Source organism: Balaenoptera ricei, chromosome 3 (genome assembly GCF_028023285.1).
Source record: "Balaenoptera ricei isolate mBalRic1 chromosome 3, mBalRic1.hap2, whole genome shotgun sequence".
In the NCBI taxonomy this organism is placed as follows: Eukaryota; Metazoa; Chordata; class Mammalia; order Artiodactyla; family Balaenopteridae; genus Balaenoptera; species Balaenoptera ricei.
In genome coordinates this window covers 95,172,918-95,317,096 of record NC_082641.1, presented here as the reverse complement: position 1 = coordinate 95,317,096, position 144,179 = coordinate 95,172,918, and the positions used below count along the sequence as shown (strand labels likewise).

At 39.5% G+C, this 144,179-nt stretch overlaps 3 protein-coding genes, 1 long non-coding RNA gene and 1 pseudogene across 7 annotated transcripts; 4 read left to right on the top strand and 1 right to left on the bottom strand.

Moving 5' to 3' along the window:
* The first annotated feature begins 21,123 nt into the window (after positions 1–21,123).
* Positions 21,124–42,629, top strand: TMED7 (transmembrane p24 trafficking protein 7). The gene is made up of 3 exons (XM_059916909.1): positions 21,124–21,697; positions 26,544–26,789; positions 36,475–42,629. Exons 1-3 carry the CDS (start codon positions 21,503–21,505, stop codon positions 36,709–36,711), a joined length of 678 nt encoding a protein of 225 aa, XP_059772892.1. The 5' UTR covers positions 21,124–21,502; the 3' UTR covers positions 36,712–42,629.
* An 11,068-nt stretch (positions 42,630–53,697) lies between these two features.
* TICAM2 (TIR domain containing adaptor molecule 2) lies at positions 53,698–70,976 on the top strand. Of its 2 annotated transcripts, none has more exons than XM_059916908.1 (2): positions 53,698–53,911; positions 66,935–70,976. In XM_059916908.1, exon 2 carries the CDS (start codon positions 66,951–66,953, stop codon positions 67,578–67,580), a length of 630 nt encoding a protein of 209 aa, XP_059772891.1. In that variant the 5' UTR covers positions 53,698–53,911; positions 66,935–66,950; the 3' UTR covers positions 67,581–70,976. The 2 variants fall into 2 exon arrangements, with proteins under 2 accessions (XP_059772891.1, XP_059772890.1); XM_059916907.1 differs by having other exon boundaries at positions 66,824–70,976.
* Positions 70,977–74,246: 3,270 nt separating this feature from the next.
* Positions 74,247–111,101, bottom strand: LOC132362441 (uncharacterized). 3 transcript variants are annotated; one of them, XR_009502376.1, is made up of 5 exons: positions 110,674–111,101; positions 95,505–95,618; positions 84,002–84,070; positions 83,091–83,232; positions 74,247–75,049 (listed from the first exon to the last, which is right to left on the bottom strand). It is a non-coding gene; the product is annotated as an uncharacterized LOC132362441 (long non-coding RNA). The 3 variants fall into 3 exon arrangements; XR_009502378.1 differs by lacking the exon at positions 84,002–84,070; XR_009502377.1 differs by lacking the exons at positions 74,247–75,049; positions 83,091–83,232; positions 84,002–84,070 and adding an exon at positions 92,042–93,107.
* On the top strand, positions 105,282–105,624 carry LOC132363726 (large ribosomal subunit protein eL39-like; annotated as a pseudogene).
* A 242-nt stretch (positions 111,102–111,343) lies between the features above and the next one.
* Positions 111,344–133,165, top strand: FEM1C (fem-1 homolog C). The gene is made up of 3 exons (XM_059916905.1): positions 111,344–111,488; positions 112,343–113,060; positions 130,093–133,165. Exons 2-3 carry the CDS (start codon positions 112,517–112,519, stop codon positions 131,400–131,402), a joined length of 1,854 nt encoding a protein of 617 aa, XP_059772888.1. The 5' UTR covers positions 111,344–111,488; positions 112,343–112,516; the 3' UTR covers positions 131,403–133,165.
* The last annotated feature ends 11,014 nt before the right edge of the window (positions 133,166–144,179 follow it).

The window sequence follows — 144,179 nt, the reverse complement described above, 5'->3', positions numbered from 1 at the left end:
AGTGTCCATCAACAGATGAATGGATAAAGAAGATGTGGTACATATATACAATGGAATATTACTCAGCCATGAAAAAGAATGAAATAATGCCATTTGCAGCAACATGGATGGACCTAGAGATTATCATACTAAGTGAAGTAAGTCAGAAAGAGAAAGACAAATATTATATGATATCACTAATATGTGGAATCTAAAAAATAATACAAATGAACTTATTTACAAAACAAAAACTCACAGATGTAGAAAAAAAACTTTTGGTTACCAAAGGGGAAGGGGGGAGGGGTAAATTAGGAGTATGACATTAACAGATACACACTACTATATATAAAATATATAACCAACAAGGACCTACTGTATAGCACAGGGAACTATATTCAATATCTTGTAATAACCTATAATAGAAAAGAATCTGAAAAACTATATATATATATATATATATATAGTTATATATATATATAAAACTGAATCGCTGTGTTGTATCTGACATTAACACAATATTGTAAATCAACTGTACTTCAATTGTTTAAAAAGGTTTGTAATACCCAGTGTCAGTGAGAATGTGGAGAAATGGGCCCTCTTGTGCAGTCTTGGTGGGAATGTAATCTGGTACAAGTTCTCTGAAGGGCAATTTGGCAGTGGGTGTCAGGTTGTAAAATGTGCATATGCTTGGATAAAGCAATTCTGCACCTTGTACAAGTGCATGGTGTTGGGAGAGACATTCCTTCCTGGGCCTCTTGTACTCCTCTTGCTGTGTCTTCCAGGACTGCACGGCCCTGTCTGCTCTTTTACTGGAGCTATTTCTCAGGATTGTTTTTATACAGATGGTAAACTTGAGAAATAATGTCTTCTAGCTCAAGAGCAGTCTCGTTTAGTGCTTGCTATGAAAGCAGTGTATTCTCCAAGTTCAGTGTTCCTCAGCTGCAACACAAATCCGCTGTGTGCATAGCATCCATCTGGCTCATATTGTGTCAGACCTGGTGGGACTTGGTGGCCAAAGCCACCAGCACGAACATGTTGATGCTCATGTCACTTGCTGTGCAATGAGTAATAAAGTCCTTTGTCCCTGGAAAAAGATTATTTTACCAATTTTCTATAGATGAGTAAATTGGGGATTGTTGAAGTTAAGTGACCATCCCAGATCACACATTTACTTGCAAAGACAGGACCAGAGCCCAGGGTGACTGAGCCTCTGCCGCTAAACACAGAACACCTGGATAAGCAATTTGAGGGACTGATAGAGAAGTACAGGGAGAGTTCTCATAGTCACACTTCATCTAATCAGCCTACTGGATTGTCTGGCACTAACAATCACTCTTTTTTTTTTTTTTTTTTTTTTAGAGACTCTTTTTTTCTTTTAATTTATTTATTTATTTATGGCTGTGTTGGGTCTTCGTTTCTGTGCGAGGGCTTTCTCTAGTTGTGGCAAGCGGGGGCCACTCTTCATCGCAGTGCGCAGGCCTCTCACTATCGCGGCCTCTCCCGTTGCGGAGCACAGGCTCCAGACGCACAGGCTCAGTAATTGTGGCTCACGGGCCCAGCTGCTCCGCGGCATGTGGGATCCTCCCAGACCAGGGCTCGAACCGGTGTCCCCTGCATTGGCAGGCAGATTCTCAACCACTGCGCCACCAGGGAAGCCCAACAATCACTCTTAAAACGTCCAAAATGTTGCCTACATCAGTTAACAGTTGTTCTCAAAGTCTGCCACCCTCCCTTCTGACAAGAAGCATCAACATCCTCTGATAACTTGTTAAAAATGCAAGATCAGACCAGATAAAGTTCTACAATATGTATGTGTGTGTTTTTTTAATGTAAAGAAATCTATTGACTTTATTTTGGGAAATTATCCTTTAGAATATTAGCTAAGGCAAGTTTTGAAAAAAAAAAATAGAATGTTCAATGAATTAAGCCCATTAAGAGGAGTCCAGGCCTACCAGACAGCAATAGACATTTAATGTTTAACCAATTGAAACATAAATTTTTATATCATCATTTTAAAGTTAAACATCTTTTTAGACTTTCATTATTTTCTATTATTTTTTTCTTTTCCATTATGGTTTATTACAGGATATTGACTATAGATCCCTGTGTTACACAGTAGGACCTTGTTGTTTATCCATCCTATATATAACAGTTTGCATCTGCTAACCCCAAATTCCCAGTCCATCCTTTCCCCACCCTCCATCCCCCTTGGTAACCACAAGTCTCTTCTCTATGTCTGTGAGTCTGTTTCTGTTTCCTGGATAAGTGCATTTGTGCCATATTTTAGATGCAATCTGTGCTTTAACAAGCCCTCCAGGTGATTCTGATGCACACTCAAGTTTGCACAGCACTGCTTCCGTGCACAGTGCAACTTCACTCTCACCAGCTGAGGTGTCGCTTCACCAAGAAACTGCTGGGTTGGTACCCACATATGTTTATGCCAGTTGTATTTGTCACTCTAGTTACATATTTTAATTTATTATTATATTTACCATGAATTATGAGGGCAAAAAGAAAGAGAATTGTTATTTTGATGAACACTAAATTGAATCTTTCAGAAAGACTCAATGAACACAAGTCACTAAAAACGTTCTTGAAAGAGGGAGAAAAAGCAGTAAACATCTAGTGTTTTGGACTTAGTCTGCTTCATAAAGGTCTTCGTTCCATTTTATTTTATTTTTAAATTTTATTTATTTATCTGTTTATTTTTGGCTGCGTTGGGTCTTCGTTGCTGCAAGCAGGCTTTCTCTAGTTGCAGCGAGCGGGGGCTACTCTTCGTTGCAGTGTGTGGGCTTCTCGTTGTGGTGGCTTCTCTTGTCACAGAGCACGGGCTCTAGGCGCACGGGCTTCAGTAGTTGTGGCATGCGGGCTCAGTAGTTGTGGCTCACAGGCTTAATAGTTGTGGCACATGGGCTTACTTGCTCCGTGGCATGTGGGATCTTCCCGGACCAGGGCTCAAACCCGTGTCCCCTGCATTGGCAGGTGGCTTCTTAACCGCTACGCCACCAGGGAAGTCCATCATTCCATGTTAAGTAAACCAAATCTTGAGATCATAGAATGTGGATGTGGATTAGGCAAAAAGTACAAAGCAAAACACCAAGCAATGATTCTATATTGAAAGAAAAGGCCTTGGGCCTACATCAAAATATTTGCAAATGAGATATGCATGTTTTAAGTTAAAACAAAATGTTTAAGCTGTGCATGTATTATTTTTTATAATTTCCCATTTAACTGATTTTTCTCTATTAACTGACCAGTTTCTAGACTTCACTCTGTGGAGGAGAGAGCTTCCCTTGGATATGATTTAAATCCTGATTGGCGATTACAACCTAGAATGGGGAAGGAGACACACTGTCTTCTTCTAACTGCTCTTTCCTTCATTCTTGGCTCACGAAGAAAGAGGTTTGGTTCTACTCCTCCCTCTTTGCTTCTACTCTTGTCTCTGAAGCAAGAGGAGACATGGTTGATGAGCTACCCCCTTGAGCTGCTGTTGCCAGGGACATATTTAATAGTAATACCTGGGACTTGTCCTGGAGTTCATTATTAAGCTCAGTGGCTGATCAGTTTGCAGCTTTGACTTCGGTCAGAAAATTCTTTGTCCGGCCAAAGGATACGGAAGCAAAAAGAAAAGAGCAGTCAGAAAGAAGTGGTAGCAGGAACCCCATCAGCACCATACCATGAGAGAAGCCATTTATCCCAGAGAAAGAAGCCATTGTTCTCCCCATCCCAAGGCCCCTCCTTAAAGAACCTTCCCTCACTTCCTTCTCAGAAACCTGACTCCCATCATGGCCTACACTTTAGGTTCTATTGGCCCCAGGGTGGAAATCTGATTCCCACTGGTCAATCTTTTCACTTTCCTGCAAATATGGATTTGGTTTGTAGAGACTCCAAATCTTCACAGAATGTGTGAATTGGAAGGGAAGTACAATCTGGGCCGATGGGGTGGCCGCATTCTCCCATGCACTGGGAGAAGCAGAAAGCTGATCTGGAAGAGAGAGAGTGAAGCATTTGCACACACAGAAGCAGAAACAAGAAATCACGTGAATGTGGACAGAGTAACTGGTTTATAACTTTCTAGTTCCAAGTTCCAGTCCCTACTGAAGAAGCCTAGTTGCATTTCCTATCCTCAGAGACCATAAGGTACCCCTGTATCCTTCTGCTAACTTGCCTTTTCCCCGCTAAGCTCATCTCGGTAGGCTTGTTAGTTGCTTTACACTATTCCTGGAGCAAAAAGTGCTCAGTTCAGGCATCTTCACGAACATATTGAAAACAAATGTTGGCAATTCTATGATAATGACTCTGTTGTTTGAAATCTGAACTTTAAGCAATTGCATATAGTGATAGTTTACTGATTAGTAACAAGGGCCCTGAAGCAGAGAGATATGACATCCCAGTATGGGACAGGAACAGTCTGAGTATCATAAAAAAAATAATAATAATAATTTAAAGAAAGAAGAAGATAATTTGGACAACATATTGGAGAAGAGACATTTAGACTAGAGTAGAACAGAGACTATTCTTTTAGCCATTCTTAACCAGTGGCATTTTTAAAGCAATTCTTCATTGATAAAGGAATTAGAAATTAATATTAGGAACAATGTGTAGCATTTGTTTATCATACATAATTATGGTTAAATTAGTTCTTATTCCATAGTGTGGATTCAGTCATTTCTCACAAATCCTGCTGGTACTATAATGAAATCTGGAGTCGAAGAATTCCCCCTCCACCTCACCCCCCTTTCCCCAGAGCACTTTGGAAGATAGACACAGTCATGGATCTCCTGCCTATTATGGTCAAGACTTGGTGCCCAGAGTGGGCAATATCAGGTCAGCAGCCCCACTTACTGAATACTTTGTTTCTTCCAGTTTTATTGAGATCTAATTGACGTATAGCACTGCATACTGAATAGTCTTTTAACAGGCTTATTTCTATCCAGGAGTGTAACGCACTTTAGAAGCCATCTAAGTGTAGCAAAGGTTTCCTCCTGCACCCCTTTCCATGTGTTCCCTCCTAACCTCATTAAGAAAAGAAAACAGATGGTGAAGATATGCCTCCTAGGACCTAAAGGAAGATGGTACACTTCAGAGGAAAATGACACTGAGATAACTCGGGGCATCTCTGCCTATGGGTTAGAGAAGGGCTTTGGGATTGAGGCACACAGTCTGCTGGGAAATGAGACTTCTCAGACACAGCTAAATGGATCCATGGCCTGGGGCTGGGTGTGGGGGACCTCATTCTGTTACCCGCCCCCAAGGTCTCTGCCTTTGGGGAAAAAGAGAAGTAAGGGTGGGATTTAGGTGAAATGAGTAGTAATGGGAAGGTTGAGGCAGAGTCTGATGGAAGGGCGACAGTGAGGAAGGGAAGTGAGAGAAGACAAATGATAAAAGGCAAGAGAGAAGGAATTCATTCATCTGGATGAGGGGTGTGTGTGTGTGTGTGTGTGTGTGTGTGTGTGTGCACGTGAAAGTCAGTAAGTGTTGTGTGCATGCGCACACATGTGTGCACTTGCTCCAAGGGCAGACTTTTAGAGTAATGGTTTCAATGTAATCAGAGCACATCCATTTTATAATACCTCTTGTTTACTTTTTACAAAAACATTAAGGAAGATTTAAAGGATTAAGAGTGGAGAATCTGGTGTTGGACAGACATGGTTTCAAAAACTGGCTTTGCCACTAATTAGCTGTGTGAGTTTAGTTAACCTCTCTAAACCTCTATTTAAAGTCAATCATAGTAATCCCCATGTAATAGGACTGTTCTGAGAAAGAAACAAGATAATGTATGTAAAGTAATTGATAGTGTTTTGTACACAGTAAGTGCTCTAAGTGGCAGCTCCACCCACTGACTGATCTCATGTATGGTGTATTGAGAGCTGATTTGTGTCAGCTCCTTTTTACAAGGTTACTGTCTTGACGCAGTTAAAACTACCGTTAGTTATGGTTTTTACACGAAGTTTCATGCTTTCTCCCTGTATTTTGTTTCTCTATAATTTTTATCCATCCCCAGAGTTGACAGGGGCGCTGTGAACATATTCTATGTGAATCAATCACATAAAACCTATAGTCCAAATTGAAATCAATTACATTTCCTGTTTTCAGAACAACTTGGTAATGTTATATCAATATAAATATAAATGTTTGGGTAGATGTGCGGTACACATAGGAGCATGCATATATACGTTGTAAATGTAATTATTTTAAAATTAATTTATCAGATATGCAAGAAAATAATCTTTATTATTTTATTATCTCCTTTCTCTTTGCCCTTCTTCTTCTAAAAAATAGCACTATCCAGTTAAATTGTCCACATCCCAATGATATTTGGTTATTTCTTAAAAATCATCTTCCTCTTTAAAATTTTTCCATGCCAATAAATTCAAAAGAATATGCTATGGGTAGTCACAAAGGAGGAGCCCTAGAGAATCTTTTGCACTGTGAAGCATTCCTTAGGCTACAATTTTGAGGGTGGAGGGGACCACACTTAGGTGTGGCACATGAGTTTAATCTGACACGTCACTTCACGGTTGCCCCCCATACATATGCTTTGGTTTGCATCTCATACCCAAACTTAATTCTCCATACCACCTTCCCCAAAGATTTACAATTCTCTGCTCTTTGCAGCTCCTTGTCACATTTTGTGGCAGGACCTCACATTGTAATCACAATTCCTCAGGAAATTTTGATTTCTGCCCCCTGAGCTAGTCTACCTACTATAGTATTTATTCTTGCATTTAGTCCTTAGAAACATGGCTTCTTTTTATAAATAAGTATAAACTGGGCTTTATACTTATTTATAAAAGTATAAATTATACTTTTATTTATTTATAAAAGTATAAGTTATACTTTATTTATAAAAGTATAAATATAAAAAGCATCAGTATGTGTGGGCTTAGGGAAAACACAGTATTATATAGTAGCACATATAGACAACATAGATCACAGTGATATAAAAATAATATATTATCTCTTATTCCTGTGTAGTAAGAAAGCTCATGTGAGATTACTATCTAGACCCTAGCCTTTTCTCTGTCATCTTCACCTTTGACACACTATCTTGTCATTTTTTTTTCCTTGTCCTGTCTCTGAAGTGAATTTTCAGGCCAAATATATACATACATATGGTGGAGCCTAACTCAGAAACTGCATCCCTGCCCTGTTTTAAAAGCCGTTTAAAAACTTATTATGAGGGCTTCCCTGGTGGCACAGTGGTTGAGAGTCTGCCTGCCGGTGCAGGGGACACGGGTTTGAGCCCTGGTCTGGGAAGATCCCACATGCCGCGGAGCAACTGGGCCCGTGAGCCACAATTACTGAGCCTGCGCGTCTGGAGCCTGTGCTCCGCAACAAGAGAGGCCGCGATGGTGAGAGGCCCGCACACCGCGATGAAGAGTGGTCCCCACTTGCCGCAACTAGAGAAAGCCCTCGCACAGAAACGAAGACTCAACACAGTCATAAATAAATAAATAAATAAATAAAAGAACGTGAATTTCTTTAAAAAAAAAAAAAACAAACTTATTATGACACACCATTGTAAAGCAATTATACTCCAATAAAGATGTTTAAAAAATTAAAAAATAAAATAAAATTGAAAGCAAAATAAAATAAAAATTTATTATGGTTTAGCATTAGGAAAGCTCAGTAATTTCACCCACCCTCAAGATTAACTACTTCATCACATGTAACCAGTGAGTGAGGAACCAGGAATGGGTTCATTTTTATCACAAATAAAATCACAAGTCTCAAAATTAAAGATTACCCTGTTTGCCATCTGAATTAAGTGAATACCTAAAATATGAACTATGAACACTCAGTATTATATATAATGTTTGTCAAATTACTGGTGGATATTTTTTTTCTTCTTGCCTAGTCAGCTGTATGGTAAGAAATTTATATATTGGGCAGATAGCCAGTGATGCCATCTGGGCATGGCCAACAAACGTTTTCTTTTATCTCTTCAGAAAGGTCAGTGTGGGGTTGTCTAATCATATTTATATTCTGGAGGTGACTATCTGGCATGCATTACATAACCCCTCTGTGCCTTTTCTTGATGGGGATCAGATTCCATATGTCACAAGTCACAGAAATTTAATAAGCTATCATCAGTGTAAAGCTAGATGTAACAAAAATATGAGTCATTAATTATCAGAGTTCTTTTTAACTTATGTGTGTCATATTCTGAAGTGGATTGAAGATGGGCAATAATTAGATGAAATTCTGAGCACGTGTTATCACACAATCTGATGAGCTATATTCTCTGAAGAGATGGCCTGTCATCATTTTGTCAGGACCTTTGGAGACAAGTCCAAGAGCTCACATAGAGTCAGCATAAATATCAAAATGCCCAATAACTTAGCACTTTGTTCAACTTTTTAAAATCACAAGCCCCCCACCAACCCAAATGATTATTATAGTATACTTCATGCATATTCAAACTGAAAAAATCGAACTGAAGCAGTGACAGAAGTTCAGATTCCAGGCTGGGAGGCCAACAGCCCAAGGTACCCAGTGGTGGGACAGGTAATCTCCGGTTTGTGTTCACCTGGGGCAAATCTCTGGGGTACTAGGCAAGAGAATTGTTCTCAAAGGCACTCTCAAATCTTAAAAAGTTTTCCTCAAAGCACAGTATGAAACTCCAAATCTTTCCAGTGATTGATGGAGCCTGAAGTCACTGAAAATCAAACCTAAAGATAAATTCTAGGGCTGCCTTATTACAATATTAGTTGAATTCACAACCTCACTATGTCTTTCAAGTAAAATGATCAGGATTAAGTAAAACGATTAGGACAAGGATCAGGAAAAACTAGGATCCTGACAATGAGAAGAGCAATTATTAGGACACACTTAGGACTTGGAGAGTCTAAACCACCCCCCAAATCTTCTGAGATACTCGTCTCTCTTTGCCTGTGCTAGGGAAGCTCACCTCCCTTGCAGAAGAAAGCTAACAATCAAGCCCCCTGAGTCTCACTGTGGCTTGGCTGATAACCGGAATTCAGACTCAGAGTGAAACATAGTACCAGAGCGGGGAGAATGAAGATTCCAGTATAAGGGATTGCAGGCATTGACTAATTCACGTCATAAAATTTTTTAGAATATTAATGAAAATGGATTTTGAAGACGCTTGGTTGAGGAGGGAATATTTTCAGATAGCTTATATTTCGATGCAAGTGTTGCCATTCTTTGAGCTGGCTCAGGAATTCAACTGTGATCCTAAAAGTGTGTTGACTGGATTAACGAATACAAGCCTGCAACGAATGACTGATTGCGTTAAATTATATCGAAGAGGACAAATTCCTTTGCATGAGGTGGAGGCATGAATTCAAAGACTTCAGAGGACATCCATGTTGGATTCAATATTATAAGCATCCCTTCCACCCACCTCTCACCATCACTTCAGCCCTGAAGACTCTCCATCTTGCCATGATCATTAGATCGGTGAGGAAAATACCACTGCCATTAAAATGTGCTTTACTGGCTGTCTTTAGTAAGCTGGGAAGACTGGTAGGAAAAGCTACAAAAAATGGGCTCCCTGAGCTCAGTGAGGTCGGAAGGGTCTCTAAAGACAGCATGTCATTATAAATATGGTTCTGCTCATTGAAACACGCAGCAGAGTGGGTTTTTTCCTAAGCCTTATTGGGGTTTTATATATATTTATTTACTTACCTATTTACTTATTTATTTATTTATTTGGCTGCACCGGGTCTTAGTTTTGGCATGCAGGATCTTTTAGTTGCAGCATGTGGTGGTGGGGGGGTGTCTAGTTCCCTGACCAGGAATCGAACCCCGGGCCCCCTAGATTGGGAGCGTGGAGTCTTAGCCACTGGACCACCAGGGAAGTCCCCAGAGTGGGTTTGTGAATTAGACCTAGAATAGGGTATACTATGCAGAGATTTCTGGTTCTGGTTAATTCATGGGGTCCACATGAATAAAATTGGTAAGCAACCTACCAAGGTCCTACTTGATTTACACAGTCACAGACTCCAAGTAGGGTGAAGTCTGGGAGAAATCTGACCTGAACTTCCACTCCAGAGAATCACAGTCTTCATCTACTTTCAGACCTGAGTCTACCCAGCCCTAGAATGTTTTGAATAAGAAGTTGAATGTCCTTGAGAAAAGCCCTTTCCATGATCATACAGCTTGCCTTCCTTTTAGGGATTTTGGCCATTTACCTTGGAAATCACGCACTTGGAGAAATAATTCTAATTTTAAGGATGATTGGATACTAACTAGCTAACACTAATTCTAAACATCACAGTGACTCATCAATTAGAGCAGGGGTTTATAAGGGGCAAGTAATAAATGGGATTCTGATCCAAGTCTGCTTCACCCTAAGCCCAACTGGGTCCAAGGTACATTCTGTAGTTATTTTCTCAGCTCCTGACTATAAGGTTGGTATAGCAACAATTGATAACATTTCCAGGTTGGCTTTTGATCCATAAAGGAAAATTAGGGCAAGAAGCTCCAGATGGGAGTTATTATAGTTCCTTCTCACTATCAAAATATTAAGTCAAAGCAATACTGCGGAAAACAGAAATCAAGGATGATTCGCAGATTTCTAGGTGAATGGATGTGACAACAATAGAACAAGGCTATTGCTCAGAAACAGACTAGTATTCTTTTTTCTGTTTAATGTGTCTTATATAGCAGTATAATCCTGAGTAATCTGTAGTTTATAGGGTCTAGAGGATGACCTTTTCAAAGGAAATTCTAACTAGGCTCTTCTTAATTACACGCATCGTCTGTCTCATTCAGCAAGACCACGGCTGAATTTTCCAGGTGCCAATGTTAAACTAAAAGACATTGTTTTATTATTAGTTCTTGCTACCCAATTATATAATATGATATGTAAGACACTGTGTTGTAAGCCTTGACACTTAAGCTCAATGCAAATGAACTAAGGTTCTCTCCAATTGCTTCCTGCCCTGACCACCTATCTGGAACTGTTCCTCTGCATTTGTCAATGCAATTTTGTTTCCAACTGCGATATCCCTACAAATGAAAACGATGATTATTATCTGATTAAGGGTAATCTAGTCAATATAGTTGTTGGAAAATGACACATATATAATCCTAATATTTTCAAATGGCTAAAATAAGATTGCCACAATAGAAAAGGAAAGAGCTGGTTTTGAATAGTGCTGTGTATCCAAACAATTATCATTTGTATTCTCTATACACCCATCCCTTCAGCCAGTATTTATTTACCACCTATTATGTGCCAAATAATGGAGCAAAGGGAAGACAATTCTCTGTCTTGTAATGTGATTTTTTTAAGGAGGAAATTATAATAAAAATAAGGATGCTTGACTTCTGTGTATTTAAAACACCTAGCACAGTGCCTAGAAAACAGAGGTGCTCATTTATAGAATGCCACATTTTTGTCTTCCCAGAAATGATTGCTCTCTGCTTTCTACTGCCAGGCTGCTCCAGTTTCTTTTGCATCACCAGGATGTCTCTGAATAGCTGAGTAGCTTGGCTTCAGTTAGGGAACGCTTTCCTCAATCTCAGAGAAAATCCATCAGGTCAGTCAGTCAAATTGCTCTTTCATTTTTTCCCACAGCATCTTCTGAATTCTACTCAGTTGTTCCTGTCCAGTATCTCTTCATCTCCTACTGTACTGACTCATATCCTCTTCCATCCTACACCCATCCCAACAGGTGCCAGTCAGCCATCACCAGACACACTATTTTATTTCTGGTCACCACCATCTTTTATCTTGGGTACTATAATAGTCTTTCAATTGGTCTCCTTGTTTCAATATTTTCACCTCTCTAATCCAGTCTTTATATGGCAGCCAGAATGCTCTTTTGACAATACAACTTTAATTAGCTTCTTTCATGCTTAAAATTTTTCAATGGTTCTGCATTGCCCTGGGAAAAAGTCCAAACCTGTTAACATGACTTTCCAGAAGTTTTGTAATACATTCACTGACCACTTTTCATCCTCATCTTTCTTTTGTTATCCTGGTCCCTTGAGCAAAGTTTTTGCTTAAATATTTCAGCTGTAAATTCCAGATGAAAAAGAAACAATTGAATGGTTGTACCCGAGCAGAAGTATTAGAAAGGGAGCAGCACCCCCTAGCGGTCAGTATGGTGTTGGTGGGGCGTTGAGGGTGAGAGGTGAATCTGAAAACCTCACACTGTGTTAGAGGGCCGCTTGCCCATTTACAAGTGGAGCCTCTTCCTCCATTGCTTCCTGCATTTTGGAGAATGCAGAACTGATGTTCCCAAGGAAGGTGGTGTATTTGTTACTGTCTTCAACTTCAATTTTTTAAAGTACAAAAACATTTTTCAAATGCATATTTAAAATATTGCCCCATAACATGCTCATAACCTGAAATCCTAACTCTACAATGTTGGGAAATTACTTTGGAGAGGGAAAAACATGGTCTGACTACAGCTTTCTGGTGAGCTGACAATATAGTGGAGTGGATTCCTGGCTTCCAAAGATTCCGTGTTTTCCATTCAGCCATTGGTGAGAGACTCAGTGGCTTCTGAATCTGTTCTTTCCTTGAGACACAAATATGATTTACACGATTGGCCAACAGAATTGATTTCCTTGTGGTTTTGTTCTTTATTCGCTATCAAGTAGGCAGTTAATCTCAGCAAGATTCTGAAGAGGTGACATCAATTTTTAAATTTCAAATTTATTGCCTCCTGTGGAAAAATTATATTTCTTAATAGTACTCACAGATTTGGGTATTCACAAGAGTCTGAATAAGTATCCCTCCTGCTTATCTCTGTGTCTATCTCTTCAAATAGATTAAGGAACTGTGAAGAATAATGAATTAATGTGCCCATTTGACTTTCTCTTAAATATCAGAGATACCAGCTAAGTCTTTACTAGGGAGCAATCTATGGGGCTTGGGCAAAAATACAGGCATCCCTCACTTGCTGAATTCTCACCATCTGAAGATTGCAAACAATTTTACTCCAAATTCACTCTAAATCAAAACCCACTGTAATAAATCTACATGCATCTGCCAGCCAAAATATGTATGTTAGGTACGCATCTGGAGCAGAGGATGCAGAGTGCACTGTAGCCCTAGCTCAGACCTTTTCCAGATAGGATGGATCCTTGCTGTCCCTGTTTACATGGGTTGTACATTGTAGATATCATCTTCACATTATTAAGGGCTATGATTTGAATGTTTGTGTACCCCCCAAAATTCATATGTTGAAATCCTAACCTCCAGAAGTGATGGTACTAGGAGGTGGGGGAGTGATTAGGTCATGAGGCTGGAGCCCTCATGAATGGGATTAGTGCTCTTACAAAAGAGACTCCACAGATCTCCCTAGGTCCTTCCATCTTGTGAGGACACAGTGAGAAGATGCTGGCTATGAGCCAGGGAGAGCTTCACTAGAGGGCAACCATGCTGGCACCTTGATCTTGGACTTCCCAGCCTCCAGAACTATGACAAACAAAGTTCTGTTGTTTATAAGCTACCCAGTCTGTAGCAGTGTACCCAAATGCACTGAGACATTAAGTAAAAATGTCTTCCAGGAAATCAACCCTGCCAATTAGTTGCTAACTATCAACATTTTGGGAAAGTGATCAACTGAAAGCAAAAAAATCACAGATGCTGCTAATCAAATGTATTTATTGCTAAGTATATGCATTTATATAATTCTAACCTTATATTTATATGGCTATAGTTACATAGGGACAATGTTGAAGAACTTAAAGGAAACTTGTTCAACTTAAGGCTCACTGTTAGTCAGAAAAAGAGAAAGGGGAAGAAGAGCAACTCTGAATACTCTGTGCCAGATGTTTAAAAGATATTTTAGCTCACGCACAGGAAATGATTGGTGTTATAATTAACTGTGATTATAGCATGAACAGAAGTATTACATTCAGAAATGCATTCCCATGCACCATCTTATTATTGGGAGCTGCATAACCGCAAGATAAGGGAATGTTATCCATTTTGAGTAGCTGTTTTATTGCCAATTTAGGTTTTGTCCTTTTGATTCAGGTGAGGATTTTCAATTGAGAATCCTTGGCATTGAGCCTCAGTTGCCAAGTTGAGAAGACTGTCTAACTATATCTTGAATTTAGACCTGGACACACCTGTGGCATGTACTGCATTACTTCACTCCTTCACTAGCTCACTCTCTCTCAACTTTCACCCATCACCAAACCTCTACCAAGATCACAGTCCCCCTTCCCTCCCATCACTGAAGCTCACTTGGGCAATTGCAAAGGAACTATTTTTTAAATTGCCTCATTTTATAAAAATTTTAGTTTCCAAGATTTAGTATGTATTTTTAACATAGTTCGTCCTTGTTCGTTCACATTACAGTGCATGTTCGTTGCAATGTAGAAGGAAGACACAACTTAAATCTGATACTGTATACTATCTTTGAGAGCTGCATACAAACATACCATTGATAAGCCCATCAAGTGTTGAATAATGGGATGATTAGTATTTTATTTTTAAAATTTTTTTCTATTGAAGTACAGTTGATTTACAATGTTGTGTTAATTTCTGCTGTACAACAAAGTAATTCAGTTATACACAAGTATACTTTCTTTAAAAAATTCTTTTCCATTATGGTTTATCACAGAATATTGAATATAATTCCCTGTGCTATATAGTAGGACCTTGTTGTTTATACATTCTATGTATAACAGTTTGCATCTGCTAATCCCAAACTCCCAATCCATCCCTTCCCCACCCCTTCCCCCTTGGCAACCACAGGTCTGTTCTCTATGTCTGTGAGTCTGTTTCTGTTTTGTAGATAAGTGCATTTGTGTCATATTTCAGATTCCACATATAAGTGATAGGATGATCAGTATTTTAAATGCTTATCTCATGTAGATATAATGAATGGAATGTTATGTAAGTTAAAGAGTGTAGTTAGTGATATTTAGGAAAATTAGTTGGATTTTTTGTATGAATATGGAATGCATGATTATTTTTCCCATTTAAAATACTAGAATAGGGGCTTCCCTGGTGGTGCAGTGGTTAAGAATCCACTTGCCAATGCAGGGGACACGGGTTTGAGCCCTGGTCTGGGAAGATCCCACATGCCGCAGAGCAACTAAGCCCATGTGCCGCAATTACTGAGCCTGCGCGTCACAACTACTGAGCCTGTGTGCCACAACTACTGAAGCCTGTGCGCCTAGAGCCCGTGCTCCACAACAAGAGAAGCCACCGCAATGAGAAGCCCGCACACCGAAACAAAGAGTAGCCCCCGCTCACCGCAACTAGAGAAAGCCCGCGCATAGCAACAAAGACCCCACACAGCCAAAAATAAATAAAATAAATTTTTAAAAATAATAATAAAATAAAATACTAGAATATAGACTACCTCTAAAAATACTAGAATTAGAGGCTGACTCTAGTGCTTAAGTTTCTATCCAACATGTTTTCAGGAATATTTCAGAGTCAGATAAAGAGGAATGCAGTCTGTAGGGAGAATCGTGAAGATCCTGACATTTTTGGTCCCTGCTCTCTTATGTCAGGGGCTGCCTAAACCGGCATCTTCATCTCTGCGAGGCCAAATGCTTAATCCTAGAGCTTCCCCGATCTGTATCTGACGCTGATGCCAAGGAGGTCACAGCAATGTCCCTTACCTCTGCCTAAACCTTGTCATTTGAAACTTTGATTTTAGAATTATGTTATTTATAATCTAATTACTTAATCTGATCTAATACTTTAACATACAGAAATAAGAGGAGCCCCCCCCCATCTATAGGAGTAATAAGAAAAATAAAGGTTTTTTTTAATAGTAACGTTTTGAAGGAGAATTATATAGAGAATCTCTACTGCATTTCATGCACTGTTATGGATATTATCTCATCTCATTCAGACCTCTCAGCCACCTACAAAATAGATATAATTACCTCCTTTTTATGGATGAAGAAATTAGGTATCAGAAATGGTAGGTCATTTCCCCAAGCTTACACTACATTATACTTCCTACGTTATGTGGGCTCAAAGACTATGATTGAGTCAAAATTTGCATTGCTGTGTTACCGCCGTAAGCTAAACAAGTCATGGTTAATTTTTTTTTTTATAATATTTTGTAGTCCCTAGTAAGGAGGTATACCTGACATAAAGATGATATTAACTTGTGTATTTTATGAAGCTTTTCCACATATATACTCTTTCTGATTCTTAGATTAATCCTGAGAAGTGAAAAGATAAACTAAAAATCTGGAACATAATTAAATTTCTACTTTCTAGGTTATGAACCTTCCAAGGACAAGAATATAGATTTCTTCATTTTCTGTCTTTATCCAGTGGAGTAGATTGATTGCAAAAATCAACAAAATTCTTCTCTCACACCTACCTCCCCCAACACTTTTGCAAAGTGTCTATGGTGGATTTGTAGTGTATTAAATTAGCTAAAGTACAACTAGTCTTTCCTAGAATTCCATTCCCTACATAGTTAGAGGTTAGTGAACCACAAGAGACATTCTGAAAGACAGAAGGGATGAAGCAGCCACGATATCCCATTTTACACCTGAATCTTCTCTGATTCTGAGCCAGGTGCGTAAAGAACACCAGCTTTTCCTGCAGATCCCGCATCACTGAAATCTGACGCTTGGAGGGAATGAGAAAGTGATGTGGGTTGTGGCCCGTCCTCACAGGCCCAGTTTCTTTTTCCACTTCATATCCATCTTTCCTTTTTGACTTCTTTACCTACAGACTTCAGGCTCCAGAACCAGACGAAGAAGCCACAGCCTCCCATAGACTGTTTAACCCGCTCCCACAATTAATAAAGTCAAATTCTTATAGTCAACTTATCTTACGTCTATGCACATATATTTACATTTATAGAAATATTAAATATATTTATATTCAATATCAAATATATATACGTATATATATATATATATATACATATATATACACACACATACACACACACACTCATTTATATATTTGTTATTGTTGTTTGTTCTTCTAGTGGTCCTGCTTCTTTTAATGGAGCCCTGACACAATGTCTTTACAGCTCCTCCCTGTCCCTTGAATCTGGGTTGGCCTTGTGATTGGCTTTGGTTAATAGAATGAAGCAAAAGTGACAGGGCCCATTTCTGAGCCTAGGCCTCTAGAAGCCTTGCACATTCTCTCGGAACTCTTGTTAACTGCCACGTGCACCGCCCAGGGCTAGCCTGCTGGAGTATGAGAGACTACTACACAGAGGGGAGCCTGGTTGTCTTAGCCAAGGCCATTCGAGACCAGCCTATAACCAGCTGTCCCACCCAAATATGAGCAAACCCAACCAAGATAAGCACAGCTGCCTACCCAACCCCCAGCTGACCAGAGACGATGCTTGAGCCCACCTGAGAGCAGACCCATCAGCTGACCTATAGTCTCTCGAGCAGTAATAAATACATATTGTTTAAGCCACACTTTCTGAGGTGTTTTTTCCCACAATAATGGCTAACTGATGCATCCAGCATATTAAGTCTTCCTTCTTTTATTGTGAAATATAACACACATGCAGAAAAGCATATAAAAATAAATAAGTTTAACAAGTAATTATAAAGTGAAAATATATGTAACCACCCCCTAGGCTATGAAAATGATCATTGCCAACACCAAAGAAGCTGCCCCATTCTCCACCCCGTTTGCTTCTCACCTATCACCCTATCCTTCCCCACTATCCTGACTTCTGAGATAATCATTCCCTTGCTTCTTTGGATAGTTTCACTGTGTATTAGGGGAAACAGTATCATTTAGTTTTGCCTGATGTCAGCCTTTATGTTCTATATAATTTCTTTTTTTGCCTAGTTTCTTTTTCATTGTGTTTATAAGATTCCCCATGTTGTCTTGTGTAGCTATAATCTATTCATTTTCATTGTTATGTAATGTTGCATTTCAGACCACACTCAAATTTATGGATATTTGTGCTGTTTCCAGTTTGGGACTATTAGACTTTGGCTTTAAGTATTCTTGCATATGTATCATGGTATACCTGTGCATAGGTGGTTCTCAAATTTTTGATTCCAGAATCTTAAAAATCAGATAAAATAAAATAAATTAATAAAAATTATTTAATGAAAAATTTAAATTATAGAGATTTGAGACACAAAATATTTATTGAATAATTTATTTAAAATAACAATAATATATACACAATGGAATATTAGCCATAAAAAAGAATGAAATTGTGCCATTTGCAACAATATGGATGGACCCAGAGGGTAGTCATCCAAATGAAATAAGTCAGAGAAACACAAGTACTATATGATCTCACTTATAAGTGGAATCTAAAAACAAAACAAAGGAACAAACAAAACAGAAACAGACATAGATACAAAGTACAAACTGGTGGTTGCCAGAGGGGAGGTAGGTGGGTGTTGGATGAAATAGGTGAAGGGGATTAAGAGACACAAACTTCCAGTTATAAAATAAATGAGTCATTGGGATGTAATATACAGCATAGGGAGTATAGTCAATAATACTGTAACAATTTTGTAGGGTGACAAATGGTTACTGGATGTGTGGTGATCATTTTGCAATGTACTTGATTGTCAGAGCATTATGTTGCACACCTGAAACTGACATAATTTGTATGTCAAGTATACTTCAATTAAAAATAAACAAAATAACAATAATAAACCCATTACATGTTATGTTCATTTCCTGAGACTGCCATAACAAACTGCCACTAATGTGGTGTTTTAAAACAACAGAAAAGTATTCTCTCACAGTTGAGGAGGCCGGAAGTCTGAAATTAAAGTATTGCCAGGGCAGTTCCTCCTGGAGGGCTCTGAGGGAGAATCTGTTCCATGCCTTTCTCCTATCTGCTGGTGGCTGTGGGCAATCCTTGGCATTCCTTGGCTTGTAGATGCATTACTCCAATCTTTTTGTCTTCACCTGGCATTCTCCCTGTGTGCCTGTGTTTGTGTGTCTCCGTTCTCCCTCTCCTTTCTCTTATAAGGACACCAGTCACTGGATTTAGGGTCCACTCTAAATCCAAGATGATTGCATCTTGAGATGCTTAACTTAATTATATTTCAAAAACCCTATTTCCAAGTAAGGTCGAATTCACAGGGTCTGGAAGTTAGGATTTGGACATATGTTTTTGGGGGGTACATAATTTCACCTTTTACATATGTTAACATAGATAACACATTTTAACATGAAAAAGAGAAATATTGTCCAAATGAAAATTTAGTAGTGATAAGGGTCACATTGCTTTACATTTGTGTGAATCTCTTTAATATCTAGATTCATACAAGAAGCTGGGTGTTCATCTGCTTTTACATTCGATATGTTGTATGTTGTTTTGGTTGAGATGCCTGATGGAAATCCAACCTCCCGTAGATAATCTCAGATCCTCTGAAGGGGTTTCAAAGTCTCCCAAAGGTCTTTGGAGCACACTTTGAGAACCACTGCTGTAAAGTACATACTTTAAAGTATATGCAAAGTGGAATTTCTAGGCCATATATGTTATCTTCCACTTTATTAGATAATGCCACATGGTTTTCCAAAGCCGTTGGGCCAATTTACATTTCCACCAGCGATGTATGAGGGATCTTGTCCTATTTGCTCGCCAACAGCTGGTATTGTTGTATTTTTAAAAATTTGTCTATCTGCCTCTCTGGTGGTGTGTACTGTATCGCATTATGGTCTTAATCTTATTCATTCATTCATTCTTTGTTTGTATTGCCACTTGATGCATGAAGAAATGGAGATTTAAAAGTGCAACGTTTCTTGCCAAGAGTTAGAAAATAGAACCCAAGCTTTCTACTTGGAAATTCAGTCTTCTTTCCACTCACAGACACACCAAAAAACTACTTCTTTTTCTGGCCTAGCGTTACCGAAAGTGGGGTTCAGCTGCTCGCCGCTCGAAAGCCAATAATCGAGAGGCAAGATTGGTTGGAAAGGAAAGTTTGCTTTATTTCAGAGGCCGGCAACCTCAGAAGGCCAACTCTCCACTGACAATCAATCAGTGGGCAAGACCTTTTAAAGGGGAGTTTCAGGTGTGTATAGGTGGAGGGAGGGGGTTACATGCAGAAACAGCACAGTCATCTCTGACAGTTGTCCTGCAATTAGTCATGCAGTGGTCTGACCAGCGTCACCTCGATTGTTTTAAGTACAGTTAGTCATCAGTTCCAGGGTCAGTTTGTTCCCATTTCTTTGAGGCCAGTTCTCGGAATTGTGGTAGCTTATGTCATGGCTACAGTCTGGTCATCATGTAGTTAATTTCTTCCACCTGGTGGGGATTTCATTCTCTACAAGACAGCTGCTCAAAGGATATGGCTCAGAATATTATCTATAGCCCTTGAGAAGGAACTAAATGTCCTTGACATTGTTTAATGACTATTGCTGTTTTGTCTTGTTTGACGGTTTTCTTTTGCTTCTGCAGTTTTTCACTTCTTGATTAAATTTATTCTTTGACTCAAGTTTTTCTACAGACAAAAGGCAGGCTGAGGACATGGCACCATTGGGGCGGTTAGGGCATGGGGTTGTCTGTCCTGGGAAGGCCCCATAGGGTCCTGCTCTGTTTCACTTGGTCTCAGGAAGGTGCAATCTCCCCCAAATCTAATCTCCTGGGGTCTCCTTTCCCCCTGAAGAGGCTTTGGGCACCTGAAGCCATTAAAGGTCCTTCATCACCCCCCCCTCATCAAACACCTCCACCTCCCCACCCGGCCTTCCCACCACCCTCTGACTTCCCTGCCTGGGTCCTATGTACATGCTTACTGTATGATGCTTCCTGTATGACAACCACTCTTCTAGGGCTTTTTTCAAATAGTGAAGCCTTCTAGTAACCCTCTGGGCTAGGTACTATTATTTTTCTCATTTTTCAGATTCAAAGATTGAAGCAGAGAGGTTAAGCAGCTGGTCTAAGGTCACACAGCCAGTAACCAGAAGAGCAGGGATTAGAACTCCTATAGTCTGGTAGTCACAGAATTCGCGCTCCTAGCAAAGCTGCTTCCCCCCAAACTTATTATTTACAAGAAAACTCTCTGCAAATTGCAAAGCGCTCTACCACCGGTGATTAGCCCTCTAGGGCAATATGGGCTCTTCCTCACTCCCTCTGAGTACCCCTGTGTTCAGCTCTCGCAGAAACACTCACGGACTGGCAGCTCCTACCACAGGCCACACCCCTTCTCCTGGCCCCGCCCCGCCACGTTCACCATACTGGCCACGCCTCTCGGCCCAGGCGCTGTCGGAGGCCTAGCTGACGCCTTGCGAGCTTCCACGTACACACTCCAACGTCTCTCCCCGCGGCCGGGGGAGAGCACATCCGGGTCGCTGGAGCAGGTGCCTCAGGCCCCGCCTCTTTCCCCCGTCTCTTGTCCCCGCTTCCGGCTAGCTCAAGTCTTTTCCGCTTGTTTTCTGCCGTCTTTATCTCCGCTCCCCAGCTCGTTCTGGCGTCTAGGCCCTGGTCCCTACCCCGTGAGTAGCGACTCGCTGCGCATCTCGAATCTCTCAGGGCTCGGAGCAACTCTGCGGTGCGTCTTCGCGGTGCCGTTTGGGGTGAGGCCTGCCGCGCGCCGTGAGTCCGTGCAGACCTGACCCCGCGTCCCCCCGCAGCTCGGTTGAGGCCGCCGCCGCCGCTTCGGGATGCCCCGGCTGGGGTCCGCGCAGCGCTGGGCTGCCGCCGCGGGCCGTTGGGGCTGTAGGCTGCTCGCGTTGCTGCTGTTGCTGGTGCCGGGGCCCTGCGGCGCCTCTGAGATCACGTTCGAGCTGCCCGACAATGCCAAGCAGTGTTTCTACGAGGACATCACGCAGGGCACCAAGTGCACTCTCGAGTTCCAGGTACTACGGGCTCAGGCGGTCGCGGGCCCCAGCTCGCGGTTCCAGGGTCGAGGCTGTTTTCTCACTCTTTGGCTGATTCAGGAATCACATCTAGGTAGCTGATGCAGGCCATTTGGCTTTCCTGTCCGAAACCTTGCGCATTAGACATTTAAGACCAGATGTTAAGATATATAAATTCCAGAAATGCTTCCTGTGGCTGTGATTTTTTCCGTCTTTTCTCTAATGTCCTTCATTTTGAACTTTTTTCTTTAAGAGTTTCCTTTAAAAAAAAAAAAAAGTATTCCTGTTCCATAGTGCCCAACGTCAGTCCGCCACTCTCTAATCCGCACCTCCACTTTAATCAGATTTCAAGTGCTGCCGGTATCTAACTCCATTGCTTTTCAGTTTTTCCATCGATATTAGGATTATTGGTTAATGTGGTCCCTGTCGTTGCAAGAGCTCTATTCCAGACCAGATGACCATCTGCCAAAGGATTTGTAGAAGGAATTGCTGTGATAAATGAGAGGCCCCTTTTCATTTGGGGGATTATATAAAAGTGCCTATTTAACAGAACGTAGTTTCTTAAATTGGTTAGAACAGTCTTTACTGTTTCTTTTTTTGTTGGTAGACTTAACATGTTTGAACAGCTATTGAGTACTAGGTGCTGGTGATAGAGAAGTGAACAAAATAGATAGGGTCGCTGCCATCATTCTTGATTCCCTACCTATCCTACGTTTCTTTTCTTAATTAGTACCTGTTCATTCATCACAATTGTGCTTTAAGAGCAGAGAATAGGTGATATACGGTCTGGTCATTGGAATCTGTGAAGGCTTCCTTTAGGAAGTGATTTGATGCTGAACTGGAAAAGATGAGTTGTAAATGCTTTGGTGAGGGGGAAGAGGGAATGGCCTTGGCAAGGTCACTGTGGTAACAGTGACTGGGAATTTGAAGAACACAGAGAGGTCCACTGTAGCTGGGAATAAGGAGCCAGAAGAAGGGAGGTCAGCAGGGGCCAGACCATGTAGTGCCCAGCTGGCCGGGTAAAGGATTTTAGTTTTTCTTAAGAGTATGAGAAGCCATCATAGGGTTGTAAGCAGTGCAGTGACAAGTTCTAAGTATTCTTGGTAGCTGTACAGATATTAACTTGTGCAGGTAGAGAAGGTATTAAGGAGTATTGCCAAGTAGATATGGAAGACTGATTAGGAGGCTATTGTAGTGGTCCAGGCTGAGACTAGGGTGGTAGCACTGGGGAAGGAGAAAAGTGAAAGGATGAGAAATACTTTTTAGGTAAAAGCAACAGAACTTGGTGATGATTTGGCTACAGCAAGTGAGGGAGGGAGGCCAAGGATGGCTCTTAGGCTTGCTTAACTTCATGGGTTAGGACCAGGGGACAGAAAAGATGATAGCAAGAATTGTAATATAAAGTGTCAGTGAAAATTTTATTTGTTTGAATTTAACAAACATTTCTTGACTTCTACGTGCAGATGCTGTGCTTGTTGGTGAGAGTACTACTCTACTACTATTGCGGGCTAAAAAATTACTGTTTATTATGTGGCAGACAGTATAGCAAGCGTTTCAGGTGTATTACTTAATTCTCAGGGCAACTCGATATGAGATGGGTTTATTAGAGAGTTTTTATTATTTTTTTTACTGATGAAGAAACTGAGGCTTCGGTAAGTTGAGACCCAAGGTTACAAAATGTAACAGGTAGCAGAATCAGTATGCAGTTTTTTTTTTTTTAACATCTTTATTGGAGTATAATTGCTTTACAATGGTGTGTTAGTTTCTGCTTTATAACAAAGTGAATCAGCTATACGTATACATATATCCCCATATCTCTTCCCTCTTGTGTCTCCCTCCCTCCCAGGTTAAGCTCTTAACCACTTTATTTTACTACCTCCCAAAGGCAAATAAGGCTGAACTTGACCTCAGAGACCTTACATAGACACATAGTCATGTAATGTTAAATGCAATAATGAAAGTACACACTAGGTACAGTGCTGGCTGAAGACGGAGGATCATCAGGGGAAATTTAGCTGAGGGTCTGATGTATGAGCTGAGTCTAGAGGGATAAATAGAAGTTACTCTACAGGGTGGCAGACGGGGGAGGGACTTCCTCAGCAGATATGTTATGTTTGTGAGACTTAATTCCAGCAAGCCTGAAAATTAACCTGAGTCGGCACTGAAAATACTGAATCATAGTGTTGCTTTGTAACTGTGGGTCTGAGGGCTTTAGGGGGGAGGTTTGTGCCAGTTTGTCAGCATTGTTCATTGATGATAGTGAGATTGATGATTTGTACCTGGTCTCAGTGAGACCCCTGGAGAGTCTGCTACTGAGAATAGTTACATGGCAGAAATACGCTTATGTGAAAAGCGAAATATAAAAAAACCCAGCCAAGACTCTACTTTGGGCTCACTGATTCCAAGGTGTTCCTTGCACACTTGGGTGGTTCCAGATCTGAGAGGGTATATTTCTGGCCACATCCCTCACAGAGGGAGAACAAAGGAGCCCATACCTGATCTCTTCTGTCCTCTTGCTGTGAGACAGCTTTTGGCTGTGATGGTTTATATTGTATTCTCTCTCTCTCTCATAAACTGTAGATTTATAAGTATAGTCATTTTGGGTCCTGTGATTCTTCTTCAGCAAACAAACCCCGTGTAATTTGTCACTATTAGTGCAGATGTAGAGCAGAGACTTGTTCAGAGAATTTCTGGCATTCTGGTATTTTTGGAACATAGAGTGAGAAAGGGTGTAAAAGGTGCTGAGACTTCCTTGAGGAGGTACAGAGGTGTGGTATGCTGTTGTTAACAGGTTTGGATTTTTCTGTCGGCCACAGGAATTATCAGAAGGTTTTGAGACATGTGGGGAGGGAGGTGTTGCTGTCATCTAGCGGTTAGAGACTGCAGATGCTGGTAAATATGCGACAGTGCGCAGGGCAACACAGCCCCCCGAGAGGAAGACTTACCCAGCCCCAGACCATCTAATACCTGAGGTTAAGAGACCCTGCATTAGAGGCAGGAGAGATTGGATTATGGGAAGACCTTTTAGGAAGTTGAGCCACTAGTTCCGTCTGGATTGTGGATTGGGAATGGAAGAGATGGGGTGAATCTGAGAGAGGCAATAGTATCGAGAGGTTTCTGTGACTAACTGGACAGGTAGACACATAATTTGAGATGATCCCCAGTTTCTTTCTTACGTGACCAGATAGGTTGTAAGGGCTATTTTTATCTGAAGTAAGATTATTTGTTTTAAAGTTTGATAGAAGAAAAGTGGCATGATGATCAGTTCTGGTTCTGTATTTTTGTTTGTATGTATGTTTTGATTATTCAAAGTACTATGGTTAAGTATGAATAATTGGGTATATAAAGTGAAGTCATTATTTCACCTAGAAGAAAGGTTGTCGACTTTTGGTGGGGAGGGGTAAATGCCCAATTGATAAGACACTGTTTTTATGTCAAACGTTATATCTGTATGTTAATATTTGCGTATTTTATGGTTTCCTAAGTGCCTAGTTATATTTCATTTAATTATCAAAATGATCTTTTAACATAGTTCAGTTATTTATCGTATCTCTTTAGTGACAAAAGGTCATATAAATAATCAATCTTCTCTGAAGTCCAAAGTTTGATCTTTGTGTTCCACAAATGTAGAATGTCAAAATTATGCTAACCCAGAGGGTTCAAGCTTGAAAATATATCTCATGGTGGTTGGAAACCCCCAAACCCAATGTCTCTTCCTCATTACCTCAGGTGGATACAGGCACCCTATGTTTCTTCTCCTGTCTCCTCTCCCTCTTTTTCCCAGTCAGTGTTTTCTCATATAAGGAGTTTTTTCTCCTCTTTAATCCTTTTCCTTCTTCCTCTCTTATGCTTGCCAAGTAACCTCAGGAAAAATGTCTCCCTCTTCTCTTCATTTGTATAACTCAAATGGCTCAAATTGTAACTGATTAAGCATAAGCCTTTGAAAATAGCTCCAAAATCCTCTTCAGAAGCTTTTCACCTACCCCTGGCTTTCCTTTCATATGCTTTCCCTTAAACACAGACTGTGCAGATGAACAAAACATTTATTTGCTTTCGTGTTGTTCTGTTTCGGTTTTGCTTTAATCACAGGGGTTAAAACAATGTAGTTTAATCATTTATGTTTCTCTTGGAAACAAGTTTGTAAATAATGATATAATCTTGGAACAGGCCACAAGTCTGTTCTGTTCAAAATGTAATTCAAAACAAAGTATGTATCAAATTCCATATAACTGACCTATAAAAGAACTTAAACATAGTCTGTAATTTGGCAGTAAAATGAGTTTAAGTTCTATAAAAGAAGTATGCATGGGGTGTTAGGCTAAGGACTGACCTACTTAAGTGCTTCACTGTACTATCTGAGAGTGCTTGGATGATGCTAATAGGAAACTAGATGAAAAAATTTTGGGAAGGAAAATATTACATGGCAGTAAGCTTAAGGGTCAAGAATATGAATCTGGCATTCAACCTCTTACTAGGTGAAAAATCTTGGGTAGGTTACTTATTTTAACTCAGTTTCTCAGTTTGTCAAATTGAGGGAACAATACTGTCTTGTAGGGTTGTTGGGAGAATTAAGTGATGTAAGAGGCCTATAGTAACTAGAACAGTTGTCTGGCTTGTTGGTTAGTTCCCTCTCTCCTGTCATGAGGAAATTTGTTCAGTTTCTGTAAAACTTTAGTTGAACTGAAATCTGCCTCCCAAGTTCCATCCACTGGTAGAAATCAAGAAATGTAAAATTGCCTGTGATGGTAAAAAAACCTTATAGCCATTTTAACAGGAAACCTGGTTGATTTCTCAAACTTGTTAGTTGCAGTGATCTCTTCATTTTTTGTTTTTTTCTCTTTTGTAGGTGATTACTGGTGGTCACTATGATGTAGATTGTCGATTAGAAGATCCTGATGGTAATGTGTTATACAAAGAGATGAAGAAACAGTATGATAGTTTTACCTTCACAGCCTCCAAAAATGGGACATACAAATTTTGCTTCAGCAATGAATTTTCTACTTTCACACATAAAACCGTGTATTTTGATTTTCAAGTTGGAGAAGACCCACCTTTGTTTCCTAGTGAGAACCGAGTCAGTGCTCTTACCCAGGTAATAAAAAGTCAGTAACACAACATTGATATGTTTAAAGGGAAAAAAAGCATAATTTAATATCCATTAACTCATTGATGGAACACAGATTTTGTGACTTTAACGCAACTTTTAAGAACTATCTTAACTCTTACAGTAGATTAGGCATTTCACAGAGAACTTCAGACTTTTTTAGTGAAGACCAGTGTTAAAGGATTTTATGAAAAGAAAATAGACATTAAAATAGGGGGATCACTTAGGTAGAAACATCAATGGCAAAGGAAGCTTAAAAGTCTAAACAGTACTCCAGCATTATGAAGCATTTTCTGTAAATCATAGAGGAATGTTGCTACCATAACTTAGCAGGTTGGTATAACTGGAAGCAAAAATGATGCCTTAATATATATATACTTTTATACCAGTATTTAATGTTACTCAAACTGCTGTTACAGTAACTTTTGCTGTAACTGAAGGTAAAGTAGTAAAGATTAATAGTAAGTCATCTAACAAAAATAGTTAAGGTAGCTAAATTGGGTTTTATTTTGAAGAATAGCTTAATGAGGGAAAGATAGCAAAAGAAATTTAGAGTCAGTGAACAAATACTGCTCAAGTGATGAGAAGGGCTGTTTTATTTCTAGTTCAGATACATTTTGAGCTTAGAGTATGTCTAAAAGATAGTTCGGTATTCAAAGGAATTATTTATCACCTTCTTGTTAAAACCTTAAATTGGATTTCATTGTTTCCAGGTTCCAGGTAGTCTCTTGGCCAAAATCATGTAGTGATAGAGGCAGTTTTTAAGAATGTGTAAGAGCCTTAATTCATAAACCTATTGTAAGCATTAATAAGATGTGTTCAAATGTTTTTATTTTTAGAAATGTTCTCTTTATTTTAGCATCATGTGTGAACAGCACTTTGTAAAAAGATTTTTCTTTGGGGCCATTGTTTATAACTTAACCTTAATAAATTTTAATTTGTAAAGTAAGACAGTTTGCTTTAAAAACCTAAGCAGGGACTTCCCTGGTGGTCCAGTGGGTAAGACTTCATGCTCCCAATGCAGAGGGCCCGGGTTCAATCCCTGGTCAGGGAACTAGATCCTGCATGCATGCCACAACTAAGAGTTTGCATGCTGCAACTGAGGAGCCCTCATGCCGCAACTTAGAAGCCCGCACGCCATATCACAGCTAAGAAGTCCGCATGCCACAACTAAAAAAGATCCCACATGTCGCAACGAGGATCACACGTGCCACAACTGAGACCTGGTGCAGCCAAGATAGATAGATAGATAGATAAAAACCTACGTAGATAAATGCTTTTAGGACCACTTAATCTCCTTTATTTGTATCACATTTTATTCTATTCTTTTTTTTAATTGTTGTGTTAATTTGTGCTGTACAACGAAGTGAATCAGCTGTATGTGTGTGTAAATATATATATATATATATATATATATATATATATATATATATATATATATATATCCCCTCCTCTTGGACCTCCCTCCCATACCCCTCATCCCTTCTAGGTCATCACAGAGCACCAAGCTGAGCTCCCTGTGCTATACCACAGGTTTCCACTAGCTATCTGTTTTACACATGGTAGTGTATTTATGTCGAACCTAATCTCCCAGTTCATCCCCCCCTAACCCCCCCCCCCAGCTGTGTCCACATGTCTCTTCTCTACGTCTGCATCTCTATTCCTGCCCTAGAAATAGGTTCATCTGTACCATTTTTCTACATTCCACATACATGCGTGGAATATATCGATTAATATACGATATTTATTTTTCTCTTTCTGAATGACTCACTCTGTATGACAGACTCCAGGGCCATCCATAGCTACAGATGGTCCAATTTCGTTCCTTTTTATGGCCGAGTAATATTCCATTATATATATGTACCACATCTTCTTTATCCATTTATCAGTCAGTGGACACTTAGGTTGTTTCCATGACCTGGCTATTGTAAATAGTGCTGCAGTGAACATTGGAGTACATGTGTGTCTTTTTGAGTTATGGTTTTCCCAGGGTATATGCCCAGTAGTGGGGTTGCTGGGTCATATGGTAGTTCTATTTTTAGCTTTTTAAGGAACCTCCATACTGTTCTCCATAGTGGCTGTATCAGTTTACATTCCCACCAGCAGTGTAAGAGGATTCCCTTTTCTCCACACCCTCTCCAGCATTTATTGTCTGTAGATTTTTTGATGATGGCCATTCTGACCGGTGTGAGGTGATACCTCATTGTAGTTTTGAGTTGCGTTTCTCTAATGATTAGTGATGTTGAGCATCCTTTCATGTGTTTGTTGACCATCTGTATATCTTCTTTGGAGAAACGTCTGTTTAGGTCTTCTGCCCATTTTTGGATTGGGTTGTTTGTTTTTTGATATTGAGCTTCATGAGCTGCTTGTAAATTTTGGAGATTAATCCTTTGTCAGTTGCTTCGTTGGCAAATATTTTCTCCCATTCTGAGGGTTGTTTTTTCATCTTGTTTACGGTTTCCTTTACTGTGCAAAAGCTTTTAAGTTTCATTAGGTCCCGTTTGTTTATCGTTGGTTTAATTTCCATTTCTCTAGATGGTGGGTCAAAAAGGATGTTGCTGTGATTTATGTCATAGAGTGTTCTGCTATGTTTTCCTCTAAGAGTTTTATAGTGTCTGGCCTTACGTTTAGGTTTTTAATCCATTTTGAGTTTATTTTTGTGTTTGGTGTTAGGAAGTGTTCTAATTTCATTCTTTTACATGTAGCTGTCCAGTTTTCCCAGCATCGCTTATTGAACAGGCTGTCTTTTCTCCATTGTATATCCTTGCCTCCTTTATCAAAGATAAGGTAACCATATGTGCATGGGTTTATATCTGGGCTTTCCATCCTGTTCCGTTGATCTATATTTCTGTTTTTGTGCCACTAGCATACTGTCTTGATTACTGTAGCTTTATAGTGTAGTCTGAAGTCAGGGAACCTGATTCCTCCAGCTCCATTTTTCTTTATCAAGATTGCTTTGGCTATCCGGGGTCTTTTGTGTTTCCATACAAATGGTGAAATTTTTTGTTCTAGTTCTATGAAAAATGCCATTGGTAGTTTGATAGGGATTGCATTGAATCTGTAGATTGCTTTAGGTAATATAGTCATTTTCACAGTATCGATTCTTCCAATCCAAGAACATGGTATATCTCTCCACCTGTTTTTATCGCCTTTAATTTCTTTCATCAGTGTCTTATAGTTTTCTGCATACAGGTCTTTTGTCTCCCTAGGTAGGTTTATTCCTAGGTATTTTATTCTTTTTGTTGCAGTGGTAAATGGGAGTGTTTCCTTAATTTCTCTTTCAGATTTTTCGTCATTAGTGTATAGGAATGCAAGAGATTTCTGTGCGTTAATTTTGTATCTTGCTACTTTACCAAATTCATTGATTAGCTCTAGTAGTTTTCTGGTAGCATCTTTAGGATTCTCTATGTATAGTGTCATGTCATCTGCAAACAGTGACAGTTTCACTTCTTCTTTTCTGATTTGGATTCCTTTAATTTCTTTTTCTTCTTTGATTGCTGTGGCTAAAACTTCTGAAACTATGTTGAATAATAGTGGTGAGATTGGGCAACCTTTTCTTGTTCCTGATCTTAGAGGAAATGGTTTCAGTTTTTTACCATTGAGAACGATGTTGGCTGTGGGTTTCTCATATATGGCCTTTATTATGTTGAGGTAGGTTCCCTCTATGCCCACTTTCTGGAGAGTTTGTATCATAAATGGGTGTTGAATTTTGTCAAAAACTTTTTGTGCATCTATTGAGATGATCATATGGTTTTTATTCTTCAGTTTGTTAATATGGTGTATCACATTGATTGATTTGTGTATACTGAAGAATCCTTGTGCTTCTGGGATAAATCCCACTTGATCATTTTGTATGATCCTTTTAATGTGCTGTTGGATTCTGTTTGCTAGTATTTTGTTGAGGATTTTTGCATCTATGTTCGTCAGTGATATTGGTCTGTAGTTTTCTTTTTCTGTGACATCTTTGTCTGGTTTTGGTATCAGGGTGATGGTGGCCTCATAGAATGAGTTTGGGAGTGTTCCTCCCTCTGCTATATTTTGGAAGAGTTTTAGAAGGATAGGTGTTAGCTCTTCTCTAAATGTTTGATAGAATTCACCTGTGAAGCCATCTGGTCCTGGGCTTTTGTTTGTTGGAAGATTTTTAATCACAGTTTCAATTTCAGTGCTTGTGATTGGTCTGTTCATATTTTCTGTTTCTTCCTGGTTCAGTCTTGGAAGGTTGTATTTTTCTAAGAATTTGTCCATTTCTTCCAGGTTGTCCATTTTATTGGCATATACTTGCTTGTAGTAGTCTCTCATGATCCTTTGTGTTTCTGCAGAGTCAGTTGTTACTTCTTTTTTCATTTCTCATTCTGTTGATTTGAGCCTTCTCCCTTTTTTTCTTGATGAGTCTGGCTAATGGTTTATCAATTTTGTTTATCTTCTCAAAGAACCAGCTTTTACTTTTATTGATCTTTGCTATTTCCTTCATTTCTTTTTCATTTATTTCTTATCTGATCTTTATGATTTCTTTCCTTCTGCTAACTCTGGGCGTTTTCTGTTCTTCTTTCTCTAACTGCTTTAGGTGTAAGGTTAGGTTGTTTATTGGAGATGTTTCTTGTTTCTTGAGGTAGGCTTGTATAGCTATAAACTTCCCTCTTAGAACTGCTTTTGCTGCATCCCATAGGTTTTGGGTCATCGTGTTTTCATTGTCATTTGTTTCTAGGTATTTTTTGATTTCCCCTTTGATTTCTTCAGTGATTTCTTGGTTATTTAGTAGTGTATTGTTTAGCCTCCATGTGTTTGTACTTTTTACAGTTTTTGTCCTGTAATTGATATGTAGTCTCATAGCGTGTGGTCGGAAAAGATACTTGATACGATTTCAGTTTTCTTAAATTTACCAAGCCCTGATTTGTCACCCAAGATATGATCTATCCTGGAGAATGTTCCATGAGCACTTAGAAGAAAGTATATTCTGTCGTTTTTGGATGGAATGTCCTATAAATGTCAGTTATGTCCATCTGGTCTAATGTTTCATTTAAAGCTGTGTTTCCTTATTTTCATTTTGGATGATCTGTCCATTGGTGAAAATGGGGTGTAAAGTCCCCTACTATTATTGTAGTAGTTACAGTAATTTGTAGTTACTGTCGATTTGTAGTTACTGTCAATTTCCCCTTTTATGGTTGTTAGCATTTGCCTTATGTATTGAGGTGCTCCTGTGTTGGGTGCATAAATATTTACAGTTGTTATATCTTCTTGGATTGATCCCTTGATTGTTACGTAGTGTCCATTTTTGTCTCTTGTAATAGTCTTTATTTTAAAGTCTATTTTTGTCTGATATGAGAATTGCTAGTCCAACTTTCTTTTGATTTCCATTTGCATGGAATATCTTTTTCCATCCCCTCACTTTCAGTCTGTATGTGTTCCTAGGTCTGAAGTGAGTCTCTTGTAGACAGCATATATATGGGTTTTGTTTTTGTGTCCATTCAGCCAGTCTGTGTCTTTTGGTTGGGGCATTTAATCCATTTACATTTAAGGTAATTATCGATACGTATGTTCCTATCGTCATTTTCTTGATTGTTTTGGGTTTCTTTTTGTAGGTCTTTTCCTTCTGTTGTGTTTCCTGCCTAGAGAAGTTCCTTTAGCATTTGTTGTAAAGCTGGTTTGGTGGTGCTGAATTCTCTTAGCTTTTGCTTGTCTGTAAAGGTTTTAATTTCTCTGTCAAATCTGAATGAGATCCTTGCTGGGTAGAGTAATCTTGGTTGTAGGTTTTTCCTTTTCATCACTTTAAAATATGTCCTGCCACTCCTTTCTGACTTGCAGAGCTTGTGCTGAAAGATCAGCTGTTAACCTTATGGGGATTCCCTTGTATGTTATTTGTTGCTTTTCCCTTGCTGCTTTTAATAATTTTTCTTTGTATTTAATTTTCGTTAGTTGGATTAATATATGTTTTGGCGTGTTTCTCCTTGTATTTACCCTGTATGGGACTCTCTGTGCTTCCTGGACTTGTTTGACTATTTCCTTTCCAATGTTAGGAAAGTTTTCGACTATAATCCCTTCAAATATTTTCTCAGACCCTTTCTTTTTCTCTTCTTCTTCTGGGACCCCTATAATTCCAATGTTGGTGTGTTTAATGTTATCCCAGAGGTCTCTGAGACTGTCCTCAATTCTTTTCATTCTTTTTTCTTTATTCTGCTCTGCGGCAGTTACTTCCACTACTTTATCTTCCAGGTCACTTATCCGTCCTTCTGCCTCAGTTATTCTGGTATTGATTCCTTCTAGAATATTTTTAATTTCATTTATTGTGTTCCTCATCATTGTTTGCTTGCTCTTTAGTTCTTCTAGGTCCTCATTAAATGTTTCTTATATTTTCTCCATTCTGTTGCCAAGATTTTGGATCATCTTTACTATCATTACTCTGAATTCTTTTTCAGGTAGGCTGCCTATTTCCTCTTCATTTGTTTGGTCTGGTGGGGTTTTACCTTGCTCCTTCATCTGCTGCATATTTCTCTGTCTTCTCATTTTGTTTAACTTACTGTGTTTGGGGTCTCCTTTTCGCAGGCTGCAGGTCCGTAGTTCCCGTTATTTTTGGTGTCTGCCCACAGCGGGTGAGGTTGGTTCAGTGGCTTTTGTAGACTTCCTGGTGGAGGGGAGTGGTGCGTGTGCTCTGGTGGGTGGGGCTGGATCTTTTGGTGGGCAGGGCTGTGTCCAGTGGTATGTTTTGGCGTGTCTGTGAACTTAGTATGACTTTAGGCAGCTTCTCTGCTAATGGGTGGTGTTGTGTTCCTGTCTTGCTAGTTGTTTGGCATGGGGTGTCCAGCACTGGAGCTTGCTGGCCGTTGGGTGGACCTGGGTCTTAGTGTTGAGACGGACATCTCTGGGAGAGCTCTCGCCGATTGGTATTACGTGGGGCTAGGAGGTCTCTGGTGGTCCAGCGTCCTGGACTCGGCTCTCCCACCTCGGAGGCTCAGGCCTGACACCCGGCCAGAGCACCAAGACCCTGGCAGCCACACAGCTCGGAAGAAAAGGAAGAGAGAAAAACCTAACAGATAGAACCTCAAACCAAATGGTAAAAGCAAACCTAAATAGACGAAGTCACACAAAGAAGCATACACATACACCCTCAGAAAAAGAGAAAAAAAGGTATAAAAATAAAATTAAATTTAAAAAATTAATAAAAATAAATAAAAGGAAGAGAGCAACCAAACCTATAAACAGATCCAGCAGTGATAACAAGCACTAAAGCTAATATAAAGATAAAACCAAAAACAAATCAGACACAGAAAGCAAACCCCAAGTCTACAGTTGCTCCCAAGGTCCACCGCCTCAATTTTGAGAACATTCATTGTCTATTCAGATATTCCACAGATGCAGGGTACATCAAGTTGATTGTGGCGATTTAATATGCTGCTCCTGAGGCTGCACAGAGAAATTTCCCTTTCTCTTCTTTGTTCGAACAGCTCCTGGGGTTTAGCTTTGGTTTTGGCCCCGCCTCTGTGTGTAGGTTGCCCTCCGGTGTCTGTTCCCGCCCAGACCGGACGGGGTTAAAGCAACAGCTGATTAGGGCTGTCTTGCTCATTCAAGCTGGGGAGAGGGAGGGGTATGGTAGTCATAATTGGTTTGCAGGACAAGCCTGCAGCGGCAGAGGCCAGTGTAACATTGCAGCTGCCTGAGGCAGGCCATGTGTTCTCCCGGGGAAGTTGTTCCTGGATCATGGGACCCTGGCAGTGGCGGGCTGCACAGCCTCCCAAGAGGGGCAGTGTGGATAGTGACCTTTGCTTGCACACAGACTTCTTGGTGGCTGCAGCAGCACCCTTAGCGTCTCATGCCCATCTCTGGGGTCCAAGCTGATAGCCGCGGCTCACACCCGTCTCTGAAGCTCGTTTAGGCGGCGCTCTGAATCCCATCTCCTTGTACATCCCGCAACAATGGTCTCTTGCCTCTCTGGCAGCTCCAGACTTTTTCCTGGACTCCCTCCCAGCTAGCTGTGGCGCACTAGCCCCCTTCAGGCTGTGTTCACACAGCCAACCCCAGTCCTCTCCCTGGGGTCTGACCTCCGAAGCCTGAGTCTCAGCTCCCAGCCCCCACCCGCCCTGGCGGGTGAGCAGACAAGCCTCTCAGGCTGGTGAGTGCTGGCCGGCACTGATCCTCTGTGTGGGAATCTCTCCGCTTTGCCCTCTGCACCCCTGTTGCTGCGCTCTCCTCCGTGGCTCCGAAGCTTCCCCCCATGCTGTCCCCACCAGTGAAGGGGCTTCCTAGTGTGTGGAAACTTTTCCTCCTTCACAGCTCCCTCCCAGAGGTATAGGTCCCATCCCTATTCTTTTGTCTCTGTTTTTTCTTTTTTCTTTTGCCCTACCCAGGTACGTGGGGAGTTTCTTGTCTTTTGGGAAGTCTGAGGTCTTCTGCAGGCATTCAGTAGGTGTTCTGTAGGAGTTGTTCCACATGTAGATGTATTTTTGATGTATTTGTGGGGAGGAAGGTGATCTCCACGTCTTACTCCTCTGCCATCTTGTAGGTCTCCTCATTCCAAGATCTTTTTGTTCCTTACCTCACCAGGATAGTGGGCACCGATGTCAACATACTTAACATCTAATTCCACTGTTAAAGCAGCAAAGAAAACACTGTTTCTTGTGTGGAGTCCACAGCACAGGACAGAAGAGCTGCTGCAGGCCCAGTGCGGGTGGCAGTGAGGGGCGCCAGTCTTCATCTCTCGTACTTTTTAAAGGAACTTTTAATGAAATATTTTTATAACTATTCCTTTCATACTTACTTTGGTAGAACTTTATTAAGTGTTTAAATTATTTTCTAATGTCTATTATTAAAATTACAACAAACAAATATTGAAAAAAATACCTAATACATGGTTTGTGATGTAAAATAAGTATAATATAATAAAGCATATATTTCATCACCAGGATTAAGTTTTTAGCAGTAGAAAAACATTAAACTCGTATACAACAAAAAAAATTACACTCTTAACCTACCGCAAAGCAGTTAGTGTAATTTAGAAAAAGGTGTGGTGTCATCAGATGAAGGCCTACAAACTCATTACACAGTGAAAATGAAACTTATGTCCTATTGAGCACATATATATTGGTTTTGTTGACTGGAATGAGGAAGAAGACTTATTTAGCAAAATGGTAAACGTGGAAAAAAAAATTACTACTCTGACCTATCACTTTTCAGTTTCAACTGCTTTTAAGATAGTTGAAATAACTTTGACTAACAATCTACTTTTATGCCATATTTCATTTGTTTTTGTATATATTTGGACTTGATTCATATTCTTACAATTGGTCAAATTTACTGACCTGCCATTCCCTTCCTAATTCTTCCTCTTTAAGAAACCTGGCCTTGAAATTCGGTAGCTACCAACCTTAACTGCTTAGTATTTCTCCTACTGTTAGCTTCATGTTCCGTCTCCCACCTTAACAGATGCCACAGTTGGGATGTTCCAGTTTGGGGCAAGCAGCTGCTTCATGGGATCTCTAGCCTTACCAGTCATCCTAGTGAGAATGTGTGGAAGTGTTGCTTTGCCAGGACCATTCACACGAATGAGTGAATGAATGAGTGCCAGTTTAGTAGAATGTTAGTCAGGTGAGGAATTGAGATCAAATTAAAAGAAAAGATGAATATGCTAGATGGATTGTACAGAAAGTATTAAAACATACTAACTGAAAATCTTTCTCTTTAGATGGAATCTGCCTGTGTTTCAATTCACGAAGCTCTGAAATCTGTCATTGACTATCAGACTCATTTCCGTTTGAGAGAGGCTCAAGGCCGAAGCCGAGCTGAGGATCTAAATACAAGAGTGGCCTATTGGTCAGTAGGAGAAGCCCTCATTCTTCTGGTGGTGAGCATAGGGCAGGTATTTCTTCTGAAAAGCTTTTTCTCGGATAAAAGAACCACGACAACTCGTGTTGGATCGTAACTACGTTTTGAGAATTGATCCACCATTGCCGCTGTAATATTGCTGTCCTCTAATTAATTTTAGGTACCGAAGAACTTAATATTGGCAACATTTTTAGAATCTTACTCATACGCTTGTTGTGGAGGGATGTACGATGCATATCCCCAAGCTGTGGAAAGGACACCTTTTTTTATTTGTAAAGGTAGAAAAACTTTGGGACTATTTTGGGCTATTCATAAATATTCAACACAATGATCTACTCTTTTCTTGGTTGTTTCTATCTGCTCTTCGCACACTAAAGTATTTCGATTTGGTATTTTGGTTCCTTTTAGCCATTTAAAAATACTTTTCTTGTAAGTAGTGGAGATTTTTAAAACCTTCAATTTAATGTCTACATGGGTTGTGGAGGAAGAAAATTACCTTTCAGTTGTTTATAGGAAATAAAGTTTTGTTTTTAAGAAAACCAAATGTGATTAGCTGTAGCCCAAGCCCTATTCTGCACTGTTTAATTTTATGAGGAAAAAAATCTACCATAGAAATGTTAGTTAGTTAATATTGATATAATTTTAAATTGATACATCATGGTTTAATTTATTTCTCAGTAGCTTGGAAAATGTCATTTTTATTGTTTGGGTTCATTCTATGATCTATAACCAGATATGTTATTTTTTTCATAAAGACATTTTTACCACACAGGAAATAGTATGTTTCAATAACATAATAGAGTTTACACAGGCCTTAAATGTCAGACTGTTGTAACAGGTAGAATAATTACAGAATAATTTAAGACACTACAATGGGGGGCAAATGAAATGAGAAGACTTTTAGTGAGTTATCTGCACATATTACATTTTCAGTGCTTTTACAAAGAAAAAAGGTGATCTGTTTCATTTTAAACATTTGAATTGGCTAGTTCTTACTCATATGTGGCTTTAATGTCTGAGTCACTCCCAGCTTAAATTGAGAGTTGTAATATAGTATCATAAAAGTGCCATACATTTTATCCTAGTGGGTGTGATGCACTGAGAAGTTAGTTAACTTTGGTTTTTTTCTTTCTTTTTTTTTTGTTTTTTTGTCTTGCACATGTAATTTGTACAATCTCTGGTTAGCAGCCCTAAGATGATTTAAAAATTTAGAATGCCGTGTGTGTGTTTCTTATTTGATAATCTTCATTGATTGCACTGCATTTAACGAGTATTAGTGCATTTTCTGTAGACTATAGGGTTTAGACTGTGTTTGGGTTTTATAACTTGCATAGATTGAGCTGATTGAAATAAGAGTCCAAGTATTCTAGAATAGAATACAAGATGATGCAAAATTGTATGTGTTTAAAGCTTTTATGCTGTTAAGAAAAAAAAAAATTGCAACTGCTTTTTGCCACGCTTCTATCCCCCACCTAAAAGTGATGAGTGCTGAACGTGACTGTCGTGTTGTTAGGACTTTGATACGTGGTACCACAGAATACTGATTGGATAGCAATTCTAGTCACTTACCACTACTGACTAGAAGTTAACTCTTAATTCTAAGCTGTCTTAAGATGCATACACACTGCTGCATGTAAGAGCAAAATGAATTCAGGTTGTCCTGCTTGCTGATTTCAAGTGCTACAGTGTAGCAAGGGATGAACGTATTTTCAGACTTTTAATTCTAAAATTTTTGAAGACCAAATAGCTACTCCTTCAACAATATTTACCAGTGGATTAAGAACTGAAGTTTAAGGTTCTGCAGATTTATCTATTGGGGTTCTTGTATTGGAGTTGTCCTGTAGCTTTTTAAGTGTCCCTCTAGATTTGCAAATTTTAAACACTAATGTTAAAGTGATAAACATGGGAGTATGTTAAATGTCCTTTTCTGGTTGCCTGTCTGCTCTGTTGTATTCAGATAGTTACACCATAATTCAGCAGAGCTGGGTATCATTAGTGTGCCGAGTTTGGCATAGATAATGCAGTTATTTAATCTGTGCCTATCAAAACTTCATGATATTTAAAGACTATTACCACAGATAAACTTGCGGTGAAACTATTGAGATATATTAAAATTTTTTAAATCACCACTGTTACCTGTTGTAGAAAATAGTACTGACTTAGTCTGTTTGTAACTGGTCAAAGTTTGATGGCTTGCCTATACTCAACTAGATATGTATATAAAAATTAGAAAATACATATCTACCTAGACATGAATATTAAGTAAGAACTTTTTTCTTCCTTCCCCTATATAATTTGTAGCTCATCTTTTTTCTTTAATCCTTTCATAACTTGTTGCAACAGTTTGAATTTCCCAAATATTTACGTTTGGACTTAACGGCTCAGAATACATATTTAAACATCATTAGCTGTATATATTTTTAAAGTAGAATAAATAATGGAAAGGGACTTGATATACAAGTTTATACTAAAATTCCAACTGTGTGAAGATACATTTTAAGATATTACTTTGCTAATAATCTAAATATTCATTTTTTGTTAAAGAAACAAATGGTTTGGGGTTCACAGCTTTCATCCTGGCTTGATGATAATCATCTTTGAAAACACAGTGGACTGAAAAGCAATTTTATTCTTTGAAAGATTTCATTTAAATCTCTGTACTATCCATTTTTGCTTCAGTTTGTAAATGTATAACATTTATGGTTAAATAGGACAAAGCAGACCCTATGACTATTGTTTTCAAGAATTAAACAAATTGATATATAAATTATTCAAAGGGAGTTTTCATTTACTTTTGAAAAGAAAAATTTCTCTAAATTAAAAATGTTCCTTCTGCAGGATTGTACCAATCAATTCTTGTAGAATAAAAAAATCTTTCAACAAACTGACTTCACTTATTTCTGTCAAGATTTAAACCTTTTTGAAGCTCCTTATCAACTTGCAGCTTGGAGTATAGTTTTGTAGCAAGAAAGTGATAATTTATTTGATATTTCATTGGAACATCTCAGGGACTGACCAAGAAAGAAAGTTAAAGAAGAGAAATACAACCTGTAAACACCTCACTTTTAACCTTACTTTTCCTTTTCTTACTGAAAGTTTCGGTGAAAGGAAGTTAAGCCTTCAATTCCCTTAAAAGCTCTTAGTTTTTAGGTAAATTAACCTTTGGTTGTATAATGCCAAGTTTACTCAACTTTGCTCCCCCTTTATAATGTTATGGGGGACGTTCTGGTTCCTAGGCACAAGTACAAAAGTAGCAGAGAAATAACAATAATATATTGGGCTGGCCAAAAAGTTCGTTTGGTTTTAAGTAAAAAGACACTTTTCATTTTCACCAGGAACTAAATTGAACAACGTATTCATTAACCAAACGAAATTTTTGGCCAACCCAATGGGTTAACGTTTATTGAATGCTTTGCTTGTGCCAGCTGCTGTGATAAGTCTTTTGCTTGTATTGACACGTTTCATCTTTGCAATAATCCTATGAAGTAAGGATATTATTCCCATTTTACAGATGAGGAAAGGGAGGCCTAGAGAGGTTAAGAAACCTGCCTATATCACAGTTAGTAATTAGCAAAATCTGGAATATGAACCATGGCAGTCTGGCTCCAGACCCCTCTTTCTCAACCACTATGCAGTAATTACCTACAAACACCACTTAAGGATAGATCTTCAAAGACTTAGCAATCTTGATTTCAGTATACCTCAGTAGCAGTTCAGGGGCTTCCCTGGTGACACAGTGGTTAAGAATCCGCCTCCCACATGCCACAGAGCAGCTAAGCCCGTGAGCCACAACTACTGAGCTCAGGCGCCTAGAGCGCGTGCTCCGCAACAAGACACCGCAGTGAGAAGCCCGCACACTGCAATGAAGACCTATCACAGCCAAAAATAAATAAATAAATTTTTTAAATTAAAAAAATAGCAGTTCAGTGCTTTGGCTTTGGAGTCATAGTCAAGTTCAGATCATGGTCGTGTGGCCTCATGCAAATGATTTTGTTAACTTGGCATTTCTGTTTCTTCATTTATTACTAAGGTAATATCTACTATAATGAGATGTTCATAAAACACTTAGGGTCAGTGCCTATCATATACAAGCCCTTAATAAATAATAGCTATATTTTTGTCATTGGTCCAATTTAATCACTTGTTCTTTCTTTAGTTCTTAAAGTTCTTACTGTAGCCTCAACTCATATGGGCTCTTAAATAGTATGTAACAAATATGAAAGTCTATCATGTACATAATAGTCTGCTAGAAGTTTCAAAAATGAGTAAGATAATCTGACCTCCAGGAACATAATTGTCGGGGGAGACAGGATAGCTATGTAAGAAACTAATGTTAAGCAAGTCATGAAGCAGAACGGACTTGAAGGTTCTAAGACCTTTATAGGATGCTAGAGGAAGAAGAAAACATATAGATCGAAAGACTTGTTCCCCATGGAATTTCACTTTGTCCTCTCCAGGTGTGGGGAGTGGTGCATAGTTGTCTAGCTAGGCCAGCAATTGAGTGAATTAATCCCTAATTCAGGGGTGTGGACTCCTCGGTACAGATCAAAAAACATTTTCTTTAACTTTGTTACTAGTATAGGTGATGTTTGATCTCCTGAATAACTTCTCCATCTCAGTTGTTTCCAAATTCGGGAGGAAAATATAGGGATGTTATCCCTAAACCACCAAATGTGCTATTTTTGTCTGCATTTCTCTATTTTATCCATAAGATAGCATCATTAGAATGATTACATTCCTTGCTGAAATCAACATATATTAGGCCTGGCATAATCTGTTTTTAGTGCTGGTAATTACTAGTGACTGCTACTACCTTACAAAGAGAAGACAACGCAAGAATTTGAGAAATAATGGTTCGAAGAGTAAAATCTGCCAATAATCCACCATCTGCTTTGATGTATTTCAGTTTTTCCATAGATAAATGTATATATTTTTAAAGAATTGGTATTGTTTATAACAAATTTTTAAACTTTTAAAAATTGTGAAATTTGTGGTAATACAGAAGAGGGTATTAAACATGTACAATTTAAAGAGAAATAAAATTATAAAGCACATACTCATAATAACCAATGCTCAGGTTAAGAAATGCAATATTGTCAGCACCATAAAAGGCTCTATGTATCCTTTCCTGATCACATCCCTGAATTTCTTCCCTAGAGATAACCAATGTTCTGCTTGTAATGAAAATAATTTTTCTTTTTCTTTTTACCAGTTATGTATACTAGTTCTTCTCAAACTACTTTAAAAAAAATTTCCAAGTAATCACAAACTCATAATTTTGTAAATACAAAATCATGTGCTTGAATGTTTTGGTAATAGCAAATTGCTATCAGCCTTTCCAAATGCTTACTTTCTATGCATGCTTACTCTCACTTTATGTGCTTCTCTCTTCATCAGCCACTGACAGTTCAGTATGGTCACTGGACCATACTTTGAATAGTACTGATGTTTACGTTCCTGAAAGATGTCTAAAAAAATCAAGCAAAAGTAAACCTTCATAAATAAAGTTTAATGGAATATTCTATTTAATGAATTAGGTAGTACACGTATTCTTTTGTGACTTTGTTTTGCTGTCATCCATGTTGATGCATATGGCTGTAGTTTTCACTACTGCATAGTAGTCCATCATATAAATATTCCGAAGTTATGTGTCTTGTCTACTATGATGGCATTTGGATTGTTCCAGGTTTTTTGCTGTTATAAACAAAGCCACTATGAACATTTTTGTATATTATGTCCTGTTGCACATATGTATCATCCCTTGAGAGTACATCTAGGACTGGAATTGTTTGCTGATAGAGTACGTATATCTTCATCTTTACTAGGTGACATCTAACTTTTCTAAAGCAATTGTATCAATCAGTGCTTTCACCAGTAACAATGGAAAGTTCCAAATTCGTGTTGTCAGACTTTAAAACTTCAGAAAATCTCCTGGGTTTGTAATGTTGTAAAAGCAACACTTAAGAATTTGAGAAATAATGGTTCACAGAATAAAATCCACCCGTAATTCCATTATGCATTTTGATGTGTTTCAGTTATTTTTGTAGATATATGTGTATATTTTTAAAGAAAATGCTATTATACCTCATTGCTGCTTACTTTGCTTTTTTTTGAGGTTATTTTTTTCCTCACAGGTTTATCTACCACTTGGATTTCCTCTTTTGTGAAGTCCTTGTTCACATTTTTTGCCCATTTAAAAAATAATTGGATGCTTTGGTTAAAAGGATTCCTTTATATATTTAGGGGATTAATCCTTTGGTTATAACTATTTCAAATATCTTCTCACAGTTTGTGTTTATCTTTCTGCTCCTAGTGAAATATCAGTCTTTTCCCTTATTATTGGTGTTTTATGTATTGTTAAAGAAATACTTCTCTATCCTGAGGTCATGAATATCTTCTCCTATACTATGTTCTAAAATATGTATGATTTTGTCTTCTACTTGAATTGCGTTTTGTATATGGGATAAGGTAGGTGTCCAGGTTCCCCCCCCCCCCCTTAAAAACTCATCTTTCTCTGTTGATTTGCCATGCCAAGTCTTTCACCTATTAAATGCCCATATTTACCTGTCTGTTTTTGGGCTATCTGTTTTATTCCATTGATCAGTTTGTTCATACACCCGTAACATATTATCTTAATTACTAAAGCTTTTAAAATTCTTAATATTGGTAAAACAAGTGTTTATACCTTGTTCTTCAAGATTTTGGCTGTCATCTGTCCTTTGTATTTTTATACAAAGTTTAGAGTTAGCACAAGTTTCAACAAAACAAAATAAATCTGTTAGGATTTTGATTGGAATTGTATTTGGTGTGTGAACAATTTCTTCTTTGTAATAGTGCATTTTCCATTGAATGAACCTATCTTTCCATTGCTGTGGTCTTCCTTAAATCTTTTGATAAAGTTTTGTAATTTTCTTCATAGAAGTATTCTGTGTATTTTTGTTAAATTAATCTTTTTAAAAATTTATTTATTTATTTATTTATGGCTGTGTTGGGTCTTCATTGCTGCGCGCGGGCTTTCTCTAGTTGTGGCGAGTGGGGGCTACTCTTCGTTGTGGTGCGCGGGCCTCTCATTGCAGTGGCTTCTCCTGTTGCAGAGCACAGGCTCTAGGTGCGTGGGCTTCAGTAGCTGTGGCTCGTGAGCTCAGTAGTTGTGGCTCGGAGGCTCTAGAGCGCAGGCTCAGTAGTTGTGGCACACGGGCTTAGTTTCTCCACGGCATGTGGGATCTTCCCGGACCAGGGCTTGAACCTGTGTCCCCTGCATTGGCAGGCAGATTCTTAACCACTGTGCCACCAAGGAAGTCCCATGTTAAATTAATATTGTTTTCTTTATATTTTTGATGCTATTATAATCTTTAAATTTTTTATTTTTTGCTAGTACGTGGAAATACAACTTTTAAATTGATTCTTCTATTCAGCAATTTTGCTAAACTCTCTTGTCAATTCCAGTAATTTGTATATTCATTTGGATTTTCTGTGTATATAATTGTATCATCTGCAAGTCAGGACAGATTCTTCTTTCTATTCCTCACACCTTTTCTTTTCTTTCTTTTTCTTGTCTAATTACATATGCGGGGACCTCCAGTACAGTGCTGAATAGAAGTGGCCATAATAGGCATTCTTGTTTTGTTCCTGTTCTCTAGGAATGCTTTCAAGGTATCCTGTAGACAGTTTACAGTAATTTTACTAAATTTAGAAATTTCCCTTCTAAGTTTGCTAAGGGTTTTTTTTTATCATCATAAATGATGTTGAATTTTATAAAACAATTTTTTTCTGTATTTATTGAGAAAAATGATTGTTTTGCCAGCTTTATTCTCTTTATTCTTTTTATGTGGTCAAAGAATTGCTTTCCTATTATTAAACCAACATTTTTCTGAAGTAAAACCAGTGTAGTCATGATGTGATTTGTTTGTTTTTAATAACTGGATTTGGTTTGTTTTAATATTTTTGCTTAATATCAAGATTATATATCCTTATACAGTGAGCTGGAGAGTGGCTTTCTTTTCTTAGTTTCTGGAAGAGCTTCTATAAAATTTACATTACTCTTCTTTAAATGTTTTATTACAAATCTGAGGTGAAGTGTGTTTGGTTGGAGTCTGGTTTGGTCTTTGTAGGATACTGATTCAATTTTTTTATTAATAAGAGTATTTCTTATGTAATATTGGTAAATGGAATATTCCCAAGAATCTGTCCATTTCATCTACATTTTCAAATTTATTAGCACAGTGTTATCCCTGCCCACTTTTTATCATATGCCAAATCTGTACTGATGTCCTTTTCATTCCTATTACTGCTATTTGTAGTATACAAATTTATACCACTGTGTATTATATAAGATATTTGTATCTTCTTTCTTTTTTACTTGACCAGTGTTACCAGAGGCTTATCACTTTTATTTTTTTTTCAAAGAGCCAATATTTTTTTCCTTCCAGTTTTACTGAAATATAATTGACATACAGCACTGTATAAGTTTAAGGTGTACAGCAGAATGACTTGACTTACATACATCATGCAGTGATTACCACAATAATTTTGGTGAAAGAAAAAAAAATTTTTCCTTGTGATGAGAACTCTTAGGAGTTCTTACAACTGTCTTAACAACTTTCATATATAATATACAGCAATGTTAATTATATTAATCATGTAATTTACATCCTTAGTGCTTATTTATCTTATAACTGGAAGTTTGTACCCTTTGACTACCTTCATCCAGTTCCCCCTCACCCCTCATCCCCACATCCCCACCTCTGGTAACCACAAATCTGATCTCTTTTTCTATGAGATTGTTTGGTGGTTTTTGAAATATAATTGACCTACAGCACTACGCCAGTTCCTGGAACATAGTGATTCGATATTTCTATACATTACAAAATGGTCACTATGATAAGTCTAGCTACCCTTTGTCACCATACAAAGATGTTATGTTATTATTGACTATATTCCCCATGCTATCCATTTCATCCCTGTGACTCATTTATCTTGTATGGGAGTTTGTACCTCTTAATTTCCCTCACCTATTTTACTCACCCCTCTCCCCTCTGGCAACAACCTATTTGTTCTCTGTATCTATGACTGTTTCTGTTTTGTTGTGGTTCATTTTTTTGTTTTTTAGATTCCACATATAAGTGAAATCATATAGTATTTGTCTTTCTCTGTCTGACTTCACTTAGCATAATGCCCTCTAGGTCCACCCAGTTGTTGCAAATGGCAAGATTTCATTCTTTTTTATGGCAGAGTAATATTCCGTTGTATATATACAAGAGCCACTATTCCAGTTGTTTTTCTTGTTGTATATTTGTTGTCTGTTTCATTGATTTCAGCTTTTTATGATTTTCTTTTTCTCTAGGTTGAGTTGGTCATTATTTTTCTATATTTTTGTAGTGGATATTTAGTTCAGATTTTTAACTTTCCAGTCTAATGCATATTTAAAACTATAGATTTACCTCTTATTGTACTTTAGCTCCATGTTAATTTTCTGTGCTACATAACAAATTACCATAATCGTACCAGTTTAAAACAGCATACTTTTATTATCTCACAGTATCTATAGGTCAAGAGTCTTGGCACAGCTTAGCTAAGTCCTATGCTCAGGGTCTCACAAGCTGCAGTCAAGTAGTCACCTGAACTGCCTTCTTATCTGGAGCTTGGGGAGTCCTCTTCCAAACTCATCAGGTTGTTGACAAAATTCAGCTCCTTGCAGCTGTAGAACTGAGGCCCTCAGCCACTGGAGGCGTCTGCTTTCCGTAAGCATTTCACATCATGACTGCTTCTTCAAGGCCAGCAGTAGGAAATGTGTTGCTTTGAGTCTCTTCTTTCAGGGAAGGCCTGACAGGATTCACCTGATCAGATCAGAGGCCCTCCCCTTAAATAATCTCCCTTTTGATGAATTTAGAGTCAACTGAATAAGGACCTTAACTGCATCTTCAAAATCTTTTCACCTTTGCCATATTCTTTTGGTAAGAAGCAAGTTATAGGCTCTGCCCACACAAAGATATGGATATGGAGATAGGGAGGGATTTCAGGGACCATCTTAGAATTCCGCCTACCACGAACTCCATTCTACAAGTCTTGATATCTGTTTTAGTTACTCATCAATTTCAAAGAATTTTCTGATTTCATTATTCTAATTTGAGCCATAGATATTATTTGGAACTATAATTCTTACTTTCTAAAAATAAGTGTTTAAGTTCTCTTTTATTATTGACTTCTAACAATTGCATTGTGATCAGATAATATATTCTGTATATGATTTAAATTCTTTGGAATTTTTTGACAATTGCTTTATGAGTTCATTTACCGCCCTCTCAATTTATATATTGTCATATATTCTGTATCTATAAGTCATTACTGTTGTCTTATATAGCCAATATTCATTTAGATTTACCCATATATTTGCCACCTTCTTTGCTCTGTTCTTTTTTTTTTTAAATAAATTTATTTATTCATTTATTTATTTTTGGCTGTGTTGGGTCTTTGTTGCTGCATGTGGGCTTTTCTCTAGTTGCGGCGAGAGGGGACTACTCTTCGTTGCGGTGCGCGGGCTTCTCATTGCGGTGGCTTCTCGTTGCAGAGCACAGACTCTAGGTGCGCAGGCTTCAGTAGTTGTGGCACATGGGTTCAGTAGTTGTGGTTCATTGGCTCTAGAGCACGGGCTCAGTAGTTGTGGCACATGGGCTTAGTTGCTTTGCGGCATGTGGGGTCTTCCTGGACCAGGGCTCGAACCCGTGTCCCCTGCACTGGCAGGCGGATTCTTAACCACTGCGCCACCAATGAAGTCCTGCTCTTTGTTCTTTGCTGTGTCTTTGAGCTTCCATCTGGAATAATTTTCCTTCCACCTGAAGAATACATTTAGAATTTCCTTTAGTACCAGTCAGCTGGTTGTAAATTCATGTTTTTTTGGGTTTTTTATAATGCCTTCATTTTGGCTTCATTCTTGAAGGAGATTTTTGCTGGACATAGAATTCACTTGGTGATATCTTCTCATTGTGTTCTGGCTTCCATTTTGTTACTATGAAGAAATCAGCTATCAGTCTTTTGCTCCATTGAAACTAATCTTTTTTCCTCTGGCTGCTTTCAAGATTTTGTCTTTGTATTTGATTTCCTGCTGTTTAATTATGCTGTGTTAAGTGAGAATTTCATTGTATTTTCCCCCTTGGGTTTTATTAGGTATCTTGGATGAGCTGACAAGTCAGTACTGGGACATTCTCAACTATTATCTCTTTAAATATTGCCTCTGCCCAATATTCTCTCTCCTGTCTTCTGGGGCCCTGAGTAAACATATGTTAGACCTTCTTGGTGTATTTCTTATATCTCTTCATTTTTCTTCTATATGTTCTACATTTATTTTCTCTGATCATCCTAGATAGTTTCTTCTTATGTAGCTTATAAATCACAAATTCACTTTTCAGGTGTTTTTAATTTGCCATGAAAATCATTCATTGAGTTCATAATTTCTATTTTTATATTTTTTCATTCTGTTTTTCTGTTAGATTCTTTTTCTTATCTGCTCTGTTACTTTTTATGGTATCCAGTCCCTTGCTGCATTTTTCAGTGAGGATTTTATTTCCATGGATTACACTTTGTGTCTGAGAATCCCAATATCTATAGCCTGCTTTGGTTCTGTTTCTGCTGTCTGTAGTTCATGTTGCTTCTAGATAATGTTGTCTTGGTTATTCTTCTACCTCATTATCTTTGATTGTTTGCATTAGAAATATGAAAAGAGAAACAGAAATAATGTAAGATCTAGGATGATTTTCTCTTCCCTAAGAGGTTTTTGTTTCTTTCTGCTGTGTACCTGAGGTCATTAGCAGTCTGGAACTTAGGCTTTAGATTTTATGGCCTTCCAGAGGGCCCACTGCACTGCAGTTTGTACCCTCACTCCAGGGTAGCACCCTTGGGCTTCAGTCTAGAGCAAGGGGTGTTTCACCACTTTTGGTGAATACCAAACCCAACCGTTGTCTTTCCAACTCTTGTTGATGACAGTACAACTCTGCTTCTCAACTTATTTCTCTAGAATGGCAGCCACCCCAAGGGCAAAAGTAGCTTCCAGAACTCAACCTCTTCCTGAATTTGACGAGGTAAATTCTGTCTTACATCTCCAAGGTGCTTATTGTGTTTCTTCATATTTCATCTTAAGTGGAAACATTGGTCCAATGACCTGTTTTTTCATTACCCACCTCTAGAAATTCAAGGTTACATCTTGGTCATGAATAAGATATACAACGTCTGTGCTTTCATTCTCTACATCACCCTTGGGTGACTCAAGGAGTTCCAGATAACCTCCAGATAGCATCCTTTTATCAGTGACTCATGTATTCATTCAGCAAATATTTATTTAGTGCCAAGTATGCTCTATCCTTTTTTCTAGAAATAGAGATTCAGTGATAAACAAGAACTTAGTGTTTTGTTCTAGGAGACAGACAACAAGCCAGTTTTCATATGAGAGGTTTTTAACCTGAGGTGAACCCCTTAAAATTATTTGCAAGGTTTAATATATATCTTCAGTCTTCTGAAGGGAGTTTGTAGTTTTCATCACATTCTCAAAGGAGTCCATGACTCAAAAAGTTTTATTAAAGAATCACTGCTCTGTATGATATTAGAGTAATTTTAGCTCTTTTATATTAATATAATGGTTTGAATTATAAGCCTAATTTGTTATTTATTCCACATTGTGGAAATTGCAGAGCTGGACATTGATTAGTTTTAAATAAAGCTTTCTGTTATTTAGTAGATGTTTGACTAAATGTCTGCTGTGTGCTAGGCACTGAGGATACTGAAGTAAATATGATAATTTATACCTTCAAGGCATGTGCACATAGACCCCAAACAGAAAACTATGAATCTTACCTAAAAATAATAGTTCTCAAACATTGGTGGTATAAGAATCACCTAGTCAACTTGTAAAAAACTGATCTTTCTCAGGTTCCTTCCCCTGAACCTGAGACTTTGATTCAGTACACCTGGATTGAATCTTGGACATCCCTCCAGAATTCTGAGGCAAGTGTTTTTAAACCACATTTTGAGAAGTAATAATAGTAAATACTTTTGTAATACTGTTGCCTGCTGTACTGTGTTCTGCATTCAATATAATTTATTTACTTCTCTCAAGTAAATAAATTATATTTATTATAATTATTTATTATAATTATATAAAAAAACGGCTTTTTCCCATTTTACAGATTAAGAAACTGACGCACAGAACAGTTAAATTGACTTGACAAAGGTCACACAATTAGTGCTAGAACCAGGGTTCAAATGCAGATATCTGCAGGGGCAGGCTTGTAGGGGCAAGCTTGTGTCTCCCTTTGTACATGTAGCCTCCCAGTCACTCAGAGATAAGTGAAGCGCTGATCTTGACCCTCAGTGGCTCTCTCATTTCCAGGATCTCCCTGTTAAATTTTTGGCCAGTCCACTGGTCTGCTGCACACCTCACGTGAGATCACGACTTCAGGCTAACAGCTATGGGCTTTCTCCATTTATTTCCTCCCAAGTTTGCAATTTTTCTTGACAGCACCACTGGGTATGGACTTTTTGCCCTCTACTCTACCAAGTCAAGTTGGCTCCCTCCAGCTGTGGGGCTCCTGGCTTTCATTGCTGGCCTCATGCTGGTAGCACTGTTGCCCCAGCAAAGCTGAGGAGTATTTTGGGGATTGGGAGATAAGAGCAGCTTCTGGTTAGAATGCCGCAGATTCCCACTACTCCTACCCAAAATTCAGCAGAGTTTTTTAAAGTGAATAAATGATTCTCAATTTGTTGCTTTCCTTTGGTCAATTTCCAGAGCCCTCAAATGATTGTTTTTGACAATTTTGTCCAGTTTATATTTGTTTTGGGGGGAGAGAATTTGATGGTATCTTCACTGTCACTAGCAGTCCCTCCTATCCATTTTGTCAGGTCTGGGATTTGATTTTACCCCACTTACAATCTAATAAGTTAGCCTATTACTGTTTCATGGATTCTGACAGAAGACACAAAACTCCCGGATCAGAGACAGAGGATTTTGTTACTCATGACACAGCAAGCGGCACTACTATCAGCATATTTGCAGTGGTTCCTCTTGCTCACAAGCCCCCTGTGGGTGACACGAGGCCCAGGTCCGTGCTACACATGCAGTGGGTCTGTGTCACATCTGAGGAACACTGAGCTTAAGGAATCCACCACTTTCGTAGCAAGCAGTAAGCAAGCTTGTTCTCTGCCCTGGAAGGAGACAGTACCTCAGATCTCAAGGTTGCTCACTGTAAGTGCTACCCTAAGAAATGGCTCAGGTAAAGAGTAGTCAGGGTCTTGCACGTACTCAGTAAGACATAGAGGAACATAACAGACACATGGATAACTCTCTCTCTCAGTTCATTTCATCTAAATAGCTTATTGGAATGAAGTTGTTAGTATCTTTCATATTTTAAATGTCATGATCTGTGGTGATGTTTCCTTTTTATTTCTAGTATTATTTGTGTCTTCTCTCTCTTTTTTTGCTGACTAGTTTTACCAGCTGTTTATTAATTTTATTAGTATTTTTCAAAGAACCATCTTTTGCTCTTGTGGATCCTCTGTTATTTTTCTAATCTTGAATTTCTGGTCTTATTTTTATCATTTTTATCTTTTTATTTGGATTTCATTTCCTGGGTATTTTTTCTTCCCTAATTTCTTGATGTGGTTGTTTAGACAGTTGACTTCCTGGCTTTGTTTTCTGATATGCCCATTTAAGACTAGAAATTTCCCTCTCATTGTATTTTAGCTATATCCCACAAGTTTTGATATTTAGTATTTTTAGGAATATTCAAATTGAAATATTTTATGATTTCTGACGTGATTTATTTTTTGATTCATGGCTTATTTTGAAATGTGTCTTTTAATTTCCAGACATATAGGGGCTTTTCTCGTTTTTGTTTTTGTTTTTCAGATTAGTGGTTAGTGAACACATTCATATTATTTCAGTCTTTTGATTTGTTTTTATTTGCTTTGTGGAGACTTGCTCAATGGCCAAAAACATGGCCTGATTTTGTTAATGTTCCATATGTATGTGAAAAGAATATGTGTTCTGAAATTGTATTGGGTGCCATAATCTGTATCTGTCAATGAGGTCAAGTTCATTAATCATGTTCAAATCATTTATATCCTTACTGATTGAGCTGTGAGTCTGATGGACATATGTAAGATATCCAGGGAAATGGTAGAGTAAGCGAAAGAGGACAGTGGATCAAGACCCTGAAAACACGAGCATTGAATGCCAAGGGTTTCAAGGGTATGAAGCCACAGGAAAAACGTTTTACATGTCAGAGAAGCCATCTCTTTCCTGACTTAATTAGCACTCCTCCCCACTTTACTCTGCTTTCTTCCATTCATTCATTCTTTTCAATGAATGGATCTGAAATTGTACACAATGTCTGTCCTCTGTCTCCTGCTCTAGACTGCACAATCTCCATGAGGACTGGGGCCATCTTTGTCTTGTTCACACTGTATCCCTAGTGCCTTTAGAAGACTCTAAATATTTGTGGCATAAGTGATTGGTGCATTTTCTTGACATGTATACTTGATAATTTGGGGAGAAAAATTTAACTTGTAACCAATTTGAAATTTTTTTTTAGTACAACATGTGAATATTTATGAAGAACAATGCAAAATTTGGAGCAATTTAAAACATAAAATGAGACAATTCAAGTAAATTTGCCCTTGACATTAGTGACTTTAGGTTCACTTATGCATGTGATGTGGGTGATGAACGGGGAAGTAAATGTTTATCGCATTTGTCATTAGTGATATTTCAATGAAAAAGTTTAGAAAGCAGTGGTATGAAGGGTTGCCAGAGGAAGAGGAATAGGCAGAAGAGACTGAAAGAGAAGAATTTTAACAAGTAGGATGAGTATGAAGCCCCCACGGGTTGTTAATACCAAGGAACTAGAGTATATGGAGGAGACAATGATCAACCTTGTCAATTGCCAAAGGGAGATTAGGAAATGAAGGGGAAATGAAGGCAACAAAAAGTACCAGATTTAGTAACAGGGAGGCCACTGTTTATCTGAAAAAATAGAGGGAGGAGGAGAAACCAGCTGTCAGTGCATAATGAATTGTGTTGACATGATGCTTAATAGGGCATTTCACCAAGTAATTACTGTCTGCCAGTGCCACCTTCAATGGCCCATCCTCATGCTAAGTAGGGGGGGAGAGGAAGAGAAAATAACTTAGCTCTACCAGTAGTAAGCCTCTGAGATCCAGGTATGGGCCTTCAATTCCAATGTACTATTCATTGTCTTCTCTGACGTTTAGTAATGGGGTTCTCCTCCTTTGGCAGTGAGTAGGGAGTGCCTGAAAAGAAGGCGGGGGGGGGGGTGGGGTTGGGTGGGGGGTAAGTGGTTTCTGAACTGGGTTCTTTGGGAATGACTGGGATTGGGAGCCTGAGATAGATATGGTAGGATAACATATTTGGCTTTATCAGGCATTTTATCCTTCTTAGAATTACTTGGTTGCTTTCCTGTTCTCCCTAACTATTCTGCGGAGTTCCAGTCTGTTTCGGCTGTTCAAAAGAATCTGAGAAAGGAATCTTTCTCAAGGTGGCTTTTGGCTGGTGTTGAGAGTGAGGAGGTACTGATACGCCACCACCCCCAACCAGGGATGTGGTTGACTGCAGCAGTAGTCAGTGAGAGAACCCCAAAGAGAAAGGAAGAGCCAAGGGACCAACTTGGAGGACCCGGAGAGTCGCTGTACCTCGGGAAGGGTCTTAGAGGGTTTGTTTGGGTGAGACTGGCTGTTTCCTTCCTTTAGAGTCTAGGGGCTTCTGTTGTGAGCCCCGGGCTCCGCTGCAGGCTCCTGGGCGCGCTAGGTAGGCGCGGAGGCAGCGACTGCAGCTCCCACGCCCGCACTCACGTCTGTAAGGAACAGACAGCTGAGTCCCTTTCCTTCCGGGCCTCCAAGTCGGGCCTCAAGGGACATTAAAAAAAACAAAACAAAAAAAAAGCAGCGCAGGGACAATTACCCTGCGCGAGTTCCCCTCCTCCGCCCTCCCGCCCTCTCGCCCTCTCCTTCCCGCCGCCCAGAGACTTCCAGCCTCGTGAAGCCCAGACTCCCTCCGGCGGGGTCGACCTGCAAGGGTTAAGTGGCGGCGCGTCGCCGAGGGGAGGGGGCTCGGCGGCCCCCTGACTTCCGCACGCCCCGCCTCGCGCGGCGCCGGGCCGCGGGCGTGGGGCGGGGTCTGCGGCGCGCAGTGGACCGGCCGCCTCTCCTTCCCGACCCCCACGGGAAGTCGCGCAGCGCTCGGCGGGCGAGGAGGACGGACCCGTGGCGGAGGTGCTGCGCCGCTCGCCTCCCCGGCAAGTAGCGGGCGCCCGGGCGGGTGGGCTGGGGGCCGGGCGGGCGCGGGGGTGGGCGAGCCGGCCGTCCTTCCAGCAGAGTTGCCTCGCTCTGAAGGGAGGACCCCGCAACTCTCTGCCTGTCTTGTAAGTGTCATTTTGACTAGGAAACCTATCTTTTAGAGAAACCTCAGAACCCTAAGCAAAGAGCCCAGCGTCTCAGAGGGCTTAAAGGTTCTGTGGGAGCCTCCGCCAGGCACACTTGAGCCAGTGCTGAAAGTTTTGGTTTTGGTTTGCTGATTTGGGATCTTGTCCCAAAGCTAATTTGGATAGAAATAATTTGGGCTGGCAGCTGTGAGCTTGTTTTCAGAATTTTGTTAGTTAGGACCTCTCCAGTTTTTCATGGCAGTAAACTTTGGTTTTAAAAGTCTTTAAAAATAATCTTAAATAGTGCGTTGGTTATAGAGATAAGCAACTTCATTTTATGTCTCACTGAAATCAGAAAGTAGATGGGCATATATAGAATAATGCCTTACATTCTCCTGAAACAAAGTAAATGTTAGTCAGATGTCCAGCTGTATGTTGGATGTTTTGCACCTCATCTGTTGAATCATTGGCTCCCTGTGGTATTTTTAAATTTATTCGTTTAACAAATACCTGCTGATAAATCACTTGCCTTTAAATAATCCCCGCTAGACCAAATGTCTCCTCCTAGGTCCCACCCATTTCTTTGCTCCCTTTTACTTAAAAAGACAAAAGAAAGAAAGAAAAGAAAGAGAACCAGAAAAAGGTCTTTGAAAGACTTGCCTCCAAGCCTTTATTTCTGCTCCTCCTGTTTCCTCCTCCACACTCTCATCTCAGGCTTTTTGTCTCCATCACCCCCATGTCACTTGTGAAATCCAGTGTCTGTGTACATTTCCACCTCCTATGACACAGTTGTTCGCTCCCTCCTCCTTGATATTTTTTCTGCATTTGGCTTCCAGGTCACCACCACCTTCTTCTGCATTTCCTTTCACCTCACTGGTCACTCTTTCTGTGTCTCCAGGCTTTTCCTTCTTTTCTCAACCACTGTTAGACTGCCACAGTGCTTGGTTCTTGGCCATATTCTCTTTTGAGCCATAACTTTCTCCCAAGGCAATTTCTATCCCAAGCCATATTTCATGACTATAAATAACATCTATAAGCTGATGACTTCCAAATTTTTCTTTCTAGTTTTACTTCTGTCCTGAGCTCTAGGCGCATGTGTCTAGCTATTTGCTCAACATCTCCACTGGGAAGTCTGATCAGCATTTAAATGTAGTGTGTCCAAACAGAATTACTGATACACACCCACACAGTCCTCTTCTGTTTGCCCCTCACTTACCTTCCTTATCACAGGAAATGTTACTGCCATTCAATGAGGCTGAAACTCTAGGGATCGTCATCGACTCCTCTTTTCAGCTCTGACCCCACATCCAAGCATCCACCAAACTGTTGACTCTACCTTGAAAAGATAGCTCAAGTTCGACCACATATTATGTGCCCTCTCTAACACAAACCACAATTCTCTTTTACTGGACAACTGTGAAGACTCTGATTTGGTCTTCCAGCTTCTACCCTTGCTTCTCTATAGTGTTTCTCCAAACAGCAGTGGTTTTTTTTTTAAAATATCTAATCAGAACTTTCACTTCCCTTCAAAACCTTCTGGTGGCTTCTCATCAGAATCATAAAAACCAAATTCTTACGATGGCTCAAAGCCCTGTGTCATCTCACCCCTGACTGCTTCCCTGGTCTTATCCTCTGCTTCCCACCCGTCCCCCCCCCCACCCCCGCCCCGTCCCCGCCCTGCCCCCACCCCGCCCCGCCCTCAGCTGGAGTGGCTCTGATCTTGCTGCTGTTCTCCTTGCCTGCAGCAGGCCTCTGCTAGGCCATGGCAGGCTGTACACCTTCACTTTCCTCACTCCCCCGTTCAGATACTGTCTCAGGGGTTACTGCCTTAGTCCTGGTAACATCTTGTCACTGATCCTCTGGGTTGGTGGCTGTTAGATACTGAACGCTGTTCTCTAATATTCCACGAAGCTTATGGCACCGTTAAATCCTTATTGGTTGCTAGGACTCTCTAATATTGAAAGTGCACAAGCAGCTTTCTCTTGAGTCTCACTTTGATAAGATGTACAAGTTTGCCCTTTTATAAAATGTTGTTCCTGGTTTGGAGAAGGTTTGCCCTTTAAGGCTAGTTCTCATTCTTAAATATAGAAAATGAAAGGGAAATACTCTGTTTACTGGAAAGAATATGCAATATTTTTTTTTCAATTCCTTTGCTTCAGTGGGAAGCAGTAGTCTCTGATTCAGAACCTTGTTGAGTGGTACCAGTAACAGGTAGTTTTAATGGGAAGAAGAAAAATGAAGGCACTTGTTCAGAGAATATTATACACGTCTTTAAGTTGTGTAGTGACTGAGCCAGTGTCAGAATAACAAGAATCATAGCAAGATTCAGTTCTCTTTTTAAAATATGTGGGAATGGAAATGAAAAGCAATATTTTCATCTTCACGAAAAGCTGTTGGGAAATAAAAGACCGTTTAATTTACATCATGTTTATTTCTTATTTTAATCCCAAGGAACTAGTTCTGTGATGTTACCAGTAGAATAGGTACTATTAGGCTGGCCAAAAAGTTTACAGAAAAACCTGAATGAACTTTTTGGCCAACCCAATACCTTCCTCTCTTTTAAAAGAACAGAAAAAATTTTTTTTTCTCATTTCAGAGTTGGGATTTCAGATGCTTGAATAAACATATACAATAGAAGATTAAATAAAATTTTAAAATAAAGGGATTTGGAATATGGAACAAAGAGTAGGAGGGTTAAAGGAAAGCCATGAGTGAAATCATGGTCAAATCTCCCGCCCCAAGCTTCTGTATGTTGATTAGACAGCACTCATCGACCTGGACCTTCCTAGCAGCTGAGAAAAGAGACAGGCTCCACAGATGAAAAAGACAGTGCTCAGGGGAAGACCAGTTTGTGTATTTTTGTTTTTCTACCTGATAGAAGCAATTTTTTAAAAATTAATTAAACATTTACTTGCTCAAGGACCTGTTTTAGGTACTGTGGAGATGAATAGTCTGCCTTCTAGTATGTGTAATTAAGTAAGATATTGGAGGACCCCTGTTGGGTTTAGAGTTAGCAAATCCAGACTATTGGAAAATTTGCATATAGATAAACAAAAACAGGAGATCAAACAGAGTTAAACCTGGAGGTGAGCTCAACCCATCCCAAATGTGCAGATATGGCACATAAAGTATATACTATTTGAGGCATTAAGTGAATGTGACCTCTATTTAAAAACGAAATCTAGAGAATAATGTATTTACTAAGAAATCTTTTTTTTTCCACATTACATTATCATTGTAGAAAAAGGGTGTATAGATATAGATACATGTACATTCACACATCTACCATACACAGCTAACCAATGTTAACTTTTTGGTATACTTCATTCCAATCTATTTTCTCTATAGTTTGTTTTTACAAAGTTTTACAGTATATTTTATTTTATAGTCTATTTTTTTCACTTATTGTTATGGAAGCATTTTTCATGTCGTTAAAATAATGCGTAACATTTGTAAACATTTTGATGATTTAATAGGGTTCAATCATATGAATAATACGACATAGTTTATGTTGCCATTCCCTACTTTTTGAACATTTTGATTGTGTACCTCCAATAGAATGTTGGCTAGCCTATGATACTATGTACAAGTTCTCTAATAAGGAAATACAGTCATGTAACTCATACTTCAGAATTGCAATAAAATGTTTCCATAGATCCTGTGACAGGAGAAAGCTGAGCAAGTTTGAGAAACAAAAAAAAGACACACATGTAGGGAACTGGGGGAGCAGAGGGAAGAGAAGCACGAGATAAGCTTGGAGCTGAAGGAGCCGGATCCTGCAGGACATTCTTGCCATATTAAGAAATTTTGATTCTAAGAGCAGTAGGAACCCATTGCAGGGGTGTAAACGGTAGTAATTTGATCAGTTGTATGTACTTAAAAAAGATCGTTGTGGCTGCTGAGTGGAGAATGGATTAGACTGACCAAGAGTGGCTATAGGAGACCGATTAGGAAGGAGCAGTGTAGTAGACTAGGGGAGAGATGTTGATCTAGAGTGAAAATGCAGTGGAGAGGGAAGTGGAACATTTTGAGATGGGTTTTGCAGGTTGGCTTGCTGACAGCTTGGAAGTGAAAGTGTAGGAGTGGAAGGAGAAAGTGTCAGTGATGCCTGAGGTTTCTGGCTGTTGTAACTGGGCAAATGATGGCGCCATTTTCCATGGTGGAGAAGTCTGGGAAAATGAGGTGGAAGCTACCTCCCAGGCCAGCAAGGAAGACAAGTTAAAAGTGCTGTGTGATACATATTATAAGAAATATGAGGGACTTCCCTGGCAGTCCAGAGGTTAAGTCTTCGCCTCCCAATGCAGGTGGTGCAGGTTCGATCCCTGGTTGGGGAGCTAAGATCCCACATGCCTCATGGCCAAAAAAACCAAAGCATAAAACAGAAGCAATATTGTAACAAATTCAATAAAGACTTAAAAAAAAAAAAAAAAAAGAAAAAAGAAATATGAGCAGGATATTATGGGCAGCCGGAGGAGGAGTACTTAACTCAACCTGGAGATCAAAGGAAATGCATTCAGCCAAATATGACCCTGGAGCTGTATCTTGAAATAAATGTACCATATTTATATTCACACCGTTTTTAAAAATGTAACGTAATTTCTCATTAAAAAATCCATACATTTGGATAGGCTGGTCCCTATTCTGATTGAGTCAATAATTTATATACTAGGGATGATAAAGAACTATCTGTTCAGCTATCTCTCAACTTGAAAAACTGTGTTAGGTCTTATATTTGGAATTGTCTAATTCATTCATTCATTCAGAAGGTATTGTTGAATGCTGTCTATGTGCAAGACTCTGGAGATACAGTGACAAGCAAGACAGATTTGGTGTTAGTTTACAGTCTAATGGGAAAGATGAGAAACTAAGCAGATACTCAAACATGTAATTAATTGTAGTGTGACTAGAGCCATGAAGGGAAGATACAGGGTTTTAGACTCCTACAGATCCCTAACATTTCTAATGCAAGCTTTGGTACCTAAAATGAAAAATACAGGCACTAGCTTAGTTAGACTGTAAGTATCAATGGGTAATATTTGATAATTAATCCTTTCCTTTACACTGGGCCTTTGCTATCCTTATGGATTCTGTGCAAGCCCCAAAAGAAGAAAATAAATAAATGACAGCTGACTCTCAATAATGTTATTTCAGTAAAGAACAGGTGGATTCAAATTCTACCCATCCTATTCCTGAAGATATTGATCACCCTAGTTGGGATTTTATTTTAATAAAATATTTCCAGTGTGAAGAAGCCTGAAAGAAAAGTCTACATGTTCCTTGTCTGGCTGGCTCAGGTCTATTCTGTTGGGTCCTGACAATGAATACAATGGGTGATACAGGCCACACGGCTCCTGTTGGAACTATTCAGTTCTGCCTCTGTAGCATGAAATTTGCCATAGGCAATACAGAAATGAATGGGCATGGCTGTCTTCCAGTAAAACTTTACTTATAAAAACAGGTGGCAGACCATGTTTTGCTGCTGACCTGCTGTAGTTCCCTGGCCTGGATTTGGATGTTGTATCAATCATAGTTTTGTTGCAGAGAACAGAGTCTACTATAGCTAGTTTAAGCAGAAACGTGTACATTAGAGGATATTACAAAATGTACAGTATCACTGGGTAAGTTGAAGAGCTAGAGTCCAGATTGAGTTTCTAGGAATACCTCAGACCACCACCTACCGAACTGGTCTAGTGGCACTGGAGCTTTTTAAAAATCTATTTATTTATTTATTTTTGGCTGTGTTGGGTCTTCCTTGCTGTGTGCGGGCTTTCTCTAGTTGCGGGAAGCGGGGGCTACTCTTCGTTGCGGTGCGCGGGCTTCTCATTGCGGTGGCTTCTCCTGTTGCGGAGCACGGGCTTCAGTAGTTGTGGCATGTGGGCTCAGTAGTTGTGGTGCGCGGTCTCTAGAGTGCAGGCTCAGTAGTTGTGGCGCACGGGCTCAGTTGCTCCGCGGCATGTGGGATCTTCCCGGACCAGGCCTTGAACCCGTGTCCCCTGCATTGGCAGGCGGATTCTTAACCACTGCGCCACCAGGGAAGTCCGGAGCTGGAGCTTTTGCCACAACCACGAAACCTCCTGCCAGATCAGCAAGCTGCCAGCTCTGAATCACACCAACCCTGCTAGTCTTAACCAGCAAAGTCACTGCCTCATGCTCTGCCTCCCTTCATATTTAACTCAGACTAGTAAGTACATCTGATTGGCAGAACTTAAATTACATCCAGAACCCTAGCTTCAAGGAAGTCTAGGAAATGGAGCTTTTAGTACTTGTGGTACAGGAAGTACAGGAAGGTTCACTAAAAGGAAGTTGGAATAAGTTTTGCGTGAGCAAATCTGCAGGATCTGTTACAGAACGCCCCTTTGTCTACTTAACATCCGTACCTTCCCTTCTTTCCATACCTAAACCTCCAGACGATGATAGCAAGAAATGTGCTCTCTTCCAATATAATGCAGCCATCCCTGATAAAGAAAAGCAAAGTGCACACTCACCTTCTGCCAAGAAGCTAAAACCCAAAGTCCTGTAGGTCACCGCATCATCTGCAGTATTCATCACAGACATTAGCCCGGGACCTAGCACCCTCAGGAGTTAGGTGGCCTCTCTCCTCTCCCAGGGAAAGGGGGAGTAGGAGAGAGAGCTGCCCAGTGACCAAGAGGAGAACAGCTCGGCTCTAAGAAGCTCCCATCCATACTTTTCATTCTTTCTCTCTACTAGCCAGTTCCCTCCGTTCCCAAGCATTCTGAGTTTCTCCTCTCTTCATGAAATCCTCTCCCCACCCTATGTTCGTTTGTAGCTGTTGGCTTCTTTCCTTCTTAGCTAAGCTTTCCCCTCCCCCGCCCCCTCATCCTCATCCTCTAGACTCTTGAGCATACTGGTGACTCCCACCATCCCCTGTAACTGCTCCGGAGAACCTCAAGGGGCTCAATGCCTTGGACGCTGACCACTGCTCGAGGTACTCTCTTGCCTTGGCTTCCGGATTCTTTGCCTGATTTTCCTGCTGCCCAGGTGCCACTCCTCCCTCTCCTTTATGGCCCCCCCCTCCTCCAGGTGCTCCTCAGGCATTGATTCTGTCTTCAGCTCTCTTCCTTCTCTTTTCTTTCTACTTCAGTTACAGATTTGAGCTAGTGTCAAGCTCTTATCTCCCATCAAGATGCTCTCCTCAGCCTCGGACCTACATGTGTAAGTACCCATTGGACAGCTCCTGTTCCAGGTCACAGGCACCCTAAGCTCCCTGTGTCCCAAACTGGATGAACTGGTCAACTACATCCAACCCCCACCCTGCTTGTCTCAGCAAACGACTCAGCGAATGTAACAAGGCATAGACTTGGGAAGCATACTTGATCCTTCTTTCTCCGTCACCCTCCCAACCCCTGGCACCTCCTACATATCTTCATCTCCACCATAACTTCCTTAGTTCAGGGCTCTGCTTTCTCATCTAGGTTATTGTAACAGCAAAATGATCCTAATACACTGTGCCCTCTGGTGCTTCAGTGTTTTTTTTTTTTTTGCAAATGGTGCTCCCACTGCCTGGAAACCGTCCGCCTCTCGGCCTTACTGATGCAGTGCTCCCCACTGCGTGTCCATCCTGAGTGCTCTGGTAGCACCTGTTATTTGAATGAAGCACCAGTGCAGTGAGTCCTAATTATCTGCTTATCCTGGGTCCACATCCCTAAAACCCAGCAGGTCTTGGTGCAGAGTAAGTTTTCAACAACCCTTATTAATAATGACAAAACCTATTTATTAATTGAATTAAGCAAAGAAACTATTAATTTTGTATGTATTTCCCACAAGATGGTGCTATTCAGGTAGGAAAAAGTTCTCCGGGGCTAAAGGATCCAAGAACTAGATGCCTAAATGTTTGTTAAATGTGTTACATTTCAGAGGCAGTGATTTAAACGCATAAGCTTTTTCTGTGGTAAACACATGGACAGGTTGAAAATGGTTTATGCATATGTATTTTATTATCAAATTATTACTGATCATTGTTTTACTTACTGCTTTTTGGGAGCCTCTCTTCCCAAGTGGTCAAAATTTTTTTTAAATGGAAACAGTAACTCTTAATTCTAGGGCAACAGACTTTTAAGGAGGGTTGCATTTGGGTTTTTCAGAGATACAGGACCAATAGGTTTTATAGAGAGAGAGGAGGGAGGGTGGGAGATTCATTTTAAGGAATTGGCTCATGTGACTGGCGAGGCTGGCAGGTCCCAAATCTGCAGGGCTAGAAACAGGCTGGAGATGACTTTGCAGTCTTGAGTCTGAAGGCTGGAAACTCAGGTGGAATTTCTATGTTGCCGTCCCAAGGCAGGATTCCTTCTTCTTTGAGGAACCTCAGTATTGCTCTGGCCTTCACTTATTGAGTAAGTTCCACCCACACTATGGAGGGTAATCTTTACTCAAAGTCTACTGCTTTATTTATTTTTTAAAATAGAAATATAGTTGATTAATACAGTATTATATTAGTTTCAGGTATACAGCATAGTGATTCATTATTTTTACAGTTAAAGTCTACTGCTTTAAATGTCAGTCTCACCTAAAAAATACCTTCAGAGCGACATCTGGACTGGTGTTTGGCCAAACAACTAGGCACCATAGCCTAGCCCAGCTGACACATACAGTTGACTCTCACAAAGGTCTTGGTGAGGAAAGTAAACTTTGTATGAAAGAGAAATTCACACTGATGTTTCACTTTTTAGTTTGGGACAGGGGAGAGAGGGCTGATGGCTGTAACCACCCTGAGGAACCTCCTGGGAAATTTCTGCATGGAGAGGGGCTGTCCTGGGATAGGACCCAACGGGTGCTGCCCTGACTGTCTTCCAGCCACGGAAGTCTTCTGCTGGGAGCAAGAGTACACACAGACACTAATCAGCATTGGGTAGGGCTGAGGAAGAATAATAACCTTGTGGACACGGTAATCTCACCCCAATGGGCTCCATCCTGTATCATTTATACTACAAAATGAGATTGAGGTTTGGGGCAGTCCTAAGGAAGGGGTTTTGCTTCCTCTTTTACTGAGAACAATGAAACAGTCAAAGGGAACTTCTGCAGGTGTCCTCTGCCACATCCACTCACCCCCCTGTAGGCACACAGCTTAGTTCTGCCTTCTCTTATTGCTACTAAAGTAAAACCGTAAAGTTTTCTTTGGCTTCTTTGTTATGTATTTAATAACAATATTAACTGCTAACATTTATGGAGCACTCTTCTAAGCCATTTGATCTTTGTAAAAACCTTAAAGGTAGGTATTATAATTATCACCATTTTACACATGATGAAATCAAAGCACAGAGATATACGTACAGTAATTTGTACAAAGTCTTGCAGTTTTTTTTATAGTAGGGCTGGGATTTACATTCAGGCAGTCTGATTCCAGAGCACATAGTCTTAATGAGAATGGAATTTTTTATTTGTCTCTCGCATGCTCTGATTCTTCTTTATCTTCTTTCTTATTTCCTGTAACATCTGTGCACACTTGCCCAGTGTTCATATATGCCGTGCTGTTCTTTTCATCTTACTCCTATTGAATGTGGGGGGATTCCTTTGGCACCTTCGTTTGCCTAGATATACAGTGAATACATTCTGGACTCTCTTTCCTTCTTATCCTGGACCTGTTGATCTTCCCTTCAGAACTTCGGTTTAAGGGCTCCATCCTGATGGGTTGTATCTTTCCACATTTCTGTTGCCCTGAAGGGATGTGATTAGCTCAGTTGGGCTGTGGTCAATAGTAATTGGTAGTTTTGGTCTTAGATCTTTTCTGGGGCAAAGGATGGAGGTGGAGGTGTCATTCTGTCAAGTGAAAAGCAAAACAAAACCAAAAAAGGTTCAATCTTACAGAGAGCGATTTGGCCAAATCTATCACTATGACAAATGCATTTGTCCTTTGATACAGAAATCCTGTTTGGGGCAATTATTCTGCAGATGACCTTGCACATAAATGACCTTTGTACAAAGTTATTCATTGCCGCATTGTTCGTGATAGTAGCAGACTGGAAACAAATCACGTATTGAAGAACGGGACAGTTATGGTACATTCACATGCTAGAAGATTATGTAAATAAGAGGAGGTTCTCCGGGTGCTGCTATGGAAGGCTCTGAGGTTATATTACTAAGGGAAAAAGCCATCTACTATCTATCTGTCTATCTACCTACCTACTTACTGCTGTTTGGCAGTGTGTGTGTATATATACAGTAATACTTTTTTTTAAAAAAAGGAAAGAAAAAATATATGTATTCATGAGGAAATATTGGAAGGCTATAGGAAAAACTAATAAAAGCGGTCACCAGTAAGAGGCCATGGGGGCAACAGGATGGATGGGGAAGACAAGGATGGGAGTGGGGCTTTTCCATATAAATATTTTCAAAGTTTACCCTTCTAAAAAAGTAAATAAAGAAATGTCCACACACACACACACACACACACACGTTTTTATTCCTGTGAACAGTGGTCCTGTGTTCTTCTCCCCTGCAGCCACCTTGACTCTCCTCCCGCTTAGCTGAGGGGAAGGAGCTGAAACCTCAGTGTTTTGACCCTGACGCTAACTGTCCCTGATGGAGGAGGAGAGCACGGAAGAGACTTCGCAGGATTCTCCGTGCCAGCCTTCTCCCCTCTCCTGTTTCCTTCTGCGTTCCCCGCCTTCCTTCTGTTCTCTTTGTTGATGGAGTTAATTAGCTCCGGGTGAACACAGGTTCTCCCCCTTCCTTCCAGCCTTGAGAACCCCTGTGAAGAATCTGGACCACTTCCCCATCTCTGACTCACGTGGTGGTGGGAAAGGCAGATCTCCAGCGCAAAGCTTCCCGCATCTTTTCCCCTTGGCTAGCTCCTGACTCTCCTCTCCAAATTAGAAGGTTATGGTGAAGTTTTCAGACATTGTCACTAATTTTCTCCTCGCTGGTCTGCTTCGGGTGGGGGTGGGCAGGAGTGCTTGGAAGTTGGAACAGCACATCATAGATTTCTGGAGTATTTTGCTGTTTTTTGCTGACCAGCGTTTAAGAAAAATGAGACGTGAAATTGTAATTTTTCTTCATAATGTAATTCTTTTGTTGTTTATTTTTATTTATCTCAAAAGATTCTGTGTTTGGACTCAACACACCATTTTACCTTAGAAGTTTTCAACACTTTTTAGTGAAAATCTTTTATATTACTTCACATGCACTCATCTGCAGCAGCTGGTGATTAAGATAATGAAGTTAAGTTGGTTTAACAAACCTATCTCAACGAATAAGTGAAGATCATTTTAATTGACACTTTAATAGATTTCTCTGGATAGTTTTTTTTTTTTAATTCAGGGGAACCTTCTTTCGCAATTCTGCGTAGTAAAACTTTTTTAATGATACAATAAAAAAGTCAGCAGTTAATCCTAACCAGTGAAGAGAGTCTGAGTTCATTTAGGTTTATTAATTGGGATATCAATAGCATTGGAGGGTTGTCATGCCTTAGACTACCACTTGGTGGCTGGCACAGTATACTGTGGATCAGAACCTGAAGTACAGACAGAATAAATGACAGGCAATAGCCAGCAATTCCTTCACTATTCAGAGGCAGTAGCAAACCCTTTCACTCCTTATATACATTAGAAAACAATTCTCTGTGTTTTTCCTTGTTTTTTCTTCCCATAACAGTTTTTCACCATTTTTGCTGAATGGTTGCTTCTAAACCTGACATATTTTGGCATATGTAGCTATGTTACTTAGGTCATAATGAATAAAATTCTAATTTCTTCTTGAACTCTGGTCTTTGCCAATGAACAATAAATAAAAATGCTTTAGAATATAGCCTATGGGCCCATAGTTTGAAAACATGGAATTTATAATTATTCTAAATTTTCTGTCTTTTGATAAAAAAAGAACCCCCCCTTGAAACTGCCTGTTTGGGGGTTATATTAACAACACTGCCGACATTATCTGAAGATTTATTTAAATTAGATTCACATGGAGTGTGTTTCTTTCACAGCTATCTAATTCTTCCACTCTGAATTTAGGAGTTTTAAAATAAAAGAACGAGTATAGACTACAATGATTATTTGTTAATTTCACTGGAGAAAATCACAAGGCTTTGTTTCCAGATTTCACTTCCAAACCAAGATGTTAATTTCTCCCTAGGTGAATAAATGTTTTCGTAAGTATTCCCAAGATTAGCTGGAAGAGATATTCCTTACTTTTCACAATCCTTATTATAGTTTCTCCACCAGCCCCACTACAACACGGCCTGATCCTAGACAAACAAAAAAGCTCTGAACCCGTGAATTCTGGGCAACAAGTCGTTTGACATTTCAGATCTTCTCTTCTGAGTCAGTAGAGCTGCCTGCTAGCCATCTTTAGGATATCTGTATTCTGTTTTGTATTTGTGTTTGATACAAAAATAAATTTTGTATTTAATGTTGGAATATTCTGTTTCTTTAGGTTTTCGTGTTTCTAGCTTACACAGTAATTTGGTTATGGAGAAGTTGGATTTAAACTCCATATGGGTAGAGTTGATATGGTACCTTTTCTCTAAAATACCAAAGTAATTTATTTTAATTTGGAGGTTTATAGTGTGATTATAATACCATTTAAAATTTCCACATATCTCCTGTTATATTAAACTGGACCCTCTGTTTAACTTACCCTTGACTACCTGTGGTAGCCCTTGTGAAGCTCAAAAAAGACCAGTGATTTCATTTCCCAATGATCTGTTTGGCAATTCTTTCTTAGAGAACTTTATATTATAATCTTTTTGAGGTTTTCGGGGTGAATGAAATTTTCCATTTTTAATGTTTTGATTAAGTTTACGGTATTCTGCTTTGTTATTTCTCCTTTTAGAATGAAATGAAATGCTGAGAAATAAAGCTTTCCTATTCTGATTTGGATCTTTATAATGGGTATCGGAAAGTCTAAAACGGATCCCTGCCCTCTTTCTCTCTCTTGGGGTAGAAGCCACAGTGTGGATATGAGTCAAAGACACAAGTCAGATTCCAAGAAATCTGAAGAAATCTCCCTGAGTAATGCTGCTGCTCATAGCAATACAGCGGAGATGCCAGCAGGGGAGCAGGAGGGAGCCAAGGGAGTGGAGGAGATGCCAGAAGAGGAAGAAGAAGAGGTGTTCCTCAAATTTGTGATACTGCATGCTGAAGAAGACACAGACGAAGCCCTCCGAGTCCAGAATCTGCTGGAAAATGACTTCGGCATCAAACCTGGAATAATCTTTGCTGAGATGCCATGTGGCAGGCAGCATTTACAGAATTTGGATGATGCTGTCAATGGGTCTGCCTGGACAATCTTATTATTGACCGAAAACTTTTTAAGAGATACCTGGTGTAAGTTCCAGTTCTATACGTCCCTCATGAACTCTGTTAACCGGCAGCACAAGTACAACTCCGTCATCCCCATGCGGCCCCTGAACAACCCCCTGCCCCGAGAAAGGACTCCCTTTGCTCTGCGAACCATCAACGCCCTGGAGGAAGAAAGTCGTGGCTTTCCTACACAAGTGGAAAGGATTTTTCAGGATTCTGTGTATAGGATACAGCAAGCTATATGGAAAGAGACCAGAAATACGGTACAAAGGCAATTTATTGCCTGAGATGGAACACACAACACACAGCAGGCTCTTGTTTTGTGAAACAAATGATTTATCTTCACTTGAGAAAGCATATTTCTAGGAAAAGTTTAGATGAAAGAGAACCTCACTCTTACAGGAACTTATGGAGCCCAAGAAAGGTAAATTTCTGCAGGACAGTCTATAGAATTGTACTTTTCGATGTTTCCATAAACTTGAAATTGTCAGTTTCAAGAACTCTGTTTCCTCTCACAGTTTTCCTAGTTCATGATTACAACAAAAGATATTTTAAATTCATATTCCTCGTATTGAACTTGATCAAAACCTTCTATGATAGACATTTAAAAAATACAGTAACACTTTGATTTTGTTCTCAAAGGAACCGCAGAAGAAAATGGCCTCGAGAGATCCGACCGCCCTCACTTTCGAGGCACCTCTCATGAATGTTGCAATAAAGCGTTCCCGGTGTTGTCACCCAGAAATAGGGATAGCCAGACTAGAACATTTAGAATGTTGAGTGTGGAAAAATATGAAACCCAAAATAGATGTGAGAATGGTAGGGCTCTTTAAAAGAAGCCAATCAAATGTGTTTCCTTTCTCTTGGAATTTGTATATTTGGAGGCAGTTCCCACCACTGATTAGTGGCCCATTTGATGGTATTGTGGTCAGGGACTTCGTGCCTGGTGTTGACATGACCCCTGGAGCTGGAAGCTCTCCATTGTTGGTCATTGTGTGTGACCAGGAGCTTCTGAAAGGTGTATGTATCCTTGGCCAGATGTTCTCCTTTAAAATCAATAACCTCTCCTATGGCAGCTGTTAAACATTCCTCTCTCACACAATGCCCTATCAAGGAAATATTTCTCAGCTAGGTGATCACAGAGCCTGACTCTGTGTGTGTGTGTGTGTGTGTGTGTGTGTGTGTGTGTGTTGTAGGTCACTTTCAGACTTGGGATAGAAGTGGGAGATGCGTTTTCTGGCATCCTCTTCTAGTGCCCCACACTCATAGCAAACCAGAGGCCCCAAGAGGACCGGGTCCTGTCTTTCACAACCCTTCTGCCCCAGCTGAGGTTGAGGGAGAACCATCAGATACAGACCAGGGACGAGACGGAGTGTGAATCAGGTCACGTTGTAATGAGAAAAGCAGCAGATGGGGATCAGGAGACCTGGTGGTTCTAGCCCAGTCTCTTTCACTGAGGATGAATGGGACCGTGGGCAAGCTATTTACCCTCCTTTATCTGTGAAAAGAAAGGATTGGATTGATGAATCTGTAAAGGCCTTTGTCCTCTCCCAGAATGTGAATAACTAGGAACCAGAAAAGGGAACAAGCAAAAAAAAAAGGTAGAATTGTATAACGTGATTTTATAATATAATAGATGCAGGAGGCTTCATATATATGCTCACAATGAAAGGCTATTGTATGTTTACAGTGTAATTGATTTCTAATGCTTCCCATTACACTTTTATAGTCACAGAAAAATATTACAATACGTGCTTACTCAGATTTTTTAATTTTTAAAATTTTTTCTAGGGACCCTTGAGGAAAAACATTCTGCCCTGTTTTTCTTTCTCTTTATTCCCACTTCTCCATATCCCCTACTAACACTAGGGTCTGCTCACAGCTTTCTACAGTCCGCCTCTTCGTAGTCATGAATCAACACGTTTCATAATCCTGCAAGTAAGTCAAACCTCCCCCACTACTAGTACTTATCAAAGATGAGATTCTTCTCATTGTGTGGTGAGTTAAAGTTCCCTTCTATCATATTAGCGTACTACTCACTTTTTTTTTCAGTTCTAATGATAAGCATTCTTTTTTTTTTTTTTTTTTGCCACACTGCTTCCTGTATCTCCAATTTCATATACAAATAAAACATTAACCACCCGCCCTGCCTGCCTGCCAAAGTTGGACCAATTAATGCTGGATGGTAATTTTTAAATAAGTGTTTTTATTTTTTACCTTTGACTAATAAGCTTGATTATTTCCAAGTCCAGTGGAGATTGTGGAAAAGTGTTTTGAAAAGAGGCATCAATCTGTACTCCTCCACAGAGCACCAGGCACAATGTCTCACTCGATTTGGAGTTACATATATATATTTTTATGATGAATAAAAATGTTAAGTACTGAATAACTGTCTATGCTAAAATTAACTGTTGTAATAAGGGATTATCAAAATAGCTAAACTGAGGGTGAGAAGAGGTAAAGGTGTGGCCCTGGTCGTGTGAGTGTGTGTATACGCATGTACACGTGTATAGATTCAGACTTACAGGGAAATTCTGTAAAATTTTGCCACATGCTGGAGAGCATCCATTTTGATCATCTGCGGGTCTCATTGCCCACCCTGGAGCTTCACAGAAGAACCTGAGTTGTGCCTTGTGTGTCAGGATTCTTTCAGCTGTAAGAAACAGAAAAGCCAATGCCATGTGACTTTTGCACTATAAGGAAAACTTACTATCTAACCTAAGAAGAGGTCCCCTAAGGTATGGTGCCTCAAAGGTGTCACTAAAAACCCAGTTCTTGGGCTTTGCTGGTGGCGCGGTGGTTGAGAGTCTGCCTGCCAATGCAGGGGACACGGGTTCGAGCCCTGGTCTGGGAGGATCCCATATGCCGCGGAGCAACTAGGCCCGTGAGCCACAATTACTGAGCCTGCGCGTCTGGAGCCTGTGCTCCGCAGCAAGAGAGGCCGCGATGGTGAGAGGCCCGCGCACCGCGATGAAGAGTGGCCCCCACTCACCGCAGCTAGAGAAAGCCCTCGCACAGAAACGAAGACCCAACACAGCCAAAATAAATAAATAAATTAATTATTAAAAAAAAACAACAGTTCTTATATACAGTGGAATATTGTGCCACCTTAAAAAGAAATAAAATTCTGTTACATGCTATAACGTGGATGAACCTTGAAAACACAATGCTAAGTGAAAAAAGACAGACACAAAATGACACATATTGTACGGTTCCATTTATATGAGTTACCTAGAGTAGGCAAATTCATAGAGAAAAAAAAGAGAGGTGACCAGGGGCTGCGGGGAGGGAAGAATAGGGAGTCATGTTTCATGGGTACAAAGTTTCTGTGTGGGATGATGAAAAAGTTCTGGAAAAGGGTAGTGGTGGTGGTTGTATGACATTGCAAATGTATTTAATGCCCCTGAATTGTATGGTTAAAATGGTAAATTTTATGTATATTTTACCACAGTAATTTTTTTAAAACCCATATGGTCTTTCCATCTCTTTGCTCTGCCATCCTCAGTGTCCCAGCTGGGCTTTCCTTAGAGTTGTACTATGGCTGCACCAATGTTAGGCACAGATATTGAAGCATCCAGCCTAATAAGACAGTGGGAGTGGTTCACCCAAGTGAGGAAAAATATTTCTTCACTGCGTTGTTGAAAATTGCTTATGGTGATAATAAAAAGCCATCTGACTTCTAATTGGTTTTATTATTATTTTAAAATTCTCTCCACCTGCATCCAGGTGGACTACTCGCATCACCTCCCCCCTCCCTCACACTGTTGTGGAGTCAGACACCCTGGTTTTTTTTTCTTTCATGTTCACCGTGTATCTCTATTCTCAGTTCTATGGTATTTGAGTATTTACATTTTCATCTTTACAGATATATTTTTTAAATTTTTAAAATTTTATATTGAAGTATAGTTGATTTACAATGTGTTAGTTTCAGGTGTACAGCAAAGTGATTGTTATATATATACATATATCCATTCTTTTTCAGATTCTTTTCCCATATTGGTTACTACAGAATACTGAGTAGAGTTCCCTGTGCTATACCATAGGTCCTTGTTGGTTATTTTATATATAGTAGTGTGTATATGTTAATCCCAACCTCCTAATTTATCCCTCCCCCCATTCCCCTTTCCTGTTTGAAAACAAACCATAAGTTTGTTTTCTATCTCTATGATTTTTTTTTCTGTTTTGGAAATAAGTTCACTTGTATCTTTTTTTTTTTTTTTAGATTCCACATATAAGCGATATTATATGATATTTATCTTTCTCTGTCCAGCTTACTTCACTTAATATGATAATATCTAGGCCTATCCATGTTGCTGCAAATGGCATTATTTCATTCTTTTTTATGGCTGAGTAGTATTCCATTGTATGTATGTACCACATCTTCTTTATCCATTCCTCTGTCGATGAGCATTTAGGCTGCTTCCATGTCTTGGCTATTGTAAATAGTCCTGCAGTGAACATTGGGGTTTGAATCCCACCTGCGTCCTCTATAAATTGTGATGTTACACAAGACACATAATCTTCCTGGGTCTCAGTGTTCTCATCCAAAAATGAAGATAATAATGCCTCCCTGGTAGGGTTATTTTGAGGATTAGATGAAATAATACCTACGAGGTACTCACATAGTACCTCACGCGTAACTACCATACCAGTTCTATCCTACTAGAACTATTGTTGTGGCCTACACACATTGACTCTGCAACATGGGATGGGGCAGAGGGAAAATATAATTACCCACAACCTTGTTCTTGGAACCATTGTAGCTTGTAAGGAATAGATTTTTAAACAAAGAGGAAACGAGATGCTGGGCCTTGTTTCCGTGTGCAGGACAGTTCCCGTCCAGGCACCGAACATTGAGAGGAGCGCCCTGATCTGCAGGGGATGTGTGAGCTATAGCTGTTGGCGTGGAGGAAGCTGGGGGCAGGGTAAACGCGGCAGCGGGGCCCCGTGACTGTAACAAGTTAGGGAAGTTGGGCCATAGACTAGAAAAGCGGGAAAGTGGAGTCTAGAAGTGCCAGCTCTGAAGCCGGTTCATGGGAGTGGCCCGAGTGCGGATGACTTCAGCTGTGTTTTTTTGTTCTTGATGCTCAGAAGAGGTAGATACAATTTGCATATATTTGCATTTGAGCAGGGTCACCCCTTTAACTCAGCCCTCTGCTGGGGCTCAGGAAGTGCCAGATAATTTTGTTTTGGCTGGGAATACAGGCTGGATGAAGCCTCGTTAGACCGTTCCCCTCGGGGTGGGTGGAGGGGTAGTGAGAGAAGCACTCATCTATCTGCTTTGCTCCTTCCTGTCCTGACGAACTGGATTTCTGCCCTGAGTTCAAGGTTGCTTGCTGGGCTTAATCCCTTCCAGTGCAAGTCAGGGCTGTTTTCCACTTCAGTCCCATGTCGTTCACTTTTGCAGGTCCTAAAGCCTTAGTCGAGCCTTGGAGTGGACCCAAAACCTGTCAGAGCCTCAGGCCTCCTCATGTAAGGATCAAGGGAACCAGTTACAGAAACAACTTCCTTGGGTCCTCCCAACCCATGCAGCTCATTCCTAAGTCACAGGCCTGCGTAGCTGGTGAGGTGAGATCTAACACGTCTGCCCTGGGTGTCAGCCCCGTGTCTGTGCCTCTCCTCCACATCACACTCGAACACTGCCCGGTCTGTGTCACCTGATGAGCTGTCACGGAACATGACTGTGTACTCTGTACTTGTGGGAAGGGCTGAAGGGTGAGGAGGAGAGTTCAGAAAGCTGCCAGGCACCTGATGAAATGAAACCATAGTATCTGAAAATTGACGTCCTTAAAGCAATGACTGAAAGGAATGAATGAATACAAGAGACCAGTGTTTTTGTCCATGAAACTGATGTTTCTCAGGAGATTCCAAGTAGAAAGAAATGTGTTCGATTTTGAACACCTAGTGGCTAGATGGGAACAATATTCTTACCTAAATTTGTATTCCAAGTCATAGTTGGCAACCTGCGTTGACAATTAACACATTAGGTATGAGATGGGGTAAATAATACTTGAAAGTGCCATTAATTAATAACTCAGAGTACAAAAATGATTTGATGAAAAGCACAACAAGTTAACCTGCAGAGGAAAATAAAAGACGGCGGTGGCCCCCCCCTCCCCTTTGCCAGTGCCCTGGCTTCCACAACTGTTTACTCCATCCTCTACCCTGGTTCACGTCTCCCTCCCTTTCTGGCAGGAGCCAGAATAGTTCTGGGGGAAAAGAGCTCCTTTATTTGGTATAGGATGCCTCCCTTCTCTCCAAATAGAGTCAATTCTGAGTCATTTTACTCTGAGGTGAATAAATAGGAATGCCTTTGTTAGCAAATAACTTGAGTTTAATCAGTTTCGTAACTAATTGGGAATGTGCCTTCCAGCTACCGCCTCAAACAACAGGGTTCAAACAAGGAAATCTCTACAAACTAGCTTCTCCCAGGGGATTTCCGTGGTTACATTGGATAGGACATGTAACCCGCTTTCCAGATTGCTTAAGTATATTTTATAAATAAAAACACTATCACATGAATCTAAAATTATATTGGGCTGATGGTTGCACAAACATGCTAAAAACTGTTGAACTGTACACATTAAATGGGTAAATTTTATGGTCTATAAAATATTGCTCAGTAAAGAATGAACAAACAAAACCCCACAAGGTGCAACAACAAAATGCTGTAGTGATTTGGAAAACAATTTGGCAATAGCTAGTGATGTTGAAAGTGACAATATCTTGTGAATCTAGCAGTCCCTCCTCTGGATTTGTACCCTAGAGAAACTCTCTCACAGGTACCCAAAGAAGCACATGTAAGGAGGATGTCTACTGCAATATTCTTTGTAATAGTAAAAAACTGGAAACAATCTAAATGTCCATCAGTAGGAGAACTCAAGAAATACATGATGGATCATATGGTAATTTTTTAAAATTTAATTTAATTTATTTATTTTTTTATACAGCAGGTTCTCATTAGTTATCCATTTTATACATATTAGTGTATACATGTCAATCCCAATCTCCCAATTCATCCCACCATCTCCACCCCCGCCACTTTCCCCCCTTGGTGTCCGTACATTTGTTCTCTACATCTGTGTCTCTATCAGAAATACACGGTGGAATGTTCATACAGTTGAATACTATAGAGCATTTAAAATAAATAACAGCTACGTATATCAACATGGGTAAATCTCAAAAGCATAATGCTGGAGAGGGTACAGCAAGTTGTAGAATAATATGGACAAACAGATACCATTTATATAAAGTTATGAAATACAAGATGGCATTTTTTTAATGGAGACACACATAGGTGGTGGTATATTATTTCCATGCTTTTCTGTATGTTTGAAATAGTTAATAATCATTTTTTAAGTTCACACACACTGATGGTCATGTTAAGTCCTGGAGAATTTCCTTACACGTGCAATGATTTGAGGAGTGAAGAAAAGAGGAAGACTCAACAGAGAAATCAATCAATCACATGCTGGTACTAATAGGTCTCATTTTTTATCACCTACTGTGTCAGGCACTTTACTTCCATTATCTCCAATATTCCCCAGTTTCTGTATGGTTGGTCTTATTATGTCCAATATGAGTGACAGGAAACTGAAGCTGGAGACATAAGTCATAAGCCAAGATCAGGAGCTGGTAGTTAGTGAAGTCATTGGAATATCAAGTGGTCTGGCTCCAAGTCTTGGTTGTTCTTAGGCTCCATAATGCGGCTTCTCAATGGATCTGTTTTCTCAAAGTGGAGAATCTTAGGAGAGATCTGTAGTACAAAGAGAAAACCATGGCAATTTCTAAGTAAAAATAAGAAATGACATGGTGAGGTGGCCCTATTTTTAGTCTTCTTTGCCTGGTATGAATAACTCATGACTGGGAGTCAGGAGATACATGTCCTAACTCTACTGTGCTGCTGTCTAGCTAATGTTTCCAGTCTTCAGTCTTCAGGATGGAAGTTTTGACCTAAGTTTTGCTTTGGACTTTTGTTTTGTTTTGCTTTGTTTTGTTTGCTTTCTTTGCTCATGCTAGGTGTTAAATATGGTAAATGAAACACTGCTTTGATTTAAAGGGAAGAAAAAAAAATTAGAGGGACTGATAAGTGGGGATCACTTTTATTTCAGGAAAATTAGTGTTGCAAAGCTCCTGGATACATGTTACTATGTGGTTTTTTGGGTCTTTAAAACAAAAAGGTTGTTCAGCAATGTATGAAATATTGACTAAAGGAAACAAATACAGGACGTTCACATACACTCTGGTCTATGAGTTTCAGAAGGGCCTAGTTCCAACAAAAATTATTTTTGTAATGCTTGGATCATACTATAGGTAAAATTACTATGACATCGGATGCCATATGTTTTGATGAGAGTGCAGCTTATGGAGCCACATTACCTGGGCTCAATCCTGGTTCTACTATTTACTCCTTGGGTAACTGGGCAAATTAGTTAAACTCTCCATGCTTCAGTTGCCTCATTTGTAAAATGGAGATCATAGTAAAGACTACATCTTAGATTTGCTGTAAAAAGTAAATGGGTTAATACAGGTAAAGTGCTTAAGAAAGGGGGAATAACCCTTTCATCCTGACTTAGCCCATTATTCAAGGCTGACTGCTAAGCTATTAGCTAAGCAATTAGATCCAAATCTTGATAGTTGCTCTATTTTTTCCCTTCCAGACCATATGGGTTCACTTTCCTTTGATAAGTTTGCCTAAAGCCAAGGAACAATCCATCTGCCACTTAAACAAGAACAGATTTATTGCTTTTAACTTAAAAAACAAAAAAATGTCTGTAAAGATGAACTCCATCTTTGTGGGCCTCATCTACATGCCTCCTTCTAGCCCTGCCTGGGTGGCTGTCAGACTCAGAGGCTGTGCTCTAAAGGGGAGGTAACAAAAGGATCAGTAGTCACTGACCCAGTGACTCTAATACTTTCTTTGCTTCCCTGTGTTTTATATTGGCTAAAGAAAGGGAAGGCTCCCAGCCATTCATTCATTGGTCAATCTAAGTGTGTGCTGTAGTAGCTTCTTCATTCTTCTCTTCAAGCAAAGAGAGGAACATGAGGGCAGCTCTAGGCCTGATTGGAACCACTGGGGAGCTTCTGGCATTGGTTAGTGCTCTGCTACATGGTTGGCTTGGGGAGTAGATATTTCAGACTGCCCAACAATTGGGGACTTAGAGGAACAATAGATCCTGGTTACTATCCTTTTGCTAAGATATTTCTTTTATTTTTCTTCGTACTCTCATTAGGACCCAAGCTGTTTTCTGTGATTACAACAACCTACTCAACTTTAAAAATTTAATGTAGTTCTATTTAATTTTTAAAATACATAATATGTTCAAATACTTGAAAATTCAAAGGGTACAATGAAGCACTCCAGTTTCCATTCTCAAAGCCAGTTAATATCGTCACCTCTTTGTGTTCACTTCCAAAGATACTCGATGCATGTACAATCAATAACACATGTGCATATGTACATGATTTTACATCTATCTATCATACCTACCAATCAATCTCAGCAGTCATCCCATTTCAATACATGAGGAGCTTCCTCATTTCGTTATTCATATTGACTGTCTAATATTTCATTGCTTTGTTGTATCATTTCTTTTAACCAGCCCCTGTTGATGGGCTTTTAGGTTGTTTTCAATCTTTTCCATTACAATGTTCTTATAACAACCTTGTATATATGAAATTTTGTACATGTATGAATGAATATATCAGGAAGATAAAAGCCTAGTAGTTGACTTGCTGGGTTAATGAACATGTTTTGTGGGTTTTGTACTGCCAAAGTGCTCTTCACAAAGGTTGCATCAATTTATACTGCCACCAACATTATGTGAGAGGGCCTGTTTCCCCAGATCCTTCCAAGAATGTGTCACCAAATGTGTCGATCTTTGCCAATCTAATAGGTAAAAAATAGCATCTCAAAAAAATAGTATTGTCCAAGTTTAAGTAGGCATTTTTGAAAAAAGTGAGGCTGAACATCTTTTCATATGTTTAAGAGGCTTTGGTGTTCCCTTTTCTGTGAACTATCTATGTACACCCTTTGCCCAAGTTTCTATTGGGTTATTGGTCTTTTCATATGGATTTCATATGAGTTCTTTTTTTTTTTTTTTTTTTTTTAATTAATTTATTTATTTATTTATGGCTGTGTTGGGTCTTCGTTTCTGTGCGAGGGCTTTCTCTAGTTGTGGCAAGCGGGGGCCACTCTTCATCGCGGTGCGCGGGCCTCTCACCATCGCAGCCTCTCTTGTTGCGGACCACAGGCTCCAGACGCGCAGGCTCAGTAGTTGTAGCTCACGGGCCCAGTTGCTCCGCGGCATGTGGGATCTTCCCAGACCGGGACACGAACCCGTGTCCCCTGCATTGGCAGGCAGATTCTCAACCACTGCGCCACCAGGGAAACCCCCATATGAGTTCTTTATGTGTGGGATAAATTAGCCTTTGTCTCTGATTTAAGCTGCAAATATTTTTCTGAGTGTAGGTTTTGACTTTGCTTATTTTTTCCCATAGAAACTTTTATTTGAAAATAATAGAATTTATCAGTTTTTTCTTTTATCTGGGCTTTTTATTTTTTCTTTTCTTTTTTTTCACGCTTAGGGAGGATTTCCCCATGTGAAGGTTATTAAAAATTATCCTCTGGTTTCTTCTAATACCTCTATGGTTTTGTTGTTCACATTAAAGTCTTTAACCACGATGGAATTTATTTTGGTGTAAAGTGTGAGATGTTAGGGTAATTACTTTTTTTCTAGTTGCTCTAACAAACACCTTTTTGTGATAATCTATCTTTCCCCAATAGTTTTAAATTCCACCTTTATCATATAATAAAAGTTCATGTACGAATTTTGGGTCTACTCCTGGACTTCATAGTATTTCCCGTTCATCTGTCAATCTGTTCATGCACACTTATCATACTGTTTTAATTATTGGCACCTTATAATATGCTTTAATATCTGAGAAAGCTAATCCATGCTTATTACTTTTCATTTTCAGAATTTTCTTTTCCTATATTTCATGAGTATGAAATATTAATTTTAACATATTACTATTAAAATATGTTTATATTGCTTCAAAAATCCTTTTGTACTTTTACATTATGGCTTAGTTTAAGAAGATTTGATATCTTTTTTTTGATGTATTGCTGATTTACAATGATGTGTTAGTTTCATGTGTACAGCAAAGTGATTCAGATATATTTATATACATTTTTTTTCAGATTCTTTTCCATTATAGGTTATTATAAGATATTAAATATAATTCCCCATGCTATACAGTAGGTCCTTGTTATTTATCTATTTTCTATATGATAGTGTGTATCAGGTAACCCCAAACTCTCAATTTATCCCTCTACTCCCACTTTAGCAAGCATAAGTTTGTTTTCTATATCTGTGAGTCTATTTCTATTTTGTAAATAAGTTTATTTGTATCATTTTTTTAGATTCCACATACAAGTGATATCACATGATATTTGTCTTTGTCTGACTTACTTCACTTAGTATGATAAGAAGATTTGGTATCTTGATGATAAAGATATCATGTGTGTCTTCTTGTCTAGCAATATCTTATGCCAAAGAGCAACATGGATGTTCTGTTCTGGGAGCTTTTAACAAAAATGACAAGCTTTTGTATGCATTATGTGCCAAGGTTTTAAAGTAGACCTTGTACAAGTGCACCAGTAATTTTTACTTTAGGACATTTTGACTCTCTGTGTTATGGTTATACCTCTAAAATTAATAGTAAGCATTTTAAATTTAAATATATATATTAAGAACCTTAAAAATTCATATTCTAGTAGTGTTCCAAAGCAAGAAAGTAGAGATATGTAGAAATGTTATGTACAAGAATGCTTACTATAATATTTTTTATAACAACAAAAATTGAAAATGATGCAAATGTATACCAGTGGAGGCTTGATTAAATTATGGAAATCTTTATCTTAAAATACCATTCACTGAGTCAAAATTTTTCTTTTCATAAATATTTATTACCATAAAAAATTATAATTTTAAATGAAAAAGCAAGAAACCAAAGTATAATTAGCATGTTTCTAATTTGTTTTTTTTTTAATAAATTATTTTTGGCTGCGTTGGGTCTTCGTTGCTGCATGCGGGCTTTCTCTAGTTGTGGAGAGCGGTAGGTACTCTTTGTTGTGGTGCGCGGGCTTCTCATTGTGGTGGCTTCTCTTGTTGCAGAGCACAGGCTCTAGGCGCGCAGGCTTCTGTAGTTGTGGCTCACGGGCTCAAGAGCGCAGGCTCAGTAGTTGTGGCACATGGGCTTAGTTGCTCTGTGGCATCTTCCCTGACCAGAGCTCGAACCCGTGTCCCCTGCGTTGGCAGGCGGATTCTTAACCGCTGTGCCACCAGGGAAGCCCTCTAATTTGTTTTTAAAAGTTGAATGTGTATATATTATGTATTCTTTGAAAAAAGACAAGAAGGCAGTAAACCAAAATGTTAGCATTAGCCAGCTACAGGGTTGGATTGTGCATAATTTTAATTTTTTTGTGTTTTCTTGTATTTCCCCCTTTTCTACAAGAAGCAGTATTATTTTATAATAATGTAATTCTTAATGAAATCCTTAACAATTAGCTTTCATAACAAGGTTGTGTTTGAATAACAGGCATAGGAAGTGTATCAGTGGTTGAAAAATATTTTCTGAAATCAGAGCAGCCTATAAATGCTGAATGAGCCTCCACTTTATTTATGACATAGTCGCCTTCCTGAAAGAACTCTTACTGGAATCATGGTTCCACTATTGAATAGCTGATATATAAAAATATAGCTTTAAAAATGGTGGCTTAGGGCTTCCCTCGTGGCACAGTGGTTAAGAATCTGCCTGCCAACACGGGGGACACTGGTTCGAGCCCAGGTCCGGGAAGATCCCGCATGCCACGGAGCAGCTAAGCCCGTGCGCCACAACTACTGAGCCTGCGCTCTTGAGCCCGGGAGCCACAACTACTGAGCCTGCATGCCATGACTACTGAAGCCCGCACGCCTAGAACCTGTGCTCTGCAACAAGAGAAGCCCCCACTCACCGCAACTAGAGAAAGCTCGCGCAGCAACGAAGACAGTGCAGCCAAAAATAAATAAATAGATAAATAAATTTATTTTAAAAAATGGTGGCTTGTAGAAAAAAATGTTTAAGAAACACAATAGTAAAATTAAATGTGCAAAATTAGAATGAAGAGGACTCATTGGACAATTTTATTATTTGCCAGTAGCTTGACTGCACACTTTTTGTAAAACAAAACAAAATAACAATGATAGAGAAATCAACCACTGTTACAATTTTACTGTCAAAAAAAAGTCTTAACCATTTATAAATTAGCGAGAAAAGAGGCTAATTACATGATTGTGATGTGGATCATGAATAGGTGAGGACGCCAATATATGTTTGCCTTGTTTTTGCTGCCGCTGAAATACCTATTTCATGTAGCGCAACACCTGCTTCCCATAGCGTGTTTATATGCTCTCAGGGTGAGTATTGTCAACTGTCTGCTGCTAATCCTGTGCTTCGTTTACTATCCTCAGACACAAGTAAACATGGTAACTTACTTGAACTCAATCCTAAGAAATGAACATTTCTTTTCAGTTGGTTCTATTCAAAATATTTATGGAATGCATTTTCCTTTTATCCCAAAAGTATTTTATTGCTGAGTTTTTAAATGTTATTCCTGAATTTTCTAAGAACTTCACCTTATAAGACACATAGTTTTCTGGAGTCTTGGGTAATTAACTACTGTGAGCTGAAATTTTGTTGACACATTAGTGTAAATTTTAATCAATGAAAGAACATCAAGGTTTAAAATGAGAGAAGATTTACAGTAGCACCCCTTTGGGGGTTGGGGAAAATAAACATTTTCTTTAAATATATGTGGTTTTTATTCAGTGCTGAGCCTTGTCATTTAGGCCTTCCCACATGAGATTTTTTTTTTTTTTAATTTATTTATTTATTTTTGGGTGTGTTGGGTCTTCGTTTCTGTACGAGGGCTTTCTCTAGTTGTGGCGAGCGGGGGCCACTCTTCATCACGGTGCGCGGGCCTCTCACTGTCGCGGCCTCTCTTGTTGTGGAGCACAGGCTCCAGGCGCGCAGGCTCAGTAATTGTGGCTCATGGGCCCAGTTGCTCCGCGGCATGTGGGATCTTCCCGGACCAGGGCTCGAACCCGTGTGCCCTGCACTGGCAGGCATACTCTCAACCACTGCGCCACCAGGAAAGCCCCCACATGAGATTTTTGTAATCAAATGTTCTTCTAGGAAATGATGATTTTTCTGACGTTGAGAAATAGGACTCATAGTTCTCAATTGTTGAAGTATAGAATTATTTCCACCCTCACCTACACCTGCATTCAGAATCTTTTATTGAGCACATACTATGCATTACACATTGTGCAAGAGGCTAAAGATATAAAGATAAATAAGACATGATTCCTGCTCCCAGGACGGTTCAGATGAGTGAAAGGCACAAGCCAGGTAAGAGTATGGTCGTAGTAACAGAGTAAACTCCGTTTACTGGGTATTGTGAACGACGGAAGAAGAGCACTTGGACTGAACAACCACCTAGAAATTTCACCCAGTGAGTGGCATTCTCGATAGAATGGGATAATAATGCTGCTGCTGCTTGATAGCAAAGACAACAGTGATAACAGGGCCAGACATTGTGCTCAACGCTTTATATATACATTATCTGTTTAGGCTTTGCCATAGTTCAAAGAAGTAGGTGATACAATAATTTCCTTTTACAAATGAGGAAACAGGATGCAGAGTCTAGATACAAACCTGGGTCCATCTGATTTAGAGTCCAAGCCCTTAAAAAAGTTTGGGCTTTGAAATTCTGCATACTGGATTTGAATTCTGCACTAAACCTTCTAGCTGAGTACTAGTTGGTAAATTACTTCACCTCTTTAAGCTTCCTTTCCTCCTTTGTAAAATGGCGATAATAATAACACCTGTGAACAATGCTGTCTGCCTCCTACCCGACAGCTACCTCTCCTTCCTTCCTTCCATGCCGATAGAGCTCACCTCCAATTATTAAGCCTGAAAATTCCAGATGCTTATGTTCTCAGTTGCCCTTGTAACCACGGCCTGGACACATGACCGAGTCCTGGCCTATGGGACCTGAGGGGGAAATCAATGGGAGGAACATTTCATCTCTAATAAAAATTAATGCTAGGAATCTACTTTCATTTCCCGCGGTGTGAAGCCCAATACTACTCTAGCCAACTTGCAATCCAAAAGAGCCGCCATGGACGCACTGAGGATAGCTTCTGGAAGGCGGTAAGCAGAGAAGTCTGTGTTAACATCATGGAGCTATGTGGACAGTGCATTTTCTTCCTTATTTAAACCACTTTTAACTGGGCATTCTGTGACTCCAAATTTATTGAGTTTTAGATGAGCTAAGCTGTATAAAGCACTGAGTATAATACCTGCATAGAGTAAGTGCTCAAGATAGAGGGTCTTATAATCTTCTTGGTCAAAGTTATCTTAAAAGTTTGTAGCTTTTGATCATTAGTAAGATATGGAGTTTTCTCTCTTTTTTAATGACCATTTCTAGATTGACCAAATCTAAGCTTATAAGTAATATATAAACAAAATCATTGATACTGTTTGACTTCTCAAGGGATTAAGCATAGTGCAAAGTAACAACTAGGTGAGTTGGCACAGAGCATTGAACTATTAGATGAGCTGCTGGGTCAGTCATTAATTGCTTTCCATGTCCATTCTAAAACTTGCATTAAAGGATTATAGGCATCCTCATGAAGAGGCTTTTGTCTTTTTAAATTAAAATAACGTACAATTGACCATCAAGAACGCACCTGGAGCTCCACTTTCCACCACGTGAGGATACTAGGAGAAGTCATCAGTCTGCGACCTTGGAAGAGGGCCCTCACCTGAACTTGACCATGCCGGCACCCAGATCTCAAACTTCCAGCCTCCAGAATGGTGAGAAATACATTTCTGTTGTTTATGAGCAAAAATAAGAACACACCTGTAGTTAGACAAGGTAGGTTTTATTACTCACTGCAGAGAGGGAGAACATACATCATGGGGAATGATGGAGCATCTCAGTAAAAGGATATTAGAAAGAATGTATTACAGGATTGGGGCTTTGGTTAGTTAATTTAGGGGAGGGAGGCTCTAAGGAGGTGGGGGTTTGTTCCAGATCAGAGGCTGCAAGAAAAGAGGAGCAATTCTATGACTGAGCATCAATAAATCTTATCTATAGAGAGAGGAGATTAGATGGAGGATAGAGTTGTAATTTGCTAATAAGTATCAATCAATCATCTTGGCCAAGTAAGGAGATGTTTGGCATTTTGCAGGTAACACAATGCCTTTGTTGCCGTCTGTGCTTAGACAAAATTATGAAGGGACATTATTTGATCTCATTTTATTATGGTCTTAGAGTAACCTTGCCTGAAGTTGATGTTCTGTGAGATGATTCATGTCTAACAGGAGAATAACATGGCCTCGCTGTGAGTATAAGGCAAGTTTTTAGATGTCAGGGGCTGTCATTTTTGTTTTTTTCTCAATTCAAAATGCAACAGTATTAGACGCACACACGCTTTTCTATATGTAATGCTGTATTTTGAAATCCAGAACCAAAAACAATATGGAGATGATACTTTAATATAAAGGGAGCAAAATACTGTTGTTGCTATTAATGGTCCATGTTGGGAAAATTCTGTAATTCTTTTTGGCTGCTGTAAGGAAGTTAGACTAGGAATACCCCAATAATAGCAGGAAAGTACTTCCTCAGAAGGGGTGTAGTCTCAGACTGGCCACATCTTCCTTCATCCTAAGACAAAAGATAGAAAAGGAATTTCTACTTTATGTTTTACTCATTCACATTTATTTTTTGGCAATCAAATCCCAGCTATCATTCTTATTTTTCTTTTAAATGTGGTACTTACTTTTTTTTTTTAATATTTATTTATTTATTTGCCCCAGATCTTAGTTGCAGCAGGCGTGCTTCCTTAGTTGTGGCTCACGGGCTCCTTAGTTGAGGCTCACCAGATCCTTAGTTGCGGCTCGAGGGCTCCTTAGTTGCGGCTCACTGGCTGCTTAGCTGTGGCATGCGAACTCTTAGTTGCGGCATGCATGTGGGATCCAGTTCCCTGACCAGGGATCGAACCCAGGCCCCCTGCACTGGGAGTACAGAGTCTTAACCACTGTGCCACCAGGGAAGCCCCTGGTGTTTACTTTTAAAAAGACCTTTGTCCTTGGTTTCTCCCTTTCTATCTATTCTTGTTTATATATTTAACAAATGGTTACAAAAGACCATGATAATGATAATAACTTGTTAAGCAATGTACAGGAAATGGTATTATAAGTAAAGATGAGCTTCAGTTGATGTGTTCCAGTTCTAGAAATATTTTAATGCCATGTGGCCAGTTACAAACTGAAAATAAACCATGAAGACATAGGGGTAGGAATAATGATAAAAGCTGCAGTTAGATTCTGGATTAAAAGTTGGAAAATACAGGGAAAAGTCAAGGAGACACTTAATGAAAGCATTTTAGTAAGTGTCATTTCTGAAAAAAATAAAAGTAAATAGTGCTTGGATGATAAAGAGAATAGATGTTCAGCTACTGCCCCAAAATAAGCACAAAACTCTCTCTCACAGGCAGCACTCCTAATATACGTGATTTTTAACTTAGACAGGATTTTCTTATTTTGTTTACATTGCAAAAACAATTTTCTTCATTCAGAAAAACTGTTTAAACACTCGTATTCTAAAATCTTGTTCATGTGAGAGATCTCGAGGGTGAGGATTACCTGCAAGCTTTCTCATTGCTTTGTTTTCCTTCTTTTGTGCCTGGCAATAGTAAGTTACTGATTGTTTTTTCCCCTTCTCTTCTGGAATATATTTAATTCAGATTTGTTTCCACAATAATAATTTATAATCTATTAGAAACCTGTCTTGAATTAATATGCATACATGCAGCTCAGCAATAATCTGCTTTATGATATACCCAAGATGAAAAAGGGAAATGAACAGCATTTGACTGTTGCTGCCCTTCCACATGTCCTGACAGAGAGGATCTAGTGTGAAAATAGAGGAAGCTGGCTAATGAGGGAAGAGGAAGCTAGGCTAGTGGTTTGGTTCTACGGCTCTCAAGATGCTTGTCAGTGGAAGGTAAGAGTGAAGACACTATTGCTGGGCTTCTCAAACTTCACTGTGCATCAAAATGACCAGAGGGTGTGTTAAAACATCAGTTGCTGAGCCTTACACCCAAAAGTTTCTGTTTCCTTAGGTCTCAGGTAGGGTTGGAGAAATTGCAATTCCAGTGAATTCCCAGGTGATGCTGATACTGCTGATACAGGAACCACATTTTATTATATTTTAAAAATTTGTTTTATTGAAGTATAGTTGATTTACAATGTTGTGTTAATTTCTGCTGTGCAACGAAGTGATTCAGTTTTATATATATATGTATATATACATATATATATATACTCTTTTTCATATTCTTTTCCGTTATGGTTTATCACAGGATACTGAATATAGTTCCCCTGTGCTATACAGTAGGACCTTGTTGTTTATCCATTCTATATAAAACAGCAGTTTGCATCTGCTAATCCCAAACTCCCAATCCATCCCTCCCCTATCCTCCGTACCCCTTGGCAACCATAAGTCTGTTCTCTATGTCCGTGAGTCTGTTTCTGTTTCATAGATAAGTTCCTTTGTGTCATATTTGAGATTCCACATATAAGTGATATCATACGGTATTTGTCTTTCTCTTTCTGACTTCCTTCACTTAGTATGATCATCTCTAGGTCCATCCATGTTGCTGCAAATGGCATTATTTCATTCTTTTTTGTGGCTAATATTCCATTTTATATATTATATGTATCACATCTTTATCCATTCCTCTGTCGATGGACATTTAGGTGGCTTCCATGTCTTGGCTATGGTGAATAGTGCTGCTATGAACTATAGGGGTGTATGTATCTTTTTGAATTACAGTTTTGTCTGGATATATGCTCAGGAGTGGGATTGCTGGATCATACGGCAGTTCTATTTTTAGTTTTTTGAGGAACCGCCATACTGCTTTCCATAGCGGCTGCACCAATTTACTTTCCCACCAACAGTGTAGGAGGGAGGAACCACATTTTAAAAAACCTTGACTTTTCTTGATAAATTTCTATCTGTTGAACCCCCAGCTGTGTGGGTTATAGGTTCCTCCTTTCCCATCTAACCTTTCAACATGCTGAGATAAGTTGGGGGTGACCTAATCTCACGTCCCCTCTTGTTGCTAGCTTCTGTTTCCTGGACCTCTTGTCTAGAGCCTGAGGCTTGGCGTCTTCTTAGGCTGGACCCTGACTAGTTTGGCAGGTTCTTTGCTCATGTCCCTGACCCTTTGTTTCTCTAGTATCTTAGCCTGGACTCTGGACCCTTGAAGCATCTTCTCTTTGCCTTCCCTCCAGCCTGCCTCCCACACCCACGTGGCTTACGGTGCCTGCCAGCCTTTGTCTGTCTGCATCAGCCATTCTTGGCCTGCCTTGTTCTGTTATCACCTAAGTCCCTTGTGGAACTTACCACCTACAGAACTCTGATTTCACTCAGTTCCATTGCTGTGATGACCATAATGAATTAGAGTTCCCTTGGGAATTCGAAGGACACAGAACTGTGTGATTTGATTGAGTTTGAAAGCAGGAGTATGTGGTTGTTAGCTGTTGTCATCATAGCTAATAGGACAATGAGAAATTGATGGTATGAATAATAATTGACTTCAATCATAGAAAGGCATACTTAACATTGTACATAGTCAATACATACTTAGAAATTGTGTTCGTTTTCTCTTGCTGTGCGGTAAATTACCACAAACTTAGTGTCTTCAAGTAACACCCATTTATTAGCTGACCGTTCTGTCTGTCAGAAGTCTGGAAAGCAGAGCTAGTCCACTTCTGGGAGCTGCACAGAGCTGAAATCAAAATGTCAACTGGCTGAATTCTCCTCTGGAGACTTGACCAAGGAAGAACCTGCTTCCAAGTTCATATGAGTTATTGGCAGAAGTCAGTTCCTTGTGGTTATAGGACAGGGGTCCTCCTTTTCTTGCTGACTGTCAGCCAGGGACCACTCTCCACTCCCAGAGGCCACTTGCATTCCTCTTCACAGGCTCTCTTTTTTTTTTTTAACATCTTTATTGGAATATAATTGCTTTACATTGTTGTGTTAGCTTCTGCTGTATAACAAAGTGAATCAGTTATACGTATACATATATCCCCATATCCCCTCCCTCTTCCCTCTCCCTCCCACCCTCCCTATCCCACCCCTCTAGGTGTTCACCAAGCACCGAGCTGATCTCCCTGTGCTATGTGGCTGCTTCCTACTAGCTGTTTTACATTTGGTAGTGTATATATGTCCATGCCACTCTCTCACTTTGTCCCAGCTTACCCTTCCCCCTCCCCATGTCCTCAGGTCCATTCTCTTCATCTGTGTCTTTATTCCTGTCCTGCCCCTAGGTTCTTCAGGACCTTTTTTTTTTTTTTTTTAGATTCCTGACTTACTTCGCTCTGTATGACAGACTCTAGGTCCATCCACCTCACAACAAATAACTCAGTTTCATTTCTTTTTATGGCTGAGTAATATTCCATTGTATATATGTGCCACATCTTCTTTATCCATTCATCTGTCAGTGGACACTTAGGTTGCTTCCATGTCCTGGCTATTGTAAATAGAGCTGCAGTGAACATTGTGGTACATGACTCTTTTTGAATTATGGTTTTCTCAGGGTATATGCCCAGTAGTGGGATTGCTGGGTCATATGGTAGTTCTGTTTTTAGTTTTTTAAGGAACCTCCATACTGTTCTCCATAGTGGCTGTATCAATTTACGTTCCTACCAACAGTGCAAGAGGGTTCCCTTTTCTCCACACCCTCTCCAGCATTTCTTGTTTGTAGACTTTCTGATGATGCCCATTCTAACTGGTGTGAGGTGATACCTCATTGTAGTTTTGATTTGCATTTCTCTAATAATTAGTGATGTTGAGCAGCTTTTCATGTGCCTCTTGGCCATCTGTATGTCTTCTTTGGAGAAGTGTCTATTTAGGTCTTCTGCCCATTTTTTGATTGGGTTGTTTGTTTTTTTGTTGTTGAGTTGTATGAGCTATTTATATATATTGGAAATTAAGCCCTTGTCAGTTGTGTCATTTGCAAATATTTTCTCCCATTCTGTAGTTTGTCTTTTCATTTTGTTTATGGTTTCCTTTGCTGTGCAAAAGCTTGTAAGTTTGATTAGGTCCCATTTGTTTATTTTTGGTTTTATTTCTATTGTCTTGGGAGACTGACCTAAGAAAGATTTTTCTTGTTTTTTGAGGTAGGATTGTATTGCTATAAACTTCCCTCTTAGAACTTCCCTCTTAGAACTGCTTTTGCTGCATCCCATAGGTTTTGGGTCATCGTGTTTTCATTGTCATTTGTTTCTAGGTATTTTTTGATTTCCCCTTTGATCTCTTGGGTATTTAGTAGCGTATTTGATCTCTTGGGTATTTAGTAGCGTATTGTTTACCCTCCATGTGTTTGTATTTTTTACAGTTTTTTTCCTGTAATTGATATCTAGTCTCATAGCATTGTGGTCGGAAAAGGTACTTGATACAATTTCCATTTCCTTAAATTTACCAAGGCTTGATTTGTGACCCAAGATATGATCTATCCTGGAGAATGTTCCATGAGCACTTAAGAAGAAAGCGTATTCTGTTGTTTTTTGGATGGAATGTCCTATATATATCAATTAAGTCCATCTTGTTTAATGTATCATTTAAAGCTTGTGTTTCCTTATTTATTTTCATTTTGGATGATCTCTCCATTGGTGAAAGTGGGGTGTTAAAGTCCCCTACTATGATTGTGTTACTGTCGATTTCCTCTTTTATAGCTGTTAGCATTTGCCTTACGTATTGAGATGCTCCTATGTTGGGTGCATAAATATTTACAATTGTTATATCTTCTTCTTGGTTTGATCCCTAGATCATTATGTAGTGTCCTTCTTTGTCTCTTGTAATAGTCTTTGTTTTAAAGTCCATTTTGTCTGATATGAGAATTGCTACTCCAGCTTTCTTTTGATTTCCATTTGCATGGAATATCTTTTTCCATCCCCTCACTTTCAGTCTGTATGTGTCCCTAGGTCTGAAGTGGGTCTCTTGTAGACAGCATATATACGGGTCTTGTTTCTGTATCCATTCAGCCAGTCTATGTCTTTTGGTTGGAGCATTTAATCCATTTACATTTAAGGTAGTTATCGATATGTATGTTCCTATTACCATTTTCTTAATTGTTTTGGGTTTGTTATTGTAGGTCTTTTCCTTCTCTTGTGTTTCCTGCCTAGAGAAGTTCCTTTAGCGTTTGTTGTAAAGCTGGTTTGGTGGTGCTGAATTCTCTTAGTTTTTGCTTGTCTGTAAAGGTTTTAATTTCTCCGTTGAATCTGAATGAGATCCGTGCTGGGCAGAGTAATCTTGGTTGTAGGTTTTTCCCTTTCATCACTTTAAATATGTCCTGCCACTCCCTTCTGGCTTGCAGAGTTTGTGCTGAAAGATCAGCTGTTAACCTTATGGGGATTCCCTTGTATGTTATTTGTTGTTTTTCCCTTGCTGCTTTTAATATTTGTTCTTTGTATTTAATTTTTGATAGTTTGATTAATATGTGTCTTGGCGTGTTTCTCCTTGGATTTATCCTGTATGGGACTCTCTGTGCTTCCTGGACTTGATTAACTATTTCCTTTCCCATATTAGGGAAGTTTTCAACTATAATCTCTTCAAATATTTTCTCAGTCCCTTTCTTTTTTCTCTTCTTCTTCTGGGACCCTTATAATTCAAATGTTGGTGTGTTTAATGTTGTCCCAGAGGTCTCTGAGACTGTCCTCAATTCTTTTCATTCTTTTTTCTCTATTCTGCTCTGCAGTAGTTATTTTCACTATTTTATCTTCCAGGTCACTCCTCCGATCTTCTGCCTCAGTTATTCTGCTATTGATTCCTTCTAGAGAATTTTTGATTTCATCTATTGTGTTGTTTATCACTGTTTGTTTGCTCTTTAGTTCTTCTAGGTCCTTGTTAAACGTTTCTTGTATTTTCTCCATTCTATTTCCAAGATTTTGGATCATCTTTACTATCATTACTCTGAATTCTTTTCCAGGTAGACTGCCTATTTCCTCTTCATTTGTTTCGTCTGGTGGGTTTTTACCTTGCTCCTTCATCTGCTGTGTGTTTCTCTGTCTTCTCATTTTGCTTAACTTCCTGTGTTTGGGGTTTCCTTTTCTCAGGCTGCAGGTTCGTAGTTCCCGTTGTTTTTGGTGTCTGCCCCCAGTGGGTAAGTTTGGTTCAGTGGGTTGTGTAGGCTTCCTGGTGGAGGGGACTGGTGCCTGTGTTCTGGTGGATGAAGCTGGATCTTGTCTTTCTGGTGGGCAGGACTGTGTCCGGTGGTGTGTTTTGGGGTGTCTGTGACCTTATTATGATTTTAGGCAACCTCTCTGGTAATGGGTGGTGTTATGTTCTTGTCTTGCTAGTTGTTTGGCATAGGGTGTCCAGCACTGTAGCTTGCTGGTCATTGAGTGGAGCTGGGTCTTAGTGTTGAGATGGAGATCTCTGGGAGAGCTTTCGCTGTTTGATTACATGGAGCTGGGAGGTCTCTGGTGGACCAATGTCCTGAACTCGGCTCTCTCACCTCAGAGGCACAGGCCTGACACCCAGCCAGAGCACCAAGACCCTGTCAGCCACACGGCTTTTGGGAAGTCTGAGGTCTTCTGCCAGCGTGCAGTAGGTGTTCTGTAGGAGTTGTTCCACATGTACATGTATTTCTGATGTATTTGTGGGGAGGAAGGTGATCTCCACATCTTACTCCTCCACCATCTTGAAGGTCTCCCTTCACCGGCTCTCTTCAAACATCGAAGCAGCAGAATTTTTCAAGGCCAACAGGAGAATTTCCAGTCATCCATTGAATCCTGTCATGCTCTGAGTCTCTCTGACTTCTATCAGCCAGAGGAAACTCTCTGCTTTTGTGCAGCTCATGTACTTACATGATTAGGCCCAGCTGAGTAACCTCCCTTTTGGCATTTAACATAACATAATCATGGGAATGATATCTCATCACATCCACACTGAAAGGGGAGAGAATTTGGTTATATATATAAGATTGAAAGACATTGGGGTAGAATTCTGACTACTGCAATCTACCCTGTCACCCTCAATGGTCCACATCTGTTCCATATGCAAGATACATGCACCTCCTCCAAAAGTTCCTAAGGGCCTTATCCCTTTTCAGCATCAGTTCAAAGTCCAAAATCTCATCTAAATATCATCAGCTCAAAAGCCCAAAATACCATCATCTAAATCAGGTGCTGATGAGGCTCCTGGGTGTAATTCATTTGGAGCACAATCCTCTCTATCTGTGGGCCTGTAGAACTACAGAGACAAGTTATTTGTCCCCACACTCCCAACAAACAATGGTGGGACAGGCATGATAACTGTTATAGGCATTTCACTCAAGAAGGGTGTAAATGGAAGGCACAAAGGAGTTATCCGTTCAAAGCAGTTTTGACATCCAGCTGGACCAACTCATTAGGTTTGAAAGCCTGAGAATAATTCTGCTTGACTCTTTGCTTTACTCTCTCGGCTCTTGGTTCTGGCGTCTGACTGAGGGTCACTGAGTATCATTCTTAGACTAATGCTACTGTAACAATGATTTGATTTTTTGTGTAGACTGCATTTCAAGTATCTTGAGGAATTCATGGCTGATACATGGGGATACATGATATATTAGTAAGCATAACCCAAATGTTTATTTATTTTATTTTATTTATTTATTTATTTATTTATTTATTTATTTTTGGCTGTACTGGGTCTTCGTTGCTGCATGCAGGCTTCCTCTAGTTGTGGCAAGCAGGGGCTACTCTTCGTTGCAGTGTGTGGGCTTCTCACTGCAGTGGTTTCTCTTATTGCGGAGCACAGGCTCTAGGCGCACGGGCTTTGGTAGATGTGGCACATGGGCTCAGTAGTTTTGGCTCGCGGGCTTAGTTGCTCTGCGGCAGGTGGGATCTTCCCAGACCAGGGCTCAACCCCATGTCCCCTGCATTGGCAGGTGGATTCTTAACCACTGTGCCACCAAGTAAGTCCCCAAATGTTTATGAAGTGAATAAAATGGCACCCCAATTTTTAAGCACAATGATATTAACCACCCTATGTTAGATTATGAGTCATTTCCCAAGCAGTGAGCTCATACTCATGAGATGATGACTTCTAGGAGTAAGGAGCATCTATTAGGAATGGTCATCTGATAGACGATTATCTCGGTGATGAAATATGAGGAAATCAAAGAACTGAGAAAAAAAAAGTTTACAATAAATGCTTTAAACAAAGCCTACTAGCATTTCCTTAAGCCAAGTTTTCTCTAAAAGAGTCAAATGTCACCAATAAGAAAAAGCCAACCAAATGTCATGTAATTGGGTAGTCAAATAGTTAATATAAAATAAGAGCTCCCTAAGACCTAATATAGGCCCAGTGTCCAGCACATGGATGACTCTTTGGGGTTATTTTGGCAGTGGCATTTAAATCATACAACCTCAGAGACCTCTTCCACACAAGGCTGTCCTGAGTGTGACCCTTAGACAAAGTCATGAGAAGGCTGATATGGGCAAAAGAGAGAAAAGATCTTTAGTCTAATGATTTGTAGCAGACAGAGGCAAGGTGAGGAAGAAGTTATAGTGATAATGTAGACAGTTTCATTCTTCACATGTTAAAACAATGGTCCAAGCCCACTGTGAGCACAGAATGTTCTTTGAGGCGTTTTTCAAGTTGCAGTTGTAGATTTGGGCCAATACAGTCATCATTTCTTGTCTAGTCTCTCCTGTGAACAAGGGCAAGTATTACAGTGGGTTATTGTTATAATTACTACAGTGAGAGGGTTGTGTGAAAACTCAGTTTGTAGTGGGAGAATCAGACACACTTAGCAAGCACAGATAGAACAAGAACTCTGGGTTCTGGCCTACTAGATAATCTAATGGACACCGTTTATTGAGTGCCTCCTGTGTGTAAAACACCGTGTTATGTGTTTTACAAATGTCTCATTTAGTTCTCAAAGCAATCCTTAGGCAGTAGGAACTTTGACCCCATTTTATAGTTGTAGAAACTGGCGCTCTGAGAGAGGTTGCTGTTTGCCCAAGGACACACAATTAGTCAGTGATGGTTGCCTCTGTAGTACTCTGCATACTTTTCTCACAGCTTGCCCATTAAATTGAAATTACCTGTTTGAGTGTCTGTTGCCCACACCAGACTATAAAGTCACAAGGAGAGGGATTCTATCTTATTTCGAACCTAGTGCAGGCAATACATGTGTGTTGAACTGAATTGGTGGCCTCTAAAACCTGTGCTCGTATCTGGCATGATGTGCTAACTTCCTAAGCTTAGTAGCCGTGAAACATTATAAAAATGTGGCAGGGACATTATTAGGGCCTGGAGACAGAGAGAGTGCAGAGTTTTAGCATTAGAAGACCTTCTAGAAAGGACCTATGTCCTCTTCAGAAGAATTCATTCTCAAAATTCTTCATTCATGCAAATTCTTTTTGATAAGTAACTAACTCCATGGATACCACATAGAAAATTGTTGTAGAAATTCTCTTCCCCTAATTTCCTCCCCCGTGCCCCCTCCCAGAGCACAAAGAATAATAACAGAAATTGGACAAATAGTTTTTTGCATGTTTTCTGTGTTCCTGTCACTGTGTTCTCTGCACAGATTTGGTGAATGGGTAACAAAGCACAGAATAGGTCAAGTACCTCTACCATGATGTCTGCCATCTGGCCCCTAAGCCCTTTTTACCTTGTGGGTGAAGTGACCTGGGCAAAAAATATTCCGGATGTACACTGGCCACCAACCAAGGCCTGACATCTAGGCCCTACGCTAGCGTGGACACTCCATGGAGGCCTATCACAAGGGGCAAGTTTCAGAGAGTGGTATTTCCTGGGTGTGGTATTTACTCAAAGAAGCCAGAAACAGCAAAAGGAAAGGGGTAAGTGCAAACCATAATCCATATGAGCCAGCCACAGGTGTTCCAGTGGGACATGGTCACACGTCAGATCTGCAGGGCAAATCAGTCTACAAATGGGCAGTAAATCCAGAAGCAGGAGTCCTGGAGGAGCCAGGAGTGGTGAGAAGGTGGATGGGAAGCAATTAAGAGATGCAAACCGTGAGCAGGACCCAGGTGGAGGCCTGCTCTCATGGGTGTTTCCCCAGTGGTGGAGGGACAGGCCTGCTAGCTAAAGGCTGTGGGACAGGTCCCAGAGAGGCAGAGTCCTTATAGGAGCCAACTATAAAGCAGAAGCTCAGCCCCAGGACCCAGAGACCCAGGGGACCAGGAGGGCGGCAACTTGGAAAGCAAACACCCATTACTGAGGAAGTACATGGCAGAGGCATGTAGCACCATTGTTCAGAACTTGAGCTCTGGAGTCAGATTGTCTGGATACCAATTCCACCTGCTGCTGACTGACCATGTGATTTTGCTTGAGTTACTCAACCTCTCAATCCCTCTGTTTCTCCATCTGTGTAATAGTACTCACTGTGTTTGTTATAAAACATCAATAAAGCAACAATCCTAAAGCTTTTTTGCACAGCCCCTTACACACAGACACACTAAATAAAGGCTTAGTGTATTGTCAGTAGCAGCAAATTATAGTACTAATTATCAACAAAGGAAACTGAGGAACAAATTGGAAACCTATGGTCAGCACTTGAACCCTCAGTGCTAGCTTTCAAGGGCCGCGCTTTGCATAAGATGCTCCAGATGCCTGGAACCACTTCTCCCTCCTCTACAACTGGCTACAGCTTCCATCTCCTTCAGGTCTCAGCTCACATATACCTACCCCCAGGTCAGAGGCTCCTGCTTTTCTGATGAGTAGACAAGAACATTTGGATTTGTCTGCTGTGTATCTGGTTTGGTCTGGGAACTAGGGCAGAGTCTTCCTGCCCAAGGTCCAACTTGGTACTGGCATAGACTTAGAGATAAATTACATTATTGTAACTAAGGGACCCAGGCTGGTGATTTTATGAAAAAACACACTGTGGATGTTATTGTTTGTTGTGAGGTCAGATGAGGCAGAACTCTAACTGGTGGGGCTCTTCTGAGCAGGAAAAATATGGGATTCTAGCACTGAAACCTACTGAATAGATGCACTGGATTAGAGTTTGGATGTGTGCTTGTTGTGTTTTGAGAGGGAGGTAGAACATGGACAAATTGCTGTTTTTACTCACTGATCCAGAAGGCAGACCTTGAAATCTAAGCAAAAGGCTTGTTCTCAGGATAGCTTCTTGGCTACGGAGCCAGTGACTTAACCAGACAGTTTTCAGCATTGTGTCCAGCTTGCTCTGGAAAAAAAAAAAAAAGTGGAAGTTGATTTTTACTTGGCACCCTTTAGGCTAGCAGAAGCTGGACCTGGCTCTGCCCCATTTGTTTAGATTCGCGTTCTACCTGAGGAAAGTTATATGGCCACGCCATCAAGTTCAAGTTATTTTATGTGGCTTCCTAAGATGCTCCATGACCTGACTCCTCCGTAACTCCTTGCCTTCATCTCTCACCAGTCCCTGTTGCAGGTTGGTTCCCAGCCATCTGGAACTTCTTTCAGCTCTTCAGCAGCCAGGCTCTCTCTTGCCTCTGAGTGTTTCCACTCTGCCTGAAATTTCCTTCGTTATCACTTCTTCATCTGTGAAAATTCAAACCCACCCCACAGACTTCTGCTTAATCATCTCTGCCTCTGGTGGGCCCCCTTCCACTGCAGCCTGTCTCCCCAGCCCAAATTAGGTGCTTCCAATGCTCCAGGAGGACACATGAGACATGACCTTGCTCACATACACTGTGCTCCCAGGCTCATTACTGGGCATAGCACAGAGTCACCAAAAAATAGGTGTTGAAAGAATGAGTGACTGGGGCTTCCCTGGTGGCGCAGTGGTTAAGAATCTGCCTGCCAATGCGGGGGACACTGGTACGATCCCAAGTCCGGGAAGATCCCACATGCTGCAGAGCAACTAAGCCCGTGCGCCACAACTACTGAGCCTGCGCTCTAGAGCCTGTGATCCACAACTACCGAAGCCCGCATGCCACAACTACTGAAGCCCGTGTGCCTAGAGCCCATGCTCCGCGACAAGAGAAGCCACCGCAATGAGAAGCCCGTGCACCGCAACAAAGAGTAGCCCCTGCTCGCCACAACTAGAGAAAGCCTGCACGCAACAACGAAGACCCAATGAAGCCAAAAATAAATAAATTTAAAAAAATAAATTAAAAAAAAAAGAATGAGTGACTGAGTGAATCAGTGAATGAAGGGATGGACAAAATATGCCTGTCCTCCGCAAATGACCAACAGAGGGCTGTTTTGAATAGGGACCTAGAAGGCGAGGGATGCTTTTGGTGTTCTTGGATTGGGTATGGTAGAATAAGGAATTGAAACCTGTCCCAAGGCATGGGAAAACACTTAAGTAAAATAATAAAATAAATAAAATAGTAAATCGACTTAGCCAAAATAAAATAAATCATGGTCAACTGATTGATTGTACTGAGCCTCAATAGAATGGATGCACATCAGTACTCAGCTTCAAGGACACAGCGGCCAGCCTGCTCCTGAGGATTGCATCTATATTTCTCAAGGGGAGGACCTTATGTCTGTAACACAGATCTACCACCAATGTGAGTCTTCAGACAATTTCTCAGGGGCGCTCCACAAGAGTACTGAACTTACAAAACTGATGCTAAGGGCCTTGTCCCCTTCTGACTAGGAATCATAACTCAAGATTGGATTGTAAGTATGGTGGGCTACTCTGGCCTTACGGGGCAGGAAGAGAGGCTGAAACTTAGCATGAGACCTACCTACTAGCGTGGGACTGGCTTTGAAGAACCAATTTAGCTGTGGAGAATAATGCCTGTAGAAGAACCAGACAGGAGCCACTATTACCAAGAAATAGCTCGGCCTCAGTCACAACTGGGGCAGCGACTTGCAAGGGTGTTTCCAATCAGAAGTATTGAAAGGTTGAAGGTGTGTTGAGTGGTTTTAGCAAGAAAGAGTCAAAGTGACAGGGTCCTCACCATCAGGGTTGAGTTCAGGGCTGGGGCAGGCCCCAAACATGGTGGGTCTGCCAGTTGGTGGCAGGAAAAAGAAGACAGAAACAGGTAGGATTGAGGACAGGGAAAGTGATTCTGCTGTGGCACTGGCCTCTGCAGAGAGGGTCGGCAGTAGAACACGCTGGGCCCACGTAGAAAGGACCTAAAGGGGAAGTGGGAGGCACAGAATCAGTGGACACAGTCACTATCTGCACAGGAAGTCAGAAGGAAAGGAAGTGAGGTGGAGCTGAACCTAGGGCAGAATCACCTTACAGAATTCTACACCAGGACATAGTGGATTCCACTGGGACGGCTGATGGCATGAAGTTCCTAGGACTGTAAATACCAGGGAGGTGTTGAAGGAGCTCTGGAATTTGGGGTCATCACCTTGGCAGAGGTAGAATCATCAGTAATGATTTATCCCAACCGATGGAGCAAAAAGGTCCTTTAAGCTGAGCATCCAAGGAGGTGGCTGGGAGCTCCTGAATGGGGAAGGTGGGCGTGAAAGAAGGCAGCTTTGAAGTAAGAGTCTGGAACTGATGCAGGATGTGAAAACACCAAAGGAGTGAGGGTTGTGAAAGCAAAATTCATTTCCTGGGCTCTGTGAGAAGTAAGGCACCAGAAGATCATTTGGGTGTTTAGGGCCTGGCCAACAGGGACTTTGGAGTGGTGTCTGAGGCACTGTTCCCAGGGCTGGGAGAGAGAGCAGGAGTGCCCTAGACTCAGGTTGTGTGGCAACAGGGGACCTAGGGGGACTACTGGGTTAGAAGCCATCTGATTCCTCCCTCTCCAATAAAGTGTGGCTCCTAAGACTTGGGTGGGGTCTCATATGCTTGAAACTGACAAGAACCTGGCCTGTCTGATATCAGTCTGGGTGATGACAGAGAACTCAACAATGGGGTTCTTCACCTAGGGTGGGGCTCATTGGGCTGTAAACCAGGTTGGAAAACTCCCCAATAAGCCATTCTCGAAACACCGCTGGGGTAATCCATCAGCCATAAAGCCATATCCTTGGGCCAGGGCTAAAGAATTCTATAGCAGTTTTGGGTTTTCTGCCCAATGGGTCCTACTGAGAAGACACTGCTGTAATTGGAGGAAACATGGCTGGGAGCCACACCTGTGATGTCACCTCTTTATTTTATTTTTTATTTTTATTTTTTCTGGATTTTCTGGTTAAGAAAAGATTCCTTTTTATTTTTATTTTTCTTATCAGTTATCTATTTTATACATATTAGTGTATACATGTCAATCCCAATCTCCCAATTCATCCCACTACCACCACCCACCACACACACTTTCCCCCCTTGGTGTCCATACGTTTGTTCTCTACATCTGTGCCTGTGTTTCTGCCTTGCAAACCGGTTCATCTGTACCATTTTTCTAGATTCTACATATATGCGTTAATATACGATATTTGTTTTTCTCTTTCTGACTTACTTCACTCTGCATGACAGTCTCTTGTTTCATCCATGTGTCTACAAATGACCCAATTTCATTCCTTTTTATGGCCGAGTAATATTCCATTGTATATATATATATATATACAACATCTTCTTTATCCATTCGTCCGTCGATGGGCATTTACGTTGCTTCCCTGACCTGGCTATTGTAAATAGTGATGCAGTGAACACTGGGGTGCATGTGTCTTTTTGAATTATGGTTTTCTCTGGGTATATGCCCAGTAGTGGGATTGCTGGATCATATGGTAATTCTATTTTTAGTTGTTTTTTTTTTTTTTTTTAATTTTATTTATTTATTTATTTATGGCTGCGTTGGGTCTTCGTTTCTGTGCGAGGGCTTTCTCCAGTTGCGGCAGGCGGGGGCCACTCTTCATCGCGGTGCGCGGGCCTCTCACTGTCGCGGCCTCTCTCGTTGCGGAGCACAGGCTCCAGACGCGCAGGCTCAGTAATTGTGGCTCACGGGCCCAGTTGCTCCACGGCATGTGGGATCTTCCCAGACCAGGGCTCGAACCCGTGTCCCCTGCATCGGCAGGCAGATTCTCAACCACTGTGCCACCAGGGAAGCCCTATTTTTAGTTTTTTAAGGAACCTCCATACTGTTCTCCATAGGGGCTGCATCAGTTTACATTCCCACCAACAGTGCAAGAGGGTTCCCTTTTCTCCACACCCTCTCCAACATTTGTTTGTAGACTTTCTGATGATGCCCATTCTAACCGGTATGAGGTGATACCTCATTGTAGTTTTCATTTGCATTTCTCTAATAATTAGGGATGTTGAGCAGCTTTTCATGTGCCTCTTGGCCATCTGTATGTCTTCTTTGGAGAAATGTCTATTTAGGTCTTCTGCCCATTTTTGGATTGGGTTGTTTGTTTTTTTAATATTGAGCTGCATGAGCTGGTTGTATATTTTGGAGATTAATCCTTTGTCCATTGATTTGTTTGCAGATATTTTCTCCCATTCTGAGGGTTGTCTTTTCATCCTGTTTATAGTTTCCTTTGTTGTGCAAAAGCTTTTAAGTTTCATTAGGTCCCATTTGTTTATTTTTGTTTTTGTTTCCATTACTCTAGGAGGTCAGTCAATAAAGATCTTGCTGTGATTTACATCAAAGAGTGTTCTTCCTATGTTTTCCTCTAAGAGTTTTACAGTGTATGGTGTTAGGGAGTATTCTAATTTCATTCTTTTACATGTAGCTGTCCAGTTTTCCCAGCACCATTAATTGAAGAGACTGTCTTTTCTCCATTGTATATCCTTGCCTCCTTTGTCATAGATTAGTTGACCTTAGGTACATGGGTTTATCTCTGGCCTTTCTATCCTGTTCCATTGATCTATATTTCTGTTTTTGTGCCAGTACCATACTGTCTTGATTACTGTAACTTTGTAGTATAGTCTGAAGTAAGGGCGCCTGATTCCTCCAGCTCTGTTTTTTTCCCTCAAGATTGCTTTGGCTGTTCCAAGTTTTTTCTGCTTCTGTACAAATTTTAAGACTTTTTGTTCTAGTTCTGTAAAAAATGCCATTGGTAATTTGATAGGGATTGCATTGAATCTGTGGATTGCTTTGGGTAGTGTAGTCATTTTCACAATATTGATTCTTCTAATCCAAGAACATGGTATATCTCTCCGTCTGTTTGTGTTATCTTTGATTTCTTTCATCAGTGTCTTATAGTTTTCTGAGTACAGGTCTTTTACCTCCTTAGGTAGGTTTATTCCTAGGTATTTTATTCTTTTTTTTTTTGCAGTGGTGAATGAGATTGTTTCCTTAATTTCTCTTTCTGATCTTCTGTTCTTAGTGTATAGGAATGCAAGAGATTTCTGTGCTTTAATTTTGTATCCTGCAACTTTACGAAATTCACTGATTAGCTCTAGTAGTTTTCTGGTGACATCATTAGGATTTTCTATGTATAGTGTATCATGTCATCTGCAAATAGTGACAGTTTGACTTCTTCTTTTCCAATTTGTATTCCTTTTATTTCTTTTTCTTCTCTGATTGCCGAGGCTAGGACTTCCAAAACTATGTTGAATAATAGCGGTGAGAGTGGACATCCTTGTCCCGTTCCTGATCTTAGAGGAAATGCTTTCAGTTTTTCACCATTGAGAATGATGTTTGCTGTGGGTTTGTCATATATGGCCTTTATTATGTTGAGGTAGGTTCCCTCTATGCCCACTTTCTGGAGAGTTTTTATCCTAAATAGGTGTTGAATTTTGTCAGAAGCTTTTTCCGCATCTATTGAGATGATCATATTGTTTTTCTTCTTCAATTTGTTAATATGGTGTATCACATTGATTGATTTGTGTATATTGAAGAATCCTTGCATCCCTGGGATAAATCCCACTTGATCATGGTGTATGATCCTTTTAATGTGTTGTTGGATTCTGTTTGCTAGTATTTTGTTGAGGATTTTTGCATCTATATTCATCAGTGATATTGGTCTGTAATTTTCTTTTTTTGTAGTATCTTTGTCTGGTTTTGGTATCAGGGTGACGGTGGCCTCATAGAATGAGTTTGGGAGTGTTCCTTCCTCTGCAATTTTTTGGAAGAGTTTGAGAAGGATGGGTGTTAGCTCTTCTCTAAATGTTTGATAGAATTCACCTGTGAAGCCATCTGGTCCTGGACTTCTGTTTGTTGGAAGATTTTTAATCACAGTTTCAATTTCATTCCTGGTGATTGGTCTGATCACGTTTTCTATTTCTTCCTGGTTCAGTCTTGGAAGGCTAAACCTTTCTAAGAATTTGTCCATTTCTTCCAGGTTGTCCATTTTATTGTCATAGAGTTGCTTGTAGTAGTCTTTTATGATGCTTGTATTTCTGCAGTGTCCATTGTAACTTCTCCCTTTCATTTCTAATTTTATTGATTTGAGTCCTCTCCCTCTTTTTCTTGATGAGTCTGGCTAAAGGCTTATCAGTTTTGTTTATCTTCTCAAAGAACCAGCTTTTAGTTTCATTGATCTTTGCTGTTGTTTTCTTTGTTTCTATTTCATTTATTTCTGCTCTGATCTTTATGATTTCTTTCCTTTTACGAACTTTGGGTTTTGTTTGTTCTTCTTTCTCTAGGTCCTTTAGGTGTAAGGTTAGATTGTTTATTTGAGTTTTTTCTTGTTTCTTGAGGTAGGATTGTATTGCTATAAACTTCCCTCTTAGAACTGCTTTTGCTGCCTCCCATAGGCTTTAAATTGTCGTGTTTTCTTTGTCATTTGTCTTTAGGTATTTTCTGATTTCCTCTTTAACTTCTTCAGTGATCTCTTAGTTATTTAGTAACGTATTGTTTAGCCTCCATGTGTTTGGGTTTCATTTTTTTCCCTGTAATTTATTTCTAATCTCATAGTGTTGTGGTAAGAAAAGATGCTTGATATGATTTCAATTTTCTTAAATTTACCAAGGCTTGATTTGTTACCCAGGATGTGATCTATCCTGGAGAATGTTTCGTGTGCACTTGAGAAGAAGGGTAATCTGCTGTTTTCAGATGGAATGTCCTATAAATATCAGTTAAATCTATCTGGTCTATGGTCTCATTTAAAGCTTGTATTTCCTTATTAATTTTCTGTCTGGATGATCTGTCCATTGGTGGGAGGTGTTAAAGTCCCCCACTATTATTGTGTCACTGTCTATTTCCTCTTTTACAGCTGTTAGCATTTGCCTTATATATTAAGGTGCTCCTGTTGGGTGCATATATATTTATAATTGTTATATCTTCTTCTTGGATTGATCCCTTGATCATTACGTAGTGTCCTTCTTTGTCTCTTGTAACATTCCTTATTTTATTTTATTTTTTTTAATTTTTATTTATTTATTTTTTATTTATGGCTGTGTTGGGTCTTCGTTTCTGTGCGAGGGCCTTCTCTAGTTGTGGCAAGTGGGGGTCACCCTTCATCGCGGTGCGTGGGCCTCTCATTATCGCGGCCTCTCCTGTTGCGGAGCACAGGCTCCAGACACGCAGGCTCAGCAATTGTGGCTCACGGGCCTAGTTGCTCCGCGGCATGTGGGATCCTCCCAGCCCAGGGCTCGAACCCGTGTCCCCTGCATTGGCAGGCAGACTCTCAACCACTGCGCCACCAGGGAAGCCCAACATTCCTTATTTTAAAGTCTATTTTATCTGATATGAGAATTGCTACTCCAGCTTTCTTTTAATTTCCATTTGCATGGACTATCTTTTTCCATCCCCTCACTTTCAGTCTATATGTATCCCTAGGTCTGAAGTGGGTCTCTTGTAGACAACATATATATGGGTCTTGTTTTTGTATCCACTCAGCCAGCCTGTGTCTTTTGGACGGAGCATTTAATCCATTCACATTTAAAGTAATTATAGATATGTATGTTCCTATTACCATTTTCTTAATTGTTTTGGGTTTGTTTTTGTAGGTCCTTTTCTTCTCTTCTGTTTCCGACTTAAAGAAGCTCCTTTAGCATTTGTCTTAGAGCTGGTTTGGTGGTGCTGAATTCTGTTAGGTTTTGCTTGTCTGTAAAGCTTTTGATTTCTCTGTCTAATCTAAATGAGATACTTGCCTGTTAGAGTAATCTTGGTTGTAGGTTCTACCCTTTCATCACTGTAAATATATCGTGCCACTCCCTTCTGGCTTGTAGAGTTTCTGTTGAGAAATCAGCGGTTAACCTTGTGGGAGTTCCCTTGTATGTTATTTGTCGTTCTTCCTTTGTTGCTTTCAATAGTTTTTCTTTGTCTTTAATTTTTGGCAATTTGATTACTATGTGCCTCGGCATGTTTCTCCTTGGGTTTATCCTGCCTGGGACTCTCTGCGCTTCCTGGACTTGGGTGGCTATTTCCTTTCCCATGTTAGGGAAGTTTTCAACTATAATCTCTTCAAATATTTTCTCAGGTCCTTTCTCTCTGTCTTCTCCTTCTGGGACCCCTATCATACAAATGTTGTTGCGTTTAATGTTGTCCCAGAGGTCTCTTAGGCTGTATTCATTTCTTTTCATTCTTTTTTCTTTATTCTGTTCCGTGGTAGTGAATTCCACCATTCTGTCTTCCAGGTCACTTATCCGTTCTTCTGCCTCAGTTATTCTGCTATTGATTCCTTCTAGTGTATTTTTCATTTCAGTTATTGTATTGTTCATCTCTGTTTGTTCTTTAATTCTTCTAGGCCTTTATTAAACATTCCTTGCATCTTCTCGATCTTTGCCTCCATTTTTTTCCTGAGGTCCTGGATCATCTTCACTATCATTATTCTGAATTCTTTTTTGGAAGGTTGCCTATCTCTACTTCATTTAGTTGATTTTCTAGGGTTTTATCTTGTTCCTTCATCTGGTACATAGTCCTCTGCCTTTTTTATTTTGTCTATTTTTCTGTGAATGTGGTTTTCGTTCCACAGTCTGCAGGATTGTCATTCTTCTTGCTTCTGCTCTTTGCCTTCTAGTGGATGAGGCTATCTAAGAGGCTGTGCAGGCTTCCTGATAGGAGGGACTGGTGGTGGGTAGAGCTGGGTGTTGCTCTGGTGGGCAGAGCTCAGTAAAACTTTAATCTGCTTTTCTGCTGATGGGTGGGGGTGAGTTCCCTCCCTGTTGTTTTTTTGGCCTGAGGCGACCCAGCACTGGAGGCTACAGGCTCTTTGGTGGGGCTAATGGTTGGACTCCGGGAGGGCTCATGCCAAGGAGTACTTCCCAGAACTTCTGCTGCCAGTGTCCCTGTCCCTGAGGTGAGCCACAGCTACCCCCCGCCTCTGCAGGGGACCCTCCAACGCTAGCAGGTACGTCTGGTTCAGTCTCCTATGGGGTCACTGCACCTTTCCCCTGGGTCCTGATGCACACACCACTTTGTGTGTGCCCTCCAAGAGTGGAGTCTTTGTTACCCTCAGTCCTGTCTAAGTCCTGCAATCAAATCCCACTAGCCTTCAAAGTCTGATTCTCTGGGAATTCCTCCTCCCGTTGCCGGATCCCCAGGTTGGGAGGCCTGACGTGGGGCTCAGACCCTTCACTACAGTGGGTGGACTTCTGTGGTATAAGTGTTCTCCAGTTTGTGAGTCACCCACCCAGCACTTATGGCATTTGATTTTATTGTGATTGTGCCCCTCCTACCGTCTCATTGCAGCTTCTCCTTTGTCTTTGGATGTGTGGTATCTTTTTTGGTGAGTTCCAGTGTCTTCCTGTCTATGATTGTTCAGCAGTTAGTTGTGATTCCTGTGCTATCACAAGAGAGAGTGAGCGCACATTCCTCTACTCTGCCATCTTGAACCAATCTCCATCACCTTCTCTTTAGAAAGTTGGATGACAAGGACTTATAAGACTGGTTCTCAAGCTTTATGGGCATAAGAATGATTTCTAGGATTTGTTTAAAATGCAGACTCTTGTGCTTCACATTAAAACTTAGTGAATCTGAATTTCTGAGAGTGTGTCCCAGAAATCCTCAGTTTAAACAAGTTTCCTAAGTGATTCTTATTCCTGAGGTTTGTGGGCCACATTATAAGAAACAATAATGTAGTTCTAAACACGTCCTTCCGCTCGATTCCTCCTCTTTTTCTCTTGTCCGCCATCCTATGTGCGGTTGGATTTGCTCCTCGCCATGTCTTCTCACAAGACTTTCAGGATCAAGCGATTCCCGGCCAAGAAACAAAAGCAGAATCGTCCCATTCCCCAATGGATTTGAATGAAAACTGGTAATAAAATCAGGTACAACTCTAAGAGAAGACATTGGAAAAGAACCAAGCTGGGTCTATAAGGAGCCTCACATAGGAAGTGGCACACATAATCAGAACGTCACTAGTGTCTGGAACAGCTGCCTGTGTTTGATGCTCTCTCCTCTTTTCTTGATCTTTCCTCACCACTGCTCACTGTGTAACTCAGTAATAAACATGTGAACCTTTTGTTGGAAAAAAAAAAAAAGAAACAATAATGTAGAGGCTCATTCTGCTGCAGCAAGTGGAGATGGATTTTTCATCTTATGGGGATTGGGTGAAATCTGGCCCGATTCTGTTCATTCATGATGGCCTAGATGTGGTTGTAAGGAGTTTGGAGGAGATGTGGTCATCGGACTGTGTTATAACTGATAAAGATGAGATAAGATGGATAGGTGTCGATCCTGGGTAATTTCTCGACTCGTCAGGCTGACTGGGACTGAGGCTAAGGAATTACTGGTGAGATTGAAGCTATTCCTGGTTAATTGGATGGACATCCACACAGACATGGGCCACTAGTCAGGGGCAGGGACAGAAGCTGGAGCAGGAAGGACTCAGACTGAAGCTGCAGCCAAGGTCATCAACACATAGGGATCATTTCCATCTGCTCTTCATGTGCTGACAGGAGTGTGCTGCTGACAGTGGCCTCATATCTGGGGTGACTCTGGCTTCCTTCATCTGTCCCACACCTGGGAGTCTCTTTTCAGCTATATAAAAAAAAAAAAAAATCCTGAGAAGAGATTCCCTGCTCTGAGTTACCAACTACACCCTCATCTCTCCAAGAAACTTGGGCTTCTATGCCAGAACTGCTAAACAATACTTGGGTGGGGTGGGTTGGGATGTGAGAGGGGAGACTACCAGTGAGTGGAAGCTGATTCTTAAGAATCTTCAGAATCTTTCTCATCCATTGCTCCTGGAAAGCTAGAGTCAGAGCCCTGACAAGTTCAGGAAAAGAGATAACAAAGAAAGAAACAGATACTTTTACAACGACACAAGATTTCTAGCTTGTGATAGTGTGACAGCATCATACCGAAGAGGGAGACTGTGCCCAGAGAAAACTCTCAGAATTTGGTGGCCGAGTTGCTGCCACCTCATCTTATATTGTTCAGGGAAGTACAGGGAGGCTAGACCAAAATACACAAGGGGGATCTGGAAATCTCTCAGAAAAAAGAATTCTGCCCTGCATACTTCTACAATTTCAAGATTCATTTGAGCTTACAAGTTTCCTTTTCAAAATGCTAGTACCCCAAGGATGTATTCTTGCTTGAAGTAGGTTACTTTCACCAGGCTGCACTCCTCCAAAAGCCTCTAGGAGAACAGTTGCACTGAGAGATAGTAAATTCTGGTTGAGCTGCAGAAACAGGAAATTGTGAATTATGATGCACTTTGAGGGAGGGGAGTGGAGACTTTGTACATTCAGAAGGTCGCCTAGTTTTCCACTCTGTACCTGGGTGGGAAGTGGGGAAGAAAGAAAGGAAGGGCCACCTCTTGTGTTTTTTCAGCTCCCTGTTTCTCGATGGGGCTTCTGCTCTCTCCCATTGCCTTTTGGCTGGGTGTCCTTCCACTAATCCTTGAAGATCCAGTTTAAACATCACCTCCTTTCCCGGCTTGCCCAAGGAGAGTTAATGGCTCTATCCTTTGAGCTCTCACAATTGTTTATATATATATTTCACTTTGATCTGTTTATTGCTACATTTCTCCCACAGACCATGAATTCCTTGAAAGCAGGGATCATATCCATTTAGCATCTAACATAGTACACAATAGGATTCAGTAACTATTGACATGATGAATGAATTTATGAAAAACTACTTTGGCGAAACAAATTATCAGTGTTAATAAAATAGATTTATAAGAAAGGCATTTCTAAATAGCTTGGGAAGCATACACATTGCTATACTATTTTTGTGTTATAGTCATTAAGGTAGGTTCCTTTCACACTTTTCTAAATTAAACCAATGCTCAGTTAGTTACTAAAAACAAGAAGTATTTTTTCATTCATCCTATCCTTTCCTGAAACTAGACGAAGTTAACAAAGTTTACCAAAACTGTGCAAGCAGAATCTTTCATTGAGGTTTCTGGTTTAAGCAGAGACCAGCAAGAATGAAACATTTGAAAAATCCCTGGAAGGAAAACTTAAGAAGGAATAGTTTACTAATTATAGGAGATTATATGGACCCAAAAAAAATCACAAGGTGGTCAGGCAAATTTGGGAAATTTTGATGTACTATTTTACACATACCAAAGTAGCAAGAATTTTAAAAATATAATATCTAGTGGGTACAAGTTTCGGCGAATTCAGCACACTCTCTTGCCACTAGTGTAGCAGATTGGCCTAACTCTTTGGGAAAGTGATACAATATATATGAGAAGCCAGAAAGATGTTCCATAATCCAACTCCTGGAAATTTATCCCAAAGCAATACGTGAAAAGAAGAAAACAACTTAGACCACTTGAAAATGTTTGTTGTTCTAGTAATAAGGGCGCCCCGTCTCTGCTAGTCCAGTTCCTTCCCACCACCCTTTCAGATATGGGGTAGTGTCCCCTCTGGGCTTACAGAGTCTTGGGGGCCTTGCAGGGAGGTGCCCTCCTAGGGACTTGTAGTGCCTTGGGTCTCAGGCAAGGCCAATGAATCACAGCTGTGGATGCAGTGACACAAGGCTTCCCCTCAGAGGTAGACTGGGTGTTTGCCTTGGCTCCTCAAAGTGGTTTGTCTTTTGCCTGCCATCCCCTGGGCACTTAACAGAAGGGGTTATTCAGAGGCTCCCTCTGGTCCTTTCCCCCTTTTCTACCTCTCTAGTTCTCACCTGTACCACCTGCAGACTCCTTGACCTTGAGTCCATGGTTCTTCTTGTTATATCCCCCAAAATATTCTGAGGCTTTCAGGACCACAGTAATTGCTGATTAAACCAGAGTCCAAAGCCTTAGCAACCAAACCAATCCAAATCGAACCAAGCAAGCCAAACAAAAAGCTTTTCCTTCCCAATCATAAAAGGTGCCCTAGGAGATGGGTGTTTAGAAACACAATGTAAGATCTTTCAGCAAAACAGAAAACGGAATTTTAGTAGAGTTTCTATTTAAGAAAATAAAAAACTAAAAACAAAGATTGGAAGAACAAATACTGCCAAAATCTTTAGAAATGGAGACAACCTCCAATAGGAGGTTAATGAGTAAATCAGTAGTCTTCAAATATTTTTGTTCACATACATGAAATATGATTTACCCTCTTGCATATTTCTAGGTTAACATCTAAAATTTTTTCGTCACAAGTTTAAGCAGTTGCAAAGGATACATGAAATATGATTTACCCTCTTGCATATTTCTAGGTTAACATCTAAAATTTTTTCGTCACAAGTTTAAGCAGTTGCAAAGGATACAATTTCCTGCATACTGTAAAAATGACATTTGAAACTAGAATAGTCACTCTTTTAAATGAATCCAATGAAATCTAAATACCATAGCAATTATGCCTATTATCAGCTATTTACAAAATATATGAACAAGCTCTTCTTTACCTGCAGTATATTTTTTGTAATTTATTTTTCTTTTCACACTTATAGCTCCATTCCACTTTCCCATCACTCAGGATCATATCCTAGTTTAATGTATTTTTATGTTTGAATGTATTTTATTGATCATCCTATTATATTTATCTGTGATGAAAATATAAATATATTTAATTTTAAAATTTCCTATGACTGAAAGACTATGTGCTAAAACATTTTCTTCTAGATTAAGATATTATTATATTTATTAGTAATGATCAGGTATTCAAAACAATGCAAAATATATTACAAATGTTTATAATTACTAAACATGTAATTTTTTACAATTAGTGCATGCATTTGTTGTTAAATACTACATCTTACAAGAATGAGACAGAGTTAAGCATCAATGTTTTTCTCAGTTTTTCATTTTTACAAATTCTAAGAAAAGGTTTTTACATTAATAAGTATATGGGGCTGTAAGAAGTGTTGTCACATCAATTCACTCAATTCTTTGAACTCCTTCCAATTTATAAACTCACTTAGTGATCTTGAGGTCATACTTTGTTGAAAGCAATTATTTGGAAATCACCTGGCTTGCAATAGAATTTGTTATCTAGTCATTAGAAGTATACTGTCTCTGTACAGTCCAATATTTTAAATTGATAAAGAACTGACAAAGGTTGCCTGAGGCTTTATACCCTGGAACATTGCACCATTTTAAGATTCTCAGTGAGTGAAAGTTATGGCCTTTCTTTTTGCAATTTGGGAAATATATGGCTATTGTAAAAGAGTTGGGAAATGAAACAGGGAGATGCCGTACTGCAGTCCTTTACCAGCAGATCAGTTTTAGAAAATGACACAGATGCAAGCTCAAGATTCAGAAACTGGTGGCCTTAAAACTAAGTGTGCACCTACCCCTTGAAAATCCCCTGGGGGATGCTCCTGTCAGGTTGAAGACCACTGATGTAAATATTTACATCATCTTATTGAATTTGATAAGAGAGATAGGTCAGCCCACATTAGGCCTTGGTTGGGAAACTGTACTCTGGTGTTTACACCTTGGGAGTATAGAACTAGTGACCTTTAACACTAGGGATAAAACAGCCAATTCCTCTTGGTGATTTTTATAGATTGCTGCCCTCATCCTTTCTATTCTGCCCTTCTATATTTTCTTCTCAGTGGTAGTAACCTTAACTTCAATTTTGGAGTACTGATGTTGAGCTTATATACTGACTGCCTGAGGCAAATATAATGCCCCACTTAAAAATGATTATTAAGACCATAAAAAATGAGAAATCTTTAGAGTATAGTAAGGTAAAAAAGCAAAATATGTAGTTGTATGAAAATTATTATTTCAATTATACAAAACTACATAAAATTCTGTATAATACTATAAGTAAATATGCAAAGATTTAGTGTTTTTTTAATAAAATGTCTTTAATGTTGCATTACTTTTTAAGTAATAATGCTAATTACACTTATGATGCTGGGGGTCAGATAATGTCTAATCTAACATTCTCTTTCTCTTAACGGTACCAAAAAACTGTGTGTGAGTTTAAGTTCCCCAAAATAAAGTGTTCAAGAGATTGAAAACTACGTTTTTCAAAACTATTTTCTCATCATGATTCACTATGGGTGTTAAGTCTCCAAACATATTTAAACTCCTCCTCAACCTAGTTTAAAACATCCCATGTGTTAACGTCATGAATTCCACAAGTTTATTTCCTGTTGTACGAGGTAGTAATTCTTTTCATTTATACTCACTTTTTAGCTTCCTCTCATTTCCTGGTTTTACTGTTCAGAGTGAAGAACTCGACCTTGTTGACTTACACTGCTGTTAAGCTTTATCATTCCTTGTAGCTTTATATTTTTTTAGAGTTCATATTTTTAAAAACTAAGCCATGTTTGGCAGCCTCCAAAACTAATCTTTTTCTCAAGTTTGTTGCGTTTTTCTTGTTTTGCTTTTTTGAGGCCTCACAGCGAGGTCGGTATCTTCCAGGGCCCACCAAAGGAAGGAGCCTTAGAAGAGACTAGTTTGAGAGAGTTGATGTCTGCGAGAAAGAAATAATGGCTACCACCCCTTTGGGGGTTATGGCCTTGGGACCCAAAGGTACCCGAAACCAGCGCCCCGAAAGGTGGAGCGCAGAGCAACCCCAAGATCTCGGCAGCCTCTCCGTAAGCCGCCTCCGGCGTGGCCCCGCCCCGCCCCGCCCCGCCCCTAGGCGGCTGCTCGCGGCAACCACCGCCCTCCCCCAGCCCAATGGCGAGGCTGCCGCGTCGGTGACGTGAAGCAGTGCTCTGGCTCGTCCGGCCCCCGGCCCGCAGGCCATTACACCATCCGCCGCGGCTGCTGCTGCCGCCGCTGCAGCCCGCTCAGACTGGGAGGGCGGGAGGCAGTTCGGCGGGGCGGGGTGGGGCGGGGCGAGCGGCGCGGCCGGATTCATTCCTGTGGGGCGCGGGGTATGGAGGAGCTGTGCGGCCGCAGGCCGAGCTGGGCGGCCCGGACGGCGGTCTCATTTTGAGGGGGCAGCCCGAGCCCGAGCGACCGGCGGCGGCGGGGAGGACTAGCCCCCTGGCAGGTAGTGGGGGCGGCGGCGGCGGCGGTCTGGCCGAGCCCGGGCCGCGGCCTGAGGCTCCCGCGGGGAGGCCTGGGCGGGAAGGGGAAGGAGGGCGCTCCCAGGAGCGGAAGGCGGGCAGCGGGCTGGAGGCCACAGGCTGGTCGGCCTGCGGGAGGGGGTCGTGGTCGATGGAGGAGCTTGGGGAGGGGGCTGCCCCTATCGGGAAAAGGTAGATGTGAAGGTTGTGTAGGGGTGGCTGTGGTTCGGGGAACCTACGGACCCCTTTGCGGGGCGGGGGGGGGGGGAATCAGAATGGGGCGGGCGAAGTTAGCTAAAAGGCAGCCGGATTTCCTGAGAGCCTCGAGTAGTTTTAAAGGAGAGAGAACCTTTCGGGTGAGGGTTTTGGCGTTAGCTGGCCGCGGTTTGTTGGTTCCGACCTTTTTAGTTCCTTCTCGAAAGCCATCCTGGCCACAGTGAGGCCTTGCAGCCTCGCGCCCTTGGCCCGCTCTCCTCTGCAGATGTGAGAAAGGGAAACATTTCTGCACCCGCGTCTCCTGCCTCTTTCGGTTGTACTCTCTCTGGGCGTGTGCAAAGCAAAACTAGCCCGAAGCTTGGCTGGTTAGGAGGCGAGAAATCCGGTTGCCTGTAGTGTTTAAATTTACCGTATATAGAGAAGAGACTATATCCCTCCATAACATTTGGGTCTCTGTGTGTATCTTTTTGTATTCTTCTTTCCCACCTTTTTTGGGGAGGCGGCGTAGTCTCTAAAGTGTGGCCTCCCCCGCCCCCAGGAGTAAAAATTAAGAAAACCTAGTGTTTTCGCCTTTACCTATGGAAATTTCAAAACCGCTACTTTTTTCTTTTTCTTTTTCTAGTTTGGTGCTCTGGTTGTCATATGTTGGACGGCAATAGACAGAACATACATCCGTTCTGGGGCACCGTGATTAACATTGAACTTTGGTTCCCGTAACCCTTGCCTGTGTCAACAGAGTTAAGCTGGAGCTTTGCTTTGAAGGATAAATAAAGCACAGCCTCTCAACTGGACATAAATGGATCTAAAGACAGCAGTATTTAACGCAGCTCGAGATGGCAAACTCCGGCTTCTCACCAAATTGTTGGCAAGCAAATCTAAAGAGGAGGTTTCCTCCTTGATCTCTGAGAAGACAAATGGGGCCACCCCACTCTTGATGGCCGCCAGGTATGGGCACCTTGACATGGTGGAATTTCTCCTAGAGCAGTGTAGTGCCTCCATAGAAGTCGGGGGCTCGGTCAATTTTGATGGCGAAACCATTGAGGGGGCTCCCCCTTTGTGGGCCGCTTCTGCAGCAGGACATCTGAAGGTGGTTCAGTCTTTGTTAAATCATGGAGCGTCTGTCAACAACACGACTTTAACCAATTCAACTCCTCTTCGAGCTGCCTGTTTCGATGGCCATTTGGAAATAGTCAAGTACCTGGTAGAACACAAAGCTGATTTGGAAGTGTCAAACCGACATGGGCATACATGCTTGATGATCTCATGTTACAAAGGACACAAAGAGATTGCTCAGTATTTACTTGAAAAGGGGGCAGATGTTAATAGAAAAAGTGTTAAAGGTGAGTTCATCTTCATTTTAATTTTTTAAGGGTTTACCACTTATTTTCAGGAAGTTTGATACTTAATTATAAGCAGTGGTGTTGAGTAAGCCAACACTGACAGACCTGTTTTGATTAGGTAATCCCTTCCAGTATAACCTTGTTGATTGTTTCTTTGGTATTTGATAGTACATGGGACAAATGTGATAAAAAAGACCTCTATCATTGTGTTAAGCAGCATTTTCTCTCTTTATTTGGAGTAACTTCCAATTCATGGGAAGTGGGTTCCCCAAAGTTTAGAGCATGTTAGTGGCAGTTGATCTGAGCCATTAGACTTGTGTTTACTTAAGAATATACTTTGATTTAATATATTTTTCTTAGTTTTATTTTTTTAGAATACCCTTGGAGTAGAAACTACTATATTTAGTGAGTCATTGTCATGTTTGTCTTAGGTAGGCATTTCATTTGTTATTCTGTCAGGGACAGCTAGGCCATACCGACCTGGAAGGATTAATATCAATGAAAAGGGGAAAATCTGTTCCCTTATTCCATACTTACTGTGTGGCCAATAGAAAATCCTTTCATTAAATATAGCAGGAGAGAGAACAGATTTTTTTAAACTGCTACAATGCCCAGAGCAAAACAAGGACTAGGTTAAGCAGATGTGGATTTGCTGACCAGCAACAATGTAAACATCTTTGTCCAGAAGAAGAGTTCAGGTTTATGGTCCTGTATACTGTTCAGATGATAGTTTAGGATTTTTTTTAACCCTTAAAAACAAGTATTTTGATAGTATAATATTAATACTTAATGTTAACATTATTTTCCTTAAACTTATTTGTTTATACAACAGCAAAGTAATTCACTGTGTAATATTAAAAAACTATAAAACTTAAAGGAGCATACATACATGGTAAAAAAAAAATCACACAATACAAATTGGTGTACAGTGTTTAGTATGGAAAAATATGTCTTAACACCCTTTATTTCTAGACCTCCAACCCACCAGCTACCATTGTTTACAGTGTTTTGTGTGTCCTCAAGATAGTCTATGCAGATACAAGTATACTTGTCTGTATATCTCTCCCTATTTCTTCTTTGTTAATTGATACATACTGTTCTTTTTTTTTAACTTTAATTTATCTTGAATGTCATTCAACTCCAACACACGTGGCTACCTCATTCTGTTTCATGGCTACACAGTATTTCATTGTATGAGTGTGCATAATTTAGTCCCTGTTGACAGACAGTTAGGTCACATCCAAAATAAACAATGCTGCTGTGAATATTCTTGAACAAATCTCTAGCTTTGCACACTTGTGTGAAAATAGCTGTATTATAAATAACTGTAAGTGGAATTGCTAAATCAAAGTGAATGTGCATTTATCATTGTGATAATGACTGATTGCCTCTCAGAGTGGCTAAACCACACAATTATGGGGCACCACATAGTTACTGGACATATTTACTGAAGTTAGTATAATCTTTTTTAAAAAGGTTTGTCATAAAAATGATACAGCCTCATTGTGATTTTTTGTAAATTTTTTTCCTGAGGAAATATAAAAATCTCACAAAATTCCAGCACTTAGAGATAATCCTCCCAAAGATACTGAATTTTGCATTTAGATATATGTATGCAATTTTATTTTATATGCTCTTCTGTACTTGTTTTTTAGCTTAATAAATGTTATCCTTAATGTCATTAATTATAGCTTTTTAATTTCAGTAGCTGCATACTCTTCTACTAATGGAGTTTTATATTGCTTCTGCCTTCTCACTATAAGAAATGTTTCAGTAAACATTCTTATGAATGTTTTATTGTTTCTGATTATCTTTGATGTAGTGTTGGGTGAAAGGACAGCATGACTTTTTTTTTTTTAAACAATCACCATTCTTTTAAAGAATGTTTGTTTTAAAAGAACAAATTACTGCTTAATTGACCATGTTAGTATTGGGAATGCTTTGAAATCATACCTAGAAGAGAAAGGGTTAAAAGGTATGGCTGCATGTTTAGGCTTGTTGAATTTTTAGTTTGTTTTGGGCTTTTTATTCATCAGCCTAATGATGTAGAGATTGTTGATAAACTCACGTATTTAAATCAAATTGGGGCATGTTTTAAACTTAGGTCATTGGAGAGATTAGTACTGGTACTATTTTCCCTTCTGTTTTTCAAAGTTGTTTATACTTCTAGAGATATAATGTATGGGAGAACTATACTGTAAATAGCCCATATTTTAGTGAGCATTTTCCCTTAGTAAACTGTGAACAATATTTAACTTGATTACCTTTGCTATTTCAGAGGTAATAAAACCTTTTAACACCATCATCATATAGTTTTGTACTTGAGGATGTGTATACTCCCTCTTCTGGCTAATTCTAGAGTTTTTTCTTTTTTTACCTCAGTATCAATATCTAGTATTTATGCTGTTTAAAGAAGTACACATAAGAGAAAACAATTTTATACAAAAAATTGTTTTCATATAGCTTCAATTTTATATACATACATATATATACATAATACATACGTGTGTGTTATATGTATATATAATATATCACTTTGTGTGCAGTACTTTAACTTTTGCATAGTGCCTTTTAAATTTGACAGTGAGTCTTAAAGAATATTGGGGGCAGATTAAAGTACGTATGTACCTCCCCCACTCTGGTCCTGAAGCTTCCATTCTTTGATAATTACTCCCTCATCGACTTTTCAGATTTTTTTTTATTTTATGGGTTTGGGGGGTAATAAAAAAAACAGGAACCATTTGAAACTGAGGCAGGAACACTGGAGAAGGATCTGGTAGAGTGTCAAGAAAGAATTTTTTCCCCCACATTTTTATCCCCATGCAAAAAATGGAAAAGACTGATAAGATGAGGGATAAAATGGAATCATTTCTTAAGAAATTTTATATGTCAACTGTTGGAAATGGTTCTGAAGAAAGGAAATGTCAGTAGACTATGCTTGGTTTGCTTAAATATAAAATGCATGTGACTTCTACCTTCCATTACTTTTTAACAGGCAGTTGGCATCTGAATATATTATCTAACCTCTTTCCATTACTTTTTAACAGGCTGTTGGCATTTTGAACATGTTTTAACCTAAGGTGGAATTCATTCATTAATTGAGAGAGCATTTATTGAGTCCCTTGAGTGTGCCAGACTGTTTGACTTAGGATATACAAAGATGAGTAAGACAAGATATCCAGTCCTTGATTCCCTGCACTTCAGGAGCTCATGGCTTGTTTGGAGAGACAGGTTCATAAGCAGATACTTAAACTACAATATGGTAAATGCAGCAGTAGTGCTTTCTTGTCTTAGATTGTTGGAAATACTTTATCCCCAACTAACTCATTACCTGAGGGGACAGTGGGTTCCTTTTTTTCCCGTGCCATTCAAAAGGGGGAGAAAAACTTGAGATATTTAGAAATGCTGCTCCAGTTTAACACAACAGTTGATTTTTGAGACATGAAAGTTGGTTGCTATTTAAATATAGAGCTCAAATCAGGAGTGATTAGACAAGCCCATCTTAGGGCCATCACACTGATCTCAGTACTTGACGGTTATAGTCGTCTTTGGCTTTCTTTGGTTCTTTTTTATTTGAGTTTTTTTTTTGTTTGTTTATGTTTTGACTCAGAATAGGACTTTGCAGATCTATGGAAAAGTTACTTAAACCCTCAATTCTACTTTTACACCCAAATTCAACTGGAAATTGAGCACCTGAAAGTGATTGGTTGAGTACTACAGACCTATACAGAACAGCTCTTTGAGTTGGGATTGGGGAGACTGGCCCCAGAGGACAGGCTATCCTCACGCATGGGTCAATTATTTTAGATACCCAAGGTAATTAAGTAAATTAGTAATAGGATAATTCCTGTGCATTTTCTGTAGGCCAGATATTGTGTTGGACATTGTGGAGGCTATGAAAAGATACAGCACATCACATTTGTTCACCGCTAAAGGAATGGTGTAAATTCATTATATAGGATTTTGGAAGAGTGTACTGACTGGAAAGGCCTCATGGAGTTAACTGGGCTTTGAAAGGATTGTTGGAGTTGAGATCTGCAGAAGGGATTTGATCCAGTTTTTAAGGCTTAGGAAATGGCATAAGGAAAGGCACATTGAGAAATATGCTTGGAGGGTACAAAAATTGGAAAGTAGCATATTTGGACCAAAGGGCAGTCAGGGCTAGATTATAAAAGGACATTAACTCCCAGGTAAAGGAGTTTGACTTTATTCTTTATGCAGTGGTAGGTAAGTCAGTGAATGTTTTCAGCAGAGGAAGGACTGAGGTTTTTTTAGAGAAACCCATCTTAGTACATTCTAATTCTGTTACATTGTGAGCTCTTTGAGGCTAGAGACCTGGTGTTTGTATCCATGTGTTAGAAAGAGTAATCTGGCCTACAGGGGGCAATTGGTAAATGAGTTTGTTGAATGAATGTGTTGCATTTAAGAGAGGAAAGATTATAAGCTCTTTGATGTCAAGGACTGTGTTTTCTGGTCCTTTTAGTACAGAAATACATACATGAAGACATTAAGACAGTGACTGTGAAAAGTGAGTGGTACAGGTAGAACTCTGTGGGAGCTTAGAAAAGGGAGAAAACCATGTAGGCTCGTAAGTATGGTTAGCTTTAAAAGGGTTTGAGAGAGCTAGATCAGGCAGTTTGTTTGCCTCTTTTTTTAAAATAAATAAATAACTAAATAAATTTAGTTATTTAGTTATTTGTGGCTGCACTGGGTCTTCGTTGCTGCACACAGGATTTCTCTAGTTGTGGCGAGCGGGGGCTACTCTTTGTTGCAGTGCAGTGGCTTCTCTTGTTGCGAGCATGGGCTCCAGGCGTGCGGGCTTCAGTAGTTGTGGCTCGCAGGCTCAGTAGTTATGGCTCGCAGGCTCTAGAGCGCAGCCTCAGTAGTTGTGGCACATGGACTTAGTTGCTCCGCGGCATGTGGGATCTTCCTGGACCAGGACTCGAAACCATGTCTCCTGCATTGGCAGGCAGATTCTTTTTTTTTTTTTTAAACCTTGGTTTTATTTATTTATTTATATTAATTTAGTTTAAATATTTATTCTTGGCTGCATTGGGTCTTCATTGCTGTGTGCGGGCTTTCTCTAGTTGCGGCGAGCAGGGGCTACTCTTCGTTGCGGTGCGTGGGCTTCTCCTTTCGGTGGCTTCTCTTGTAGCAGAACACGGACTCTAGGCACACGGGCTCAGTAGTTGTGGCGCACAGGGCTTAGTTGCGGCATGTGGGATCTTCCCAGACCAGGGCTCGAACCCCTGTGCCCTGCATTGGCAGGTGGATTGCCAACCACTGCGCCACCAGGGAAGCCCACCAGGCGGATTCTTAACTACTGTGCCACCAGGGAAGCCCCTATTTGCCTCTTTATTATGGAAATTTTCTGTCTTATATGTAAGTGGAGAAAGTAGAGAGAAGAATACTTTGAACCACTATGTATTTATCACCTTGCTTCAACATTTATCCACATTTGCCTATATATGTTAAAAAATATATTTCTCCCTCCTTTTGTTCTCTGAAGTAGTTCGAAGCAAACCCCAGGCATTCTTTCTCTCCTATAGTATAGGCAGTTTAGGGTATAGATGTATTTCAGTCAAGAGAATGTTAAAAAAAAGAAATCCTTTTTTTCTCATATCCACTGTAAATCCAAAGGAATTTCATGTAAGAAAATCTCCACTGTAAATTAAGAATCGTTGGTATTAAGAGAATGGACAAAGATGACTATTGTCACGTAGGTCGGTTATTTGTATACTTCAGGACTGAGAGTGTTGGAAGCTGAAATTCTCTTTTTCTTCTTTGAGAACTCTAGCTCAGCTTTTGGTTACCTCAGAACACACTAGCAGAGAAGAGTGAAAGAGAGGGATTTAAAATTTCTTTCTGCTCTGTAGCATTCCATCCTTACTTTGATATAATAATAATGTTTAACTAGTTGAATTCGTTAACATTTTAATCCCAGATCAAGTTGCTCCTGCAAGTTGTTTCTTGTTCATCCTTTTCCCTCCTGTATCTCCTGGCACACTTTCTCTGTGTCTTCAGGGAAACTTGGCATCCTAGTTGGGGAAGCTAAGCTGTAGATGATGTGTCTATTGAGTGCAGTAGGGAAATATCTATTGTGTTCCTCTAACCCTGAAGATTGGATTGTAAACTGTGAATCCTCACAAAATTGAACTGGTGAAAATGAGTAGATCCTGAACACTACTGCTATTTCAGAGTCATCCCCAGCAACACAAACTTAAGGCAGAGGTTAAGTTTTACTTACTGATCTTTTAGCTACAGATAGTTCCCTCACTGAGTTCATCTTTATGAGATTTTAATCACATTGATTAATTAAACTTGTTTAAAAGAAAATTTAGGAAGCCCATGGCATTCTAAAGATTTATGCTACTGAGACATCGGGAGTGTATGTGTTGGAAGATAGAGGTGGAAGAGTTGGGGAGAGGCCCAGGTAAGGAAGTCACATGGATGCAAATTTGATTAAAATATCTCTTTTCCTCTTTTTTCCCTCCCTTTGGGTAGAGCTGCAGTTGAATAGAGAGTCTGAACTAGAATGTAAGTCTGAATTGTAAAGTTGATGTTTTCATCAACTTATGTTGTATAATTTTCATCAAATTATACTATTATTAGTTGAATTTAGTCCTGATCCCTTAGCTCAGATCTTAGCTTTGAAAATTCTGCTTGCTGTCAAGACCCATTTCAAAGGCAAGTCCTCGTCCCCCTCGAGTCACATGAATGCATCTTGAGCATTTTTTAGCATTTAACTTTGTAGTGAGCTCAAGGACCTGTATTGTTAAATTTCTCTGTGTTCCTAGCTCACTGCCTTATATAAAGAATTAATGAAGGGAAGGCACGTGGTAATCTTGATACCAGTAGTTTTTTATCCTATTTTTGATTCTTTTTTTTCAAACTCTTGTCCTTGAGTATCTCTGGTGTTACAGCATACATGGGGAAGGGAAATATTCTGAGCAGAGGAACCTCCTAGTGCTCCTTTGATATCCTAAAGTTTTCCTCTTAACCCCTTCCCGCCTGCTCCCTTAACACATACCAATTAGCTATTCCAGGAGTAAAATGCTTGGAATCAGCCTTGTCATGCAGTTGAACTGCACCCCTCCCCCCCGGCCCCCATGTTTATAGGTGGACCTCTCTTTTTTTTTTTTTTTAACATCTTTATTGAAGTATAATTGCCTTACAATGGTGTGTTAGCTTCTGCTTTATAACAAAGTGAATCAGTTATACATATACAATATGTTCCCATTTCTCTTCCCTCTTGCATCTCCCTCCCTCCCACCCTCCCCATCCCACCCCTCTAGGTGGTCACAAAGCACCGAGCTGATCTTCCTGTGCTATGCGGCTGCTTCCCACTAGCTATTTTACATTTGGTAGTGTATATATGTCCATGACAATCTCTTACCCTGTCACATCTCACCCCACCCCCTCCCCATATCCTCAAGTCCATTCTCTAGTAGGTCTGTGTCTTTATTCCCGTCTTGCCACTAGGTTCTTCATGGCCTTTTTTTTTTCCTTAGATTCCGTATATATGTGTTAGCATACTGTATTTGTTTTTCTCTTTCTGACTTACTTCACTCTGTATGACAGACTCTAACTCCATCCACCTCATTACGAATACCTCCATTTCATTTCTTTTTATGGCTGAGTAATATTCCATTGTATATATGTGCCACATCTTCTTTATCCATTCATCTGTCGATGGACATTTAGGTTGCTTCCATGTCCTGGCTATTGTAAATAGAGCTGCAATGAACATTGGGGTACATGACACTTTTTGACCTATGGTTTTCTCAGGGTATATGCCCAGTAGTGGGATTGCTGGGTCGTATGTTAGTTCTATTTGTAGTTTTTTAAGGAACCTCCATACTGTTCTCCATAGTGGCTGTATCAGAATGGGAGAAAATATTTGCAAATGAAGCAACTGACAAAGGATTAATCTCCAAGATTTACAAGCAGCTCATGCAGCTCAATAACAAAAAAACGAACAACCCAATCCAAAAATGGGCAGAAGACCTAAATAGACATTTCTCCAAAGAAGATATACAGATGGCCTACAGACACATGAAAGAATGCTCAACATCATTAGTCATTAGAGAAATGCAAATCAAAACTACAATGAGATATCATCTCACACCGGTCAGAATGGCCATCATCAAAAAATCTAGAAACAATAAATGCTGGAGAGGGTGTGGAGGAAAGGGAACACTCTTGCACTGTTGGTGGGAATGTAAATTGATACAGGTGGACCTCTCTTAAAGACTGAGCTTAGCTCCAGCTGCGAGGTAGAAGAATGGATGCCAAGCACAGCAGGCTAACGAGGAGAGATGGTGAGCGAGCTGGAGCTGTCGTGTGAGCTGGCTCTGCCTGCCGCCCACAGGCCAATAAATCGGGAGACGAGGTGTTGAGGCAAGGAGTACCACTTTATTCGGAAAGCTGGCAGACCGAGGAGATGGCAGACTAGGGTCCCCAAAAAACCACCTTATGGGGTCTGGATGCCAGTTTTTTTTTACAGAATCAGAGGGAAGTAAAGTAAAAAGGCAGAATAGAGAGGGAGAGGTGGGGAGGAAGTAAGGTAAAAAGGCAGAATAGAGAGGGAGAGGTGGGGAGGAAGTAAAGTAAAAAGGCAGAATAGAGAGGGAGAGGTGGGGAGGAAGTAAAGTAAAAAGGCAGAATAGAGAGGGAGAGGTGGGGAGGAAGTAAAGTAAAAAGGCAGAATAGAGAGGGAGAGGTGGGGAGGAAGTAAAGTAAAAAGGCAGAATAGAGAGGGAGAGGTGGGGAGGAAGTAAAGTAAAAAGGGCCATCAGTCTTGGAGAAATTCTCCTGGAATGGCCAGCCTCTGGGAGGGGATGTGTTAATTTCTTTTTTCTTGCAGCCATTCACAGGTGGGTAGGGTTCCCTGAGGCAGACAATTATGTATGATTATGATAACAAAAGCAACGAAAAGCAAAGGCTAAAGTCAAAGAAACAGATCCAACATGGAGTCAAAATTGGCTCTTCCCTGTTACAATGAGAACTGTTTTTGTGCATTTCCAGACAAATCTGTTATGATAAAAGACCTTTTAATTGCTATTTCTATCAATCAAAACTTATACTTTACTAAAAACAAATACTTTGATTTTAAAACAGCTTTGAGACATAATTCACATACCATTCACGCACTTAAAAACCACCCATCATTGGTTTTTAATTAATTAATTTATTTATTTTTGGCTGTGTTGGGTCTTCATTTCTGTGCGAGGGCTTTCTCTAGTTGCGGCAAGCGGGGGCCACTCTTCATCGTGGTGCGCGGGCCTCTCACTGTCGTGGCCTCTCTTGTTGCAGAGCACAGGCTCCAGATGCGCAGGCTCAGTAGTTGTGGCTCATGGGCTTTGTTGCTACGTGGCATGTGGGATCTTCCCAGACCAGAGCTCGAACCCGTGTGCCCTACATTGGCAGGCAGACTCTCAACCACTGCGCCACCAGGGAAGCCGTCGTTGGTTTTTAGTATGGTCACAGATTTGTGCAGCCATCACCACAATTACTTTTTTTTTTTTTTTGGCTGTGTTGGGTCTTGGTTGCTACGCGTGGGCTTTCTGTAGTTGCGGCGAGTGGGAAATACTCTTCGTTGAGGTGTGCAGGTTTCTCATTGTGGTGGCTTCTCTTGTTGCAGAGCATGGGGTCTAGGCGTGCGGGCTTCAGTAACTGTGGCACACGGGTTCAGTAGTTGTGGCTCGCAGGCTCTAGAGCGCAGGCTCAGTAGTTGTGGCACGTGGGCTTAGTTGCTCTGCGGCATGTGGGATCTTCCTGGACCAGGGGTTGAACCCGTGTCCCCTGCATTGGCAGGCGGATTCTCAACCACTCTGCCATCAGGGAAGCCCAGTTCTCTAAGTTTTGAAAAACATAAACTGTAATTTAACCACCACTACAATAGAGGTGGAATGAAAACTTCCTGTATGCCCCTTTGCAGTTAACTATTCTCTCAGCACCCCTCCTCTGGCAATCACTGGTCTGTTATCTGTCCTTATAGTTTTTTAGGCATTAATTTTAATAGTGAAAATTCTGAAGGAATGCAGATGTCCATCAAGAGAGAAGTGTCTATGTAAATTATGACATGCCTCCTTACTTGAACTTTAACCATAAAGCCATTAAGAGTGATTATGTAGTATCTATGTAAATAGTTCATGTAGACTGTATACATGGAACATGACAAAATGACTAAGATGTAGGTGAAAAGCAGGAAACAGTTGTATATTTTCTGATTACAACTTTATCAGAATATACTATGTAAAGACACTTGGACACATGACATAGTTGCTGGAAGATTATGCTTTTGTTTTGTATTGGGTTTTTTTTTTTTTAACCTCTGTTTTCTTAACTTTTAAGTAATGGTCTAGGTTATAATTCAGAAATTTTTTAGGGCTTCCAGGGCATGAAAGTGTGGCGGTTATATACTTAACCTGTCAGAATAATAAAGGTGATCCCCTCCTGCTAAGATTTTACTTTTTTTTTTTTTAATGTATTTATTTATTTTATTTATTTATTTTTGGCTGTGTTGGGTCTTCGTTGCTGCGCACAGGCTTTCTCTAGTTGCGGCGAGCGGGGGCTACTCTTCGTTGAGGTGCACAGCCTTCTCACTGCAGTGGCTTTTCTTGTTGCGGAGCATGGGCTGTAGGCTTGCAGGCTACAGTAGTTGTGGCACACGGGCTCTAGAGCTCAGGCTCAGTAGTTGTGGTGCACGGGCTTAGTTGCTCCGCGGCATGTGGGATCTTCCTGGACCAGGGCTCGAACCCGTGTCCCCTGCATTGGCAGGCGAATTCTTAACCACTGTGCCACCAGGGAAGCCCTAAGATTTTACTTTTTAAAGTTATTTTGTCCTTATTTGATTCATTTTTTGTGATATCAAGTATTAAAAATTTAAGAATCTACCTTAGCTTTGATATTGTGCTAACTGCTATCTGGGATATAAAGGAAATATAACATAGGCTCTGTGTACTTTAGGAATAGACAGTTTAGGTAAGAAAACCTATTTGTGAAGCACTAACATATTATGTAAGGTATTACATAAGATTATAATAGTAGATATAACATGAGTACTTACCAGGATGAATGAAACATTTATTCACCAGGCATTCTCAAAATGATAAATTGACATAGTATAACCAAGAAGGCCTCTTTGAGCAGCTGAAATTTCTGGTGAAACTTGGAGGAAAAGAAGTTAAAAAGGCAAAGAAGAAAGAGTATATTGACAGGAAAATTAAGAGAAGAGGCATGGAGGTGGAAGTAAGCGGGACTATTCCAGGGGCTGGGAGAGGTAACTTAGAATACAGTGATGGGAAGCCTAAGCAGTTTCTTTGCCTTGTGTATGGCTGGTATTGATGATGTCTTTTGGGTTAGAGAAGGTGTTGGCAAACTCTGGCCCAGAGGTCAAATCCTGCCCACCCCCTGTTTTTGTACTGCCTGAGAACTAAGATATATTTTTTATATTTTTTAATGGTTGAAAAAAAAAATCAAATGAAGAATGATATATCATGCATGACGTGAAAATTACACAAAAGCCACATTTCAATGTCCATAAGTAAAGTTTTGTTGGAAAACAGTCATGTCCATTAATTTAACCAATTGCCTACGCATACTTTTTGTTATATGGTAGAGTTGAGTGATTACAACAGAGACCTTATGGACTGCAAAAGCTGGAATACTATCTAGCCCTTTACAGAAGAAGTTTGCTGGCTCCTGGGCTAGATTCACAGAGCAGCATTCATACTGGAGATGACAAGAAATGAGGCTAGAGAGGTAGGTTAGGGAAATATTTCTCTTTTTAAAAATCTGTTTCCCATAGTATATCTTCTTATGTGTATTCCCACTACCAAGATTAAGCTTTACTTCACATGACATGCCTTCTAAAACTATAGATTTCTGCCTTGTTGCTTTCTCATCCTCACACAGATAGTGCTTTGAGAATCAATGCTGTAGAATTTTGAAATCTTAAAGATTTTCAGCTATTTCTTTAGAGGAAGCATGAAAGCTTTTGAGCTGGAAAGTAATATGATTGGTGGAAGTTTTATTATGAGGCTTGGTTTATATTAGAAATAGCTTATTCACTGGAGTGTAGTATGACTAGCATTTAAAATATGACCTTAGTAATGAGCAATACACTGAAATGGCAATTGGGAGACATGGGTTTTTATTTTACTACCAATTTCTCTGGTTTCTATTTGTAGAACAAGTTTATCTTTTCTACTTTGCATAGTTATTAATATAAGTTCGCAATAGTTAATACAATTTAGGGGAAAAAATGCCGTGCTAGCATACTGGTACCTTTTTTCTTCATTTATTTCTGCTTTTTATTATTTGCTTCTAGTCTCTCTAGGTTTAATATATTGTTTTTCCCCTATAAGTTCTTGAGATGGAAACTTAGCTGTTTTTTCAAGAAGCCATTCTTTTCTAATGTACATTTAAGCATAGTTTTAGCCATATCCCACAAGATTTTTTATTTAACGTTTTTATTATCATCCAGCTAAAAATATTTTCTACTTTCTATTGGAATTCCTTCTTTGACCCGTGGGCTATTTTAGAAGTATATTTTCAAATTTCAAATATGTGGAGATTTTTCTAGGGTTTTGTTTTTTTTTTTTTTTTTCGCTTGTTTGTTTTTAATCTAACTTGTATTGTGGACTTAGAACATATTCAGTGATTTCAGTCCCTTGACATTTATTTGTGTGAGTCTCATTTTATGGCCCAGAATGTAGTCAGCATTTGTATATGCTCCGTGTGTCCTTAGAAAAAAGTTAAATTCTATAGTGTTCATTTAATTTTCAATATCCTTATTGGTTTTGGTCTTCTAAACTGAAAAAGGTGTGTTCAAATGTATTATGAGTGGATTTATCTGATTTTCCTTGTAGTTCTGTTGATTTTTGCTTTATTTATTTTGCTGTTTTTAGGTGAAAACAAGTTTAGAATTACATCTTTCTGTTTTGAATTTTATGTCATTATAAAATGTTTATCTGTAATCATGCATTTTGTTTTAAAGTCTACTTAATCTGATATTTTAATATCAGACAGCTTTCTTACGGTTAATTTTTACATAAAGTATATATACTTTTTCATCTTTTCACTTCAACCTTTTTTTATCCTTACATTTAAGGTATTTCTCTTGTAAGCAGCATGTAGTTGAGTTCTATGTGTTTGTATTTTCAGTCTGACAGTTTTTGTCTTTTAGTGGAACATTTAGTTTGCTTGTATTTAATGTAACTACTTATATATTTGGGCTTTAATCTCTTAGCTATTTACTGATTTTTATTTGTCTACCTGTTTTGCTTTGTTTCTGTCTTTGGATTATTTTTCATTTTTTCTCTATATTAGAGAATATATAGTAATTATATGCATGCATACCCTCTTTTATTTTAGTGGTTACTCTAGATAGTACTACTTTGACTTATCAAAGGCTAACATAAATTTCTAATTTTAGCTCTTTCCAAGCAAGGCAGAAATCTTAGAATACTTCAACTCCAATTAACCCTCCTTACTTTTATGCTATTGCTGTCAAGCATTTTTCTTCTATATGTGTTTCAAACCCTGTTACAAGATATTATTTTTAACATCAATATTTATTTAGATATCTCACAAATTTACCCTTTCTATCAATGTTGATGCTGTCCTTTCCAGGCTTCCATGTGGCTCATCTTTTCTTTCTCACCTGAAACGGTCCTTTACTTCACAGAATTCTAAGCTGGCATTTATTTTCCTTTAGTGCTTTAAGGCTTCTCTTGTTTCTGATTAGAACTTTGCTGTCAGTCTAATTGTTGTTCTTTTGCAGGTCATTTCCACCTATTCTTTGGTTTTAAGATTTTTCTCTTTGTCCTTAGTTTTTAACGGTTCTGCTGTAGAGTGCCTCAGTGTGGCTTTCTTTTTGTCTATCCTTGTTGTTTATAAAACTTATTAAATTTATGGTTAATCTTTCATCAGCTTCAGAAAATTCTCAAACTTTATCTCTTTAAATATTGCTTTGGGCCTATTTTCTTAGTCTATAATTCTGGTTTTAAGCATGTTATCCCTTCTGACATCGTTTCCTCTGTCTCTTACAGTCTCCTGTTTTTCCATCCTTTCACTTTCATGCTTCTTTCTATGTATTTTCATCTGACTTAATTTTCTAGTTCACTAATTCTCTATTCAGCTGTGTGTAGTCTACTTTTAAAGCCACCCATTGAGCTTTTCAGTTCTAGAATGTCCGTTTGGTTCTTCTTTGTAGTTTACAGTTTTCTGTCTAATTCTCAAATTTATTTTTAAATATCTGAATACTCTAAGCATAATTATTACTTTAAAGTCTGTGTCTGATAACTGTATTATCTAGATCTTCTATTGGGCTTTTCTCTTAGCTCTTATCCTTGGTTTTTGTGTTGCGGTTCCTTGTTTTCTCTTCTGTCCATTATTTTTGGTTGGATACCAAACATTATATATGAAGAATATATAAAAATAATTTGAGCTCTAGTATGATAATATCTTCATCTAAATAGTATTTGTATTTGCTTCTGGCTTTTGATTACATATATACTAGCAGTTCTGGATTACTTTAATTCAATATCAAGATGATTTTAACTTGTATTTCAGTGCCTGTGTACGCTGGTTTCTTTGCACTTCACCTTAACTCCTAGAGAGCAGCCCTTCAGGGCTATAACCTGAAGTGTATAGGGATTTCTTAATGGGCTTTGGACTCCAGTTTTCTCCTCTAGCCCTGAAAGGTCAAAAGCTCTGCCCAGTTTTTTAGCTGCCTATTCCAGAATCAGTAGAGGTTGTTGGGGAAAGCTTCCCCAAATTCTGGACTTTACTTAACTAATTTTCTTTATTCTCCTGGATGTTGTCTCCCTGTGAGCTCTTACAGGTGGTCATACAGATTTTTTAAAAATGCATTTTTCAGCTTTTCTGGTTCTTAGTGGGAGGGTGATCATGTTACCTCTGCCAATACTAGATGTGAGAGTCTCTTATTCCTTTTAAAAACAAAACAGAACATTTTTTCAGTATATGATGTATTCAAAATATATATATTCTGCATTTTTCCAATACGTCAATTCAGTTACTTAAAAGACTGGCTTTTGCTGCATTCTTTTTCTTAATTTATTATTCTGAATAGAGAAGAATGCCATCTAAGCCTTCTCTTTATATTTCTATTATATTGTCTATTTCTTAGAGAAAATGGGAATATTAGGGATCCTTAATTCAAAAGAGTTTTAAAAATATACGTAGTAGTAGTCATGTTTAATTGAAATTATTTTGAGCAAATGAACATTAGTAGTCAGAAGTTCTGGGCTCTCTTAGTGGTTGGTTACCATACACATTGCTAAAACATTCTATCAGACACCCTTCCATTGTAGACCATTGGAATTCTGGGTCACAATTAACATATCCAGATGTTTTAATATAATCCCTATAGATATCATGGAAGACTAATAAACAGGATAAACTTGTGAAGAGATTTAAAGTCCTAATGTATTACAACTTGTGCTTTTTTGAATTTTATCTGTAGATCTGTTACGTGAAGTATTCAGGTTTAAACAACTTTCTAGTACACATCCTGTGTCAGGGGTCCTCAAGGCCACCCCCATGTTTGCAGGTAACTTAGCATACAGTTGTACTCATGGCTAAGATTTATTACAGTGATATAATAAGGACATGTACCTGGATCATGAGAGGAAAGGCACAGTTGGGGTCTAGAGGAATCTTTGTGCAGGCTTTTTTATGCTCTCTCCTTCCTGTGAGAGGTCGCAAAGAGCAGTCTTCCCCTAGCAACATAAATGCATGTGTGCAATATTCCTGCCCAGGGAAACCCATTTTGGTTGATTAGAGAATGGTTAGAGACTCAATGTCCAGGTTTTTATTGGGCACTGGTCACATAGGCACCCTCTGCTGAGCACATATGCAAAATTCCAGAGTCCCAGAAGGAAAGCAGGTAGTCAGCATAAAAGCCACCCTTATCATTTAGGGAAAGTTTTATATCTTGAAACTGTTTACCCAACAACATTCCAGATGCCAGCCCAGGGCCATCCTTGCAAGCAGGTCTTTCTAAAGATAGCTGTCTCAGCCAGCTATATTAGTTATTTTTCACACACATGCCTAAAAAGACTGTTGAAATTTTCTGTAAACATTGTATGTAAATATCAAAGGTCTGCATGATAATTTCTGTTTTGATCATTAGTAGAATGTTTATATTAAATTTAGGTAGCTAAAATAACTTGAGTGGCTATGTCTTAGTATGTTCCATCCATACAGGCTTTTACTAATGTGCCAGTGTCTATTGTCAGTTTTAATCCATGTGTGGGAAGAATCGGACGGTGTTAGAACATTTAGTACATCTAAAAAGAATGTTTAAGAAAATTAAATTACAGTGGGAAATAATCCATTATGAAAGGACACCTCAGATGTCTCCTTTTAAAGTTCATGTTGAACCACCCACATGTTTTTTAGGTTTCAGTGGACTTGTTTTTCTTATGTGAGTTTTTTGAAGAAAGTATTGTACTTTGTTACCAAGATTTTTGACTAAAACAGCTGAGGTTCACTTGGCAATCAGAAATATTGAAAAAATAATTTCTGACTCTTAGAATCAAATTGGAGACTCTTAGGTATTACAGACTAGATTTCTTATTTATAAATGTGGAGTCTGACCCAGAAAGTTAAGTGACTGTCAGCAAAACTATAAATAGCTGGTTAATTTCATTTCACAGTTTTTAGTTGTAGAATATACACTTGAAAACATTATTGAAAAATATCAAGAGGTCGTGGATTAATTTTGAATTTCATTTAGTGACTTTGAATATCTTTTCATGCCTAATTTTGTCATTTCGTTTATTCAAAGAATTTAACCAATATTTTTTTCCCCCTGCTGTGTGTCAGACATTAGTTTTAGGTGCTGGGGATCATTTTTTCTTATTTGTAATCAAATTAAAGTATGTCCCATTGAGGGCGGCTTGGAGCTGCCTGCTTTTCTTTAGATTCTAAAGTATACATATGTATTACATTGTATCCTGGTCCCTCAAATATGTTATCTCTTTTTTTCCTCCTCCTTAAGGTAATACTGCATTGCATGATTGCGCAGAATCTGGAAGTTTGGACATCATGAAGATGCTTCTTATGTATTGTGCCAAGATGGAAAAGGATGGTTATGGAATGACTCCCCTTCTCTCAGCAAGTGTGACTGGTCACACAAATATTGTGGATTTTCTGACTCACCATGCACAGACCAGCAAGACAGAAAGGATCAATGCTCTAGAGCTTCTGGGAGCTACATTTGTAGACAAAAAAAGAGATCTCCTTGGGGCTTTGAAATACTGGAAAAAGGCAATGAACATGAGGTACAGTGATAGGACTAATATAATTAGCAAACCAGTACCACAGACACTAATAATGGCTTATGATTATGCCAAGGAGGTAAACAGTGCAGAAGAGCTAGAAGGTCTTATTGCTGATCCTGATGAGATGAGAATGCAGGCACTATTAATTAGAGAACGTATTCTCGGTCCTTCTCATCCTGACACCTCTTACTATATTAGATATAGAGGCGCTGTCTATGCAGACTCTGGAAATTTCAAACGATGCATCAACCTATGGAAGTATGCTTTGGATATGCAGCAGAACAATTTGGACCCTCTAAGCCCGATGACCGCCAGCAGCTTATTATCTTTTGCAGAACTGTTCTCTTTTATGCTACAGGATAGGGCTAAAGGTCTGCTGGGCACCACTGTTACATTTGATGATCTTATGGGCATACTGTGCAAAAGTGTCCTTGAAATAGAGCGAGCGATCAAACAAACTCAGTGTCCAGCAGACCCATTACAGTTAAATAAGGCTCTTTCCATTATTTTGCACTTGATTTGCTTATTAGAAAAAGTTCCTTGTACTCTAGAACAGGATCATTTCAAAAAGCAAACCATATACAGGTTTCTTAAGCTGCATCCAAGGGGAAAGAATAACTTCAGCCCTCTTCATCTGGCTGTGGACAAGAATACTACCTGTGTAGGGCGGTACCCTGTTTGTAAATTTCCATCTCTGCAAGTTACTGCGATACTGATAGAATGTGGTGCTGATGTGAACGTCAGAGACTCAGATGACAACAGTCCCCTCCATATTGCTGCTCTGAACAACCATCCAGACATCATGAATCTCCTTATTAAATCAGGTGCACATTTTGATGCCACAAACTTGCACAAACAAACTGCTAGTGACTTGCTGGACGAGAAGGAAATAGCTAAAAATTTGATCCAGCCTATAAATCATACCACATTGCAGTGTCTTGCTGCTCGTGTCATAGTGAATCATAGAATATACTATAAAGGGCATATCCCAGAAAAGCTAGAGACCTTCGTTTCACTTCATAGATGATAATTTGACTGTTGAAGCACGAATTGGTAACAGTTGTTTCATTATTGAGCACTGTTGTGGTAACACCAGCATTCATTTAGCTTGATTTCATCGTGCTCTCATTGGCTAAAGCATTGTAAGCATCAAATTTACAGGATTGGTTTCCCAGTATTTAATATAAATATACCATATAATATATTGTTTGTGAATTATTGAGAAATGTAATCTCATATTCAGATTTCTAAAATTGTCTGCCAAAGGCTTATCCATTCTGGTTTTGTTTGCTGTTGGGTGTTTGGGACAGAGTTAACCATTTTTCAGTGGTGTCTTTATACTTTTCTGGTTTGTGAATTTTATACAATTGAAGGTCTTTTTTGTGCTTCTTCCTTCTCTTCTCCGAGCTTTTCCCGTTTCCACCTCATTTTTAACTTAACCATTTCTACTTAGCAATTTCTTTCCCCTTATGGATCCATGTTAGGTAGTACAAACTATGGACTTGTTACCATTTGCAGTTACCATAAGTGCTTTATCTTCTCTATGCACTGGCTTCAACTTGACTGTTGTATGTTAGCATATTTTCTATGCAGCAGTTGGTCAACTTCAACTCTGAAACACTGTTAAGTATGTTACAAAGTTCATTTTATGAAAGTACTCTTGTAGCATGACAATTTTTAGAGCTACAGGTTAGCTACCAGAGCTCAAGCTTTTTTGTTGTTTTTTTCTTTACATCTGAGGTTTCTTTCTCTAATCCACTGAAATTATTGTGTGCTAAATTTGGGAAACAAAGCTATTCTAACTCATTAACCCAGTTGAAATTTAGGTCTGTCGTCTTAATATATCATGCAGTAAAAGGAAGAATCTTTATAAAGTGACCCACCTTTCATGCTGCGCCAGCATTGTCCTGCTTGTGCTGATGATGTGATTAGGTGTAGAGAATTTGCTTAAATTTAACCTCAAAGTTTATCACACAGCTTAATGAGTCACACTGAAATATTCAGTAATTGAACTGCAAATCACTTTTATTTACAAAAAAGAGCTGAAGCATGTCAGTGGCATGATGCTTGCCAAGCCAGATCTAGGCATCTAGGATAATTAAGGTATTTTTAGTATGCAATTTACTGCCATAGTATCAAAGGTCAGTAACAGTGTTCCTTCTTTCTTCAAGCTTAAGTATACCTTTGAAGATAACTTGCATGAATTACTTTGGTCTCAATTATTTGTCACCCTAATTAAACACAAAAGGTTGCAGTGCTTCCTCTTCCCTTACTGAAAATTAGCTTTTCTTTTTTCTTTCTTTTTCTTTTTCTCTCTTCCTTTCTTTTCTTTCTTGCCTCCCTCCCTCCCTTCTTTCTTTGTTTTTTTTTTTTGGATTTTTTTTTTTCACAGCTTTGCTAATGCCACAGAAAGGGCTCTTTTAACTTAAGAAAAAATAAGTGAAAAGTACTAAAAAAGATTCAGGTAATTATCATTCAGCACTTTATTGTTATTCAGAATAAAATTTATGATGGCATATTTGCCCTGCAAATGTCTTAATGAAATTGTTCTGAATAAAAAGCTCCTTATTGGTTTGAGAAAAACTTAGTTTACCTGTGAGTTTAATGAGCCTGATCACTTGGATTTTTGTGTTGACATTTTATTCTGAGGGTTGATGTAGGGGTATTTAAGGAGTCATCATTGCAAACAGTCACATTAGGTTTATTTCATCTTTACTCAGTAAAAAACTTGTAATGAAGAATGGTAAATAAACAAAAAAGCATTAGACTTACTTTCTGGTTAAATAATTGAAGTTTAATTTTTTAAAAGATATCCTTACTCATTTTACTAGGTTGTATATTTAATTTCACCATTGAAAAAGGTGATTTGGATATAAATGGTTGCTCTGCAACCTTTTGATGAAGAGATTTTAATATCTTGTTTACTATGGGAAAATTTGATGGAATATTTGAACTGCCACATAAATTAAGAATAGTTTGTGATTTAGATAATTATTCTAGAAATATCAGACATCAATTTTTGAAATCATTTGCCTCTAACCTTCTGGTATAAGAATTATATGCGTGAACAACCTTTTTTTTTTAAAGAAAGGAAAACTTTGCAAGTACAGTAAATCTACATTAGTTGATCTCAGTAATTTTGGGGTGAACGGTGAGCAATTGGATTTTAAGTGATTTAATATTCCTTTTTTTGGGAGGGGGTAGGAGGGCTTACATGCTCTTATAGTAAGGCACATCTCACACTATTTTATAGGTGAATTTGAATTGTTCAACTCTAGTATAAAATAAGGATTTCTTTACATAGCATTTTCCCACCACTGAATATAGATAACTTAGAACTATTCCTCAGTCTTGATAACTGAAATGCCTTATTTCAATTAAGATACAGTTCTCTGTTTGCCATCTCCCCAAATGATGTTAGGAGCTCTTGAAAAATCAGTTGGTTTAAAAGCTCAAAATTGTCCATTTTATTTTAGAGGAGGTTGTTTCATAAATGTGCCCTCAGACACTGTTTAAGGCCTTTGTCAGAAAGTATTCACAAAATTGTGAGAATGAATTTTTAAAAAAACTTAAGTTTGTGTTATTTTTTTAACCAACACATGAGTAATTTAATAATGAGCTAATTGTACTCTCAGCTGTACACTGTAGCATGGTAATGTTGGCTGGAGCTAATGTATAAGTTTTGGTTACGTTTCCATAAAAATCCCCTGTTAAGGCCTGCTGAATTTTAGATGTTCCACTCTTGATCATTTCTGTAAAAGAAATGGTCATTTTACTCAGATTAGATGCCAGTCTACATTATAAAGACAAGTGGATTACAGATTTTAAAAACAGTCATTTTCTTATCCATAAATCTGACAGGGACATTAGCCCAAATCAGCCAAAGGTAATTTGGTGCCCGTTGTGATTTTCCAGTTAAGTGATTGCTCACTTGTAAAGTGACTTAATGTATAATGTTTTCGAGACCCCCATCTCCTGTGACTTGGGAAAACTGTTGAGGTTATATTTGAAAAAGTAGCTCTTTAAAATAATATTGCCCAGCAGAAGCCTTAGGTTGAATTTTACAGGTGTAATAATCCTTGTAATTTCCCCAGAATTGTGGGGGCCGGATGAGATAATAACCATATTCTTGTGCACTGTAACAGCAGCATTATTGCTTGGAACTTTAACCATTTTAGAGTTAGGTACTAAGGAAACTAAAATTAATTGGTTGTCATCTTTTTCTTTTTGCCCTCATACATCACTAAACAACTAGTTTCTCTCCCTTTTGTCAATTCCCATTGTGTATTTTTCCAAAAAGTACTGTATTCAGATGCCAGCCAATAAACTGTCACACAATGGAAAATGATATGCCACAACATTCATTGTAAGGTTTAATAAAATTAAATTTGCGCCATATACTAGTGTATTCTTATTAACTCAATACTTGATTGATGTTATCTTAAGGCGTATGATAGTGGACTCCTTTCTCAAAAACACCTACTGGTAATTTATAGTCAGTTAGAACTCACGAGTTAGCATTTATTATTATACTAGCATGTAAAAAACAAAGATGATTTATGTAGTTTATTCTAATGGGTTTTTTTCCAGTAAAGAGCACAGAAACTAAAGATACAGGAGGATTTTTGTTGTGAGATGCATGGGAGAGGGACTGCTTTTAACTCTTGTTTTTTAACTGGTTTAACTCAGTTTTTTAACTGAGTTTGATATTAAGTATCAGAAGTATATCATAAATATATTACTATGAAGGTAAGTTTTATAAATTTATTTTCATCACTTTTAAATTATAAAATGTAAGTAGTCCTTGTCTTTTCCTTATATGTAAGTTTCCTAATTTAAGACGTTTTAGGGCTTCCCTGGTGGCGCAGTGGTTGAGAGTCTGCCTGCCAATGCAGGGGACACGGGTTCGAGCCCTGGTCTGGGAAGATCCCATGTGCCGCGGAGCAACTGGGCCCGTGAGCCACAGCTACTGAGCCTGCGCGTCTGGAGCCTGTGCTCCGCAGCGAGAGAGGCCGCGATAGTGGGAGGCCCGCGCACCGCGATGAAGAGTGGCCCCCGCTTGCCGCAACTGGAGAAAGCCCTTGCACAGAAACGAAGACCCAACACAGACAAAAATAAATTAAAAAAAAAAAAAAAAGTTTTAAGAGATCCATAAGATGCATAATTTCTAAACTCCAGGCATAAATTGAAATATTCATTTGTATGGGCTTTCCCCTTTTGAATCATTAACTTATCCATAACAAATACAGGCTTTAGTCATAGTTTTCACAGGACCTTTTTAAGTGTTAGTCTTCTTTACCCTCGGTGCTATGGTTGTTCCCAACTACCACCACCAATATTTAAAAGGAAATCTTAGCAAATGTATAAGGCTAAGAATATTTTTAAGGATTTGAACCGAAAAAAAGTTATTATATCCTTTTTTCCCCTCCATCTCTGCACTTTTAGAATGTTCTTTCTTGAGTAATATGGGGTTGTGGGAATTGTGAATTGGTTCCTGTGTGCCATATTACGTTTTATTATAAGGCTCTTTTAAATAAGATTTTCTCTCCCTAAATTAACTCAGCTTTTAATAATTATCTCAATTTAGTTTAGTTTCCTAATATAGAATGTCTGATTTAAAAAATAAAACAATACAGTTCCATGCCTTAAATAATTGAAAATTTAAACTTTAAAAAGGGATACACTTCAGACACATACGTTCCCATTAAAGAGGGATTTGATTAGTAGTCCCACTAAAACAACTGGGTGCTTATTAATAACTATACTTTGGTGTAAGTCAGGGAGTGGAGTGGTTTAAAGTATTTCACATTGCCAAAGATGAATAAAAAAAGATAGTCTATAATAAAAACATTAACAAAACTTCCCAGTAATGTCTCTTCTAAAGTGAGGTCTACTTGATTTATTTTAGACATATTTGAGCCTTATTTATTAATTTAATTTTTTCCTTTTCCAAAAGAAAATTGTGTTAATAGCAGGTTCCCCTCTTGTTTACATAATAGTACTAATTGATCCTAGGATTGATAGTTATTTCTAAAATCCTTTCATCCGTATAAACGAATGGGTTTGTAGATTATAAAGTTATAAAGGATACTTGTGATAATACCTAGTTCTAAAACTTGGCACCTGATTCTTTTTTTTTTTAAACAAAATGTAGTTAACATATTCATTACAAGGGATTAACTAAAGACAATTGAAAAACAAAACTAAAATGACACCACAGCTTAAGATAACAAAGAAAGGACAGACCATCTAAGGAAAAACCAAGGCAACAGTGAAAGAGGCTGGACAGCTGGAGTCAGGGTTCTCACAGGGAGACCTGCTTTAACTAGACTTTCTTGCAGGTACTTACAGGTTGTGGGTATTTCTAGAACTTAGGAACATGTGTGTTCAGAGAGCTGTTGAGGTTGGGTTCTAGTCGGTTCTGCACGGAGAACAGGTGGTCCTGATGTCACACAGGTGGGTCCACTTGTTCTCGGAGATGTCCAGGCCGACGTGAGCCTGGCGTCCACGTGGCGCTGGTACAGGGCTGAGGAGCTTCACTGCGCACGCGCTGCGATGGAAGCCACCCGGAACCGCGGAGACAGAGACCTCGGGTCTTCGCAGACTGTTCCCGCTGCTCCGTGGATGTTCCCCACCCGTTTGGAAAGGACTGACTCAGGGTAGGTAGAAATTCCCTTGTCCCTCGACTTCCTGGGGGTCACCAGCTCCTACTGGAGCCTCTTGCCCACAGGCTGTCGGCGCCCCAGCTGGGGTCCGTTCTACTCCTTTAAGGGCGGCTCCGATCGATCACCTTGATTCTTTAATAGCAGAAGTAATACCAGTTCAGTATTCAGTCAATAATATTGAATTCCTGCAGTAACAGACACTGTGTCAAATGATTATTCTATTCACTGTAGAAGATTTTCGAAAATAAAACCACCTATCTCATACCTCCCAGTTATACACGGTTAATGCTTAGGTATGTTTTCTTTTTTTTTTTGTTCTGTTTTAAACCTTAAGTCCTTTCAAGACAGATTCTTAAAGCAATGGGTGGTAGCTAAAATTCGAAAAATAGAATTAGGTCAAGAATGAATTTAGATGAGTGTGACCTGTTTATAATGGAGTGTTAAGGGAAAATTAGGCATATTCTCCATGCTCTTTCAGGGTAATCTTCACGAAAAAATCAGTTAGCAAAATACGTCCACATTCATTGTCAGTAGGTAACAATTCCTTCCTGTTTATCTCTGAAATAGCTGATGTTAGGTTAGGATAGCTTCTATTACTCTAAATACAACTTATTAAAGAAATTATGGAAGCTTTAGTTACACATAAAGAGCTTATAAAATACATTTAAACCTTTCTGATTTTTCTATAATCTTAAAAATAAGCTGATATTTCTCATATTTAGTTCTTTTTCTACATCACTGACTTTGAACAAGTCTTGATATATTTGAATTATGAAAATTTTATTTTACAGATGAATTATACAAATTAGTAAGAGTTGTAGAATATTTTTATTTCTATGAATACTCCAAAACTTTAAAAAATTTTGGAGTAATTTTAGATTTACAGAGAAGTTGCAAAGATAGTGCAGAGAGTTCCTGTATACCCTTCATCTAGCTTCCCCTAATGTTAACGTCTTACATACACGGTACCTGTTTATCAAAACTTAGTTTGTCAAAACCAAGAAATTAACATTGGTATAATACAATTAACCGAATGATAGATTTTATTTGGAGTTCACAGTTTTCCACTAATGTCCTTTTTCTTTTCCTGCCTGAAATCTAAGCCACCACATTGCATATAGTCATTGTGTTTCCTTAGTCTGTTAACAGTTTCTCAGTCTTGTTTTCCTAGACCTTGCCGTTTTTGAAGAGTGCTGGTCAGATATTTTGTAGAATGTTCCTCTGTTCGGGTCTATCTGATATCTTCTCGTGATTTTATTGGGATTGTGAGTTTCTGGGGAGGAATACCACCAGAGGTGCGGTGCCCTTCTCCTTACATCACATCAGGGGTACATGATACCAACAGGACAACACTGATGATAATAACCTTGATCACTTGGTTGAGATGGTATCTGGTGGGTTTCTTTCTCTATTCGAGAGTTATATTTTTCTATTCCATATCCTATTCTTTGCAAGTGAGTTGCTAAGTCCAGCCCTTGTTCAAAGAGGAGAGGAATTAAGCTCCTCTTCCTAGACAGGGGTATACACGTGGAATTCTAATGGAAGGGAGATTTGTCCCGTCTCCCTCATTCAATCATTTTTCAGTATAGGATCATGGATATATATTTTACTTTTGTGTATTATAATTAAATACTATAATTGTTTGTTTTCTTGCTCGGGTTGTTTCAGCTTTGGCCATTGGGAGCCATGGTATTTTGACATGACCCCACTTTTCCTCCTTAGCCTTCCTTACTTTCAATAAATATACTCTAGGCTCATCTTGTATTTTCTCTGCCCCAGCCCTAGAATCATACATTTCTCTAGAGCCCTGTTGCTTTTTTATTTTTAAACATGCTTTTTTAAAAAAATAAATAAATTTATTTATTTATTTATTTATTTGGCTGCATTGGGTCTTAGTTGCTACGCACAGGCTTTCTCTAGTTGCGGCGAGCGGGAGCTACTCTGCGGTACGCAAGCTTCTCATTGCGGTGGCTTCTCTCGTTGTGGAGCACGGGCTCTAGGCACATGGGCTTCAGTAGTTGCGGCACGCGGGCTCAGTAGTTGTGGCTCGCGGGCTCTAGAGCGCAGGCTCAGTAGTTGTGGCACATGGGCTTAGTTGCTCTGTGGCATGTGGGATCTTCCCAGACCAGGGCTCAAACCTGTGTCCCCTGCATTGGCAGGCGGATTCTTAACCACTGCGCCACCAGGGAAGTCCCTAGAGCCCTGTTGCTTTAGTTGGAGAATGGTATTTAGAATCCAAGATTTGATTTTGGATGTACTTGTTGAACGTATATTAACACATGTAAATACACATACCTATAATTATTTCTGTATCCGTATAAATTTAAAATAAATCTGAGTTCATGCTGACATCTACTCCCAATCTAGCACTACAGCATTCATTACAGCCTTCTCCCTTTGTTTATTTGTAACTTCTTTCTCTGCCAGTGACAAACCTAACTCCCATTATCTACAATTTATTTACTTATTTTTTCAACCCTATTACATAAAGTAGTTTTAGAATTGCTAAACCCGGTATCCTTGTGAGAAATTTACCGACGAGTACAGTGCTTATGTATATTTCTTTTTTTCTATTTCTGTTGTTAGCCTTACAGTATTTAGTGAAAACACCATTTTCCAAGATTACTTAAGGCAGCACCTTTTAACCCCAACAAAACTTTTTTAATGACTATTTTGTAATAGGCATCAAAGAGAGTAACGTTCTGACTACAAGCTATAGCTTACCATCAAAAACAAGGAAATGGGGCTTCCCTGGTGGCACAGTCGTTGAGAATCCGCCTGCCAATGCAGGGGACATAGGTTCAATCCCTGGTCCAGGAAGATCCCACATGCCATGGAGCAACTAAGCCTGTGCGCCACAACTACTGAGCCTGCATGCTGCAACTACTGAAGCCCATGTGCCTAGAGCCCATGCTCCACAACAAGAGAAGCCACCATAGTAAGAAGCCGTGCACCGCAACGAAGAGTAGCCCCCGCTCGCTGCAACTAGGTAAAGCCCGCGTGCAGCAATGAAGACCCAACACAACCAAATATAAATAAATTAAATAAATAAATTTTAAAAAAAGAGTTGTTATTAAAAAAAATCCAAGGAAATGTTTCAAAGACATAATGTATAAAATTTTAAAGTAAAAATATATACATTTAACCTGTTTCTAACTAAAATTGTTCTCTCCTTCCTGTCTCAGCTGATTGTTCAACAAAGCTGACTCTAGTATCTTTTCACTGCTTTTGCTGATTTTCTAGCTTTTATTAATGTTAAATTTAGAAGTTGAGATTACTGAAATAGAATCAGAATGTCTGTTGGTGAAATTCATCTTCTGATATTTTGAGTAGGCCTTAAAAATGAAGTGATGTTTGAGGATTGTTAGAAGTAAATGGGAGCAAGGTTAGGAAAGAGTCTTAATTATCTTTTTAAGGAAAATTAAAGGAAATTATTAAAAGGAAATTATTCTCTGTGTTTAAATACTGAAACACCTTAATTATTTGTGCTAAAAGCCAAAATAAGAGAGTTGCTGGTAACCACCATAATACCTTATAGGATCCATATTGAATGCACTGGCTTTTCTTTAGGCCCCAATACTTTATCTGCATACAATGACATGAGATCAAAGTTTAAACTTCACTAGCCTACCAATCTACTGAAAGTTTAGGGGAAAGAGTCCTTATGACTGAAGGGAAATAAATTTGGGAGGAATTTATCATGTAAATTCACAGATTCAGTAAATTTTTTGACCCTGCAGTGAGTGGGGATATAAAGATTAATAACACAAACTTGCCATTGAAGAGTGAGCAATATTTTTAAGGAGGCAAACGAAGCTAATTTTCAACTGTATTCTGAAGGGCAGAGGGTTTTTCTGACTTTTAGTTTTAATAAGAATTGAGAAAGATCTCGAATTAAAATTGCTTATACGTTACATTTTACACTTTTTTAAATAAACCATCGTTCACGTTTTTAGGACTGGCTGGCTATTTCACCTTTTTATCAAAATGAGGTTTAGAGGAAAAGTGCATAGTCCATTGACTGAATTTTCCTCATCTTTTTGACATCATTTTTGTGCTAAAATTTGTACTTTGTATTTTATTTTGAAATGTGCCCTTTACCTTACATAAAGTTGTAGGAGGTATCCTTTGAGTGAGTGAGAGTGTATGTGTGTGCGTTTCCAAGTAACATCTTTTGTATTCTGAACTCATTAAATCTGGCCCATGCTGAGCATTCAGAATTTGTGCTCTCCATGATTGAAAATCAGTCAGAGTCTACCAGGTTCATTAACAAGATCTATTCTCTGTAGTCTGGAATTTCAAAGAAATTTTTTTTATTATTAAGATGTAGAATTGGCAGAAGAATAAAAATGAGTGAGGGATCAAAAATAAATCTCACAGTTTTAACCTTTTGTTAATCTTTCAAGCCATCTAAAACTACTTTTAAAAAAAATCTTAAAACTGATCCAGAAAATTTAACTCCTTAGCTACCACTAGAATGGGGGAAATTTGGTTTGAAAACAGTTTTTTCCTTTTTTCTGTTTTGTAACCTCTGTTTATAGTCTGGTCTTAATGTTGTCACAGGTGAAAATGATTTCAGGATATTAATCAAATGAGAATGTACTTCTGCCTTGCTAAACTAAAGTGCTGAGGAAGGTATTAAAGAGAATGGAACCTAAGTATGTGAATATTTTGATCAGCAGTGGTACATGTGGGTTTTGTTTTATTTCATTTTTAATTTAATCTGAAGTTGTCTTTTAATAATTGCAGTTTAACTTATCTACACTTAATTTATAATTCATTTGGACTTAATTTCTAACATCTTATTTTACCATGGTTTTATTTAGCTTTTATTTCTTGTTTCCTACCTTCAAGGAGATTGTTTTCTATATTTCTTTTTTTCCCTCTATTTTTTTAGAATTTATGCATTCCATTAAAGAAAAGACATTTTTAGTGGCTACCTTTTCATTTTTAACATGTGTACTGGGTTGAATTGCTTTCTCAAAAGATACGTCCACTCAGGACCTAGGAATGTGACCTTATTTGGAATAAGGGTTGCAGATATAACTTAGGATCTTGAGATGATATCATCCTGGATTAGAATGGGCTCTAAATCCAATGAAGAGTGTCCTTATAAGAGACAGAAAAGGAGAACGCATGGAGGGAGACACAGGGGAGAAGGCCTTGTCAGACAGAGCTGCACAGAGTGGAAGGCTCTGTGAAGATGTGGGCAGAGACTGGAGTGCTGTAGCTACAAGTTAAGGAACGCCAAGGGTTGCTGGCAGCCACCAAAAGCTGGGAGGGAGGCATGGACCAGATTCTTTCTCAGAGCCTCCAGAAGGAACTAACCCTGTTGACACTTTGTTTTTTGTGGGGTTTTTTTAAAATTATTTATTTTTGGCTGCATTGGGTCTTTGTTGCTGTGCGTGGGCTTTCTCTAGTTGCAGCGAGCGGGGGCTACTCTTCATTGTGGCGCGTGGGCTTCTCATTGCGGTGGCTTCTCTTGTTGCGGAGCACAGGCTCTAGGCACGCGGGCTTCAGTAGTTGTGGCACGTGGGCTTCAGTAGTTGTGGCGCATGGGCTTAGCTGCTCCGTGGCATGTGGGATCTTCCCGGCTCAGGGCTCGAACCTGTGTCCCCTGCATTGGCAGGCGGATTCTTAACCACTGGGCCACCAGGGAAGTCCCTATATTTTTATTTTTAGAAGTTCTGTTTTGTTCACGATTTCCTATTCCTTTTTCAATTTCCACCTATCTCATCATTTTAAACATTTCTACTGTATCATCCCTTGTAGTTGTACTATCTCGAGTTCCTGGCATGCCAGTCCCCCTGTGCTGCTCTCTTCAGGATGGCTCCTTTCCTCCCAGAGGTTATAATTTTATTTCTGTAGCTGTCCTCAGCATGTGGTATTTCTTCAGGTGGAAGACCTGTGTGTCCAAGGCTTTGGGAATATCCCCATAGAGCAACCAGGACCCCAGGGGTTCCAGAATATCAAATTTTCAACTTGGGCATCCTATATGAAGAGGATGAAGTTAGTTTGGATTCTATGTAGGCATACGTCTTTATATTGTGCTTCGATTAATTGCACTTCGTGGATATTGTGTTTTTTCAGAAATTGAAGGTTTGTGGCAACCCTGCATTGTCAGATGATAGTTTACATTTTTTAGCAATACAGTATTTTAATATTAAGGTATGTACTTTTTTTTAGACATAATGCTTTTGCACACTTAATAGGCTACAGTGTAGTGTAAACATAACTTTTATGTGCCTTGGAAACCAACACATTCCTGTGACTCACTTTATTGTGGTGTTTGCTCTAATTGCAGTGATCGGGAACTGAACCTGAAATATTTCCAAGGTGTGCCTGTACACAGAATGCAGGTTTACAGTTTCAGTTTCTCATGAAAGCATACTCTTTTTAACAAAATCCATAGTGGTGGACAGACAGCAAAGTCTCCTCGCTGCCTAACTGGACTAAAAGGCTATGGTTTTCTTGGCCCCTTAACTCAAGGATAGTGTTTCCTGGGTTCCTTACACTCTGTGTAGAATTCAGTTCCAGCTTCCTGTCTAGCTGGGGCGCAAGGAGATGCCTTCAGTGGGTGCTAAGCCCTTGCTCCCTAGCCGTTAGACGTCCCTACCCCCATCAGTGTTGGCATTAGCATGGCTTTGAATTCCCCTCTTCATTTCTGAAATTTAAGCACTCTCCTTTCTTCTCAGCTCAGCTATGTATTAAAAAAAGATGGGGGAGTTATATTTATCTGCCATTTCCAAGTGTTTGGAATGAGAGAGTAGTCTGCACTAAGCTGGTCCACCCATCTCATTCCACAGTCTGCTGGGTCACAAGTACCAGAGTTATTAAGGGATTTTCAGTTTTGTTTTGTTTTGTTTTTTTCTTTAAATTTTATTTATGTATTTTGGCTGTGTTGGGTCTTCGTTTCTGCGCGAGGGCTTTCTCTAGTTGCGGCGAGCAGGGGCCGCTCTTCATCGCGGTGCGCGGGCCTCTCACTATTGCGGCCTCTCTTGTTGCGGAGCACAAGCTCCAGGCGCGCAGGCTCAGTAGTTGTGGCTCACGGGCCCAGTTGCTCCGCGGCATGTGGGATCTTCCCAGACCAGGGCTCGAACCCGTGTCCCCTGCATTGGCAGGCAGATTCTCAACCACTG

Coding starts and splice junctions, on each gene's coding strand:
- TMED7 (XM_059916909.1), top strand. CDS start 21,503: ATGCCCCGGCTGGGGTCCGCGCAGCGCTGGGCTGCCGCCGCGGGCCGT. Junction 21,698..26,543: donor AGTGCACTCTCGAGTTCCAG/GTACTACGGGCT, acceptor TCTCTTTTGTAG/GTGATTACTGGTGGTCACTA. Junction 26,790..36,474: donor GAGTCAGTGCTCTTACCCAG/GTAATAAAAAGT, acceptor CTTTCTCTTTAG/ATGGAATCTGCCTGTGTTTC.
- TICAM2 (XM_059916907.1), top strand. CDS start 66,879: ATGGGTATCGGAAAGTCTAAAACGGATCCCTGCCCTCTTTCTCTCTCT.
- FEM1C (XM_059916905.1), top strand. CDS start 112,517: ATGGATCTAAAGACAGCAGTATTTAACGCAGCTCGAGATGGCAAACTC. Junction 113,061..130,092: donor TAATAGAAAAAGTGTTAAAG/GTGAGTTCATCT, acceptor CTCCTCCTTAAG/GTAATACTGCATTGCATGAT.